The sequence below is a fragment of the Oryzias latipes genome, chromosome 1 (genome assembly GCF_002234675.1).
Source record: "Oryzias latipes chromosome 1, ASM223467v1".
Taxonomy (NCBI): Eukaryota; Metazoa; Chordata; class Actinopteri; order Beloniformes; family Adrianichthyidae; genus Oryzias; species Oryzias latipes.
The window spans coordinates 19885472-20029053 of record NC_019859.2 but is presented as its reverse complement, the minus strand read 5'-3'; the positions used below and the strand labels follow the sequence as shown (position 1 = coordinate 20029053).

The window sequence follows — 143582 nt, the reverse complement described above, 5'->3', positions numbered from 1 at the left end:
ACACACGACTTGGAGCTTCAGCTGGAAGACGAGCTTGGAAGTTTAAATTTGAAAGTGCAATGCGCAGTGCGGGTTTCAGAAGAGAGGATTAAACCGGCTGAATCTCCCTAAAGGATTTTTGTCCCTGCTGCTATTTCGGTTGTCAAAAGTAGAATTCCTAATTTAAGAACCGTCAGAACAGATAAATTACTTCAGTCACACTTCTACCTCTATGTGGACCCGCAATGTATGGTTGTTAGAAGAGAGGACATGGACCCATCTGGACCCATCAGGGACCGCTTGTGTAAAAATGTAAGAGAGCAGAATAAGAATCCACAGCCACATATGACAGGACAGACCCTTTAGTCAGTTGAGCTAAGAACAAATGCAGTGGGGCTAAAAAGTGTTTAGTCAGTCACCAATTGAGCCAGTTCTCCCACTTAAAAAGACGAAATTTTTATCGTAGATATACCTCAACCATAAGAGACAAAGTGAGAAAAAACATCCAGAAAATGACATTGTCTGATTTTTGAAGAATTTATTTGTAAATGATGGTGGAAAATAGGTATTTGGTCACCAACAAACAAGCAAGATTTCTGACTCTCACAGACCTGTAACTTCTGTAAAAGGATCCTCAGTCCTCCATTCGTTACCTTTATTAATGGCACCTTGTTATCTATATAAAAGACACCTGTACACACCTCAAACACTCCAAACTCTCCGAACACAATCCTAGCTACAAGCTTTTTCAAACAGTATTTTTTCATCTGCTACTGATTCACAACAATTTGAAAAAAGAAATAATCATAAACAAAATTTTAATCTAAATTTTCTTTATACATTTCCTCCATCAACAGAAAAATGCCACAAAAATATGTTAAAAACACCAAAAGCAAAATTACAAAATTAATGACAAAAACAAAACTTAATGGCTATTTGTGTTGGGAGTAACGGTGTTTTAGTATAGTAAAAGGACACCAATGTCCCAATGGTAAAAACATGTTTAACTTGGCTTTTCTAGCAGTTGACACCATTATTTGGGTGTATTTTATTTTTAAAGGAACTTGTATGTGCTTCCGTTGAAGTAAATGAAATTGTTATATACAGTTTAGAAAAGATTGAAAACTTTATGCTTTAATAATTGTCATTTCTTTGTCTACATTTTATAAATGAACACAGAAACAAATAAAACGTGTTTTTCTTAACAGCGAAGCTGGACTTAATTTGGCGCTCACTGGGTTTTGGTCAGAAACTAATATAGCTCTTTCAGAAAGCAACAGAAATAGGGTGCAACGGACTGGCGACTTGTTCAGGGTTTACCTTGCCTTTGCCCAACAGTAGCTGAGTTGGAACCAACAACTCTGTAACCTCAAAAGGAATTTAGTGGGTTCTGAAGATGAACAGATGGATGTGAAATGAAAGTCCTTCTTATAGGAGTGGGAGTTCTTCCAGATTCCAGTTGGCCCCTCCGTGCTTCTGTACTTGGCTATGGACCTCACCTCTGGCTCATCCGTGCTCCTGTACCTGACCATGTACCTCGTCCCTGGCTCGTCTCGCGCCACCAGCCGTTCCCCCACCTATCTGGATAACAGAAAACGTGGTTGTAGAGTTAGATGAACTAATTATTCTCTAAGAGTTCTGGTACATGGCCTGTCCATCCTGGGAAGGATATTTCCTTCATTGGAACACCCCTGAGATTTCTTCTTTTTTGTTTTGAAATCTGTTTTTTTTTAGGATTTTTCCTTACCGTGAAGGAGGGTCTAAGGGCAGGGATGCCCAGTTTAGCTAAGTCTGTTTAGTTTAGTTTTGCCAATACCTATTGAATTTTATGACTTCATGTTCTTTATTATTTCATGTTTATTATACAACTATGAAGCGCATTGAGATGACTATGGTTGTTATATTGGGCTATATAAATAAAATTAAATTGAATTAAAATATCCCAAGATTGGAGGAACATCTCTATATGCAGATATCTTTCAGAAGACTATGGGTAGACAAAATAGAGTTGTCTGATATCTCCTATATACATCTACAGCAGATGTATATTAGTTATCTGATAGACATCTTGTGCCAGTGGGAAGAAACTACTACAACCAATTGCTTGTTTACAATGCACAAGGCATGATGGGACTACAATGCAATTAGCTGTGTGACAGTTGTTTGCTAGAGATCTAAATGGTGATAATAATGCATATTTATAGCTGTAAACATTGAAATAGCCAGGATTTTGATATCTAATAGGTGTGTTTGTGCACAGTGGGGAGAACTGGAAGCAAGTGTGATGTCATCCATAAAAAAAGATTTACCTCCCGTTCCAACAAAATTCAATTCAGTCGCCTTTTTTTACTGCAATGCGTTGCAATATATTGGAGCCAGATAACGTCAGTAAGCAGTAATTGGTCCAAATTGGTCTGAGTTATTGTTTCTATGGTCACTACTCTGGCCAATCAGGGGTGAGCTTGTTGGAAGGCCACACCCCCACTACTTGAAAGCAGGCTCAGCAGAGTCTGTTCATCAAATGTTTTGAACGTTCGAGCTGGGGGCCAGCGGGCACCACATACTGTTATTAAGGCATCTGATTGGTCAGTTTAAAACTAGAATAACTTGCACGATAAAAATATCCTGTAAAGAATAGGCTATAATGGTTATTCTGACAAGAAGAATGACTAAGTAAAAGCTGTTTATTTTTCAATAGAAGTCTGTATGGGATTTTGGCTTCTTGTAGCCAGCAGATACTTCCTGTTTGGAATACAAGGATTGAGGGGTCACTCCCACAAAACTCAGAACGCAGTCTTCCTCTGTGGTATTGACTGTCATGGAGACTTCTGTGCCACTTCTGTCCCACCCTGTAGCTACTAAAAAACTATATTGTGCGGGACTATGAAGTGCCCTGGATTTTAAAAGCAATTCGGACACCATGCTCACTACTTTTTTTTTTCACACTCAAAATATGACATCATCGATTTTACGAAGTGAAAATCTCATTTATATTAGCGTTTTGCAATGATCATTTATGAATCCCCTCAGTTCTGATGATAAAAACGTTGATATTTTATTTAAAACATGCAGTTAAATACATTTTCTTTGCAAAAATTGTTAAAACGTTATGGATTGTGGTCTATAATCGCCAATCTAGTGAGCATCGATGCACACTGGTTTTTCAGAGAGTCTCCTAGGAAATGTCTAAGGCACTCGAATTTGGAATTGTAGATCCGGACAGCACTACAAAATGGCAAACACACTATATGGTGCACTAACTAATGAGTAGTGAAGGAATTCGGACATAGCCAATAAAATTTAAGCTTCTTTGCATATCTAGTCTAAATACTCATTTCATGTTTTTACTACCCTGTCTATAATATTTGGGGGTTGTCCAAGTCAGAATCAACAATCATTGTTATTATTATTTAAAAAACTGGTGAGGAGTCTGGTAGAATCTAAAAGCTATCACTTAATTATCAAAAAAGGCAGATAGCAAGAAAAGAGAACCACACCCGGCGCTTAACTGCAATGACCTATGAAGAATACAAAGGACAAACAACCCCCGTGCCACAACATGGTGGGGACAGCCAAATACACAGAAAATCCTCCTGCTTTTTTTTTTGTCTGAGCTGGGTTTTTTTATGTTTTTTTTTTTTACTTCACTGTTAAAACATTATACGGCTAAGGAATTATGTTAAAAAATAAAATAATAATCTAAAGAATTTAGCTGCACGCTTCTGTATCATGATACTTTTAGCTAAAAAAAGAAGAATTAAAGTATGCCAAACAAAAAAGAAATGCTTTAGTTAATTTTATTACCAGTTATTAATTGAAAAAAGCTATTCTGTGTAAATGGAGCAGTGTATTTAGATGCCCTTTTTCTTATTCAGTGTGTGTCCTGGGAACAGAAGGAAGGAACAAATCACAAGAACAAAGGCTGTAGCTTCCTGAGCTCCCCTGGGTAATGAGGGCGCACAGATACTGTGGAACTAGTCCAGGAATCTCTCTGTAAATTAAAAGATGCCACTGATACAGTCTTTGTGCAAATAAGATGAGCTTTCCAGCACACCATATCAATGAACAGCCATGAGCTGGTTTGCTATTTTTTTTTTTGGTCTACTACTGGTCGTGTGCTTTCACAGCTCAATAAGAAACAATCCCCAATCTATAAAAACATTGCTGTTTTACAGACATTTCTTAACCAATCAGCGAAAAACATCTTAACAAACCTTTAAACCCATACAAAAAAGGCAACATTAAGTTGCAACAGAAGACACCCATTATTTCTGATGACAAACAATCTGAATTAATGTTCATCAGTAATAACAATAGACCAAACATCTGGTTTGGAAGCTCGGCACCAGATAAACATGTGAGCTGTCTGTCATTCAAAGCATGACTGATGATGTAATCACATCCTCTTGTTTTCTGTTGTGCATTGTTTTCTTGTTTTGTCATCCGTAATACAGATTTACGTACAATTTGCTATGTTGTTAGAAGCTGAAGTAAAAGATGGACATGTCACGAGAGCAAAGGTCAGATCATTTCATTTCGTCTGTGCAGAGTCCACATCCAGAATACTAAAAAACACAGCCATTTAAGTCACAAACATGAGATGTATGTGTTTTTTTGTACTAAATTCTAATTTATTCACAAGCAGTTTTGCAAACCAAAGCTGTGACATACTTCTGAGAGAAGTTTCTTGTGGTGATGCTAATAGTTATCGCTTGTATATCATAAGGTCTTTACAGACCCAAACGCAACCTAATCCCAATCCATTGCACCCCCCTTTTAAAAGTGGGGTTTCCATCTCTGATCCCTTTTTTTCAAAATAGCCTTTTGCAGAGCACCATCAAATCTTAACTAAATACCAGGTGCAATCTCTTTGCACTCTCAATTTTGTGCTCTTTATCAGGGAACTTAGTAAGTCTGGCCCAAAAGTATTTTCTTTGCTAACAGAAGCTAAAACCTTGAAGATATTACATGTACCTAAACAGATATGGGGTAAGTAAAAGTTGTATCTACAAATTCTCATTTATTTGTTCATTACAACTACATCATCAATAAGTTCTAAGGAGTAAATGATATTCCGTCATGCATCCCAATCAGCGAAGGAGGCTTCTGAACTCCCTGTCCTTAGGATCAGAACATAGATTTTCCATGATTGCCAACAAGAACAGCAAATTAGGACTCATCTGACCACAGAACACTTCATCACTTTTAAACAGTCCATTTTGAGTAGCTTTTGGCTCAAACCAGATATATGGCTTTCTTTTTGTATAAAAGAGCTTTAGCTGCCATGACGGCATCACAGACAGTTTCCACTAAGACTGGTTTTCTGGGGTTTTTCCTGGGCCCCATTTAGTAATGTCCTGACTCAAACATGTCGAGGATTCTTTACGTTTTTCTGAACCTTTAGATGAGAATTTTAATGTTGCTGTTCTATTCAAAGCATTTCTTAATTTTTTCAGACGCTCTTTTATAATCTGCACACTTTAAATTTAAATTGACAATATTCTCCTTTGAAAATACAATCTTTTATGGCTATACTTGTGAAAGAACTGATATCCACTTCTTTAGTTAGTTGGTGGATGTCATGCTTCCTATGCAAATAATTTTGAAATCTTTAATGTCAATCACATTTAAAATGAGCTCACTTTCTCTAATTGTAATGTAATCCATTACAAATAATATATGTGATTTAAAAGCTAACTTCTTTTAATTCAGAAGCATAATGACAACAAACAGTATTTCTATGAAGTGGATGGATGAAACAATCTCAAGAATTTTGTCACAACAGAAGAACTGTTCAAGCTGACAATAGTAAGTTGTGACATATCAATCAAATCAGAACATCATTATAAATTATACAGCAGAACGAGCCTGCTGTCATCGCCTAAAAGGCACAGACATTTTCAAAATGGATTGAGAGGGCTGAAAAGGACTACCATTAATGTCAATAAGTGGCTTTTTGGGATGACAAAGTGACCGAATTTTCTCTTAAAAGGCTTATTTTGTGTCATTACAACAGCTTTTAATACATTTTGGAACTCTTGTCACCATTGGTATCCTTTATAAAGAGAGGATATAAAAAGAAATTTGACATTATGTTGTCAGCTTCCTTTAAATTTCTGATGAGTTTCATTTGCTCTCTTTTAATTAATACATGAAAAAGGTGACATCCATCTAAAGTAACAGAAAACAATCAGTTAGCACAAAAATGAAAAAATTTCAAGAATATGTAGCATGTTTCCTTAAATAAAAAGCCAAAATAAAACTGCCAACTCCTGCAGATGCTTCTGTTCAGTAAAGAAATAGAAAAGAGGAGATTAGACAACATGATTGCAGGATAGGCAGCAACAAGAGGTTCCTACACTGTAGATATAAAGTTGAATGTAAACTATGCAGGTGTATACAAATGCTCAGATTTACTTCCAGCAATCACAATGTTATCATGCCACAGGTAACAAACCCGCACACAGGCGTGGGAGAAGTTTGAACATAACCAGGATTGCACTTTCTGACAAAAACATAATCTCTGAAGCTGCAGGAATGAAGGTTAAACTGTGTTTACACGCTGCAACCTTACAAAAAAAGTGTTATATTTTACAACAAAGAGCTCGACCTGAACCACACTTATCTGTCTCTTTCTAACAGGTGTTCATATTCTGGAAAAATACATCGTGAAGAATGATAGCAGCATTTGTAAAAGAATGGAGATGTTGCATTACCATGGAGACACTGATTAGAGCTGGAGACAGACAGCAGCTTCTGGTCAACAGCTAGAAAAGTTTACAGTAAAGTCAAAGCAAAACACATACATATTAAAGTAAGTTTCAAATGTAATAAGAGAAACACTTACAGTAAAGCAGTAATAAGAAATAAAAACATGTATTTTTTACGTCGATTCACAATTGAATATTTTGATATTTTTGTTGGTCTGACATTGCCATGATCTGTGTAATATCTGCTTCCAGACATCAATCTCACCTCTTCTTAACGCACAGAAAAACCTCATTAGCAGATTTTAACTGACAAATTATCTGTGAAAAATGAATGAAACAAATAGAAACATTTACACAGTGGTGTCTAATTATATCAATGAATAAACGAATGTGACCTGTTTTGCTTTTGGTAAAGGATAGTTCTCTGTCAAAGGAGGCCGATGTTCCTTGAGTTATGCCCTGTTGTGTTAATGTGTCACGTTTGGTTAGATGACCGATAGTGGCAATATATTCAGCCTTACCACGGCAATCCATCAACATTCCCAAGAGAATGCCAACTGCATCAACTCAATTACTAACAACTCAAACAACAAAATCGACCACAAGTCAGCAAGACTGAGATCTGTTCACTTAGCAGGAAGGTTTCAAAATCTGGTGAGATCACTGGGTAGTTTTCATCATTTTGTTTGGGGTTTTTAATTTCATTTTTGATTATTTCTTCCCTTTCATTTATTTTACTTCTTCATCTGCCCTATCGCACCTTCAGATTTTCTACTGTACATCTGTACGTCATTGTTGAACCCATCAACTAATGGTCAAACTTGCGTTTAAATTCAGGATTCGGCTGCAGTTTTAAGTGCAGCAAGTAAGTATTAATGCCGCATGGTTTAAATTGTCAACAAATATGGCTTCACGTTCTGTCTTTTACATGTCTTTTAGCAGAAATCTTACTTCTAACAAACGTTGCTGCCTTTGGCACCAACACACCTCTTATATTTGGGTGAGTTTTTCTGCTTTAGAAGAAGGTTGTGACACATTAGCATCATCAAAGTCAGAGGAAAGACAAAAGACTGAAGCTCTGCACAACATCATTGTCTGGGGTTGTGCATCAGTGAAAGATGGGGATGAATACTAATGTTAATGAGTTTAAAACACAACTCTTTTTTTATTTTAGCTAAAAACAGAGAACATTTTTTTTAATTTTTGCCTTTAAAATGTCATAGTTATCCCCTATAAATGCATTGAACATTCAATGTTTAGACAAGGCAAGATGTGTTTTTTTTTTCAAAAAGGTCTATGTTACAGATGAATTTGTACCTAAAGAACTGGTTATGACTGATTTAATCTCTTAATTCCTTGACTAAAGTCGTGGTGACAGTTCTCTATAATGCACAGTAAACACCTTTTAAAAAGGACTGAACTGCTTTTTGATAAATCCATTTAAAAAATACAGAGAGCAGGATGTGCAGCAAAAGTTGTATGTGAGGGGGTTTCTATCAAATGCTACATAGTTTGTCCAAACCTAAACATGCACCAGTTCAGACATAAATTCTAAACTTCAGAGCACAGACACAGCATAAATAAGAAAAAAACTATAAAAAGAATAGGAAGACAGATTTTGGAGAATTACAGCTAAAGTATTTAAAGCTGAGAAAGATCGATGGTAAAACAGTCTCAGTTCTAAATTTCCTTTACAAAATATTCCAATACATAAATATTTGTATTGAGACTGACTGATTTGGTGATGTACTGCTGTTTTTAAAAGAATAATTTTACTTTAAATAAATTGTTTAGGTTCTGTGCAACTTTAAGTATGTGGGATTAAACCTTGTTTCCCTTTTTTAGTCTGGCATTTTAGCACATGTGCACTTTAGTCACCTGTAAAACTGTTCATATTTTCTCTCAAGCTGTGTTCACATTCAAGTCTGTCCTTTGAGCATCTGCTGTGCAGACTTGACATTTCACTGCACTGCGTTGCTGTCTTGCAGAAGGAAATGGACAGCTGTGATGCGCCACACTTTTTAGTTTATCTTGAGCCTACTACTCCCTCTACCAGGAGCGCTGTGAGGCAGTCCAAAATCTGACTTTGGGATAGCTGTGTTTGTTATGGAACCTATAATTAATGAAATATAAGAACCTACACTGCAACACATACAATTTTAATTTAAAACTATCAACTTGTGGTTATAAGCACTCAATATGTGTTGTCTTTTATCGTTTAATTTGTTTTATTATAAATAGATGAATGGTTTTGGGAAATAAGGCCTTACAGAAAAAAATGGCCCTGGTTCAAATCCCAGTGGGGTCTTTCTGTGTGGAGTTGGCTTGTTTTTCCCGTGCACGTGTAGGTTTTTTTTTTTCATACATTTAGGTTGACTTGTAATTAAATCATCCCTTAAATTGCCACTCTGTCTTTTTCTCTATTGTAAAATTGCTCCCAGTGGTGTTTTGATTATGATTATGCAGTTTTTAGCTCAAGATTTTTAAGACATATTTTCTGCAGAGCAGCAGGAGCTCCTTAGACACACTTTTTCAGGTTGAGAGCGGGACTGTTGGCACTAAAATTAGTCGAGCTAATTCATCAGCATGTCTTTTTTTTACCCTCCCTCATGCCTTTGACAAGCGGTTCACAAGCCCAAGTTAACATTAGCGTTGCAAAAAGATGGCGAGCAATATTGGAGGTATCCAGCCACGCAGTTTAGAGCCAATGCGATATAAAAAAAGGAAATAATCAGAAACACAGTTTTAATCTTAGATTCCTTTATACACGTCCTCCCTTATGATAAAAATGCTACAAGAACATTTTAAAAAACAGCAAAAACACCATTTTCATTGGAGTGGGGCTTTAAATTAAGTTCACACTGCCCTTGGCAACGCTTTCCTGTTGCCACATCTAATGAAAAGTCTATGTATCCACATTCAAAAACTCACAGTCATGCGTAGCTATGCCATTTTTAAGACTGTTTTTAGGCTGTACTTACAAAACATGCAGCCATTATACACACTGTAAAAGTCAAACCAGGTTGAACTTTGACCAATCAGGGACTTGGATTTAGTATGATGGCTTCCCCTTTTAATTCATGAAAACGCCAACCATTTGAAAACTGATCATGCAAGAGAAATTAATGATTGCAGTTTGTGCCCCCCCACCCACACACACACACACACACACACACACCCACACACACACATAGATTTTATGACACCAAGTCTTTTGTATTTTGGAATAAAGCTGTAAAAATAAAAAGCCTGGATCAAGATTTGGAACATTTTCACCAATTTGGCATCTCGTAACAATCCTCTTCCAACAGTAGGTGGCTCTAGTAGACAGTAGAAAAAGAAACAAAAGCCCCTCCCTGCTTGCACAGTTTGAACACCATATGCAAAATGCACGTTCAGGAACGCGCTAAATTTGCGTTCCTGAATGCGCATCGCTTGCCTAATGTGTCCGTAGCTTTACATCAAGATCAGTTTTAATAGTGAAGACTTGAATTTCCTTATCAATATTCCAACTTGGGAAGATGCAGTCTTTCTCAGGAATGCGCACTTTTTTCCATCCTCCACCATAGAAACTTCATGCTGACTAACAAAGAGGCAGTTTAAAATGCAATGTGCCTCCCAAATCCCAACGGAAGGTGTGTTCAGCTTGAATGTCAAACACTGTTTTCCACACGTGTCTTATGTGTCTTGGATGGCAGGTTGTTTGCCCCGCTCTTTGATTCGCTTAAATAAGCCATGTGCCTCAATTAATTTCTTTCCCAGCAAAGAAAGAAAGACAACTCTATTTGTCTACTACATCTTAAGAATGTGACTAATTCTATTTTCAAGTTAATAAGGAAATATTGAACTCTCAACTGCCTATAAGATAAATCTCCCTGAAGAAAAAGCCTATTCTTCTCATCCCATGGTGACTGCTGTTGGACATCAAAGAAAAATCCAATTAAGAACCACCGCCTGAATTAAACACCAATGCTCTCATCTTCCACCAGTCTTCTTTAATTCATACCTCTTCGGGCCTGTTTTTAAAGCGGCTCTTTTATGGAGCACTCCACTTCCAGATTATCTTAAATTAAGCAGAAAGTCTTGCCAGTTTTTATTTAATAAATATGACTTTAAGGCAACCTTGCTATTGCCAACAGCTTAACCAAAATTGTCAACAGAAGAAAATCTACACCACTCAGAATACATTCTGCATTCTGTATTCTGCCATCACCTTCAACGGTGCACTAGAAATCTGATAACCCCATGACTTAAGGTTTAAACGTCTTGACTTTTGCTCTTTTTTTTTTTCTTTTTTTTTCTAGACAAATTAATTAATGATAAGCTTTTTAGGATTATCTAGTTTACATATATCAAGTTCTTCTTAGCATTTATAATAACATGCTAAAAGGACATTTTTAAAACAGTTGAAAAGTTAGTATTATTACACTGCTTGCAGAACCCCAGAAAGATGTTAACAAAACTTTACTTTATGACTTAACAACAGGTGTATTTCTTTTACAAACAAAACATTAAAGAAAAAGCATTTAGGTTGATTGTTATATATAACTTCAGAGGCATTTAGGTGAATAAATGGTTCCTATTCAACAGTTTCAAAAGTTAGTGAGAAAAATCCAGCAAATATTAAAACATTTCTAGTTTTGCACCATTTTTGCTCCATGTCTGTGCAATACTGACTGCTTTGTGAATTTAGAATATCTGACCAGAGTTCTGGCAGAGCCATTGGGGATATGGGGGAGAAAAACTGCCTCTGCTTGCACATGCTGAAGCCCCTGACAGAAACCAGTCGGAAAATATCTGGGGTTACATCAGGTTGTTCCCTAATGTGAAACATCAATATGAACAACTTGTGTCTCATCATTTATCATGATTAGGCTTTGAATTGCCTCTGTGCATGAAAGGGGGGATACAGGCTGACTTCACCTGCCTAATGAACTTCTGTTCAGTCTGTCCATCTATATTTGACTACAAATACTTAACATTTAGTTCATTTTGATAGATTTTTTTAATGAATTGTAAAAAAAAAAAAATATCTGTCAATCAACTCTGAATTAATTCTGCAATCTTTTCACAATTTAGTAAAACTCACCAGCTCTAAAAAAGCTAGTCCAATGGAAGGAACCTTCCCAGGTTTTAAAGACCCACTCTATCAAAAATTGTGTTTTTGGTGTTTTCTTTCTTGTTGCAGTTTTCTGATGATTGAGGACATGTATAGTATTACATGTATTAAAGTATTAGAATAATTTGGTTTATAATAGTATTTCTGAGTATTTCTTTATTCAACTTGTTGAAAATCAGAAGCAGAGAAAAACATTACGTCTAAGGAAGATTGTATTTGTTGCGTAGAAAATACGCTAGGCGTAAACAAATAAATCCATATACATCTTTGTTTTCCTCATCAGAGCTGGCATCTGGTTTAGAACTGTACGGCTGGATAGCTCCAGTATTGCTCAACATTTTTGTTTCATCGGTAATGTTAGATTTGGGGTTATGAGGGGCTGTAAGCCAGTGGGAGAGCATGTAAACAAAGAGCTTTCATCAACGGAAAGGGGAACTAGGGGGAGGCTTGCTCTGTGCCAACAGTGCTACCCACAACTCAGAGCAGTGACGTGCGGTGAGGTTAATGGCTGGTGAGGCACTGAATCCTCTGGAGTCAGATTTACAATTGAAAGAACTAAATATTTCACCATTTATCCAACAGCAGCTAACAGCTTATAAAATACACACAAGAAAATATTTGTCCTACAGAGAATATTTCTTTTACAGACATGGATAGAACACTCCTATTGTGTATAAATTATTCATATGTACTGTAAACAAATTAAAGTATAGTACAGATGTGTTCAGCACACATTTGACCCTCAGTAACTATTTCTGGTATTTTTCCAACTTCAAATTCTGGTGCTTTAATCAGTATTACTAAATATTGTCTGTAAAAATGATCATAAAAAATAAAATAAATGATTTTACTTACATTTTTACCAACTTACTCCAATGTTATTTTTAAAAAACAAACATTGAAAAACATGTTTGGCCTTCCTTTTTTTTTTTTTACTTGTCCTGTCCAACAGGTAGGCAGACAGATGATAGCTGAAGGCCTCTTGTGTTGGACATATTTTACTTTAACAAAAGGGGTTATGAATCTTCTGACAAACCAGAGGTATGTCTGAATAAACCCCTTTTGTAATCGAGGCCAAACTTTATTCATTTTAATTGTTTTTGAAAATCTTTTGTGTTGGACCGGACGGAAAAGGAAAGCAGGGAAGAAGAGAGAGGGATGTTAGGGGGGGATAGGAGGGTGATTATAGGAGGGGGGAGGGGATAAAACCATGAAGCAGCATAAAGCAACAAGCCACTGGATGTTTATCATTACGGTAAGGTTCAGATGTAATACAAATCTCAAAGGGCGGGGCCTGTCCACACACACACAATCAAATGTTATCAACACACCTGCTAGCTGCAAAAATGTCCACATCAACATGTACACAATACAGATAGTGTTCACACATGCACACTTATGCCTTCAAACCAACTAGTGTGAAATATTTTATTCAATCAATCACACAAACTATTAGTGCAAAGGTGATCTAACACCTGTGCTCAAGTGAGTGTTTATTTTCTTCTAAAATGGATGGTGGACTGTGAAAATAAGCAGGGAGAGGGGTAGGGGACAGATTGTCCAAGCTCCCACCTTCCTTGCGAAATGCCTGTGTGTGTTTTTGAGGGTGTGTGTGTGCATGTGTGTGTGTTTATGTTGGAATGTATATTTTGAGGGGTAAAGGGTGTGTGTACTAAGGGGGTGCAGTTAAAATTGGCGGGCAGAGCACTGAAGGGACATCTCCTGATGACTCACAGTGATGTCCCATCACCCTCCCCACCAAGGGGCCCTAAATGTCTGGGGTGCGGTTAAAATTGGCGGGTATGGCGCTAAGAGGACATCTGCTGCTTACTGGCAGTGATGTCCAAGCACCCCCCCCCCCCCCCCCCCCCACCAAGGGCCCTACATGTCTAAGGTGCAAATAAAACCGAGAGAGTGGGGGCCCACTCCATACGGCAACCATGGGAGGGGGACCACTGCAGAGTAGTTCCCCCCCAAGGTGCATCGCAGGCTAAACCCCCCACCCCCTCACCCTATTATGAGATTATATGAGGAAGGGGGTAAATTGGGGACAGCTGGTAGACTGTCCCCCGGTGGTCAAACAGCCTTCCCCCAGCCCCCCCCAAGCATAGGGCCCAGGTCCCCCCCCCAGCCCAGGGGTCCCACCCACCTAAGCGCCGACACCCCAGGCCCAGCACCACCCACCCCACACAGAGAGAGAGGAGCCAGAAAGCGCCGCCCCCTTATTTGGCCTTACTTTTTGAGTCCATGCTCCAATCCTTCTCCACAAAAATCTCTATGATCTGTTGGAAAAGTCTTCCTTATTTTCCTTTAGTTTATATGAGTTTCTCTCTCTCAATGGAGAAAGACGTCCTCAGTCTTTTTCTATGGCACCAGTATAACTATAAAGCAGCTGTCAGCTCGCGTCTGCCCCCTGCTGGTGGGGCTTGCCTCACCTAAAGCCTTTTCTGCGGGCCTACAGCAGTGTTTTCAGCGCACGTCTCTGTTAACATTGAGCCCTGCCGTCACACATGAGGCGCAGCGCTTCAGAGCCTCACCAGGAGTTTCCGCTCCATCTGTGATTGTGCAACACTCAAATTCGGCGATTTTAACCTCAGAAACTGTGGAAAACATGTTGAGTTGACTGAAAATGTATATTTAACACAGATAAGTGGAAAACAATATTTACTTAATTTACCTTTTTCTATTTTATCACGATTATGACAGCTGCCTCACTTGCCTCTCCTGACCGCACATCACTGACTCAGAGGCGAATTTCTGATGAACCACTGATGCTCTGCTGAAACGATGTCCTAGAAAACAACATTGATTTGTTGATTTTGACTGAAAAAAGGAAAAAATGGAACCCCACACACCCACAAAAATAAATAACTACTAAATGTTTAACGTCACTTAACCTAAATTAACCTGGTTTATGAGTAGGCTACGTATGCAAACAGTGTAGACTGACACCATTTTCTCTATGCATCAACTAAGACATGGGTCTGCCTAATTTATAAACATAACAGCAGGTTCTACCATCATTGGTCCTTTCTTTTATCAACAAAGGAGGGGAAAGAGCTGTGGGAGACTTTGCAGTCGCTTTACTTTTTCTCCCCAACCATTTTCCAAACCTTACAGGTTTGCACAATTTCCTGGGAATCTCATGAATATATTTTAGACTATTAAACCGCTTTTTTAAAACTGTTTTGCATGCATACGGCCTAATCATTACAATGCAAATTAGAGCAGTGGGATGGTAAATAAGGTGTGAGGAAGAAAATGGAAAATGGATAAGTAAAACCACTTGGTAGCACATCTTTGGGTTCAGCCATATTCGTTTTGCCTATGCTCCTCATTTATAAAAGATTTTTTTATATAAATGCACAAATATAAAATATGTACCTGTATGCAATCAGAACACCTTATTATAAAGTTCAGTTATTAGCTCCTGGAGTTTTAGTAGAGTTTACCTGCATGTGTTTATCTCATAAATAGAACGTTGTTTTTCTATGGGATACACAGCATTACAGGTTTTAGTAACTACAATACCCAGTTTCAAACTGTAACTTGATTGTGTTCATAATCAAGTTTTAGTTTGTTGCCCTCATACCACAGACACTAGTTGTACATAACTGATGCAATTGAAAAAGGAGAGCAAAGGTAGTGGCATGTAAGAACATTGGAAGTTTTACAAACAGTTTATGATGATGCACCTATTAGATTCCATTTTTTACACATGTAGACTCCAGACATGTAAATAGTTTCAATGGTGCCAAGGAACATGCGTTTGTGGTATGGGCAGAATACTTTAGAATGTGCTGTGTGTACATAAACAGGAGCCCAGGTTGTGACTATGATCCGACAGTGGAACAGACAGACGGCTTTGCTGAAAGCGGCATCAGTGAAGTAACATCCTGTGGTGAAGGCAGTGTGGTGGTGTGGAACTGCGTCTGCCTTCCTGGAAAAACAGTGGAGGCCTTTATGCAAATTCAACTGAAGCCATTTGCATATATTTTATACTCACTGTTAGAAACTTGAACAGCTAACTTAACTCAAGAGTTTTAAGTCTTAAGCAGCGTTCACACATGTGATGCACATTCAAGAACATGCTAAAGCGCATTCGTGAACGTGCATTTATCCCATGATGTTCACACTGGATTATTGATAGCCAATACTACCTCATGCCCACCACCCACAGGTGGAAGAGACTTGCTGTGAAATGTCAAAGTGGTCCAGATATAGTGAATCTTGCACCAGGGCTTTTTTTTTCACGGCTCTATTACAATATATGAAAGACTTGGCGTCATATGAATCTAGCCAGGCAAAAACCGCAATTGTTAATTTCTCCTTCAGGATCAATTTACAAACGGTTGGTACTTCCATCAATGAAAACTGACACCATCCATACATCACTACCAAATCTGAGTCCCTGATTGGACAAAGTTCAACATTTTTTAACTTTCAACACATGCTCCATCTCGTTTTGGACAGTCCATAGAGCCCTATGAAGGTCATAGAAACTTGCGTGGCAATGTGAGAATGCGAGAGTTTTGAATGTGGTAGCCCAAAACGAGGTTGCTAAGTGCTGTGTGAGCATAGCCTTGGGTTCAACGTTGCTTTCTTTTTCTGCCTTTAATAGTCTCTTTGATAAGATTTTTCATTTTAGTCATCTGTACGATTTGATTATAATTCTTAAGACAGATCAGTTCTCATTTGTAAATCTTCAGGATTGAGCATATGTACTTTCATTTTCCATATAATATGTATATTTGAGATTCTAACTCAATTATTTGTCCTTTCTGTTTTTGAAATACAACAATTTAGTTATTCTTGTCTTGAGACTAGAGGATTAACATTTCCTACTGCATACATTGGAGCTGTTGCAAATTTATGGCCAGTGATTATGGGGAGTATTGCCTGTTTCCAGCCGGTATTTAGGCACTAGTTCATACTCTGATGATCACCATTAAGCACATGATCTCACCCCCACACCGTTTTTGATTGAGACAAATCCTGCTTCTGTGGGAGATTAGTCACTTTAGTTTGCTAATCTATTCCATCAATCTCACTGTTTATACCATGAGTCACTCCACAGTGTTTTGGTCTTGGTCATACAAATAAAGCATATGGTCTTCATGCTGAAGCATTATTTTGTTTTAGAGGACAAAAATCCATTGTTAATGCCATGGAAATTGCTCATTCAAAAGTGAATACTTATGCAATATTTAATGTGTGAAACATTTAGTTTCTATTTTGCAAAATGTAAAAAATACGTTAAGCAGGGAAAACGGTTTTTCTTAATTTTTAAAATCTGAAACAACCAAACTTTTTTTAGAAGACCAGAATCTGTGGGTCTCACTTTATTAAATTGCAAAATAAGAGTGTGAGTTAGTGGCCAAAGTACAGGACACATTTTATAGATGCTATATGGTGCGTGCGTGCGTTCGTGCGTGCGTGCGTGCGTGCGTGCGTGTTATTGCACAATTGCAGGATTCCCCACACATTTTTGGCATGTGAGCTACTTTTGAGGTGACAAGCTCCAAAAGATATATTTATATATAAACATATATTTATATATCAAGATCACTTTAAACTCAACTTCAAAGTTGAGAACTTCTACTATATCTCCAGTCCAATATACTATGTTCATGTACTACGGAAACTGCTGCCTGAGTGGGCTCGGAGTGTCATGATGAGGCATGAAAACAGAGTGACCCAAACGCTGAAACCCGGAAGAAGACTCAGACTAAGAGGTAAGTTTAGGAGGTTTAATTTGGCAGAACGTGAGTGGTGGCGTTTTTCCCAGGGTGAGGAGCGACGGCTGGCTGGAGGAGTCTTGCAGAGCGGGTCCAGGAGCGAAGCACGAGAGACCAGAGGATCGCGACCAGGTGAGTTCCAGAGCAGGATTTTCCTGAGGCAGAGCGAGAGGAATAATTAGTGACATGGAGCATGACAACATACAGGAGCGTGACTTGGCCAGACTAAGCACCGTTGGAGGAACAACGATCTGGCGTCGGCTGAAGATCCATGAGCTCCTTAAGAAGGCAGCAGTAATGAAGAGGTAAGTGGAAACAGCTGGTCTTGATCCAAGGCAGAATCAGCGGGGGAGGGGGAGAGAGACTGTCAGGCCACCATGACAGGAGCCCTCGAACAGGAACTGCAGATCTGGCAGCAGGTGCTGTGGCAGGACGGCAAGGCAAGTTTATTTGTATATTACAATTCGTACAGAAAGTAATTCAAAGTGCTTCACTAAACAGGAAAATGCATTAAATGCACTAAAATCACAATACATAACAGCGCAAAGATTAAAAACATATATAATCTTTAGGCTGGGCCAGACAGGGCCTTGCTTTCGATCAAAGATGCACGCAGGCCGGCCCAGGGGTCAATAAAAGCTCCTGTGGGCTGGAGTGGTCTTCCTCCATGGACTGTGCGCCGGGAGAAGAAGGAAAAGAAAGAAAGAAAAAAGGAAAGTGTGCTCACTGGTTAAACACAGTGACAAATGTTTCAGACGATGTTCGATTGGCCATTGTGCACGTCAAGGATGAGGATTTGCTGATGGATTTTTTATTTATATATTCTTTTTATTTATCGACGTAATGGCCTCTCCTGCACTATTGCCTCAGCTGCATGTGTGTGTGTCTGTCAACACAGTTGTTGTCTTATTTTAAGCCCACATGCGTACTCCAAAATCAAAGGAAAATAGTTTTAGACCTCAGCATCATTACAATAAGTGAGATGTTTTTACCACCTACTGCACACATCCATGACTTGAAGCATTAATAACCCACCCAGGTTAAAAGTTTTCACCCTGTTATTTTGCCTCCAGCAGCAGTAAAGCGCCCGTTTTATCATTAATGTAATCAGTACTCGACTTGATACAAACTCAGCTTGATAACCTCATTTTTTTGCTCTTCACTACAGGCCATTATTGCCATAGGTTGTTCTAAGTCGACATGATCTTTCCAATTTTATATTTATGAGATTTCGAAGAAAAAAATCAATGTCATGTCTGGGTTTTTTTTTATTTTATTTTATTTTTTGCTCACTGCAGTGCATACAAACAAGCAACTGCACAGATAACCGACCAATCACATGGGGTTAAAAAAGAATTAAACAAATCAACATTAATGATATAAATAAAAACAATTTTCTATTTAGATTTATCTTGGGTAAAATTAAAATGACAGAGATTCACATGTAATTTCCTTGAAGCCATATGTGTCATTGCTCCCTATACTTGCTATTACCTCTCCCACACTCAGAATTGATGTCTCATTGCTCTCTTTTAGTTCTACTCCTCTTTTTGCGCCTCACACTGGGCCAGAAAGAGGTTTAGCGATGATCTGGCACTAATAAAAACTTGGCGTTATTCACAAAGCCGGTGTAGGATTGTTCTGCATAATAGACTCACAGCGTGATTGAATTTCTCCACCCACGCAGTCGCCTCGTTTCTAATGTCACTCACACCTCACCAAAGCAACACTGTCATAGTCGGCTGGCTCAATATTTCCCCCACTGGCAGTTTCTCTTCTGTCCAAAGCAGAGCGAGTGCAGAGACGAGTAAGTGGAAATATTTTCCTCCTTACATTTAGTCAGCAGGGAAGAACACAACAGTGTAAATTTTTGTTTTCTTGGCACAAATGCAGTGACTGAGCTTGTTGTTGAATGTTGATACTGACATGATCGTATCACAGAGTACAATCACATGGCATTAATTGACATCCAAACTTTCCTGCGTGTTTCTTCCCAGAAGCAATCACAGCTTTTTTTTTTGTCTGTGCTAAAAAAAATACTAAACTGGTTGGTGTTGATGGAAATAATTTGACACAATATCAAGGATTTCTGAGGGAACAAGCACGTTCAAGCATCAAACAAAGATCCAAATCAATGTTGTTTACCAATTTTAATCATCAGGCCTGATCTGATTTCATACATAATTTAGGGGGAAAAACTTTTTTAGTATTTCAGTATGAAAGCACATAGCTATCTATACAACCATCTTGAAGATACAATGATTGGGATTTACAATTGATTTTTTATTAAATCAAATGTGTTTGTTTTAAACAATAATAAAAATCAATTGTATTATTTTGTTATGTTTTACTTCCTTTGTTATTCTGAGCCACACTGCATAAAAGCTTTTTCATGTTTTTTCCTCATTTCTAATTTCATATGAGAGAAGGTTGTTCTTCTAGTTTGCATAACACATTTCAGCTATTAAACCTGCCTTTTAATTCTGGGGTCTAACTAATGAAACAAAAATATTTTTGCTTTCAGATTGAATCTTAATGGAAAAAAAAATCAAGATTTTTTTATTATACCAAGAGCCAGAGCTTTAGTCTTCTCTACTTGAGCGAATGTTTAAAGACCCAATTAAATTGGTGTCTTTGGTGTTTTTAACATGTTGTGGTAGCATTTTTCTAATGATGGAGGATTTTTATGAATAAAAAATTAAGCTCAAAATTGCATTTCTGACTATTTCTTTATTCAAATTGTTGTGAATCAGGAGCAGACAAAAATAAGTCATTGAAAAAAGCTTGTAGTTGTGACGTAGAAGCTCCATTCCTCTAATCCACTTGCAGACAAATAGATCCATGGATGTCTTTGTTTTTTACTTGTCCAAGCTGGTATCTGGCTCAGAACTGTACGGCTGGATAGCTCCAATATTGCTTGCAATTTTCTTTTCACCACTAATGTTATGTTGGGGTTGTGAGGGGCTGTAAGCTAGCCGGAGAGAGTGTAAACAAAGGGATGATGGAAAATCGGGTGGGCTTACTTGACGCCAACAGTCCCGTCCATAACTCAGAGGGGAATTTCTAGTAAACTTCTGATGCTGCATAGGAACTATGTCTTAGAAAGTGACACAGGTTTTTTTATTTTTGGTTAAAAGCAGCAAAATCATAATTAAAAGACCGGAATGGTTTTACAATAAAGGATAGTGGGACTTAAGGACAGAAATAGTGTTAATTGTTTATTTTAAAAATAGAATGAGGTGAAAAATATAGAACAAAACTGATGTAGAGATTGTAAGACACACCCTTGACTCTCATTGCGCATATGGATTTATTTTCCTTTAAAACCTATGATCAATTTCTCCTGATATGTTGACTTTGGCCCTGTTTAACCCTTAACACCGAAGATGTCACCAGCAGCAACATATAAAATAGCACACATTCTTTGACATACTGTACCGTAACTCCTTGTCAGTTTACGCAATCAACGTGAATGAGCTGATTCTGACGTGGAGAAAAGCAGCTTTTCATCAGCTTTGCACCAATATTGTCAGGTATAGAGTTAGCAGGACCCAAAAGCAGACAGGGATGTGGTTTGAGGTAGTGCAATTTATTTATGATAGAGATGAAAGGCTGGGTGGCAATGTTCGTTGATGGTTGATCTGGTGAAGCGGTGAACAGGCAGGAGGGCTGAAGATCCAGAGGGAACTTCCAGGGTTATTCATGGCGTGGCAGAGGTGAATCCAGAAAAAACCTTGATGTGGCTTGGCTTGGCTGGGTAAGATGAAGCTTGAGCTAATTTGACTTGGCTAGAGTGGCTTGTTTTGACTTTAATTGGCTTGGCTTGGCTTGGCTTGGCTTTGGCTTTGGCTTTGACTTTGACTTCGGGTTCAGCAAGGTTTCGGTGATCTGTGAATTCTTCCATTGAAGCAGACAAACCGACAGTGGCTGGAGGGAGTGATGGACTAATAAAGGTTTGTCTGATTGAATGCAGAACAGGTGTGAGTGACGCGATCCTCAGGTAAGTGTGCAAGGACGACCCTGACACCTGAGAGATATCCCAAACTTGCAAAGCCGCTTTTCTCCATGATATAACCAGCTGATATACACTGATTACATAAACACTTAACAGTAACTTTACACTTAAGTGTTTCATGTCAGCGCAGGACTGCTTTTCTCCACTTTTCAATCCACTGGAATGACATTAATTGCGTCAACAATTGAAGAGTTACTGGAGTAGAAAGAATGTCAACACTGGAGCTTAAGCTCCTGTGTAAAAGGGTTAAGAGGCATTGGAGACATTCTTAATTTTTGTCTCCAATTATTAACAGTTTAAATTCACAGGTGTCTGACTCCTCACAAAGCTGTCACCTCACTTTTTTTTCATTAAGTCAAACTAATTCAAGGCACTTGTGAAAACACTGTGACTATTCTGACAAAAATGAACCTTGCTTTTATTTTTCCCAATTGCTTCTTTTTGGTTTTTGGTAAAAAGGAGAATGTGCTGACAACGTAATACTCTTTTACCTTTAGACCAGGGGTCGGGAACCTTTTTGGCCAAGAGAGCCATAAATGCCACATATTTTGAAATGTAATTTCGAAAGAGCCATACAATAATGTAGTGTCCCTTCCCCACACTGAGGCACGGAGACTTAACCTCTTTTAAAGTTCTTTATTCCGATTACTGCAGACCGCAACAAACGCCGTTCAATCAATTCAGCAACTCCTGAATCTCTCCCGCCGACACGAGAGCGCTTCTCCCAACTTTATATTCCCCTGCTCCCGCTGCAGCCCTCCCATTTCCCTTATTCGGCCCACAGCTGAACCCCATTGGTCCAAACTACCTAACAACAGCCTGAGCGACAGAACTGAGGGCCAATCAGATCTCTGCTTGACGCGTTCAATGAACTCCAGAACTTTTAACGCGGCCCAACAGCCATCCAACTCAGTCCGCGACAATTTGTTTAAAACTAAATATACAAATGAATGTGTGCATTTGATTTAATTTCAACATTATTAAAGTACAATAAGTCTGTGGATTCTTTTTAATAACATTGTTATTCTGTTGCTAATAAATGATGAGTATTTCTCGTGGTAGTTCTGCTGATGGTCTAGTTTGGTTGATGATACGTGGTGAGTTTCTGCTTCGTTCAGGCGTTGAGACTTTAAACGTGATCGTAGGTCTGAATGTTCTGTAGATGTGAGACAGACTGCTCACATGCAGACGGGGAGCCAGACACACTCTCACACGCTGCAGTGAGTGACGGGAAGCGGGTTTTACGTTTTTACAATCCCTGCGTGATTCACCTGCTGCCTGTCCCCACAACCCCTCACCCCCACCCTCTGCTTTCTCCCTCACACATCCCGTCCCCGCATCTGCGCGCTCTTTCTCAGAGACGGGAGCGCGTAGTTTTAGGCACGTCAATTCACAGGTTTCCGGCTGGTACAAACTCTGTGAAATAATAGATAATAGTAACTGATAGCGCTGGCGCAGATTTCTCTCTCTAAGCACTGCTACTACTGCGCGCCTCTGGCATCGCATCGCGCCCGAGAAGGACTGGTCTAATGAAAAAAAAAAACTATAATTAAAGATTTGTCTGCGAGCCACATGTGACCATCAAAAGAGCCATATATGGCTCGCGAGCCATAGGTTCCCGACCCCTGCTTTAGACCAAGTAAAGGCCCAGAATTTGTTGGGCGGCTCAGAGGTAGAGCAGTCAACCTCTGATCAAAAGACATACTGCCTTCCCGTGTGTTGAAGTGTCCCTGGGAAAGTCATTGACCCCTCATTGCTCCTGGTGGTCTGACCAGCACTTTGCAAGAGTGTGTGAAAGTGTGTGTGCATGGGTGAATGGGACAGGTAGAAGGAAGAGTGCAATGCAATTAACACTCTGGGATGTAAATAAAGCTCTGACTGGTATTGGTACTCCATTGTATTAGATTATGATCTGATACTGACTGCCTTAACCTCAGGATTTTCTAGTCATGTTTAGTTGGAATCAACCTTTGAGGCTCTCCTAGAACAAAAATGAGGGCTAACATTTCCAAGTCGATCGAAGAAGTTCACAAGATGAGTATACACTCACTAGCCACTTTGTGAGTTTAGTGAGGTCAGTTTCTTGTTTGGCTCAAATGTTTGACCAGCCAATCACATGGGAGGAACTCTGCATAATCAGGCCCTCAAACTGGACAACCCGCAAACTAACGAAGTATCAGAATGGAATTGAAGGAATACAACTTTGGGATTGCTGAGACACGAAACAAAGTATCAAGGGAGCAGCAGTCATGTTTTTGGACAAACATGTTTTGCTAACAAAGAATAATCAGACGGCGTCAAAACGTGGCGCCATTATCTCAAACTGTCCATCCGCACACTGCAGGTACAAAAAAGACTTTGTCCAAACACAACTGGTCAAATATTAAAACATATGGGATTGGATATGGGTTGGAACAGAAGGCGCTTGTCTCCAATCGGTATTGCTTTTGCCTCAGCATCTGTTGCATGCTTTGCAAAATCAGGCAATAATTACATATAAAATATTAATGCATGGAGAGATGGTTTAGGATAATTAAATGTAAAAAGAAAATAGCAGAAAAACAGCTATAATACAAACACTGACTGTATTTATGTTAACAATTTTTTTAAAAGACAAAATTGTTTGTATTTTATTACAGTTTTCACAAAATATTTTGCTATATAACAGTATTTCAAGATGACACACTTGCTTGTTTCATTTCACAACTTTATGACTTCACTTGCTTGAGAGTCGACTAATTTTACCACTATATGATAAAGTATACTGATGAAGGAGTACAGCTCCTGTCGTACTAAGGAGCTATTGAGTCGTGGCAAGGACATGAATTTGCAAAACAGGAAGCTTAAACGGTGTGATGTGGTACTTAGCGCCCTTGCCTCACTGCAAGAAAGCCCTGGTTTAAATCCTGACTGGGACCTTTCTGTTTGCATGATCTCTCCATGCATGCATGGGTTTTTTCCAGAAACTCCGGTTTTCTCCCACAGTACAAAAGCATGTTTCGTACATTAAGTGGTGACTCTAAATTGTCTTTAGGTGTCAACATCCAACAGTAACCGGGCACAGGCTTCAGCAGCCATGTGACCCAAAAGGGATTCAGCGGGTTCTGAAGATGAGTGGATGGAAGGCAAATGAAAAATACATCCTAATCCTGAGATGACTTTAACTCTGAAGCCTCATTTCCACAGAGCAGTATGGTCTTATCCAATCCGGTCTGGTTTAGAATGATCCAGGGAATTCAGGTGAGCGTTTCACTCAAACTTGGACCATCATGGCACATGCAGGGTGAAGGCAGCAAAGAGGAATACAGCCGCTTTCTGGGAGCTTTCTTTTGTCGTAATGACCTTCAGCCAAATCAACAAGTTTCAACAGTAGCTCCGCCCAAACTGGTCCGTTTCATTTTTCTATGGACCTACAATCAACAGGGGTCCAAAAAATGGAACAGTTCAGTCCGGCTCAATGAGTCTATATTATCATGAAAACGCTCAAAATACTGGATTGGACTGCACTGCTGAGTGGAAACGAGGATAATAATGTCAACCTGGTGGAGCTCTTGATGACTCTTTAAGTAGAAATGGAGACATGACCTTAATTCAAGTCAATGGTTTAATGGCTTTAGACTTGAATAGTGTAAAGTTATTGAGTTGGACTTGTTTTCTGGTAACAAGTGCCTCTCTTTAAATATGTGGGTGTGGCACATGTGCGTGCTGTAAGGGAACATCCAATCAAATTAAGGACCGATTGTTTTGAATCTTATCCTGTGTAGAAAAGCTCATTATGAGTTATTATATGAAACATAATTTAAATCAGACACAAAAGTAATGGCCTTGTGGATTCAAGATTTTAGATACTGTCATGATTCGGACGTGAGTTCAGAATGACCCAGATACTGGAACCCGGAAGGAGGCTAGGACTCAACGGTAAGTTTCAAGAGGTTTAATCAGAACTAGGTCTTGACAGGTTTATCTCTAGGCAAAGAGCTGTGGCTGGCTGGAGAAAACTTGAGGAGGGATTTCCTTGAGGGAGTTCTGCGGCGAGGGCGAGGCTAGAACCCAGGCGAGGAGAGACGGCTGGCTGGAGGTTTATTGAGGCGGATAAGCAGCAGCGTAGGAGGACAGCGACCAGGTGAGGATCCAATAGGTTTGAGTCCTGAGGCAGAGCGAGAAAACACTATGAGCATGAGGCAATGAGACGGGAGACATAGACATAAGCTGACCAGACTATGCACCATAGGAGGAACAACGAACTGGCACCGGCTGATGATCCAGGAGGAGCTTATGAAGGCAGGTGTAGATGAGGTAAGTCGATCCAGCTGGTCGCATCCAACACAGGAAGGAGGGGGGAGGAGGGAGTAGCTGACAGGCCATGACAGATACAGTATTTTTATTTACAGCCAGAGGATGGTAAAAGAGGGTAAGATCCAATACTACACTGAGATTAGTTTATCAGTTATGCTATCAAAATTATGATCAGTGTGGTTTTTGCTGTATGTTTGATCAACTTTGCAGGAAAAAACTCCAGACTTTTCCAACCATCTGCCTTCCACCATGTTTACACCAGATAGCACCGCCAACTTCTTGGTTTATTTGAATATGCTGTAAAAGATTCACACAGGGGTAGAGAGCTTAGCCAAACTTTGTGTTGTGTTTTCATGCAAACTTCCATCCGCTGAACGGTAGTTCTTTGAAGTTTCTATCTTTTGCAATCACTTTGTTGTTCCACCGATCATGTTTGTGCCTGATGCCAAAATCTGTTCCTCACATCCAACTCAGACTGATGTCGTCCTCTGTGTTGCTGTTCTTTTGTTGTTTTCTGTGACAATCTGAATGGCAGTCTGGACTCGGGACATTTATGGAAAGTTTTGTTAGGATTTGCATCAAAACTTTTGTAACTGTTGTTCTTATAAGCCGGGTAACAGATTGTTTAGTTTTAACTGCATTCTCCATTCTCACATTGTGTTTTTAATTACATATATTCTCTAATGATAAAATAAATAATCAATTCGAGCTTCTTTAAGCATTGCATAATAACAAAAGCAATAAATAAATTAAAAAAATCTTGAGTATTTAATTAATATTTTTCATCCTTTTATCTGTAATGGTCGTCCACTCTGCTGTTTTTGTTTGCCACCCATCCAAAGTTTTTTTTCCCTACTTCAACCCCTTCATATCAAATGTTCTAGCTCTGCAACTGCTCAATTTAAACACAAATATTAGGCATTTTAAGTTAATTGTTTATTCAATAAACCTGTGAACTAAATAAATATCCAAAAACTTCAATGAGTTCCGCGCAAATTTCCATCACATCCAAGGAGAATTTCATTTTCACAGCATTTTATTTATTTCTATAAACAAACTAACTCAGAAATCAAAGCTCTAACTCAGAAATCAAAGCTCTAACCCAGAAATCAAAGCTCTTTCCTGCTTGTGGAAAAGTTAAATATATCTTGTGAAGCGGACATCATGAAAGCCTTTTTCTTTTTTTCTTTTGTTTGGTTTTTATTCCTCAAAGCTAAGGTGAAATTCTTCTGTTGATAAATCACTGGCTGGTAGTCTAAGTGGTTCTCTGAGTGATAATATCAAGCAACGAAGAAGGCAGGGAAATATTTCATCCAAGCATGAGTGCACACATACTCCCAGGCCTTTTACTTACTTACTTTTGTAAAACTCTTCTCTGACTCGGTGCCTCTCAGTTACATCTGTCCCCAGCCGTCTCTCTCAAGTGTTTTACTAGAAACACATTTATATTTTATTTCAGCTCCTTTTACTCACTGTCACCCTCTTCTGCACCACTCTTCTCTACTGTCTCATCTTTCTTCTGTGTCAGCCTTGCCAATCGGTGCAGCACTACAAGCATCCTCAGAGGGTCAAGACAGACAGGAAAGAGACAAGACCAGACAGATCCAGGGGGACTCAGAAGACACAGTCAGAGGACATCTGTAGTCTAGCTGCTAATTAATTTGCAAGTGTTAGCAATCCTGCTCATAGGAACAGGATGTCACACAACAATCCTATTCATCATGAATATTTAGAACAATGGAAGGAAGTAAAGATGGCAGATATTTTGCTCAGATTCAAATACTGTTTGAGATGATAAGCAGCGTTTTAAATCCTGCGCAACCATGTTAAGACAGGAAATGTATTTGTGCTAGGAGCTACTTCCCTAAGTCATGTCACTTTATAAGCCATTAAAACAATCACTTTAAATTGTGTTAAATCAAGCAAACCACAATGGGTTGATGTGAGGATGGAGTTGAACATCTTCTCAATAGTAGCAGCTTTGATGGTCTCATGGTAGGATGGCGTTACGTTCAAAGTGCCCTCAGAAATTTGCGTTCAAGCAGACACTTCCAAAGAAAGGTCTATGTAAACGTGTGTAAATGCTGGTTTTGGCCTACCGCCTTCAAAAGCTACTCACATTTTTTGGACTCTACGTACGGCCATTGCACTCGTGTTGACAGTTAAACTTTGACCATCATGGACTCGGATTTGGCAGTGATGTATGGATGTTGTCCCCTTTAATTCACGGAAGTGCCAACTTTTCGAAAATTGATCACAAAGGACATATTATGAATTGCAGTTTGTGACACCAAATCTTTCATATATTGGAATTGAGCTGTGAAAAAATGAGCCTGGAGCAAAATTCACGAGGTTTGCACCGCTTTGACCTTTTTCACTAAGCCTCTTCCACATGTCAGTAGCCGACATGAGCTACTTTTGGGTTGCAGCAGTCCAGTGTGAACATGTGAAGACCATTGGCTAAACATGGTGTGAATGTAGTATGATGGTTTTTGTAAGAGGACAGAACACAAGGAGACACACCACACATTCTTGTTGTCAATCTGTATTGTAGCAGTAGTTAGTTGTTATTTTATTTTTTTATCGTTTTGCTATTTGTCATGCATGTTACGTATTTTTCCCATTGGTTACACCCCTTTTTTCAAGTGTTACTTTAAATTTCGCAGAGACAGGAATGATCTGCCCTCATTATTTTTCTGTGAACTGACATCAGAGAGAAGATTGAAGATTCAAAAACTTTAATGTAATTGGAGGGGCAATTAAATTACAGCTGCTCCGCCAGCAGCAATGATGCACTGGCCGTTAAAACATACGAACACTCAAGGTTATGTAATAGTAAATAAACGTAGATACACAATAAATCAAATATAAAGATAAAGTGTCACAGTGAAATAGATTTTACAAATTTCAAAATGGCTAATCACTGAGAAAAATTATCAAAAAAGTACATAAACTCCATTACACTACTGCAACACAAACTAGTCAAATTTGCCTCTTTCTTGTCCTGTTTAAGCATTGTTCATATTTAAAACAGCACTGTCAAATATTTAGGATTTAATGATGGTATAAATAGGCACATCATTACTACTATATTAGAATGCTACCATTGTTGCTATGGGGTTGATGAAGGCTAATGAGTTTACAATGCTCTCATCTACAGGATATGTCCATTGGAAGGAACATCTTATTGCCTATAAAATCATAACAAATTATGGAATGTTTTAGCGATTGGAGCTCAGCTTCACATACCCTCATGAATTGTGGGTAAAAGTATCCAGAGTTTTAGGCTACAGTTCACATGTGAGATTCATGGCTGTGTAAACATCCTGTTACACTATTTTTGTTTAGATTAGCCACGCTCACAGAACCCTATACTCTTGAATCAGAGTCTTGTGCCAAGACTGATTAATTACGCAAGATCCCCAACAATTAACCTCAAATGCCAAAAAGTTATTAGATCGTAAAGATGGGCCACAACTATTTTTAAGTCAATCATAATTCAGAGGGTGACTGAAAAAAGGTGCTGTTTGAAGGGAATCAAGTTTAAGCAATTAGGAGATTGAACAAAGACTTGCTATCAGTTTCGATGAGAAAATCATTGAGGCAAGAAACGAGGAAAAAAGGAGGTAAAAAATGTCATGGCTACCTCTTTTTAAATCCAAAGCACTATTCTTGTTTTCAAATGAGATCAAAGTTCATTAATAGGAACATTAAATGAAGAATTGTGAAAAAATGTAATGAAAGTACTCTTTATGCAGCAGGAATACTGTGTTTTGCATTGAAAAAAAACGTGTTTTCTTCTCGTTTCTATTGTGACCAAAAATATGCAAAATGATCTGATTATGCACAGCAAAAAATAAATAAATAAACAAAATACGCCCTGAATCACAGCGGCCAGTATCCGTTATGCTAAGCTTTGATTGGCTCCTCAGTAGCCTCCAGGGTGTCTTCAAAGGAAAGTCCTGACCGTTCACTCTTTTGGACCTGATAAGAATATTCATGACCTGTGTCATGTGTGTGCACGTGTGTGAGCTGGGAGACTGACAATGATTTGTATAAAACAACCCAAAGTCCTACTGCCTGGAGGAACAGCCAGGATGGAAAAAATTCCATCAAATAGAAGAGAGCCTACTTCATTTACGATTCTGGACAGATGTGGAAGGTTCATGAATCAGTGAGTTAATAGACTGATATGACCCGTCAATACAGTGGCACTGCTCAGAAATGGGCATTCACCAATCATGCATGGAACATGATTTCGTTGTCCTCTGATTTTTTGGTTCAAATAAATCATGTATTTTAGAAGGATTTGGATTTGTTGACAAAGCATGACTCCTGTCCAAAGCTGAACTGTCTTTACTTATATTTGAAATAAAGACTTGCAGGATCTTGACTCACATAACATATAGTGTTCATTTATCGTGGGGGTTGTGTTATAAAAAATAACCCGTGATAGGTGAAACATGTGAAGTAGTGTTTTTAAATGTTTTAAGGCTGTAAAACTCCTCACTACATACATTATGCACTTTTCTCAGACAGACATGAACATTTTTACATTTTTTCTTTTTTCATTTAAACTCTCAAAATTTTGTCCAGTAATGTGGAATGAAAGAATTTATGATTGTGCAAATATAGCAAGCTGAACACATTCAGTACAGGAGACATGGCAGAGGAGAGGTTAACAGCCAATCAGGATGCAGAATACAGAGCACTGTAGAAAAAGCAAGCCAAATTGTAATCTGCGATGGTGGACAGCGATAAAGTGGGAAACTATGTATATAAAATCTCTGGACTACGTTCTTCTGTCCAAAGCAAGGATGTTAGAATCCATGCTTAGATGTCTGATGTCCAACATGTCTTTTAACCAACCGGCCATTGAAGCTCCTTATTGGCTAAAAATATATCTAATTCCCAGCTAAGGCGCTGATACTAAATAGTCCTCTACCTCCTTCCTTTTTTCTCATAAAAATAGTCCATATTTTCGGAGTTGGGATGGAACACACACATCATGAGGAGCTTGTCCAAAGCTGACTTCTTCTTTGTTAAGAAAAAGGAAGGTGGTCTCTGGCCCTGCATCGACTTCTGTAACCTTAATAAGATCACAGGGAAGTTCTGATTTCCACTGCCATTGGTCCCTTCAACTCTGGAACAACTGCAGAAGGTGCATTATTTCACCAAGCTGGACCTGCATAGTGCATATAAAATGATCTGCATCTGTGAGAGTGACAAAACTGCATTTTAGACCACTACAGGCAATTACGAATATCTGGTAATGCCCTTTGGAGTCTGTAACGCCCCTTCCATGATTCAAGCCTTTGTTAACGATGTGTTCCAAATCATGCTGCAATACCACGTTATAGTTTACATCGTCAATATCCTCGTCTACTCCACATCTTTCAAGTAGCATGTCACCCACGTCCGACAGGTCCTCCGATGCCTCATTGACAACCAAGAAGGAAAAGTGTGCAAGCCGACAAGTTGTGCTTGCCCCCATCTCACCACCAGCAGGTCCTAACTATACACAATACCCCAGCCACTGGACACCTAGGTATTGCTGCCACACTGTCACTCACCTTGAGCAGCTTTTGGTGGTCGACGCCACAGGCAAACGTGGTCCAGTTCATTATGTAGTGCACTACCTGTTAAATGGCAAAGGTGCCTTGGCAGCATCTGGCCAGCCTCTTACAGCCCCTAACAACTCCTCATCGCCCATGAACACACATTGCAGTGGACTTTGTGACAGGTCTTCCAAGATCCCAAGGTAACACTGCAATACTGTCATAGATAGGCTATCCAAGGCATGCAGGCTTATTCCATTGTTCAGGCTATCCGTGGCACTGGAGACAGCAGAGCAGCTGTTAAACCATGTCTTCAGGCACTTTGGTTTCCCCGAGGACGTAGTGTCAGACTGGGGTCCCCAATTCACCTCTTGACATGCTATGTGTAAGGGCCTGAGGATCAATGTGAGCCTCACCTCTGGATACCATCCCCAATCCAACGGTCAGGTTAAAGGGTTAAACCAAGAAATCATCCGATTCCTATGGAAGTATTGTCACGACCACCAAGAAGACTGGAGCTGTTTCCTGGTTTGGGCTCAGTTTGCCAAGAACTCGCTCAAAAAGGTGTCCATTGGCCTGTCCCCCTCTCAATGCGTGCTGGGAGTACAACCATCATTCTTTCCCTGGTCTGTGGCCCCATCAGAACTGTCGGCGGTGGATGCATGGTTCCGCCCATATGAGGAGATGTGGGCGGCAGTCAATGTGCAACTCCATCACGCAATCCACAGGACCACAGAGCAGGCCTTGTTTCACCCACTTTCCATTTCTCCTTGCTGAAAACCCGCTGATGGACCCTGTGATGCAGGCACAGGGGTAGCATCCCAGCTTGAACACCCTGACAAAATAAAAGCTTAGAGTGCATTTTGGACTTCTTATTTGAATTCCACTTGTCAAGCTATCATTTCAGAACTCAACAAAATAGTACATTGTGTACTTTTTGATTACAATTAAGAATAGAACCATTCTAATGTTCTAAAACTATTGGAAGAAGGGATCATCTTAAGGTGAGTTGAAGATGTCACTGTGAAACATACCTCTTAGTATATTAAGGCCACAGTTTTATACTTTTGAGTTGTTGGGAGCAAAAAAAGAAAGAAAAACTTATTTTTCCTTAGTCTAAGCATGTTGTCAGTGTTAATGTATGTGGAACAGCTGCTCCACACCATAATAATGACTGCTTGTGATTTGCAGTTTATTTCCTATTGTTGCATCAGATGTCAGCTTTTGACATTTTGACTCACTCAGTCTTGATGTAAGAGGAAGGAAAATGGAAAAAGGTTCAAGCTTGAACATGTCTGCTGGGAAAAAAAGAAAAGCAAAAATATGCAACATCATCTATATTTAATAGTAGTCGGTATGTGTTTGTCTTAATGGGCTGAAATTAACATTATATAGTTCACAGCATTTGTGTATTAACCCTGTTTGTGGCTTTTTATGTCTCTTAACTGATCCGGGAGCGACTCACGTTTGACATCACATCACGTTATGCTCTTGGTCAAATCAATCTGACAACGACTGAAAGGAGAAAAAAAAAGGACAAAATTGAGAAATACTGTCGATTCCTTTGATGCAACAGAAATCTGACTTTTTACAAGCTCATAGCGGTTCCTTCCAGCAAGTGAATCAAAATCTTTTTTTAGTATCCTGGAGGCAGCTGACTTTCTACTGTCAAATGTTTCCAGAAGAGACAGCTGGAACAAGTTTTTTGTCTTTTATTTTACCTTTAGGATGAAATGCAAATTCAGTGATTATTTTCCTATATAGATGTAAATTTTGTTCAATTTCTTTTTTTTTAGTCATTAGTTGTCTCAACAGGGAACAAAAAAACTTTAATAAAGAGCTTCACTCACTGAGTTGTCTTAGTGTCTCAAATGCAAATAAACTAATTTGTTCTCGTGGCTGTTTTCTTGAAAACATTAAGGCAAGAAGAGGGGTTTCTTTTTTTTTCAAAGCTGATAAACAAGGGAGAAACTCCTCCATTCTTTTTCTCTGTTTGAAAGCAACGGAACACAATTCTTTTAGGATTTATCTGAGCAGGCAGCAAAGGAATCATTTGTTGGTTTAAAATATGCATCGGAAGGAAATGGTGGCTTTCTGACATCCTTCATTACAGCGTTAGCTGAACTAATCCAAATATGCAAATCTGGGTGTAAAATGAAGGGGGGGGGGTGCATTACCTTTAAATAAACTGCACAGGATTATGATTTGGAAAAGAGGCAAAGACTGTTCACCAGTGTACTTTCAGTTGGTCTATTTGTTCACTCCATCTCTCATATGCAAACTAAACAGATCAACATAATCAAAGTCTTACAACATTGCTTTCACAAAAATGTCAAAAAAAGTGACCTACATGATGAGCTGCTAGGAAAGGAAAAACAGGATGCAGCACAGACCCTTTAATGAATGCTAAAAACAAAAAAAACATGGAGGCCTGGCGGGACTGACGTATAAATGTCAGAAAAAAGACATCAAGCAGAGGTTTAGAGCGGATACGTCCAGGAAGGAGCCTCTTTTTCCCAGCATGCCTTGTTTTCACTCCATCAAGCATCACTTCAGGTTAGTGTTGTGCGGAACTTAATGAGATTTTTAAAAACTAGGACTGTGTGCACTGGCTTCAAAGCAAAAAAAGCTTTGTTTTTTTTTTTTTTTACAAAATGTTTGAATCCGCATGTGTGATTACCCAAAAAATCTGAATGATGATTAAAATCCAGTGGTCTTTTAATTATAATTATGCCATTTTTTGCCAAAATCGAAATACCTGTGTCATTTTCTCAGACAGTTTTTGTGGAACTTTAGTTGTTCACTAGAAATTCCCCTCTGAGTTGTGGGCGAAAGAGTTACAGCAAATAAATCCCACCCCACTTCCCGTTACCCATCTGCTCACACTCTCTCCTGCTAGCTAACAGCCACTCACATCCCCCATCAGCAATGGCAAATGGCAAGCAGCATTGGCTCTATTCAGCCATACAGTTTTGAGCCAGGATCCAGTTCAGACGAGGAAAACAAAGACGTACACGGATCTATTTGTCTGCAAGTATGCATCAGAATGGAGCAGAGCAGGGAGCTTGTGGCTTGCCGATTTTAGTTTGTACGTCACAAATAGACTTGTTTTCAAAGAGAATGGTTTTATGTCTTTTATTAAGTCAGGATTTGAATCAAAAACATACAGAAATGAATTTTTGAGCTTTATTTGCTTTATATATGTCTTCTGTCATCAGAAAAATGCCAAAAATACATGTTGAAAACAGCAAAAACACAATTTTCATTGGGATTAGTCTTCAAACAATCTTCATGTGGATAGACAAGTTTTTAATTCTCTCTTTTTACCCTTACTTAAATTACAGTACAATCAGGTGAATGTCATTTGAACATTCTAAAGTGGCAAAAGCTGTCCGCCATCTTAATTCAGAGGAAAAGAAAACATTTAAATAAACATCTGTCTTTTGTACAAAGCAGATTAGCTTCTTTTCATGCAACATTTCCCTGCAAATAAGGGGTGCATTCACAACTTTTTTTAAGACTCATCTACATGACTGAGACTCAATGAACTATAAATGTTTCCACTTTTCGGCTTTTCTTTTTACTTGAACACAAACATAATCAAAATTTTCTCATCACTTTGGCAGTTTCTGCTTGGCACATTTAACCACACATACAAACTGCTATGGTAGATAAACAGGAGACCTGGTAATTTAAGCTTAGTATGCAACAATAACTGAAAACCTATTAAATCATTTTTAGTTACTTTGTCCAAGAAAAATACAATCCACAAAACAGTGCACTGTTCTTTTGTCCGCTTTTTTAAATTTATTATTCTTCTGGGCATCTGGGTGTAATTTGATTTGTTGCGTTGAAATGATAATTTACTGCCCAGGGAGTGGGGTATGTAATAGAAAAGAAATTTGCATGTGAGCATATGTGTGCTGCAGAGCACAAACGCTACTTGGGTACGAGCAGACCCTTTACAATATCCTAGAGAGAATAACTTGTAGAAAGCGCCACAAAGAGCAGGTCATTATAGCATCATTACCATATGCTTGGGAGACTTTAAAGTTTAAATCTGGTTTGGATCCAGTCGGTGATCCATCCACTAGCTTCCTCCTCTTCCCATCCCCTCTCATTCCACTGTGAGCTTTAATTTTCTAAATTGTGTCAATTGTTCATGAAGAAGGATGGTGACCTGCGTATTTTCTCTGCACGGGTACTTTTTTTTTTAGAGCAGACTAAAAGCTGGGGATGGATTCATGCCAGTTTGTAGCAGGTAATGTCAAATTGGGAAGAGACACAGCTTCGTTAGACAGAGGGACAGAAGGGAGATAAGGCCATCTGTGCTTCTGGTGGTTACTAAGAAATTAACACAGGCTTTAAAAATATTCCCTCTGCACAGATGTTTGTGTCTCCAATTTGGAAAACAAAATATTTATGTAAATTTAGGGCGGATTTTTCTTCCTGTAAATGTTATGATAATACTAATAATAATAAAAAACAGCACAGTTGTTTAGCTTTGCCTGCTTCTACATGATTTTTTTTTGTTTGTATAAAACAGGCAAAAAAAAGAGGGACTCGTGTTGTCTACTTACTGCCCTTTGACCTCATACATACTGTCATTTAACTCTATTGTCTACTTTTGATAGATGAACAAATTGTTTGACAGAAACTCATTTCTTTTATTTTGAAGGAAGAGATTGCCTGATGGTCATCATGCTTAACCCTTGTTCTATCCTAGATGACCCCACCCTCACATTGACGTGTTCTCCCTACCATGACAAAGGTGGATAGAGGGGGAAAGATTTCATGTAATCCATGGACACCACTGAGGTTCACAAATCATTGAAGAAAAAAGGTTCAGTGCACTGTCTAGTGGGTCTAGATGACCCAACTCCCAATGTTAAAGTGCCTAGGATGGCACAAGGGTTAAATTGTGTTTTGTGGAATGTGAACATAGAACATTACAGCGAATCAACAGTACTAAGATAGAAAGCAAGATGAAATAGTGTATGTGCCAAAATATTGCAATGTAATGACATTTTTGTGTTAGCAGTGCAGTTCAAATTTAGCTTGCATTGTAGAGTGTTGTTAAAGACCCACGCCAATGAAAATTGTGTTTTTTGGTGTTTTTAACATGATCTTGTGGCATTTTTCTCATGATGGAGGACATATAATAAGAAAAATTAGTCTCAAAATTGCATTTTTCTGAGTGCTTTGGATTCACAACAATGTGAATAAAGAAACAGACAAAAAAAATGCAGTTGGAAAAAGATTGGAAGCTTGATGTATTTTGCTACGGCAAGCCACAAGCTCCCTGCTCCACTCAATTGTGATGCATCAACTTGTAGACGGCTAGATCCACATACGTCTTTGTTTTCCTCGTTCCAGCAGGCATCTGGCTCAAAACTGTACGGCTGGCTGAGCTGCAATGCTGCCATTTTTGTTGCACCGGTAATGTAAGGTTAGGGGTTTGAGGCTCAGAGCTAATGTTCCCGTCCATATCTCAAAGGGGAATTTCTAATGATCTACTGCTGCACTGCAGAAACTATGTCCTACAAAACGGCACAGGTTTTTTTATTTTAGCAAAAAACGACATAACTATAATTAAAAGACCACAGAGACCCCTTTTACAATAGATCAGAAGATGATCGAAGGGGCACTTTAAGCATACGGTTGCATTTTAAATTTCCTTTCATTTTAACAGTGCAGAGAAATTGAAAGTAAGTTTTTAAATCTTTTTTTTTTCTTTAAAGACCATCTCTTTAAACCCTATCACAGATGCTGGGAGGCATGGTTACCATTTAAGATCCTGGGGTGCGTGACTAACATATTAGATGCTGGGGACCCTGAGTAGTTTCCATGATAAAACCTCTCACATCCACCAAACCCACCAAGTTTTCTTCTTCAAACATTAATGTTGTCAACCTTTATTTAAGTAGTCCAAAAGGGCAGCAACACACATCAGAAAGGTAAGACACTTAACAGACTAACATTTATAATATACATATAAAATAGGGAATAAGAGTAACCAGACTGAGAAAAAAAATGCAAGAAAAGATAACGTAACAGTAATTTATTTGTTCCTCATGAATATTCAATAAATAGGCAATAATATGCAGGTAATAAGTGACATTGGATTCAATTATGTTTAAATGCTTCCATAATGAAGAGCATTTTTTTGTGCTAAAAGGTAAGGAACGGCATCGGTTTATCTTCTACAGCTGCACACAAAAGACCCAAATATGTCGCATTGTAGAATACTAACAAAAAGCTTTTATTGGCAAATGGCTGTTGTGATTCAAATTGCAGTCATTATCCAAGAAACTCTAAGAAAGTTCTGTCTCCTCTGAAGACAAGGGAAAAGGACTTTGTGTGTGTTTATGTGTGAGGATGCTTGAGGTTTTTGTTAACTGACAGTGATTCACTGCTAAAAGCCTCCAGAGCTGCACTAAGACTAAAAGATTAGAAGCACTTTGGTGTTGTGTGATTCAAATTTCTATACAATATAAATGCAAGGAAGAGTTTAAAATAAACATGACAGTAATTTATGCGCTTGGTGTACCCAGTGCTACAACCTTGGCTGAGAAATACTATAATACACTAAAGCCATACTTTTATTCTTTTTGATAAATTGAGCAATAGTTTTTATGTTAAACGAAAACATGTTTTAACAGTTATTTCACCTTAGAATCAGTAAATTATGTGTTTTATCTGTCAATAACATGCAGCTTCACTGTTACTTGCTAAACTTTTAATTTAAACTGTTTATTTTATTTAAACTGTTTGTTTAAAAGGATGTTCAAAATTAAAAAAATGTACTCTCATTTCCAATTTAAAGAAATTAAAATTCAATTCCAGTTCAGATATTAGCATGTCATTCCTTTCCCACAGAAAAAGCAGCACTCTTTCAGCAAATGTAAATCACACCGAATGCTGTCTTTGTTGATCTAAAGCGTGCACAATTCAGAAATATCTCATGTGGAGTAATCAGAGGATGCTGGATAAATTCACATTGGCAATGGCAAACAATTGGGAGCTTGTCCTGCCAAGCATTAGGAGTCTCTCCACAGAGGCATGTATGTGTGTATGTACACTGCCCCCTAGTGAAAATGTCTTTAACTACAAGCTGGGTTCATCATCCTCGCATCCTGACGAACTGCTTTCTTCAGCACAGCTGCAGCGAGACTCATAAATTAGTCTCTTTTAACATTCACAACCTACAGAGGGTTGTGCCAAGATCTGTGCAGATTGGGTTGAAAGGCCTGCGATGGCAGTGAACACAGAGAGGGAAAACAGATAAGGGTCAGGATGACAGACAAAAGGAAGCAGGGATTTTGGGTTAGTGAACAAAACTGTCTGAGATGGCGGGGCAAGCGATAAGCCGGCGACGTTAAATGTCAGGAAAACTGCAGGAAAAAGAGACGGAGACGTTGGTTGTTGCACACGGCTGCAGAAGTGGCTCCGTTTATTTGTTGAAGAGGGAGAAAATGTCAGTGGTTTGCAAAATAACTGGTTTCAGGAAGTTTATAATTAGACCCAAGTCTGAGCTTAAGGAAAAGAAGAAAAAAATTGGCATCTAGCACAGTCCTTGAGGGTAGGAGGCTGTAAAAGTTTCAACATAATCTATTTCCACCATAACTTTGATGAGTAACATATGTTTGTGCGAGGTCACAGGTGTCACTGGGATTTATGTTGTCAGACTTCTAAAAATGTAATTTCATCCAACCCTGGACCCCTTCAGAATATAGCATTTTAATTTGATCACACACTACATTATTCAGCATTCAGCATTGCATTTAGAGCGGATTTATGTCAAAGTCCACTGGGTTCTTGCCACATTTTTTACCACTTTATCAGAACGAACCCCGATTAACTCATAACTTGTAGTGTCTAATTTTAAATGAAGCCATTTGTTAAAGCAAAGAGCAGAATGTCAGTCCCTAGAGGAGAATGAAAGGAGGGGGTTACGTTCCCCTGATAGGGGGCTTCCCTTTGAAATGCCGAGTTACCTTCAACGTTGTACTAAAAGGAAATGTCACAGGTGTTTATCCACCCATTGAACTCCTCTCTTCCATAACCTACAGCAAAATTGCTATAAGAACTCTGAACGACTGTAGACTACAGTCAATTTCCAGAACCAGACCCCATGAAGTCAAGTAATGGCACCGAATGTTAGGTAGAGATTTGGTTTTAAAAAAGATACCACCTCTCCGCTTTTAAATAACCAGTTGTCTGTTAATGAGACCTCACTGGGCTGTTTAAAGACTATCTGTGTTAATTAATGGATAACTTTAATTCACACTTCTTGCTTTTGTGGGGTTTTTTTTCCTCAAAGAGCTTGAAAGATGTTTTCTTCTCTCACTAATTTCTACCAAGTTAAGGCTCTTCTGATAGATACAATTTAATCCAGAGCTTTTATTTTGGGCTACTTGTCTTTTAATTAACTAGCAATTCTGCTTCTTTCTTCCCTGTGAACAGAGGCACACATTTTTGTAAACAGACTAAAATAATAAATTGTTTTGCAGCTTCAAGTCAAACGTTGTAAACTACTATATCACAATGAGATTATTAGTGTTTATCTGTCAATCCGTTTTCTTAACCCTCTATATCCCTTTTGCGGTCACCGGAGTCTGTTTCTGGCTTCTAATGGGCAAAGGCAATGTACACCTAGGACAGGTGTCCAGTCTGTTACAGAGCACACAATCACTCCAACATAATCTCACACCTTAAAGTAACCAATTAACCTATGAAGCATTTTTTGGACTGTGGGAGAAAGCCAGAGAAACACAAACCTAGAGAGAACCTGGAACCTCTACACAGAAAAGTCCCAGCTGGGATTTGAACCAGTCCCTTCTTGCAGTGAGTCAAGAGCACTAACCACTGCATCATGCAGCCCTATTTGTGCTTGTCCTCAATCTAATTTAAATGTGCAGCCATCTTAAAATGAAGTACACGTATCCCTCACACTCTGAGTACACACAGGGTTTCTCTTATCACATTTGTATTACTACAAAATCCAAAAAATAACACAAAACTGGGGATAAATGTTTGCTTTACTTCTTTCTCTCTGTGTCCATTCCCAACTTCACACACAATAGTCCATCACCCTAATAAGGTGTGACAAAAATTTTAGTCCAGGGAAGCCAGCATGCATGAACGCTGATTTTGGAAGACTGCCGAGGAGATGACTAATCAGACGTAATAGTTGTCATTATGGTCTGATACCGACCTTTATGCTCCTCCCACATTTATGTTGTGATAAGTGTAATTGAAATGCATAATATGGAAAAAAAATCCTACTTGATGAATAGCTCAAGCAGGTTACACATCTACATTCTCCTCTGGTTCAACATCTCACAAAATGACATCACTGGGACGTGTTTTTACTAAGCAGCCAGAGAGCTCTGCACCACCTAATACATGCCCATCTGTCTCCCTTTCTCAGATGTGGCCCATCTCATAAAAAATGACAGTCTATACAAACATGCTGCTTGAAAGCAAAGGAAACGCACCAGGAAGGAGCGGTGACATTGACAGAGTGAGAGTGCGGCCGCAGTGCGATGTAACAGTACACTGCCACTTACGGAAACACCTTCTACCCACTGTCAACAACTTAACCTTTCGTGGTTAAAATCCTGAGCCGAAGATTAAATGTGACAGATGTGGGACAACATGGGATTACGCCAAAGGGATGATCGAGATGAGGTGGAACGTTTGGTGGAAAAAAAAAAAAAGATAAGAATAAAAGGATTGTCTTTAAAGGTATTTTATCATAGAAATAAACAAAGAAAGGTATTCAGTACTTTGAATTATACAGTTTTATTTTAAAACCCTTGTTTGTTGGTGTTTGCAGTCTCAAACTACCAAATATGTAGTGTCTAAAGATAAACTTTACTTATCCATTTACTTTCATAGCAAAAAAAGTTTGTTTTATTTTACTTTATTTTGAAAGGCATTTGGAGGGCATATGTTATTTTATTCATAACCTAATCTTTTATTGTGAAATTATTGATTCACACTCCATGACATAAGCCACCACTTCCAATTTATATGAATCATTATGTTTTGTTTCAGGGAGTTATTTTTGTGTTACAATTAACCTGACAACATTTGAAATGATGGGTTCTGTGTGTTTAGGTTTAATTAGAGGATTCTGTTATTACTGAAAAACATGGAAAGCAAATTATTATAACCTGTAAATTAAAAAAAATTGGATCAGGATTACATGAGTATGAAGTTGCACAAGCTACAGAAAATAGTTATCAGTGAAATCAATTGAAGAAAGCAAAAAAAAAATTAAGGCTTTAACCCTTTAATGCCTGGATTAATTTCTAATTTGATGAAAAAACATAATTCTTTACGTTCAAGTGGATGTTAAATTAACTGAAGTCCTGGATGTAATGGTACATTCCGAATTAGTGACACATGGCATGAAAGGGTTCATTTTTCTTATCGGGCTTAAAGACTGAACACACCAGCATAGTGTGTTCAGTCTTTAAGAATAAACATAGTGTGGCCAAGGAGCTCAAAGTCGACCTGTTCCACCGACATTACGGTAAAATAAGGTTGTGGAACCGTCGTCTCCACCATCTATAAGGAAACTGATAAGAAATGTTTTCTGATTTTTACTCAGCAGATTGAAGAAAAATGTGTGCACACAAGAAGTCGAACAATAAATATTTCCCAAAGATCCCTTTGTCCTCTTGAATGAAACAGGCATCTTTCAAATGGAATGTGTCATACAAAGTCCATATTTGAGGCCATGTCATACAGTCACTAAATACATTTTGCACAGATAAAAATTGATCATATATACATGAAAAAAGCGAGAAAAGTTGTGGTCTTCATGAGAAATTTTCACAGATTTATTACAAATGAAATGTTTACATTTGAAGTGAGTTAGATTTTATTACATGCAGATGTGCCACCAATCCTCAGTTTCTTAAAAATATATTACACTGAATATGTAGACATATTTTATTTTTCCGGATCTCAACTTTAAGACGATTTGTTCTAACTTAACCTCTTTAAATTTGAGTTGAAGACAACAGATATATGCAAAACTTGTGACAGAATGGAAGACCTTTATTTTTGTTTTATTTACTTCACGTGTTACATGTAATCCTGGTGCTATCCTGGGGACTTTAACATTGGGAGTTGGGTCATCTAGACCCACTAGACAGTGCACTGAACCTTTTTTCTTCAATGATTTGTGATCCTTACTGGTGTCCATGGATTACATGAAATCTTTCCACCTTTATCCACCTTTGTCATGGTAGGGAGAACACATCAATGTAAGGGTGGGGTCATCTAAGATAGCACAAGGGTTAACCGATTTATCCATTCACCTCTTTTGATCATCATCAATAACTGCTGAAATTCCATGGCAAAACCTCCAACTTTTGTTAAAATGTGGGGATCTTCATGGCAGCACACACCTCAGTGGGACTAACTTTCTCCATTTTATGGCAGTCCATCCGAAATTCCGCCCCCATATTTTGCTACAGTTTTAATGCAGACTCTGCATCTGCAGAGCCCGACTGACAGACCTTAAATGAAAGGTAAAGTGAGTTAATCCCTGGTTGGCAGTGTTGCGCGGTTTGTACTGTGTGTGTAAAGGATGATAAATGAGCCTTTTTACAGTTGAAAGGCAGCTAATGGAGCAGGGAGACTTGTTAGACAAAAGGCACTTTAACAAGGACATGAAAGACCCAGAGGACAAAGAAGTGTTTCTGAGTTAATTCATGCTTCACTAGATAACAGATCAAATATTTAGACCCTGACATTTGTCTATTGCTTGCATAAGTTGTGTCATCTTCCATGCTGATAAAAGGGTAATGATTCTTAATTCTTGTTTGTGTTATAAAACAAAAGCTGAACTGCATCTCTAAAGCGTTTAATGTTCCAATTAAATCACATGATGTTATAGCTAAACTCTTTTTTTCTTAGTTTATTTTAGAAATACAAGTACTTTGGCATGCTTGTTTCATTCTTTATTACTTTTTTTTACAGGAAATTGTTATTTTTGTGTTCAGGTCATTGTGACATTGAAAAATGCATTCCTGTGTGTATTTATCACTGTAGATTCCAGGAACAATTAGACCTCTCTGTTTTATCCTGCAAAAATAAATAAGATGCATTTGTCCTTTCAAAATAAAACAAAATAATTAAACCAAATCATCATGGCTATCAAATGTAGCTTATTGTTTCGCAGTACTAAATATGGTGTGACTCAGATGAATAAAAATTGGAAAAATGACAAACGTTTAATAGGCTTGTAGTCAAGTAACAATCATAATAACAATATAATTCTGTTTATCTGTGCTCCACCCAGAAATAGTTTGCAGACCGAAGATGAAATGATGCAATCAGAGGGAATAAAAACAAAAAGACAGACAAAAACAACAACAAATAAAGCACCACAGGGTGCATTTTCTGCAAATGAAGAAGCTTTAACCCTTGTGCCATCCTAGGCACTTTAACATTGGGAGTTGGGTCATCTAGACCCACTAGACAGTGCGCTAAACCTTTCTTCTTCAATGATTTGTGATCTTCACTGGTGTCCATGGATTATATGAAATCTTTCCACCTTTATCCACCTTTGTCATGGTAGGGAGAACATGTCAATGTAAGGGGGGGGTCATCTAAGATAGCACAAGGGTTAATCATTCCAAAATGTGAAAATAATATGATAGTTTTTAAGTATGTGAATCCTAATTTAAATATAAAATGTGTTTGTTTATAGCTATTTTTTATTTTAAATCGTTTTATTATTAAAATTATAGAATAAAACAGAAAAATGGAGCCTACCATCAGACAGACTTTTCTTTTGAAATATTGTATTTATTTAGTCCATGTGGTTCAATTCTCTACAGACATTTCTAATTTTATAATATCTGTGTGCAGCAGAGTTTCAGTTCCATATGGGCTACTCCGACATTATTTTTAGTACCTATGTAGATAGGTATATATATATATATATATATATATATATAGTGAAGTAAGTGGAAATAACTCAATTTAAAACAGAATGTGTTCACATTTTTTACTAAATGATGAAGAGATCTAGGGATAAGGTGGCTAATCTTAACAGATCCTCATAAAATCTAAAGCTACCGGTTATTCTTGAAACATAAATCAAAATTTTATTTCCAAAATAGTGACAATGACTGCCAGTCTCCTTAAAGCTGAACCAAAATGTTCAGTACAATTTGAGTTTTTTTCACCTTAAATGAAGTTTTTCTATTGTCAAGAGTTTGGAGCAAAACAAATTTGAATAATAATTTCTTCATTTTATTTGCAATTACTAGAAAAATGTGAATATATTCTATATCTGGTCTCATTTTGTAGTGTCCTGAATGCATCATTAAGAGCAACTTGAAGTCTTAATGATCTCATTATGTAATTTAAAAAAACAATAAAAAAAAGATCAAGCTTAGCTAAAGGCTGTCTGTGTACAACACACCAGTTGATTCAAAACTGGTTTGTTAAAGTTCAGTTAGAACAACCAGTTGTGTTTGATGACAACAAGATAATGTACAGTTGCCTTGGTAATGAAATCTGACAGGCTCAGGTCTTGTACAGGTGAATCAGATAACATTTTTAATAAAGTACAAGAAATTTCTGTTACTATGGTGAAAATGTAAACCAGGGAAAGAGGAATGGAGGAATCCGTTATGGAGGAATCGGGGAAAACATAAAACAAGTGGTTATTTCACCTTGTTTCCTTTTTGCAATCTGCAAGCTACATTTTTGTTTTTTGGCCAAAAACTGTTGTTGTTGTCAAAAACTGTAAGGTTATATGGTGAATTTCCTTTTTAGAAAAGTGAGTCTGTCTGGAGAGAGGTGCCTAATATGCAATCCCAAAACATAATTAAAAGCATAAAAAACATAAACACTATTTTTCATTTCTATTTTTTTTTGCTGCCAGTTAGTTTCTATGAGGAGAAGATACATTAAAAAATAATTTAGGGCAGTAACCGCGGAGGGAGTTAAAGCTCTATGAAAACTTGAGTTTTATTGCCATCTTTGAAACAGATGGGTGACGGGAACGGTGGTTGGGGTTCATCCGCTCCAACAGTCCCACCCATAACTCAGAGGTGAATTTCTGATTCACTCCTGCCGCTATCCAGAAACAGTGTAGATCAACAATAGATCGAAAGATGATCAGAGTGGGACTTTAAAAAGGGTATATTTTGCTTTGAGTATCTTGCAGCTGTTCTGTGCTTTTGTCATCATTACCACTTTGCGAGACTGTTTGTTATCTAATCAGGGCTCTATTTAAGACCTTCTATTGTTTTGTTCATGCCTAGGAGATATTTTTCTTCCCAAGTCAATAAAAATCTATGTTTAAAAAAAAAAAAGAAAAACTCAGTTTTTCCTTATGATTTGGTATAAACCTAAATGTATTGTGATAAAAGATCATATTGCAGAGTGCACTGCTGTAATTGAGGGAATACATTTTTTTTCTGTAAAGACCCAAAGGTATCATATGTTACTGTTTCATTTGACGCTGTCTTCCTTCTGCTTGCTTTTAGTACTTATGGGCTTAGCCAGTCAGCTCTCCCAGAGTAAGTTTGTAAGAGCTTAGTGGCTGTTTAATCCCACCAACGACATGGATTTCTGTCAAAGTAGCACTGAATTTGACAAATGACAGGAAGAAACTGGTGAGATTTTCTTCCGGGCTGAAATGTTGACTCACGACTCCTGAAAAATCCAGTCGCTAACTTCTTTCAAGCTTAAGGGACTTTTCTGAATAAATTAATCCTGAACATTCAGAGCAAACTTTTCCTCAAAGCAGCATGGCATCACCAGGAGTCTCCCTGATGCATTACAGTCTGGCATCATTGGGATGTTAAATTCAGAGCTAGCATGCTGCGCCTGGATTTTTCCAGTAGTTGTGGAAAGCCTTTTAAAGCTTTAATTTCTTCCCCCTCCCCCAAGAAACTGTTGATTTTCACTGATAGAGCTCTACCGGAGTCAGCTGTCTTATTTAAGTTCGTTCTTGACATGGTCAACCAAAGATTTATTACCTCATGTCATAGGCTATCTAAAAGTCTATTCCTGTTTAATGGGGCCACATTACCATAAACAATTATGCAAGGATTCCCCACACTCCCACCTCAGATCCCCCCTCTCTCTTTTTTATGAGAGGAGTGTGTCATGTGTTTGCATAAGGATGCAGCTTGTTCTATCACTTAAAATGAAAAACACAAATGACAAATGTAAAAAGTAGAATGATAAAAGAACTCATGAAGTAGAATTTTACATTTTTCTTGCAACCTTAACCCTTGTGCTATCCTATGACCCCACCATTACATTGACGTGTTCTCCCTATCATGACAAAGGTGGATAAAGGTGGAGAGGATTTTATGTAATCCATGGACACCAGTGAAGATCACAAATCATTGACGAAAAAAGGTTCAGACAACTGTCTAGTGGGTCTAGATGACCCAACTCCCAATGTTAAAGTGCCTAGGATAGCACAAGGGTTACATGAAACAAATGTGACATGAATAGAAATAAGTGGGTTGCTGTAAATAGATATTAGCAAATATTTCTATCTCTTAGTACATTTTTTAAAATTAGTCTAGTATAAAGACTAACTACTGTATCACCCTATATGTAGTATAAAAACTCGTATTTAGAGAAATATTGCAGAATAGTAACCTTCTTTATAACCTTCGTTATTATTATTATTATTATTATTCTTTGGTTTATTGTTGTTTTCTAGTTGATTAGTTTTCATATGATATTGTAAAATTAAAGCCTCTCTGAACACGGTGGCGGTCACAACTAACTGAGGCATTTCCTTGTTTCCCTTCTATGAAGTATTAGTATACATAAAGTGCCTGCATTTTGTTCCCAAATTTGAGGTTAATCAGAAAGTGTCAAATGTTGCAGTACCTCAAATGACCACTGGAGGCTGAGAATGTCTTTAATTCCCAGTGTACTGTATTACTAAATATATTACATTATTAATTCATTAATTATACTAGTAACAGTTATAGCCTATATGTTTTTTAAACGAACTTGTTTTCATTTTTGAGGACATTTTTTAAATCATTCATCTTTTTTAAGTTTTAACTTGTATGAGTTAACAACTCATTTCATTCATTATTTAATGACGTGTTCATTTGTTCAATTTTGTCAATTTTGCCTATTGGTTGTTGTAAGTAGGAGTTGTCTCAAATATTACCAAATTAACCTGTTTATGCCCCTGTTTGATTGTCCCACTGAGGCTTCCGTACTGAGGAAATTGTGTTTGGTAGTTTTATGCTAACTTGTCACTCCCAAAAGCTAACGATATGGCCGAATACGCACGCGTAAAATCTACCAAACTGGTTTTCAAAGGTTCCAACAAAGGGTAGGTTCTTTATTGTGTTGATAGTTTGGTTTTTAAGTTGTTTCCGTTATTAGTTGTTTGTAATTATTGCCGCCAGTTCCTATCTTTAGCTCTAGCAAAGGCTAAACACTCAACGCTATGCTAATCAAGTAGTTTTGTGTTACGCGTAATAAAAAAAACCTTACTATTCCTTTTTGATTTATGATGTTTTTTTATACATATATATATGATTTTTTTCACAAGTTTTTTAAGCTGAAAATAAGTTTACCAAATGCTTTTTGTTTACCCAGGCCGCATCGTAAACCTGGCTAACAGTGTTAGCATTTTGCTTCAGATCACTAACAGAGTTCTGCCTCTAACCCAAACACATTTTATTCATATTTATTTTTAGTAACTGCAAACAATTAATTACACAAGACTATATATTTTCGTTTTGGAACTTAGACAAGACACAACACACAGTTATACTATCAAATAGTTTGACTGCACATTTCTCTAAAAACATGAACTGTGCATTCTGACAAATATGATTGTGTTGTTATTTGGTTGTTTTTTTGTTTTGTTGTTTTTTGTCTGCCTTGTTAATAAAAGTGCTGATTACCATCATCATAATTTATTAAAAATAAACCTTATTTTTCCATGTTTTTCTTATCAGGAAAAAGAAGAAGAACAAAGATAAGAAGAAAAAAGCTGGAGATCAAGATGAAAAGCCTGATATTGTTGGTTCGTTTATGTAATGCATTTTAAATATTGCATCAACTGAACAAAGAAAAAGTACCTCAGAGTATTTGTAGTAGATATAAAAAAAGACTTGTCTAGAAAAAGTTTACTTTGTCTCCCCTAAATCATTTCCAGACTACATTTATTTTGAAAATTGGCTGATCTTATTTGCACGTATTAGTGCGACCAGCGCAAAAAGTGATGGAAATTCATGTAATATGTGCAGCCAGGATGCACATTGCTGCATTGCCCGCATGTATTTTAAGTGCATCCAAGATTGCTTTTTTTTGTTTGCCGGACATATTTAAACTCAAAGTTGAAGTCCTGTTATCTTTGATGCTCCTAGATGTATGAACTGTGTTCTTTGTATTTGATTCCTCCCCTGGAGGAGCGGTGAGCTGCAGAAACAGCGGCGCTCAGGAATCATTTGGTGGTTTAACCCTAACTGTAACCCTAACTTTAACCTTTCCTTTAGGTCCGTGCAGACAAGAAAAAAATTTATGGCTGGCTGCACGTATTTCGAAAATGACATGTGAATAGACACTTTCTTAAAGAAACTATCTGCCCACTTTTTAGATGTTTAGTCCAGATTCAACTGTCTTTTTTTTTAGACTTGAATAATGATCAGATAAAAGGAAAATGTTAAGTTAATACAAGAATAGTGTAATGTTTTTGACTTTGTGGTGCATTCATTCTTGTTAGCTTTCTGATTAACAGTCAGTAATTAATCATAACAATTTTAGGAAATTAGTCAATTCAAATTTGCTTAATGAATGCAAAACCAGTTTAATAAATGTTCATTTAATTATATTTGGTACGTTTATTTCCAATCCAATCAAAAATAAACCACTTGTGGGCTAGTTTTTAAAGTTAAAAGTCATAACTTTATTATTATTGGTGAGTTTCCTTTTTTTCCAGTTTAAACTACTTTACTAGATAAAGAATTCTTTAAGTGTAATCAAAAAAATTTTTTGGATTTCCAGCTTTTTGGAGCGTCGCCATTTGTTGACTGAAAGACTTGGTCGATAGATGATCAAGTCTTCAACCTTTTTTGCTATTCGCTCATCTTTTGTAACTTTTGTAATTTTTATAGGAAAGAGTAAATGTGTAGCATCTAAGCTTCACAAATTGTCTTTATGAACATTAAAATCTAGAAATATTGTGTTTGAAATTTGCAGTAGTAAATTATTGTTTATTATGTATATATATATATATATGTATTCTATGTATGTATGTATGTATGTATGTATATGTATGTATATGTATGTATATGTATGTATGTATGTATGTATGTATGTTTTTATGTATATATATATATATATGTATTCTATCCCTGACTCGAACATTTTTTCACTTTCACCAGCTGGTTGGTGGGTTGTCAGTTGCTTTGGAGAAATTACAGGAACAGTTGCCATAGAGATGCACAACAACTCGTATATACATGCCCTCGATACTGGACTCTTCACAGTTGGAGCACCGCACAACGGTAAGAAGAAAAACAGGCGTTGTGACACATTTGGCCAAATCAAATCTCGGCTTTGCTTTTTAGCCTTCGTTCTTGCCCCTCCCCTCCAATCACCTGACACACTTGTCTGATTCATGAAAAGCAAATATGATCCAGCGCATCTATCTAAATATTCACTATAATGTTTTAAAAATATAATTACATAAATTAAACACACAATAACAATAAAAAAAATTAAATCTATCATTTTTATACATGTTTTTTTGATCAAATAAAGTTCTTGAATCTTGTTTGAACATAGATTTTTGTTATGGTGAAATGAAGGTGTTTTTAGTTTCAGTCCCCCAAAAAGTTTATCCAGAGAGGAAAACGTAGAGTTGAGGTGGAGTAAACCCCGCATATAAACTATTTTTCTATTTTTTTGCCTCAAGCACTTTCAAGGGAGTGTTGCTCCTTTATGTAACCTGCCCTTAAAGATGGAAAGCCAAGAATTAATGTGATGAATCTTTACAGAGAACTCTGGAATTTGCTCGGGCCATATCCACGTACACTCCCTCAGTGGGCCCTTATCCATTGCGTGCTTTCAAGTTTGTCTCCAGGAGATAAACGAGGCTACAGGCTAGCAGTATAGAAAGGAAAGATTAGAGATTTTGTTTTTTTTCGCTCTCTTCACTGTATGTTCAGCCAGACTCCCCCTGACTGTTAGTCCTTTAGAAAACTGGGAAGCTGCTCCCACTCACCTGCAGGTCAGAGGAAGCCCCTGTGGAGATTACCACACAGAGCCGACCGGGTGACAGACTGACACTCTGAATATAATTAGCCTTTTGAAAGAGCACCTTCAGCCAACTTATACCTCTTCTGTATCCGTGCTTCTGCCATTAATACTTGATGTGATGCTGCATCTCTCACCACAGAATCCTAAAAGCTTCATTGAAAATGTCAACAAAAAAAAGTGACTCAAGGCCTGGTAGATGTGTGTTATCTAAGTTTAAGGAGGCGGCAGTATATATAAGGCATCTATTTGGAGAACATCCAACTGTTGCACTCGTTTATTTTGGCATTTATTGTGATGAATGCTTGACTGCTGAGCTTCAACCTGATGAAATCACGCAGTCTGCAGTTTTTGTATCAAAAATGTACAGCAGTGCCTGTGTATTCATTTAGTGTTAATGGGAAATGATGCATCATTTTTTTCCTAGCGGCAGATTTGCTGGATGTTTAATTTGTTGTTAAAAAATTCCAAATTCCAGCTGCAGCCGTAGACATATAATACATGTCTAGACAGGGAAATGGCCACTTTGGTCATTAGATATTTTATTGGGTTCACTGTTGAAAAATAAACAAAGTAAAAGTGCAGTTTTTCTGGATCAAACTAGTACTACAGTTCTATTTATCAACTAAAATGAGTTTTTTTCTATGTGATGTTCAAATCTCAATATCAGGAACATATATTAAGCATAGTTTTGTGTCATTTGTTTAATTTACAATAAATCTAACTTTTCTTACAGAGAATATGACATTTCTGTTTAATTTCCCTATTTGTTCTAAATTGAATTTGTTTCAAACATCTTAATGAATAGACTACTATCTGTGATAAAAAAAAAAAAAACTAATATTAGTCACATGTTACTACTAAGTAACAATAATAACTATAGTCCTTGCCGTCAGTGACTAATTTTACATGGTTAGGGGGGTCTTCAAATCCCAGACTTTTCTCATTTTTTCCTGCATACAAACACATATTTTATCCTTTCTCTTTTTAATCTTTTAGTTGGTAATACTCTTGACATCCAATAAGTGTCCCCAAACATTTTTGGTGACACCCAGAAATAATTTAAAATTCTTTCTTGCCTGTGGATACACAGTGGGGCAAAAAAGTATTTAGTCAGCCACCAATGGAGCCAGTTCTCCCACTTAAAAAGATGAGAGAGACCTGGAATTTCCATCCTAGGTAGACCTCAACTATGAGAGACAAAATGAGGAAAAGAATCCAAAAAATCACATTGTCTGATTTAAAAAAAAAAAAAAGTATTTATAAATTATGGTGGAAACGTTTTTGTGGCTTTGTTGTTTGTTATGATCACTGAGTTTTTTCCTCATTTAGTCTCACCATTGGTGGCTGACTAAATACCTTTTTGCCCCACCGTGTTTTCCTCTGGACCTGTTCTCAACATTATTACAGTCCCAACAGCACAAGACAGAAATAGTTTCTTTTTTTTTTTCCTTGTGAAAATCAACCCAAAAAAAAAGATTGGCCAAGGAAGCTGACATACAGTCCAGAACGAAAGCTTGGAGTAAAATAATTGGTTCTGATTGTCTTTTAATGGCCATTTTCATATTTTGTAGAGGATGAAGGACCAGACCCACCAGAACAGTTCACAGCGGTCAAGCTCTCCGACTCGCGGTGAGTCAAGTATTTATTTCTCAGCACTTTGAATTGGTTCTGCATCTTTAGTTGGCAATTTCTTCTGTAAAGGAGGGGCTTTTCTTTGAGATTGTTCCTTCCTATGCATTGATTTTAAACAAGACACATTTATATTTTTGTTCCAACTTTGTTAACTTGCAGATTCTTTGGTAAGTTAACAGAAATGCATCATCTTGCTGCTGTTGTTGTTGTAGGATAGCTTTAAAATCTGGATATGGAAAGTTCCTGGGCATCAACTCTGAGGGGTTGGTGATTGGGCGCTCTGATGCCATCGGCTCCAGGGAACAGTGGGAACCAGTCTTCGAGAATGTGAGCAACTCTTCAGATGTTCCTGCTCCCAGTCTGTGCTAAACACCTGTTCAGTGGTAATGGACAAGAAGGCTGTTTTATAGCAGCCATTTTGGGTTTTTGTCATCTTTAGTTGAAAGTCAACAGAGAATTTTCTACAAATGTTTTTCCTTTTCAAAGTCTTGTAACCAAACATTCATTCATTTCTTTAAAGAAAGCGTAAAATCTGTAGAAAAAGCAGGTTTGAGTTGTTTTTTAATTTATAACCAAAAGGAAAATGTCATCTAACTGTTAACTTAAATAAAAACAAGGACAGATTTACTAGAGGGGAGGGGCATATTGACAGAAAATGCCCCTTTTCTCCTAATTCTGCCTTCAGGTGACTCATTTTTGTATGAAATCATAACAAAGACAGCCTGATGTTTTGGTGTTCTCGTAGTCTCGTGTGCTTGTGAACCTCCCAGGTGCACAGTAGAGGAACATCTGGGAAAATCACCAAAACACCAAAAGGAGGACTAAAAAGCACGGCTAGTTTAGCGTAGCACTGTAACTTCTACTCGCCAAACAGAAAAAACTGCTCACAATTGGTGAGCAGCGGCTGTTCGTTTCAGCCCCTGCATTAAATCAAAAATCCTTCATTAAATCAAAGTTTTGTCCGGCGACTTCTTCACTCACAGACGGTGAATCTTCGCCAGGTACCAGCTCCTTTTGTGGCCCCTGAATTTAAAATATTAGTTAACAAAAAAAGATTCAAATTATTGCCATTTTGCACTTTAGTCTCTGAACTGCAGTTTTTAATTGTTAGGATAGCAAAAAGAATAGCAAACATTTGCAGCACATTGTTTATTACAAATAAAGTTTTGAGGAAATCAGAAATGAATTTTAGTTAAATTTATTTTTAAAAAAATTATTGAAATCCAACCCGCTCGCTTTGTGGTTCTTATTAACATGGGTCGTTGTATTTTTGCAGAATAAAACATTTAAAGAAACAATGACGGACATAAAAGCAATTATTACAGTATCACCACGTAACTAATTAAAGTACCAATATCAATTTATTATAATCTATATTTATTCTATTTAGGATTGTCACACAAGTTGAAATTCTTAAATGTGTCTATTTCTGCTTTTTAATGAAAACTGGCAAAGTCTTTCACAATAAACTCTGTAATTCTGGTGATTACCAGAATGTTTGTGCTTACAGATCATATTCATGGACTTGAATGAAGTTTCTATGGCAACCTCTATTACTACATATTTATGCTTTAATTAAATGTGGACATATTTTAGAGCTTTACAGATAATGCAGACTTTTTTTTATTGCTACGTTTATATAGCATCATTTATACTTAGCCTGACAGATTTAGTGATCGTAATAAACAACAAATATAGAAGGTATCTGCCTTTTCTTCATATTTTAAAGCTTTGTCACCAAGCTTCACTATTATTTTGGCGTCATGACGAACAGCTCTACTCCCATTTGTGTTGCGTTTCCTCCCTTATTCCGTCTTCTGTCCTTGTGCAGGGCAAAATGGCTCTCATGGCAGCAAATAGCTGTTTCATTTCCTACAGTGAAAGTGGAGACATTGAAGCCAACAGTAAGACGGCAGGGGACGGCGAGATGCTGAAGGTAATGTGTCGTTTGAATTCTACACAATCCCCAAACCTTGAAGCCTGCGGTCCCCAGAGTCCTGAGAGTCTGGGGGATTGTTTGTGACCTCGCTTTAGGAAAGTTCAGTGAATATTGTTATTTAATGAACAAACGTTCTGTCTTTTTTTCTCCCTCTCCAAGATCCGATCCAACACGGAACGACAGGTCAAGCGGAAGGATGACATTGCAGATGAAGATCGGGGGAATGTTAAATCCTGCGAGGTCAATTATGTGTGCGTATTCTCCTCTGTTTAGAGGCGTAACACTCATTATTCACAGGCAGCCCAATCAAAAAGTGAACAAACTGACATTGCAGTTTTTATCGTTTCTTATCTGTTTTATGCTTCGCTGACCAAACTTTTTGTGCTGCATTTAATGTGCAAAAAGGTCAATTTGAAATTCTCTCTCTTTTAAATGAGATGAGTCTATAGAGGATGCTGCCTTGATCCTTTTGTCTTCATGAATGCTGCATGCTGTGACCAGAATGCACAGTTTTCATTTAAAATCTCAGTAAGAAGGCTCTTGTCCTAAAGTCATATTGAACTGCTGCAGAGCACACAAACACGTTTTTTAATTCAGCCAGAATACGCTGATTCACGTTGATCACGACAAGGGTTGTAAAGTTACGGTTGTGAAGTGATGTAAACACAAAATCTGAACACTTTTGTTAATCTCGTATTTGAAAGGAGGGGGAGGGGTTGCTTTACACTAATAATCTCACCCACAACTCAGATGAAAATTTCTGCTGAACTACTGCCGCTCTGCAGAAACTATGTCCTAGAAAACTACTTAGGTTTGATGATTTTAGCTTAAAATGGCATAATCATAATTAAAGGCCCCTGCCAACACTTTTCCAACAGATCAAAAGATGATCGGAGTAAGAAAATTCCAACTGGAGCATGAAAATGCCTTTACCCGTTTAAAGGTTTCCTTTAATGTGCATTACTGTCACATTCATTGTTTTTTATAAAACAGAATAAAAAGCTGGTATTTAAAATTTCATAGAAAAATATGTCAATATCTAAATATTGGATTAATCTAGACAGTGTTACATGAATTACTATTTTTGAATGCTTTAAACTGAAATTTGATCTAATAAAGCTGCATCCATTTAATATTTTGATATATTAGCTAGTCAGCCCTGTTTTTGTCCATGTCTGTTACACGGAGTTTCATTTTTTTCCGTTTTTTTGGGACGATTTTATCTATATAGCCATTGTGCTCACAGAGCATCAGTAATGATACCAAATGCTTCTGCTAACTTTGATGTTTTACAACTTCTTAAGGGAAACGTTGCAGTCTTTTTTTAAATCAGCACTAAGGGATTTGATACAAATGGGAATTCTTCCCTGTTATTCTCATGTTGAGCCGGTCTGTAACGGCCAGATTGTGACAACCAAATTGCATGCATGAATGAGATCACGCCTTGCATCATCTGCCTCATCAATCGCAGACCTCAGAGGGGCAATAGATGGTGCAGTGTTAAGAGAAAGCAGGAGGCACCTCATTTCAGTTTACGATGCTGCGAGGGTTTTATGTGCAGCCTCTCTGTGTTCTATTAGGAAACAGGCAATATGTCTAAAGCTCTTTGTGTGTGGATGTTTTTGTTGATTTTTTTTTTCCTTGGCATGATTTGGTTTGTGTTCCTCCTCTATTATTTGTTTTGGATGAGTGCTGGGGAAATGGACTCATCATGCTGACATGTTGATAATGGCTGCCCTTGAGCTGGGGTCTTGATGTAGTGTTTAGCCTCCAAAACGCCTTTCAGGATGGAGTGCAATCTAGGAATCATAAAGCACAAGCTGGACACGGAGAGACTAAATATCCCAGAAGTTTCAGATAAAGGCCTTTGGGGTTTACTGCACTCTTTGTCATTAAAATGAGACATTTCCTAAAGTTTACTATAGATATCCCACCCAACACAGTGCTCGTCCCTTTATTAAGAAACCTATCAACATTTATTTAAAATATATATATGTATAAATTAGATCATATTCTTCTCATTATGTGCTGTAGCCACATTTGCATTCAGACCTTTTCAAGTTTAAAAAAACTTGAATAAGTAATTGTTGTACAAATTAAATTATTTGCAACTTCAAATATGAAAAGTCTACTGCAGTTGTGAATCATTCATGTGATCTCACTTTAATTCTTATCTGCAAAGACAGCTTGTTCATTTTAATATCTGAAGGAATCATTAAGTCATTTGTGGCGCTGTGGATTCATGTTACAGCCTTGTTTTGCTTTCTATTTAAGGAAAAAGTTTCAGAGTTTTCAAGACCGCCGGCTCAGGGTGAACGAGGAAGATGCCTCCACGTTAAAGAAAGCCAGACTGGATGGAAAGTTTCATGAAGCTTTGCTCGACAGGTATGAACACAAGAATGCTTTTGTTATTTCTGACTTTGAGGACCAATGCTTCCTTTACTGCATCAGAGTTTGGAGGGGGGAATTCAACTACTAGGAAGTCAGGGCTTTAACAAGTATCCGAATACTGGGATATTCACAATCGCTGATTTGTGATCTTTATAAATATAGTGGAGTGGAGTAAAAAAAAAAAAAAAACAGACTGTGTAATTATTGCTCTAAAATGCAGAATAATATTGGACTTTAATTACATTAACTAAATATACCAAATTGTTTCCGGAAGTAAATGAATCTTCAAAGTAAAGTGTCGGCGAAGGTTCTTCTTTTCAAAGTAAAAGTATCAAGTTTTTTTCTGAGATAAAGAAATGACACTTAAGTTCAGTTTTCTAAAAGAAAAGAAATTTTTTTTAAATATAGTCAGCGATTTAGATAAAAAAAAACTTTGAATATGAATGTAGAAAAATCTTGTGATCAATAATGTCTGGATGGTGGAGGAGCCGTACAGGAAAGCGTCTGCTAAATGCTCCTCTAAAGAGAGGAGGTTTTGGTTTTAGATCTAAAGAGGAGAAAAAGTCTGTTTAGAAACACGTCTGTTGATAACATGTTTAGATGAAAGGACTGTGAGGGATTCTAGTTAATGGTTTTTGTGTAGGTGTTGCTGTGTTCACATTTACCATCTTCTTGTCATCGATCTACTGGAACTGTAGTCAGAAAAACTTTGAGGATTGAAAACTTGGAAAACATTTGTTGTTAAAGGATATAAAGCAACAGTGATGTTTGTTTTGTTTTCTGCTGAAGTTAACCAGGAAAACAAATGTTGTGTGCCGTTAAAGGGATGAAAATCATTTCTTTCTTTCTAAATCTTTGTTTCTGTCTCTTATGTCTTGTTGAATCTGATCTCCTGTTTCAAATAAAGGTATAAAAAGTATTAAATGGATATTATTTTAATTTTCGTACTTCCTGGAAAAAAGACGAGCATACAGTAACCATTCAGACATATTTAGATTCAAAGCAAGAATTGTGGTTCATCTGTGTATCGTTGATCTTGATTCATGAATCGAATTGGATCAACACCTAAGTAATGATCCACAGCCCTAAACGAAATGTATCAGAAGCAAATATTTCACAAATCCAGTCTGTTGTTGTCTTTTAAGATGAAATAAGAGAAATAACTTCTTACCAGTGTAAGTAATTCTCTTATTTTACATGTTCTACTATAAAAGCAAAACCAAAAAACTTCTTAAATGAAGAAGAAAAATCTGGTTTCTTAAAGACCCAACTCAATGATAATGGTGTTTTTGGTGTCTTTAACATGTTCTTGTAGCATCGTTTTTATGATGGAGGACATATATGTAAAGAAAATGAACTTTAAAATAGCTTTCCTGAGTATTACTTGATTTAAACCATTGTGAATCAGGAGCAGACGTGAAAAAAAAGCTGTTTTAAAAAGCCTTTAATATACCAGGACAGCTGCAGTGAACCAACAGTCCATTCCTACTCCAACTGAGCAGTCATGGCCTCTACTCTATGTCTGCTCTCTCCTGGCTTCAGTCCTGAACATGGCGACCTTTCACCTTTTTGTTCAAACTCACCTTTCCTTTTGAAACAGGACTAAAAAGCTGCTTAATAAAAGGAGTGCAGATTTTAAAAAAAACAACAACATTTTGAATAGTGAATTAACCTGCCAGTAAACAAGACTAAGAAACACTAATGTGGTATTAATAAATATGTACAACAAATGTTCATCCAGAATTCATAAGATTCTCAAAAATAATTCCTTTAGTCAAAATGAAAGGATGTTCCTCTGTTCTATATCCTCTGCCTGATAATCCTGTTATTTAACCTGCTCTGTGAGAGCGCCTGATGCTCTGAGCTCCAGCATATACTACCAAAAATGAGCACACTCTTCAAATAAAACCCCAAACAAACAGGAACATTTGAAATTCAAAGGTTTTCAGCACTTGGAGGTTGAATTTGAATTGGATCTTGCTGCAGAAGTTGCTTTAATTTTAACAATAAGTTGAGTTACATATATGCAGTTGCGATTAATGTAAACTACCGTATATTATGCCTGAACATTACAGTTCAAATGTGTTTATAAACTAGAAAAGAAAAAAAATGACATAAGATGGTTTCTGCTTTTTCACTAAATCATAAAAATGACATGCTGGTGACAATGAATATTACTTTTCTATTTGTTCCCTAAAACACTGGTCTCCAACCATTTTCAGTTTAATGTCAGACAAGATTTTCACGGACCGGTCTGAGCGGGACCAACGTTTGCGTTTAATATATTGCTATATATTTAAAATATTGCTTTCTGAAAAACCTACTTTTTCAAATTCAAAGAAACTTAGCTTTAAAAAATCTGAAAACATTTTTTTTCCCAAATGACGACGATTCAGTGAAACAAAGTTGTTGATTTGTAGAAGTTGGTTCCGATTTGTAAATAATTCAATAAAATCAACTTTACTTTTTCCCCCCATAAAATACTATAATAACACTGAGAACTCAACCCAGTCTCAGATCATCTTTCTGGGCAAAAAGATTGATCATATTTAGTTTTTACATAAATCCTGCTTAACCGTCTATTTTTTAACACAGAGCAACGTTTCTGAACAGATGCCTGCACAAGTCCCCCTTTCCGTGGGAAAATTCCTAAATGTCCTTTTACAAGTTTCAACAAATCAGCAACTTTATTTGATCAAATCTTCATTCTCTGTAAAATGTTTGCAGCTGGAAGATTTTCCCATTAAGTGGATGCGAACAACCGGATGCTAACTTTAACCACGTCCAATTTGTAAATGATGGATAGATGAAGCAAAAATAAAATGACAGCATTGTCATAACACTGGTATTTTCTAAATAAAAATAATAAACATGAATCTATCGTGTCTGAAACTTTATCTGAAACATTTAAAAGTCAGTCGGCACAACAACTGTCTTAATAAATCCGTATTTGGAGGAAAACTCCTGGTTTTGTCTGTAAATAGCAGCTTTATTTTTCTTTGAAGTGGACGGCTCTTCTTCGGTTTCCTCACTGAATCTTTTCTCCCCAAATTTTACTTTTTTTTTTTTATTGTTAGGGTTTTGTTCGCTTCGGGCTCCTAATTTAACAATCCGAGCAGCTGCTTAAAGCTTAAAGACAGACAGATGTGTTGAACAGAATCCAGTTGTTTTCCAAAATAAAACTATCAAAAAAATAAACAAAACAGAAATAATTGAAGTTAGCGTATGCATTTTTTGTCCATCTGCGGCCCGGTACCAAGTTGGTACCACTGCCTTAAACCATTTGATTAGAAGGACATGGAGAAATCTCTATAAACTCCCACTCCAATCAAATTTTGATTTGTTGTAAAAGCGCTCCCAGCATTCTTTTCATTATAATGATGCAGTTCATCGGCTCTGATTTGAATAAAAAAAATACTCAGAAATGCAATTTTAATCTTTATTTCTATCAAAAATGTTCTCCATCGTGAGAAAATTCTACAGGAACATGTTAAAAGTACCAAAAGCTTTTAAGAAAATCGCATTGTTTGCCAGAAGAGAAGCAACAATGACTTTTGGTTTTGTTCCCTAACCTTTGCACAGTGTCACACTATGCCTTTGCCATTGTCCACTAGTCCAAACCCCAAGTTTGTATTTTCTTTGTGTATAAGGTTTTAAACTGAAAATGAAATATTAGTTTGAAGCATCTTAAAAATCCAAAAAATCCTCATCCATACATCCGTAGATAGCCTTGGTCAAATGCTAACCTTATAGCACTAATAGACATGATTATAAACGGATACAAAGAAAATTTGTGCTCAATTTATTTTCCTGATAAAGAAAAACACAGCTGTGTGACTTTAAATCAACACATTTTTTAAACTTAAATTAACACAATGTTTGGTCATGTGAGAGTTTAGCTTACAGCATACCACCTCATGTCATTCTAACACACACATGTTCTCTTTATTTTTACACCTTTTTTGATTTGCTCTCCTGCTGTGAGACTTTAGGAGCTTATTTCAGGATCCGGCACGACGTATAGATTTTATTTGTTTTATTGTCCTGATCCTTTCAACCTCAAACCTGAAAGAACATGCATTCTCTTTTTCCCCTGCAGGCGAGGATGTCACTCACATGTTCACTGAGTTTAACATGTGGTTTGTTTTTATTACAGGAGGAGCAAAATGAAAGCTGACAGGTACTGCAAATGAAGACTCATGGACTCCATCGGGTCTTTTTACCATCGGGATTTTGTGGAGGCTGATGTCTCAACACCATACTGCAGACAGATGTTTTGTCTTTGTATTTTTAATAAATGTTCCTGAACTTTAAGGAAGTTTGGAAGTGGCTGCTTGTTTTTTCTTCTCCTCGGCTCCGTTTTCATGTTTGGGTTAAGCTTTTCCAAGTTTCCTGTTACTTCGTGGGCTTTTTTGTGTAAATAATTAACCATGATGTGACTTTGCTCTGTGGTATTTGTCAGAGCGCTGGTGTGTATTTGAAATTCCTCTTTAACAGTTCTAAACTCGTCTTCATTAACTTATTCATCAATAATGAATTACACTAAAAGTGAAGCTGTGTGTGGGTGGTATTCAACGCTGCAGACCAACATGAAGCAGATTTATATTATGATGTAATTCTCACTTCAAGCTGTTTTAATGAGGATTAGGTTAAAGCAAAAAAGGAAGGTTATTCAGTGAATATTTCCTAAAGGAAGAGTTGTTTTTTTTTACTTTTTCATCAAGAGTGCATGTTATTAAATGGCAATTTTATATATTTTAGATCATTGCAAACCTTACATCCTGTGTAAAGGAAAGATTATCTTTGTTCATAATTAGCAAAGACACATTTAAAATTGAACTAAATGTGTTCAGAATGGGGATGAATAAATTAGAATTTGGTTTGAGTACTAAATTCACAAACCGTTTGATAAAAGATTACAGTAGAGGCCGAAATGAAATTTGTAAATATAAGACTGGTATTTTAAAACTAAACAAAATTCTTGAAGTTTAATTAAATAGATTTTTAAAATGTCACTGTAAATTAAGAAAACAATGGAAAAAGGGTCTGTTTAAAAATGTATTTTTTTAAATACTTTCTTTAATAAACCATATTCCAACTGTGTCAATTAACTGCTTTATTAGATATTTGTCAGCAAAATTTTATTTTTGTATGATTTATTTATCCACATTTTAAATTCAATTAGAGGTTGACGATAAAGCCAGTACAGCTTTATTATTTTTTATTTTATTTTTTTGTGGAATCATATAAGATGATTGTATCGTCAACTACAAACTTTGTGTTCAGTCTGAGGAAAATTAGTGTTTCCAAGAGACTGCCATGTGGAACCCCAGCAAGATTGCTCAGTAACAGAAATGCAGCACTAGGTAGTGATACTGCATTAAAGTACAGGCTTATGGTAAGTCAAAATATAAGATTGGATCAAGCAAAGTTTTATCCTTTGATATTTTTTTATTTTTGTAAAATGCTTTAAAAAGAGTTTTTTTTCTCCAGAGATGGGACGTAATCTTTACAAGGTTCAGATGACGACAGGAGAATTGGAAATGTCAAACATGGGGTTGAGAAACAAAAAGTGAGAAACATGGTCTAGTGAAAATATAAAAATTAATCTTTATAATTAGTATTGAAGTATTGAATTACAATTTTGGTTCCACTTATTGGTATCTCATTCAACTTATGTATTCAGCAAATCAAAACCTTTTAAATTTATCAGAGTAGTATGGCCCCCCATTGACTGTATAGGAGAACATCTAGATAGCCTATATACATAATGTATACAGTCAATGGCGTGATGCCTGTTTGAGACTAAAAGAGTTCCCTGTACTTAGTGCGAAATTCACTTCTCCAGTTTTTCCAAATTTTTCTTTCTCACCTGTTTAGACACAACTTGCCAACACATTTTCATTGTGATACACCCGTGCTGCATAAAGGTGTGCACAGGTGACAAAAGTCAAGTACAAAGAAAGCACAAGTGTCACCACTTGAACACAACTCAAATCTGATCACACATGTGGCTAATGATGTGAGAGAACATATAAAGTAAGCCAATCCAGGGAGCACTTATTTGTGAGGCCCTACAATGGATAGAAATCTGAGAGGAAGAGTTTGTGTGAGAGGAGGTCGAGGTGGGCAGCACCTGTCCCTGCATATTTTTTTTTGTACACAAGTGACAAATGCTCGTTTTTTTGTTGTTGTTTTTTTATATATACAAGTGCTACATGTAAATGCACAAGATTTTTTTTCTTTTTGTAAAAGTTTTCTGCAACATACATTTAGTCTACAGTCAACAATAAACTTTTATTTCTCCAGCTTCATGTCCTGAGCATTGTCTTTTCTATTTATCTATGGTGTTTAGTGACTGCTCAATGTCGCTTTTAATTTTGACTGACTGGGGGCATGATTTCACAACAAATTTCAGTTTTGAACACAGATTGAACGGTTTTGAGGTGAAAGTTTAGTTTTGCAAAAGAGTTTGAGGTTTTGTGACTGTAGATTTAATTTAAGAAAAGGAGAGCAGCTTTCAAGGGAAGTGTCTTAACAATCTAGAAAAACTGTAAGAGCCTTAATGTGAGACACCAGAGTCAAAAGTTTTAATTCTTGAATTAATACCTATATTTAAATAGAGTTAAAAAATGGTATAAAATAAAAAGGTGTTTTTGTTTTAAACAATCATTCTGCTTGAGGTGTTGGTTACCTCGTTTGTGAACAGTGGTTTGTTTGAAGTGGTGGCCACCCACAAAGTGTAAAGACTGTTACTCCGTTGATATGAAGCCAAATGTAAAGTTACTTAGTGAAGCCAAATTATGTTTCACACGTTTATGTAGACATAGTACAAATAAAGAGATAGGAGGAAGTGAATGCTATCAACCACGTGTTTACTTTCATCCTCGAATGGAACCAACCATTAGTTGTGAAAAGCGGGGGGGAAGGGTTGGTGTCGATTTGTAACAAATTGCATAAAGTTATTGAACATGGAAAAGACACAATATTTTACACTTTAATCTTAAAAATTATATATATTTATTAGCCTATTTTACGTCAATAATTTATATATAAATTGTTATTTATAATTTACAAAAACCAGTTTCACCCCTATATGAAAAATGAATTGTTTCCTTGTCATGAGGTAAACGGAAACTGCTTCCGCGTTTGACAGTAAACAGAATCTGGGCTCAAGAGTTCTGTTTTCAAACATGGATCACCGCACTTTCCTCGTTTTAGCGTTTTTATTCTCCAACACAGTGTCACAGTTTGTACCGCCGGTAAGTGAATCGTCCCCTCCAGTCTTCGGGAGATGTTGTCAAAGCTTGTCTGGTTACATTTTTACAATAAATTTAACTGTTGTTGTTGGATGAAACATCCAATTTGATTCAAATTCACCTGCAGTTTACAGAAGACTGTCGGACGGCCATGTATCCACCCAGCGGCCCCACGTAAGTGTAAAAAACACGGTTATATAAGTCACACACACTGGTTTTGTAAGGTTTTGTAATCAGTGCTTTGCTGCCTTGCTAGACATGTAACTCCTGCTGAACTGCTGTTTTTTCAAGAGGAAATGGACTGTAATTGAATTTAGGTCATGTGATTGTCAGCTCATATTGACTGTAGAGCTATATTTCACAAACGTTATAACATGTCATCACTTCTAAAACAAGCTAATTGTAACATTTCGATCAACTTTGTTTGAGTTTTTCTCTCATACCTTGCTTCTTTTGTTCCTGTTTTTTGTTTTAGTGTTTTTTTCTTGCAATATATATATATATACGGTATATATATATATATATATATTGTTGATTATATATATTTATATAATCAACAAAGTTTTTAAAATCATCTTATTTTTAGTGACTATATTTTTTTCTATAGAATTCTTGGTTAAACCTTTTTTCTTACTGCTTTTGGCTAATTTTTCCTCTTATTAAAAGAAAATCTGCCAGTGAGGTGATAACCTTTGACTTATTTCTAACTTAAGGGGCCTGTTTTTACAAAGTGTATAAATAAAGTTTCAGCTGCATTGAAGGTTTTGTGTGGATCTTTAACTGAACCAACATTTGCATCTTCCAGGCCTGTTGTCCTGCTATCTGGGACTTCTTAACTCTCTGACGCAAAGTTTAAGTTTATCTTCTTTGCTTTGTGTTGCTCCCAGGCAGACCTTCAACTAATCAAAGCAACTAATCTAAAAAGATTCTCAAGCTTTGTTTTTTCACAAAACAGTTGGTGGACTAAAACACAAACGTGTTTATTTAAAAGATAGTTTAGGCTTTTTGAATATAATTAAGCAAAGGATCCTTTTCTTTCTTTCATTTGTCACTCAGTGAAATGTATACAGAATGTATTGACATACATAGCCTACACATAAAATATTTACATCTTACTGTAAAGATTATTGCCGTACAGAACCAGAACCATTTTTATAAATATTTATTATAGTTTTATTGCATCACACCAGGCTTAGTTTGAGGCAAATGAAAACTTTTTCTTCATTGTTACTCGCTTACTAGCAAATAAAAAGCTTTAATTCAGAATCTTTTTGTTTGTTTTGTAATATACAAATCATAAATTGAACTGAAAAAAAACCGTGACCCAAATATTTTCTGTTTGAATCAATTCATTCCTAATAAATGCACTTTGAGATTATGGGATTTATGCTACTCGATTGACTTTTCATTGCTTCAACCAGAAACTGTTAAGAAATGTGATGTTGTGAATAGATTGCAGTTTAAACAAAGGTTTTGTCAGCTTCAAATTAATCTTTACGTGTATATATCAAATGTTTTAAAACGACAACTTTATGGTCTATTTTTTTTTTTTTTGAAGAACAAACAAAACTATTTGATGGTTTCTATAGCTATAAATAGAATAGAACTTTAATTGATCCCACGATGAGGAAATTGATTTGTTCACTCAAAACAGAACAGGTGATTGAAAAACACAGCAGGCAATAAATTGCACTAAAACACAATAATAACAATCAAATGTCTATGAGGTGTTGTAGAGTCTAATAGCTGATAGGAGAAAACATTCCTCACTGCGTTCAGTTGAAATCAACGCTGCTGTTTTTCCCTGACGGCTCGTCTTTTCTCTGTAGGTTCAGAGGAGCTGTGCGTTGGTACACGGTGGACCTGGACTTGCCACCGAGCAAGAGATGGGCCCCTCTGATCGCAGAGAGGAAAAATGACGTAAGAGCCTTTTTTCGAAACCTTCAGAAAACCCGGCGCTCAGAGCCGTGCATAAACGCCATCTCCTCTTTCAGCTGGTCAGCATGATTCAAGCCATCAAGGACATGGCTAATGCTTTTGTGCCCAGTGGACGGCTGATAGAACTGGTTGACATTGCGCTGGTGAGTGTCATTTTCCTCTGAAGTGTGTTTGTGCAGTAAGTCAGTAATTGTGATTTTTCTTTGAATAATTATTGTTTTGTGTTGTGCCCTGCAGCCTTTAATGGCGGACACGTTACCAAGCCCGTTTGGTGAGGAAATCAAAGGAATTGCAGATGCTTCAGGGGTTCCTCTTGGTAAAATAACAAAATAAGTAACAAAAAAAATAAAAAAAAACCTCCCCAGGAAGTTTGCAAAAGTTCCTCAGACTCAAAATGTTTTTTTCATGTGTCATTTTTCATATTTTAGGTGAGGTTGTCTTGTTCAATATTTTCTACGAGGTGTTCACAGTCTGCACCTCAGTTGTTGCAGAGGACAGCAAAGGTGAGGCAACACGCCACACAAAGCCTTTTTTTTTTTTCTTTGAGAAGGGAAAGAAAATATTCTCATTCCAAGTTTTCCTTCCTTTCCACATTCACAGGCAACCTCCTTCATGGTAGAAACTTAGATTTTGGATTATTTCTGGGGTAAGAGCATGAAAGCTTCCATCTGTTTTCATGTCGTGGCCACGTTTTGGCTGAGCTCTGTGTGAGACCGTATCTGTGTGCAGCTGGGATGTGAAGAACAAGTCGTGGACCATCAGTGAGAAGCTGAAGCCTCTGGTGGTGAACCTGGACTTCAAGAAAAACAACCAGACGGTCTTCAAGTCGACCAACTTTGCTGGATATGTGGGCATGCTCACCGGCATCAAGCCCGTGAGTCCTTTCAGGCCTTTGAGTTGCAGATTCAGTCGGCATCAAAGCTTACTTCTCCAGTCATGTTTTTTTATTTTGACACAAACACAGAGACGACTACACTTTCCTTCATTTCTGTTTTTTAGCATATGTTCACCCTGACTATGAATGAGCGTTTCAGCCTTGATGGAGGGTACATTGGTGAGCTCTCCATACTTTTTCAGCTTTCTTCTACTGTGCGATTGAAGTATTTTAAGGATCCAAACTCACTTGCAGGGATCCTGGAGTGGATCTTGGGACAAAGAGACGGGATGTGGATGAGCTTTCTGACTCGAACTGTTCTAGAAAAAGCAAACAGGTATTCCCAAATGAAAAAGCTTCATTTAAAACTTGGTAACTCTCCCCTATTTTTGGAAAAAGGAAAAAAAAAAGGCTAAAAATACATTCACATGCTTAGAAGATTTGGTGAGGTGAAAGTGTTTGAGGGCCAACCATTCACCTGACATTCTTTGAACTATTTTAATATAATTTAATGGAAATGAACTATTTGATGAACCCTTTATTGCAGTGGCATACTTCTCATTTCTTCAGATATAAAATAAAAACATCTTAATACATTTTTACCAAAGGTTACGTCAATTTGTCCATTATTCACACCGTTCAGTCCCAGTCAGCTTGTCTGCCTCTTGATATTGAACTCCTTGAAAACAGCCACAGTCTCTTCAAACTTTAGGCAGACATATTTGTTTCATATTTCACTGAAAAAGATTAGCCAATTTCCACATATTGGAGACACATTTAAAAAAAAAAGGTGGTTTAATGGGCTACTCCATTTACTTCAATCATAACTCTCCTAAGTATAAGTTATGTAAATATAAGACAGGAGGAAATGGAATAGTTTTTAAAGACGGCTTAAATGGCCAACTCTTGTTGGACAACATGATAGCAGAATCCTTTATATGGAAGTTATTGCAGAGGAAAGTTGTCTCCCATTATATATAATGGGACCAATTCCTGCAATTTTGCTGGAAAACTGAAAGTTGCTGAAGGAGAACAATGTCCTCAGAGTTAAACAGTTTTTAATTATGAATGGCTGAATTTTTTTTGCAAAGACAGAAATAGTATGAAAGAACAAGAAAAAGGAGTTATACAAATTAAACAAATATACCATGTCTGAAATTAATAGTTTATTAATTTTTTTAAAGTGTTTTGAGATACAGAAGCAGTTTGACTCTTCATATTTATGCATGAAAACATTTATTTTCTGCTTTCAGCTACGAGGAAGCTAAAAAACTTCTGGCTGAGACCAAGCTGCTCGCTCCAGCGTACTTCATCCTCGGGGGAAACCAAACGGGGCAGGGGTGCATCATCACCCGCTCCAGGACACTAAGTATTGATGTGTTGGAGTGAGTAGTGACATATCCACTCATAGTGTTTTATCATCAGCTTCACATTTAGGAATTTAAAAAAAAAATGCATTTTTCAAATGTAGTTTTAATAATTTAGCAGACAGGAAGTAAATCATGTGTTCCTTATGGTGAAGTCATGTTTCACATCACCTGACGATGTCTAAATGTTTTCATTTTTTTGTTCTATTTCAGGATCGACCCAAAGCTGGACCGCTGGTACGTCCTGGAGACAAACTACGACCACTGGAAGGAGCCATTTTTCCTGGACGACCGCAGGACTCCCGCCATGAGATGCATGAACCAGACCACACAGACGGTGAGTCCGGGCCTGAGCCCTGCCAGATTCATTACTTTCACTGAAACCAATTCTGGGTTCCTATTTTACAGAACATCTCTGTGAGCACGCTGTATGACATGCTTTCAACCAAACCAATGTTAAACAAGGCAAGTCTCTCCTTTAGAATGCAGCCGTTTAACTAGAAAGGTCTTTTTTTTTTTGTAACATTTCCCTCCTCTGTCCTCTCAGCTGACCACTTACACAACTCTGATGCAAGTGTCTGAAGGGAAGCTGGAGTCATACATCCGGGACTGTCCGAACCCCTGCATGCCCTGGTGATCTAAGGAATCCTTTGGATCCGTTTGAGAGGCCTGACTGATTATGGCACAAAAAAAAAAGCTTTAACTGCACAACTAGTGATGTGAAACTGTCAATTATTTGTCTTTTTTTTTTTTTTTATAGTAGGTTTAACCTTTAAGAATCCTTAATCGTTTGTGCCAAAGAAACAAAACTGCCTGTAAAGAGAATTTCGTTGTTTTTACTGTCATTTGTTGTATTGTTTGCTGTGGAGGCCACTGGCTGAGTGACGCTCAGATGTTTCGTGTGAGGTTGATCCTGTTCAGGGTCACAGATAATTCCAAATATACAGAGATATAAAAGTGAGAACAGTTCAAGATCATGTTTTTCTTTTCTACTACATGTCGTTTATTTCACTAATATTGAAAAAAGGTTGTTTCCTTAGTGTCTGATTGAATAAAAGTTGCCAGATTTGACTCCAAATGCAGCTTCTTTAGGAAGTCATCCTGACAGATTTTCTAACTTTCTGTGCTCTTAAGCTCATAATGAAGCTTCAGTTCTGCTAAATAGCATTTTATTGTTATATCAATATAATAGCAATCCACACAGCATCGTCATGACACACTACAAAACTCCATGAGAATCCTTGTTAAAAGTTCAAATATTTTATTGATTGAAATCATGTCACCTACAGTGAAGATGAAGGGGGGCTAACCTAAAGTTAGCGGGACATTTACATCTACCTGGATATGTTTCAAAGCTAAAAGGAAAGACGTAGAAACGAAGGACACCAGCTGAACCTTGGTTGTAGTGTCATCCATGTGAAGAACAATAAGGCAAACGAGGAAACAAAAATAATCATGTCAAACTGATCCCAGAGGCAAGAAGTCTAAGGCAGATCTGAACAGGCAAGAAACACGAACGCAACGCAATCAACCAGATCATATATGTTTAACATTCAGGAGTTAGAGGAACATAAAGCACTAAATATAAGTTCTGCATGTGCAACTGTAACAGCTATGTTGAGACTACAAGTGTGTAACTTCTTTAAACTAACAAATAAAAGGAAACAACAAGCTCAGCTTGTGGTACTTAATACAGCAGTCAGACATTTTTCATTCTGCATTCTGGACATCCATGCTCTCTGGAAAAAAAAAAAAAAAAAAGAATCTGTCATTTCTTCTACAAAAAACATTAATGGAAATCCAAAAGAAGGCTCAGAGACAAACCTGGTTGTTTTAGTGTCTGTGCGTTTCCCACCAGCTCAGTCAGCAGTTCAGTGTGGTCACTGAGGATCTCCATGGAGAGGTTGTTATTCTGCTGCTCCTCCACGATTCGCTTCTGAAGCTCCTCCTGACAAAACACACCGATCCTTTCACACGTTTAACCCAAAACATTACAACTACGTCCTGTGACCACCGTCACACAGAAAAGAAATGCATTACAATAAATTCATACAATAACGAGAAAAAAAGGCAATTTTATCAAAAGAAATGTATACAATTATGGGAAAAAAGTCAAAAGTTTTATAAGAATAAAGTCGTACAAATAATGGAAAATAGGTCATTTTTATAAGAGAAGTTTTTTTTTACAATAATGGGGAAAAAGTCAACATTTTACGAGACTAGTTATAAATTTATACTTCCAAAAAAGTACAATTTTACCAGAAAAGTCATGCATTTTTGAAAATAAAATGCAACACTTCCCTTTTCAAATGTTTTAACAAAGACAATTGATTATTATCAGTTTCATTTGTGTTCAGAGAAAAATCTCTGAACTTCATTGACCTTTTTTTTTCAGGACAATAAAACATTCACCCCGTGACACCGAAAGGCACAAACAGAAGAAAATGAATGAATAAAACATTCACAAAAAAATAAATAAAAATAAACTTTTTCCTTGTTAAAGTACAATTTTTTTATATACTAAATTTATGCCTTTAGTCTTGTAAAATCTTAAATTTTTCCCAATAATTGTACATCTTTATTCTTGTAAAATTGCGACTTAGTTCTCATAATTTTATATTCTTTCGTTTCTGGTGGCCCTAGTACTCCGTCGTCTAACATAGTGGAGAACGTTTCCTGCGCACCTCGGTCATGACCGTCAGCTGCAGCGGCAGATCATCCACCTTGACAAAGTCCTCCTCATCAGACTTGTGGCTCGTGTTGCCAGATCCTGCTTCCTGTATCAGTAAAACGAGAACAAACGAATGCAGGAAAAAAAATGCAGGACCTGAGTCATCGGTCACGGATGTGATGAGCACACAAAACAAGCGTGGTCATGCTTACATCTACATTGATAAGGACGGGGGAGTCTGTGTCGGGGCTACTGGTGCTTGTTGACTCCCGGGGGACATTCTGAGGTGGGGAGGGAGCAGAGTCTCTCTGTGCTGCAGCAGCTTTCTCCTCCTCAGCAGGAATCTGGCTTTCCTCGCCAATATTTTCCTCCAATGGGGAGCTCACAGCTCCCGCCAATCCGTTGGCCTCTAAAAGAAAAGGTATCATTAAAAGCTGAAAAGAAAACATTGAAATGATGGATTTGTTAGAGTAAACCTCACCACCGTCATTCTCCAAACTTTCCTCCTTTGGGTTTTCTAGCTGGATTTCACCGCTGCCGGCCCCCTGCAGCATGACATCATTATTTGGTTGAGACAACACGAAAAAAAATGAATTATTCACCATCCTGACACAACTGTCCGCAGCACCAACCGACCTGCTCCACCTGCCCGTCAGCCGAAACCTGCAAGGACGTTTGGACTTCTACAGGTCCAGCCTCAAACTCTTCCGTCTCCTCTTCTTCGTTCTCATCTTCTCCACTGCCATAGCTGGTCAGAGCCTGAATCTCTGCTTTGGAGAGACCTGGCAGGAAACAAAAGGTGATGCGACTTTTCAGAATAAGACGCATCGGAAATTCAAGTAAAATGGAATTGGGGTGATGGGGGGGCGTGGACGTCACTGCTGAGGCATTTTCAGGAAATAAATCTTGACCCAAGTCTTTTATTAAAAGGTACAGCTGTGTTATATTGACTTTATTTATTTAGACTCCTTTTTGCTCAAACTTTTTCTGACTTACTGAATGACAAAAGTACTTCCAGTCCTTGCTCTTCATCCTCATTCTCTGAAGCATCATTGCTCCGGTTGCTCTTCGTCTGCAGGTAAAGCTCCGGCGCTCCACAGCTTCTTTCCATTAACGTCTCATCTTGATCCTTAAAAAAGTTCAATGAGTTTCGTATATAAATATATGTCACAGTATAGGTTATTAATATTTTATTTAAACTTACCTTGTCTTCATCGGTTTTTGCAGAACAAAGGGATTTCTCAGTGCTGCCGACTGCATTTTCCTACATGGACAAAGAAATTAAAGCAGAAGTCAAATTTCGGTTCTTTGAACACGTTTGCAACAGAGATCAGAAAGAGGAAAACGACGGACCTCAGGAGTCCGTTTGGGTTTACTGGGACCTTCAACCCTTCTCTTCTGTTTTGTGGCCTTCTTGGAGCTATTGCTGTTTTCCAAATCCTGCATGAGCTTGAAAAAGGCTAGTTCATTAAAGAGGATCTCGGAAATCTCCACCAGGAGGTCCTCCCCGCAGTCCTTTAGTGTGCATCCCACAAATTTGCTAAGAGAGTCCTGCAGGCAAACAATAGATTAAAAAAAAAAAAAAAAGAGTCGTTTGTTTCATTTAGGAGGACGACATTCGCCTAACCTGTAGTATTCCTCCCAGCTGTCTGTGGAAAAAGTGGACAAACTCCTTGCTTTCATCATTTTGCTGAGTGAGTTTAAGAACCATGCGCCGCACAGAGGTCAGGAGCTGAAGGGAGCACACCTCGTCCATGTTCTCCTGATTAAAAGACAAAATTTGGACATTTGAAGTCTCCCGTTCCGTACTAAACAGGGTCTTCAGTTTTCGTGGGTTTCCACAGCGCCAGAACATTTCTTCTACCTTCAGAAAGGGAATGACTTCTGTCATGATGGCTTTGATCTGTCGGTCCAGCTGCTGGGTGTCTATCTGCGGGCAGTGCACGCTGCCGGCTGCAGCTCCTGCACACACACAAAACGTCTCGCGTCAAGAATGCAGCCAGGGATGTCCAACACACAAATGGAAGACCTCAGCCGAGCTGCTGCAGGCCTTTGCATATGCTGAACACAAGGGGGCGTCATGCGGATGGATACCTTCCGTGGACTCGGCGGCGGTGGAAGGAGGATGCTTGGCATCAGAGGTGCCTGCAGCGCTGGCATTGCAGGGGTTAAATTCGGCTTTGAGCTTCATGCGCTCATACTCTCTGATCCTTGCCAGAGCTTTGTCTAAATGAATCACTGTGTTTCCTGTTTGAGCCACATCGGGGAGAGCGAAAGGAGACACAAGGAATCAATGAGGTCACAAAAAAATAAGGAGTTAGATTGAAATGCACCCGCATCCAGAACCAGAGCAATGTCAGCTTACATATCAAAGAGTTAATGTGGTCAAACGTTCTTGCAAATACAAAACTTCTGCTTATCAAAGCCCAGAAACACAGACGTGGCGTAACAGACGGCCCTGTCAGCAGTGAAGTCACACACGAAATGATGAAGAGCAACAACAAAAAAATACCCAAGTCATCATTTGCAAAAGCTTCCAAGTTGGAGGAGGTGGACATGTTGCTGTCGTCCACAGAGTCTGCGTCCTCCTTCCTCTTCTTTGTGTCCCGTGCGTGTCTTAAGTTCTTCTCCACCACTTCCTGTGAAGCAAAAAAGATGTTGTTTTTAGACAAACGTACGTCTTAGTTGAGCTCTGATGGGGTACACTTAAAATAAAAAAATAAGTTAAATAAACCCAGATTTACTTGCTAAAGCTTAGTAGTAAAGTGTCTGTCCTTGGAGGTTGTTGGTTCAAATCTTCCGTTAGATCCACCAAGTGCCTTATTCAGGCCTCGGACCGGTTTAATGTCAGAATATTCTCACGGACCGGTCTGTACCAAGCTGAAGTGGAGGTTTGTTTGTCTTCTAGCTTCCCTTAACTTTAGAGGGGAATGTTTCTCTTCATTCTCGGTAAACTTTATCTGGACTCTAGATTATGCGTAGGAGCCATTAAAATGTGATATAGATTTTCCCTTAACCCATAGCTGTCAAAGAGGAAACTAAAAATAAAACAGGCACCAACTTCAGCCTCGTCCGACTTTTATGGGGCAACGATAAATACAAAAAGAAAAAACTGTCACAGAACCTTTTTTTTTTTCCAACTCAAAACACGGGAATCCATCCTTTAAACAACTTTATTAGCAGCATCCTCGTAACATTCGACAGCTGGTTGCTAAATATTATGCATAATTATTATGCTGTCTGGGAACAACTGTCACATAAATCCAGATTTGGAGAAAAGACTCTTGGTTTTTGTCTGTTAAAAGCAGCTGTCTTTTATTTTGAAGTTGAAGGTTCTTCTTTTTCCTTCTGAGTCAACAAACTTTCCGAATATGTTTGTTGACTTTGCTAACTTGGGGGGTTTCATTTAGCACGGCTGCTTTGAGAATATTGTGGAGGCTTTTTCAGCACATAATGGAGCGACTCCACACGTGTCAAGATTGAGTCAGATGTGGTGGACAATCCAGTGGTTTTCCAAAATAAAACTTCCTTCAGAATCCGATTACAAAATAAAAGGTTTTTTCTCTTTGCGGCCCGGTAACAGCTGTCCCACTGACCGGTACAGGGGCGCACTGTTCTACGAGAAGAGTCAAATGTGGAGAACAATTTTCACAGCCAGGACTTTCACTTTTAAACCGCTAAACTCCAGCTGACAATATAAAAGGGCTAAAAAAAAAGAAAAGGAATTGTGGAGCAAATGTGTCATTTTATCAATCAATCTCAGACAAAGGCAACATTTAGACACACAAGGCCAGGACTTCTCATTAGTACAACTCTGGGGACGCTGGAACAAAGAGGACACGTTTAATCGGGTAAAATAGACTTCAGGGGAGACGAGGGCAGCCTTTTTATTTATCTTTTCAAACAGAAAGGCTTCTGAACGCTTTGCTGTCAGGTTAAATATAAATAAGGACAAGCAATAGAGGAAGTGGAGATTGAAATCAGAAAATCAAAGATACATGAAAGAATGAACAGACGAGATGATGAGAAATTAAAGTAGACAAGTCTGGTTTAAAAAGAAAAAAAGAAAAGAAAGGGGGGGGGGGGGGGGGGCATCAGTCTTTGTAAAAATAATGAGAAACACTTAAAGCAGAATTTAAAGGACTGTGGGAAGAACCGAAACAAGATGGGAAGGAAAAAGCCACGACCCTCAGCTATGAAGCTATCTTACGTCATCACTGGTGGACAGACTCTGACTGGGCGTGAGCTCGGACTGAGAGCAGGCGGGCCACGCCACAGGACCCAGGCGGGGAGGCTGGTCTTCAGCGGCGCTCCTTACTTCCAGGTGCTTGGTCACTATGTCCTAAGAAAAACCCAGAATCAAATCCTTTTCCTTTAAGCTTACTTTCCTCTTATCCAATTTTGATATGGAGCTGAGTTAGGACTCTATACAAAACAATTTAAGTCACAATCTGGTCTCTTTTAAAGCGTTCCCAGTGGTCTTTTAATTAAATTATACCGTTTTTACCCCAAAAGAAAAAAAAAGTAGTTTTCTAGGACATAGTTTCTGCAGAGCGGCAGGAGTTCATTAGAAATTCACACCCAAGTTGTGGGCGGGACCACTGGCGCCGAGTAAGCCTGCTCATTAACCATCAGACATTTGATTACTGTCTCTCTCACTATCTTACAGCCCCTTATAACCCCAAACTAACATTTCCAGTGCGACACAAATAGCGAGCAATATTCAAGCTATCCAGATAAGAAGTTTTGAGCCAGATGCCAGCTTGGGCGGGGAAACCAAAGACGTGGATCTAGTCGTCTACAAATGGATGCAAAAAAACCTTGTAATTTGAGTCCCAATAAAGTGTCTTTGAACTGCAGTTGAGTTGAATGAGTACATACGGAGCAAACAGACGCCATTTACCTGGAGAGAGTAGAGCGCCCTCTGACGGAGATAGTCTGTGTTGAGGAGCTGCAGCTCATGGAAGAGCTCAATCAGAAAATGAGGCCGAGACTCATTCTGGGAAATCAGCGTGGCCACTTCGGAGTAGATGGTCTCCCGAAGAGCTTCAAACAGCGAGAAGTCACTGCTTGCATCTGAAACATTGAGAACCAGGTTTGTCTTTTTGAGTTGAAATTAAAAAAAAAAAAAAAATTCAAATGAGAACAAAGCCAAACATTCCCTCTCGGGTTTGAAAGCCTGGGTTTAGGCTGAGCTGAATGACAGCCATGCATGATGTGTTAGATGAAAGAAAAGTCAAATGATGCTGCACGGTGACTTTACCTGGTGCTTCTGTGCATGCAATTCTGTTAGAGAGGAAGGGGGTTCTCCAAGTGTAAGCTGTGAGTAAGATAAATTAAAAGCAAATTAACTCAAAAATCGGACAAAACGTAATGTGGAAAGAAATATTAACTGATAGAAAGAACGAGACAGAAAATAATGAAAGCATGAAAATATGCAACATGGATGAAGTGAAATTATGGCATGTATGTGCCCATTTCCCCTGCAGGAAGTTGAAATGATACCGGAGGAGATGTCATTTCGTTTTCTGCCGAGCTTCGTCTTGCTGTCCAGCTTTTCTTGCGTCAGTTTGTCCAGAAGCATCTGATTCTGGTCCCGGTGATGAGACGATGCTGCCCTCTGCTGGCCAAAGTCAGTAGTGCTACTTGCACTGTCACTGTCATGACCTGCAGAGGAATTTGGGGGGAATTTACTTTTTTTTACATTTGAATCTCACTAATCCTTGACACACTTGATAAGACAAAGCTACAAGGATTCACCGACTTCAGTTTTTTCCCCCTCACCGTTTTTGTTGTGAACTTTGCTCCTCCGACGTCTGTTCTTGGGAGTCCTACTTCGAGAAGCCAAATTGGCTTGTGCAGAAGCTTTGCGGCCGGCCTTGAAAGCCTTTGTTATTGTGTTGGGATCATCAACGTCTGGTACGCTGCTGAAGCTCTCCTTGTCAAACTCTTGTGCTCTGGAGTGGCATTTGGCAAAAGAAGGAGAGGAAGGAGGAGTCTCCTGCAGCTCAGTTTTAGCAGCGACAGCCGTTTTAGATGACTTGAGCTGCCGGATGTTGTTCGTGTAGGAGGTGTTGACTCGATCTGCTGGTCTAATAGTTCAGAGCAGAACAGTAAGAGACAGTAAATGCCAGCGGTCATCAGATAGCATACAGGTGCTCTGGGGAAAACTGACCTGGTTTTTTTGGCGGTGTTGAGGGGGGAGCGCTGCAGTGGAGGAGGGAAGCTCATGTACTCGGTTTTAAAGGAGGTGTTGGGGTCCGGGCGCTGCTTCTGATGTTCGGGAGTGGTCGGACCAAAAGGTTCTTGGAGGAAGCCACCCAAGGTAGAGGGGAATGGAGGGAATAAGGTAAAAGCTTAAGAGACAAAGAAAAGGAACATCCAATGACTTCTCTTTTCATCAAAGCCCACGAAAACAAAGGATTGTCAGAAATTCTTAGGAAGATGCTCATACTGGAAGGGAATGGGGACATTGGAGGGGCTGGCATGTTGTTGGCTGAAGGATGCAGTGTGGAGGAGAAGGGCAGGGAAACGCCAGGAGAGGCTGAGGGACCACAGCTGGACTCTTGAGCTGATCCCCGTTTCTGCGTCTGCCACGCTGCTGCTGAGGAGGAAGGCGGCAGCTGCTGCCCCAGAAGATCATTCAGCACCTGCTTTAGTCTGAAAGAAAAGAGTTCAGACATTTAACCCTCCCCATGCGAGTGTGAAGATACTCCTGTGTGCTTTGGATTTCACCTTTGGATGTTGTTTTGCTGCCAGGCCAGCTGGGTGTAGCACTGGTTCAGCTGATGCATGACCAGCTGGACTTGTGGAGAAGAGCGGTTGTTGGGCAGCACGCTGTACTGACCGGTCAGCAGACTCTGCAGCATAAACGACAGCGTCTGCACAGACAAACAAATCAGTTTATTTTACCGAACGGATCAAAGTAACAATGTCTATGAGCAACACAGCAACACTGATGCATCCATTCTATCCCGTCTGCTTCTGAAATAAGAAAAAAAGATGTCACAATCTTTAAAGCAAGAACAGAAGCAGTTTTCATTTTTGTTGGTTTCACACAAATGTCTCCTGTAAGAACTCAAAAACACATGTGGTCAACAAACTTTACAGCTCTTGATATGACCACCAACAACACACCGCCCCCCTCGGCAGCAACACAGCACAGCTGAGCATTCAAGACGAGGCTCACTAAAAAGTGACGCAGCTGCATTTTTTCACTTCTACTACAAAAGGAAAGCTGGGAAAGATTTAAAGATTTGATACTGAAGCTAATCCCAGATTCATTTCTGCTTACCGCCACAGTTCATGTGGTTTATTAACATTATGCATTAAACCGTAGTATAACAACAGTTAACTCTTCTGGCTCTGTAAAATAATATTTTAGAAAACGATTGGCTTTTTCGAAGATCTAAAAAAAACATGAAAGTGTGCGATTGTTATTTTGCGGTCCTTCCTTTTTGTTTGTTTGACGAGTTATATTTTTAGGCCAAAACAAGGTCCGTCCGTCACGTAATTCACATCATCCACTTGAAACAGAGAGCTCTCAGTAACAGAGAGGGGAAGGGAGGATGGAGCTGCTACATGCCAACAGTCCCACCCACAACTGGTACATTTCTAATGAACTCCTGCTGCTCTGCAGAAACGACAATCATAATGAAAAGACCGAAGGGAACGCTTTTACAACAGATCGAAAGATGATCGGAGTGGGACTTTCTAACATAAGGAGACTTCAGAAACATTTTCTTGAGTTTCATCATCAACAGCTGAGGAAACATCTTCCAGAAAGTGTCGGAGCGTTCACCTGCTGGTCCTGCAGGAGCGTCTGACACATGCCGGAGCTGAAGTCCAGCTGTCTCTGTAAGTGGTTGACTTGTTCCTTCCACTGACTCGTTCCCTCTGCAACCGAGAGCTCAGAGGCCCAGCGCAGGTTCTCCTGTCGGCGGACGCCTCCATGCTGACTTGAGGACTGGTTGAAGCTTCGGGTCTGAGGCTTTGTCTTTGTTTTGTTATGAAGCTGCACGTCGCTCTCGCCAGAAAAGGCAGCTGGAGGCTTTAGATTGCTGAACACACACAAAAACAAGCAGAAAGATTTGAGTAATTGCTGAGATTGGAAAATGGTGGAGCCGTGCCTAGGATCGCCCGCTTGCTCTGACCTTCCCTGGTTTTCCTTGTTGGTGTAGGAGCCCTGGTTCCTGTTCGGCGAGAACAAGGGAAGGTCGTCATCAGAGCTGCTCTCTGTGCATTCTTCTACTTCTTCCTCCTCGTCCTCCTCCTCCGCTCCCAACTCTGAGTGATACTCGTCTGTTTCCCCAGCGTCGTGGCCATCATCATCATCCTCTTCATTATTATCAAGGTGGCAGGGACTGGAACCCCAAGTGGCCATAGTTCTGAAGACAAATTTAGACGTAGCTTCTTGTCATTTACCCCTCCAGTAAAGTTCTCTCTCATCCATAAGTAAAAACCTAGACACTCAAGTTTACCACTTCTGTCACAGCCAGGAGAATTTGAAACAGACCTTGATCAGACGGCCTTCTTAATCACCTTTCATCCCTGCTGACAGACAGTGAGGGTGTAGCGTTTTCTTCATGGTCTTCAATGGGGCAGGACGAGTCCGCGAAACCGTTTCGCCTCTGATGTTCTGCCATTAGTGACTCCAGGTGCTTTCTGCGCTGCCGCAGGTCCTCGCGCATGATCTGCCGCCGCCGCATTTCCGACCAAAGCTGCTGAGGGCGCAAGAACAGGCGGCGCTGGTTAACAGATGAGCGTGCTGCGCTCAAACTGATTTCAGAGACGGAAACCCTCACCCCATCGTCCGTGGCTGACGCAGCAGGCGCCTCTGGAGCAGCCGGTTTGAGAACCGCCAAGTTGGTTTTCTGTCCAGAAGAAGTCACTTTGACGGCGGCGGGAGTGGAGACCATCACTGGAGCTTTCCTCAGCAAACCCTGCTGACTGGCTGTGCTGGACACAGAGGACTGCAGCAACAACAGAGTTTAAAGTTAGAAACTTTACATCAAAACTACTCCCCACCTATCAGTATTTTCTCAGTGAGAAATTCTTTTGTGCATCAAATTTGCATCAGCCGCCTTTCTGTTTCAAAGAGTTGTCCAAAGTGTGTTCATAAAACAGATGTTCCTGCAGTGTGTGGAAGGAGCATCTGTTAACAGTTTTCAATGGAAGCATTGATTTGTCATTCATCAATGCATCACAGATAGGGACCACATTAAGAGATCAGGTTTGGTTTATTTTGAAGAGCTCTACTAAAGCCTCAGTAATCCCGGCTCCAGGTCTGGGTTCATGAGGTCATTCAGTCTCTCCCAGCTTCACCCCTGCTGCAGGACCTGCATCTGAATGACAGCCTCTTTCAAAAAGAGAAAAAATAAACTAAGAATAAAAGTCAGAGAACCTTTTTATTATTGTCTCCGAGGAAAAAAAAAGAAATATCAGAAAGTTCAGGAGGAGATGGATCAGATTTTTCTCCATGTTGGTTTCGAGCTCCATCCACTGATCATGTCATCAACACGTCACAGGCTGAAGCTGAGTTTCTGATTGGTTGATTCGACACAAATTCTTTGCCAAAAATCAGATATTGAAAGTGGATGCCTTAAATTGCGTTCGGTGTGTACATAGCTTTACTTCCAGTAGATGACTAGAAGGTCATCTACTAGAAATATGTAGCATTAATTGAAGTGTCACACGCTGGACTTCAAATTTTGAAACCCAGTATTTAGAGGTTTTAAGGCAGGGGTGGGCAAACTTTTTACCTCCCGGGCAACATAGGGTTTTAAAATTGGATAGAAGGGCCGGACCAGGAGCAGATGAGAGGAGTGAGAGGGAAAAAACATGGAATCTGGATGAAAACATTTGGATGGAAAATTGTATTTTAAAAACAGAACATTTTAGAGTTTTTAGGTTAAAACTTTTGTTCTCAATTTAGAGCCAATTGTACCAACGGCTTGATGTACCTCCTGTAAAACCTGGAGAAATGGTGCGTTCATGTGGTGTTTGAATTATTCGGAATAATGAAAAACAACAAATCTTCCAACAGCACATGGATGCTAGAGCAAGGGGCCCCAAACATTTTCTTGTGAGGGCCACAATAAGTCGTTTTCTTTAAAACTTTAAACTTCTTTTGTCTTTTTCTTTTATTGTGAAGCCCTTTGGTACCTTCAAGGAGTTGTAAAGTGCTATATGAATAAAGTTTCATTCATGCATGATCCTTTTAATAAAATAAAAAACACTGTTTATGAAACAAAAAAAAAAGACCAAATAAGTCTCTATGCGGCTTTTAAAGACAAGAGCCCAGGGAAAAAAATACTAATACATTAAAAAAACAATAAATAGTGGATCGTCTCCAGTCTTCGTCCCGCTGAGGCTTTGAGCGCTGCAGCTCCTCACACGTCTCACAGTTTGCACTAAAACTGAGCAGCTGCTGTGTCCTGCACATCTGTTTCTCATCCAGTAATAATAAAAAAAGCAAATGTCTATGTCTTCTGCTGCAACTACGCAGATGTCTGCATTACCTTTTCACCAGTACAGAGTTCCCTCGTTTAACGCAGGAGTTACGTTCTATAAATAGCCAGTGATCGATGAAATCCACAGAGTCTGATTACAGACGTTTAAGGCAGTAAAACTCCTCACTTTTCTCAGACAGAGAAACATTTTCACCCTTTTCTCGAAGTTTAAATCTTCCTGGAAATTAGATCCAGGATCTTAGAATGAAAACAGAGATCTGATCACGATCAAATATTTCTGTAGATCTGAAGAGCTCAGCGTTTCTGTAGAGGAGACACGGCATGGAGGAGATTGATTGGTAAGCTCTCCAGCCAATCAGGACACAGAACAGGGCGCGCTGTTAAAGAAAAAAAAGCTGTCTAATCACTCTAAAAGAATGAGCTTAACGGGGAAAGATGAACTGCGGCATAGAAAAGAAAGACTGTCTTCTGTTCTGTTGACAGGGATTCAGGTCGGGGCACAGACTGCAGAACGGTGGAATAAAATGTCACGTTCTATGCGGGTCTCGATTGTGTGGCCAGATTAAAAAAAATAAATAAAAAGCATGGGTATCTGTTATTATTCAGTGGGCTGGACCAAACATGGAGGCGGGCCGGACCTGCCCCGGGGGCCGTAGTTTGCCCACCCCTGGTTTAAGGATTTGTGTGAAAATGTATAGCTTTATATCCTCTGTCCTCCTTTACTAACTTAAAAAAGAATTATAAAGTTGCACCAAAAAGTCATCCTATAGTTCTTTCCACAAGGAGAAAAGACAAATGTGCAGCCCTATAAATGTGCAGTCCCTATGTGTGGTGTTATGCAGTTTTCCATCAACTTTAATAGGAAATCATGTAATCAGAGTACTGTACTGTAAGTAAAGTAAAGAAGGAGAAAAAAACAGTAAAAATAATGCAGGGAATGACACCAAAACCACATCAATAGCTGCATTCTCTCTCTTGTTTTTTTTTTAGAAAACTAGATTTTTGGCAGAAAACAGTTGGGCGTGTGGGGCAAGTTTATTCTGTGAGGCATGCAGCAAGATCTGTTATACAGATTGCTAGTTCTGTGTTCTTTATGCTGTTTTCAATTGACAGTGTGGAAAAAGAACTCCTCACACAATCTTTTCTCTCCAACTGTAAACATATTGATTTTTTTTTTTGTAAAGCCCTAAAACAGCAAAGACAAGCAGGTCTGAATGAATGCAGGAAATACCTGAAGGTCAGGACAAGCCCACTGCAGATCCTGGATCTTGTTCTGGATTTCTATGAGTCTCTGGCGTTCTTCGTGGAGCTGCTTCAGTTCCTCCTTCTGCTGACGCAGCTTCTCTTCGTACAGTTTCTCCCTGTGAGGAAAGCAAAAACAGCCGTGATGAAAAGAAAAATACACAACGATGCCACAAAACCAACACTTTCTTAGCTGCACTGACTGCGCTGCTGCTTTTTTTTTTTTTTTTTTAGAAAAATACCACACCTGGCCTTGCTGCTGAAAGCGAGGTCTCTTGGACTCTGCTTGGATCCAGATCCGAATGTTGCTCGGGTATTATTTGGCTGTTGGTGCATAGCTTCATCCTCATTGGCAGTGGTTCCATCGGTGTCGTCACTCTACATTTACAAAGCGGTCTCGTCAGTAGATAAATAAGAGCCAGTTTCTCCACAGGACTCAAAAGAAAACAGAATATTCTCTTTACTATAGTCACGTTTGTTTGCTAATGCAGCGTTCTCTGTATTTACTACAATTTTGACCAGGATACACCTGAAAATATCTGCAGTGAACATTCAACTGAATGCATAATGAACCTACATATAAAAATACATCCCGGTATTTATGAGGCTATCAGTTTCAGACATTTTACTAAAATTCGTGGGTGTTGCATTTTAAATTTTCTTTTGATGGTTGAGAGGTGGTGCATGGTCCAGTAACAGGTTATGGAATGAACTGTGTAGATCAAAGTCTTTCCAGATCCATGGGGGACTGAGAAATTCTTTCTGGGTAAAATACTTCACTAATTTCCCATCATGCACCACCTGACTACCACAAGGAAAAACCCTAAAAAAAAAAAAAGAACATCTTCAACATGACTACAGAACCAGAACATTTCATCTTTGACCTGAACCATGGCGACCAGCTCCTGCAGCTGCCGGAGTTTCTGTTTGGCTGACTGCCGGTGAACTTTCTGGGGAAATCCGGCATCGTTCCCGAGGCTGCTCCTCCGACTGGACTCCGACACGCTGTCTGGAACCACCGCCCGCGCTGCTCCATCGTTACAAGCGCACTCCTCTTCTCCATCGTCATCTCTCACTTCACTATAAGGGATGTCCCTGTTGTATTGGCATTCTGAACAAGAAAAGGGGACAATCAAGTCCGAGGTTCTGAAAATTGGCTTTAGACATGAAATAAGTGGTTAAAAAAAGCATGTTTGAAAAACTGAGAGGTGAACAGATTTACTGGATCTACCTGTTCCTTCAAACCATGTCATCAAAATCAACATTCACGAGAATATAAAAATGAACTATAATAAGTGTCTGATAGACACCTAATGATATTCACAACACTGAGTCCTGTTAGCGTATTCATGAGCAAACCTATGGCAGCTGGGATGTTCAGGGCGTGGCGATTGGCTGCTGTTCGGTTGTTGATCTCACAGTTAGTGTTGAGTCTGCTGTCCTGGTTGTTGGTTGCAGCCCTGATGCTACATCGATTAGCCAGACTGTTCAAGTCTGTCCAGTTCCTGCTGCGCTGAGAGTTTCTACAAAGAAAGGGCAATAAATGTCGTCAGTGACAAATCAGCACTATTGAGAAAAAAGAACCTAACCTCATTGAATTAAGGAGGAAGAAGAAAAAAAGACAATTTATTTAGCTCAAATATCTTTAAGATATCTAATGAAAATCATCTTTTGGGGGTTTTAAAAAAAAATTTTAATGAAAGAGGACATATATAAAAAAATGAAGCTTAAAATTGCCTCTCTGAGTATTCAGATCATTGTAAATAAGGAGCAGACGAAAAAAAAATGCGTTTGAAAAAACTTTTGTTGTAATGTAGAAATTACTACGGCAAGCCACAAGCTCACTGCTCCGTTGTAATTCTGATGCATCCACCTGCAGAAACAATTAGTTTCTGCATAAACAAAGTGAGTCTTTGTTTTCCTTGTCTGAGCTGGAATCTGGTTCAAAACTGTTCGGCTGGATAGCTCTGATATTGCTCGCCATTTTGTTGCACCGCTAATGTGAGGTTGGGGGTGTGAAGGGCTGTAAGCTAGCAGAAGAGAGCCTAAACAAAGGGATGATGGGAAGGGGGCCGGGATCGCTGTGTGCCAACGGTCCCACCCACAACTCAGAGGTGAATTTCTGATTATGTCCTGTCGCTCTGTAGAAACTTTGTCCTAGAAAACGACAGGTTTTCTGATTTTTGCTAAAAACGGCATCATCCTAATTAAAAAGGACCACTGCAAACGCTTCAACAATACATCAAAAGATGATGGGAGGGGGACTTTAGTATAACTGATACATTGGTTTTTCAAAGTAATGCAGTCGTGTTTTTTTTTTTAATCCACAATTACCTTATGTTAGTTACAGGTTCCTGATTTTCCTGTTCTGAGTCAAATGTAGCCTCAAAAATCGACCCTTCCTCTGTCTCATCTTCCTCCTCATCAGCATCTTTCACATTTTCATTGACTGCATCCACCATCATGTCGGAGGTCTGCTCGTAGTACTGAACTAATTCCCGCAGCTCATTCAGACGCTTATGGACCTCCTTTAACTTCCTGCATGAACATGTGGAAGAAGAGGAAATCCGTATTTGGATGAAATGATTCAAAAAGTAACATCATAAAAAAGCCAGAATTCCTCTTTTCTTTTGAAAAAGCCCCACACAAAATATAACTAAACAAATACAAGAGAAGAATCTTGGTAAAAAGAAGATAGACTTAACAACAGAAAGCCCACTGTAGGCTGCAATGAAACACTGCCTAGGTGCTCCACCCTCCCGCGGATATTTGAGCTGTAGTTTGTACCTGAGCTTGTCAGCGGAGTTGGAGCCGTCCTGCTGCTGTGAGAATGACGGCTGGAATGAGGTGGAAGCCAAAGCCCCGTTAGAAAATAAAGCTGATGGACACTCTGAGGACCCTTGAGCTCCTGGACTATGCTGTGCTGATGAGCCACGACCTGATGGAAACCACATGGGGTTCATCCCCTTTTGTCAGGACAAAAGTAAATTCATTTAGAATGGCTCAAAAGAGCATAGAAATCCCTCTCACATGAGTTGTTATTTAACGTTTGGTCTCGGAGGGAGTGTAGCTCTCTCAGAATCTTGTCCATGGTTTGCTTCTTGTCTTGAAGCTCCTGGAGCTTGGTCAGTTTGGCGCTAGCAGCTGATGCTCCAGAGTCCAACCCGGCATGAGGGCCAGAGGCGGAGTGGAGGAGGGGCCTGTGCTGAGGGGCCCCCACGGCTAGGGGAGACCTGGACCAACAAACCTCTCTGGAGAGCGAAAGACTCTGTGCCTGACGACGGTTATCCGGCACGGCTTTTGTCTGTAGAGATGAGAGCAACTGTAAAATGAAACGCCCCGCCTGCTATTCATACCAACAGCACCGATCTGGGTTCTGTTAGATAGTTGTGCAAACCATACTGTAGAAAACCGATGTTCTACATGCTAACTTGAAGCAGCAAAACTGCATTGCATGCAAGCAAACTCTTCAAAAGTTCAAGACTGTGTGATTCTAACATTTGTTTGTCCAAAAATAGATACTGAACCTGAGAGTCGTGAAGCTGGTTGTGAAAGCGCTGAATCAGCTCGTTTAACTCCTCATTCAGTTCTGATGTGATGCTTAAGCCTGATATACTGCCGGTGGTTTCCGTGACGACTGAGGGCAACAACACATAAATCATTTACTAACATGTACAGACATTATTATGTACAAATTTGACAGGATTTTCAGAACTGAAAGTGTTTTGTCAACTGGATCTGTGCAAACGTTGCAATGCCAACATTTGTTGGCTTCCAGCTCTTTATGGTCTGTCTGCAGCTTCATATTAAAGTGGGGAACATTGTTGCAGTTGCTTGTGTGTGTGTCTCACCGTTGTCTTCAGTCAAGGCAAGCGCCTGCTCTGTGCTGTGCTGCATAGCCATCAATGCTTCCTGTCGGCCCTGCAGCGCTCGGAGCTGCTCCTGCTGCTCCAGCATCTTCTTCAGCAGCTCGTGCTGCTTACGCAGGTTCTCCAGTTCCTCCCTTTGGTCAGCACTCGCAGCCTCTGGCCTGATGTCCTAAAATATACAGCCATGCATCAGTGCAAGGACTGAATCAATCAAGCTCACACAGGCAAGAATGCACTGTCAGGATTCTAGACTAATAAAGGTGGGGCTGAAAAAAGTAAAAACAGTCTTGGTTTTTTTATGTACTTTTACATAATTTCTTATGTAGAGAAGAGCTGTTCAGTATCTACTAAAATCCAATATTAAAAATCCAATAGGGTTTTAAAAATGCAGACAAATAGGAAAATGCCCAACTACAAATACACTCACTGCTGCATTGGAAACCTCTGAAGACAGAACCTCAATGTTCACAGAAGCACTTTCTGCCAGAGAACCAGAACCAACAGCAGATTCCAAGGTCCCCATATCACAGTCATCCACCTCCTGTGCCTACAAACAGAATCAAAGTGAGCCACAGAGCGTCACAGAATGACATCATAGACCTTTCTTTACAACAGCATAGGGAGAATTGCAAAGGATTGCTGCTGAGGCGGAGAAAGGGTTGTTTGCTAGGACTGCTTTGTGTTCAAGACTGAAGGAGGATGGAAGAACACAACCAACCAGAAAGTGTGATCCATCAATGTCAGGATCATCGGGATGAAAATGACAAGAACTTGTAAAGGCCACAAAATGTACATTTTAATCTTCTAACAAAAAGCACTTCAGCAAAAATGTAGTGTGCAATGTGAAATGGTTCAGACCAATTTTAGTGCAAAAAATATCAACTTTTCAGAGGAACAATCCCAGATTGTTCATTATTTAAGCAAGTAAACTAAAGTTAAAGAAATACTCTAAAGACAGCACAGAAAGTAGTTATACTATGTCCCAATTTATAAGATTTAATACTAAATAAAATAGATATGACAGATATCACACATTGTTTTGACAGCAAAAGCTTCTTCTAAAAATCAAGATAAACAAAAAAAAAAAACGTTTCAACGTTTCACTTTAGATCAGAGCTAACTAAACAAGCAAATAAAATTACATGTTTAAAAAAGAGAAACTAACCAGCATTTTCTGTAACAAACGCAGGCAGGACTTCTCCTTCTCCCGGAGGTGTTCAATGAAACTAGAAAGACGCTCCACTTTTGCCGGCACGTCGTTCTTTTCCACCATCTCGTCCCTCACGGAGCTGAGCTTACCGATGTAGTCCCGAATTTGGACCAGTTTGCTCACCACCTGAGAGGGTAGAAGGAGGGGATAATTCAGCATGGGTTTGAGAGGGAAAACAAAAAACATGGGGTTTAAGGGAAGCTATGAGAACGTCTGTGGTGAACGCTCAGGAAAGGCGACACGAGGGCAGAAGAAGAGCTGGGCAAAAAACTCTCTGGGCATTCGGAGTGGAATATTTATAAATTGTCCTAAATACAGCCTAGCTTCAGCTGCACTCAGCCTCTCTCACTTTTATCCTAGTTTTGATTTCTTTCCAGTAGATTCTGGTGGGGGGGAATGAGTACAGTACTATTAGAAACCTGCATGAATGCAATTTCATCCAATTGTTTTTGGAAGATGTAAGAGTAAAAAATAAACAAAAGAATTCCCACAGGAGTTTACTTTGAGGGCCTAAAGTGGCTCCTGACATCCATCTCTGCTTTTCTATTAACTTAGTAAATTATTCAATAACTATACATTTGATGAAGATAAAAATAAAAAGCTAGTTTAATCCAGAACCCACTAAATCTCTTCCAGAATCATGGGTTGCTGGAGCCTATCCCAGCAACTGTTGGGCGAAGGCGGGGTAAACCCTGAACAGCTCGCCAGTCTGTTGTAGGGCCTCGCACACATTCACACACACCTAGGGGACATTTAGAGACCAATTAACCTATGAAGCATGTTTTTTGGACTGTTGGATTAAGCCAGAGAAAACCCACACATGCACAGGGAGAACATGCAAACTCCACACAGAAAAGTCCCAACCGGGATTTGAACCAGAGCCTTCTCACTATGAGGTCCAGAGTGTTAACCACTACACCACCGTGCAGCTCAAACCAATTTAAGTGTTCAAAAAAAAAAAAAAAAAACAACAACTATAAGATTACCTGATCCAAGTGGTCAAAGTTTTCCCACAGTCGCCTTTATTGCTACATTTCCTACCTCTTTCTATGGGCATTTCATGACCATAACAACCACAAAACAATACCTGGCTGCTGTCTAATTTCACATCCTCTCCTCCATATTCCCTCTGCGACGGGAGTCTTCTCTCTTTGTCACCGCTTCCCAGCCTGGTAGCTTCTTTGGACAGAACCAGAGGAGTTAACTTCTCCCTGAGTCCTGGACTCTGCTTCTTGACTTCCTTGGAAATCACTGGGGTGGTGGGGGCAGAGGCGGAGGGGTGGAGCAGCTCCTTGCTTTTGTTAGTGTTTACATGCAGGGGTAAGAAGTTGTGGGGTTTCTTGGCCTCTCCTGCAAACTGCCGCTGGTTGTTGGCAGCTGTGACGCGCCCCTGAGAGTCACTGCCAATACTCCTCTGGATCAGAAAACAATAGATGAACCGTTAGTGCTGCAGAAGATTTCAGATATTTATCTGAGCAGATAAAAGAACTTTCTTCAACAGGTACTTTGAACTATTTGAAGTGTTTATCAAGGTATTTCACAGTTCTAGTATTTTAAGAAAACAAGTAAAAATACTGATTCAATTTTTGTTGTCAAAGTTTGTGATGTCACAAAAAGTTGGCTTTTCCAAAGATGAAAAAAACTAAGAAATTGTTTTAAAATCTGAAAACAGATTAACACTAAAGGTTAGTGTGTATTTAAACTGGGGATTTTACCCCAGTCTGAGGCCCAGCTGTAATTAAAAAGACCCACTCCATTCAAAATCGGACATTTTTAACATGTTCTTGTGGCGTTTTTCTGATGATGGAGGACATAGAAAAAGAAAAATGACTCTTAAAATGGCATTTCTGAGTGTTTCTTTATTCAAATCGTGGTGAATCAGGAGCAGACAAAAAATAAATAAATGTGTGAAATAGGTGTGTGTGAAATAAACTGGGAGGGCCACAAGCTCCCTGTGGTGAGCTCTCAGCAACAGGAAAGTTGACGGTGGCAAGGTTGCCGCACGCCAAAGGTCCTACCCACAACTCACAGGCAAATTTCTAATGATCTACTGCTATTCTGCAGAAAATATATCCCAGAAAATGGAAAAGATTTTTTGCTCAATCCTGATTAAAAGACCACTGGGAAATCTTTAGAATAGATCAAAGGATGACTGGAGTGGGACTTTAACATAACATCTTCCTCTAACACAAGGACGATTTTTTTACTACATAAGAGAGCATCACTATTAATGTGCGTTTAGACACATACATCAGGCTTCCTTTGTCCATTTATCTGTGATCTCCATGCCCTTGAGTTCAGCTGTGTTTTTACCTCGTCCATGTCTGTGAAATTGATCCTTTGACGCAGTTTTTCCAGCTCAGCCTGATCAGGTACAGACATTTGGGTGGTGTATTTGATGTGGGGAAAGGAATGTGGAGTGTGAGCTCGCCGACGGCCCGCCCCCGGGGTGGACTCTGGGGATATATCGTTTGTCAGGCGACTTTCCACCACCGCTGCAGACAACTTTTTCTTATTTTTATCCGAAGATCGGTTGGCTTTCTTTTGCTGGACACCCCAATCCTGACAAAATGGAAGATAATCATTATGCACACATTGTGGAGAGCTCTCCATTTTAGTGGTTAGATAGACAGAGTGGTGACACTCCAAATTCTAAGGGGATTATGCTTCTCGCGGAAAGGCAACACTTTTCAGCATGAACAAAGTTATGTTTATGTCAAGCATGTACCATGTTGTTGAGTCGATCATCCAGGCTGGAACTGGTTACCGTCCAGTTGTGCAGATCTTCTTCACCGTCATCAAAAGGAGGACCTCCAGTTGCCATGTCAACTACTTAGTTTGCTGGAATTCACAAAACATTATGGTCACTACTCAGAAACCAGAAAATCAAAGTCTTCAAATACTTCTTTTAATCTTACGTGAAGTACATTTACAAGTATAAGTTATTAATTTAAACATTTTGGGAAATATTTTTTAAGTAAATGTCGATTTTAAAACTGAGCCCCAATTATTTACAATTTATTTTGAAAATCCCTTCCGAATTTGTAAAGCTATAAAACTGTCCAATTATTTACCTGTTTTTGTAAATTAATGCCTTTTTTGTATTTATTGTATTACTTTTAGTTTGTTTGTTTTTTTGGGTTTGTTGTTGCATTTTGATCCTTATGTTCTTTTGGGAAATTATAGTTTGTGACTTTGAATGTCAATAATGGAAAAAAAATGGGGGGGGAAATGTGTACAAAATAAAAAGTGAGAAAATACAGCAGCTTCAAAATGATTTTAATACAAAAATAAAATCAAGAGCGCGCGCTGTTTCCCGGGGAAACAGAAACGATTCATCCGCCGCGAGGACACAACGCAGAGGGGGAGGGGGGATGATGATGTTTCAAAAAAACCTATGCAACATCCACCCACAAAAAAAACCTAACATCTTTAATATTTTAACAAATTCATATTCCTGTGCAAAACTTCGTTTCAATTGTATACCTTGTTCAAGAAACCCGCTCGTGACATATATGTTGTCTAACACATTTAGGAGCCAATCACTCCCGCATCCACTTTTCAAAAGAACATTTGCGGGTCACCTAGAAGAACACATAAAAGTGAAATGCTAGAGTCAACAACAATGTTCTCGTGCTTGGCAGTATGGTATGGCTGGCTAATATGTGGCTAAGCTTGACACAAACTTGCTCGTCCAAGAAGAGAGCACATCTGGGATACTTGAACCAAACAAACATTTCGTGTCACCTTGGTAAAGCTAAACTGTAAAATAAAATTGTGTTTGTTACCTTATTAAGTTGAGGACTGCACGCAGAGAACGCTAGCCGATGGTGGTAATAGAAAAAACTGCAAGTTTCATGCTCACTTGTTTCGTCGTTTTCTTGAAACTGCACTTGCTAAGATAGCTAGCTTGCGATTTCAAAAAGATGTACGTCGGGAACCATCCAGAGCCCCGAGCAGGACACAGATTTAGCCTCAGAGAACCAAGTATACGTTTGTATAAGTTTAAAAATGTATCTGTGAATCTGGTTAAAAGCCTTTTCATTAACAAAGACGTCACGGAGTTCCACAAACACACGAAACACCACTAAATGTAAGCGGTCAAACTACTATTAGACTCCTAAACGCTAGGTGGCGGCAGGGCTAGAAAATAACAAATAAACGGAAGTTTATTTTCAGGAAGCCACGACGTTCACTGCGCGTTAGTGCAAAATTACTCGTTCACGGACCTATTGCGGACCGAGTGGCATAAGTTGAAAGGAAAAACGAGCTTTTGGTAAGACATTGTTTCTCCTTTTTTCTCATCTGTTTTAATGTTAAATTTTGGGGTTGTTTAGTTTCCGCGTGACGTCCGTGAGCCTCTTAGCATTTAAAGCTAAGCTAGCGGACTAGGCTAGCAAGGAAAAGCTAACATCAAAGTATCTAAGTATACCATCGGTCCGCGCTAGCAAGTAAACTTTTTACTTACTTACCTGTATTTTTTTGTTGGCTCTATTGTTAACTCCAGGGAGAACCATGGGCTCCTCGAAGAAACACAAGGAGAAGAGCCGCGAGGAGACTGAAGACCGTCGCCGTGAGCACAAGAAACATCGACACAAGGAACGGGACAGAGACACTTCGGATCGTGATAAAGACAAACGGAAACGATCCAGATCAAGGGAAAGGAGCAGACGGGACAGTCGCAGTAAGGGCGAAAAAAGCAGCGGCGAGCCGCGGGTTAAGAGAGAGAAAGTTGACCTTGGATACCAGGAAAGTAAGACTGAAACGCAGCCTCAGAGTGCAAGTGGTGATGCGTCTCTAAGCATTGAGGAAACAAACAAGCTGAGAGCCAAGCTCGGGCTGAAGCCTCTAGATTTGAATGAGAACAAGAAAGAACTTGGGACAAAAGAAGATCCAATGGTCGCTGAAACCATCAACCCAATTGTGATCCAACAGCAGAAAGAGATGAGAGAGAAGCTTGCAGCCTTGAAAGAAAAACGCCTTCTCAACAAGAAACTGGGTAAAGTAAAAACCCTAGCTGAGGAAGATTGGCTGGATGACACAGCTGCTTGGGTAGAGAGAAGCCGAAAGCTGGCTAAAGAAAAGGAATTGGCAGAGAAAAGAGCCAAACTTCTGGAAGAAATGGATCAAGAGTTTGGTGTCAGCAATCTTGTAGAGGAGGAGTTTGGTCAAAGTAAACAAGAAGCATATACATCTCGTGATCTAAAAGGTCTTAAAGTGCAGCACAAGCTGGAATCTTTCAGTGAAGGTCAGAGCGTTATCCTGACCCTAGAAGACAAAGGTGTACTTGAAGAGAAAGAAGATGTGCTCGTAAACGTGGGGCTGATCGACAAGGAAAAGGCAGAAAAAAACGTAGAGTTGAAGAAGAAGAAGCCTGATTACAAGCCCTACCAAGAAGAGGAAAGTGTGGAAGACATGGCCACGTTCAAGAGCCATACTGTACTCTCAAAATACGATGAAGAGATTGAAGGTGAAAAGAAACAGAGTTTCCGATTGAGCACAGGTGGCTTTGCAGATGGGGAGCGAGAAAGGGAGCTGCAGTCGGTCAGAGAAGCTCTGCGAAACCAAGCACAGTCCTTGCAAATGCCAGTCCTCACCATTGCATCAGAATATTACACACCTCAGGAAATCGTGGGCTTCAACAAGACTAAGCGCCGCGTGAGAAAGATCCGGAAGAAGGAGAAATCTGCTGTTGACCTGCTGCCTGACGACACTCGCAGCACTGATTTTGGCTCTAGAACACGAGGAAGGGGCCGCAAAAACGACGGCGATGTGGAGGAAGTACAGGAGGAAACCAGGTGTACACTTGAAACCCCCCAAGAGTCAGATGACATCCGTATGGCAGAAATGGAAATGAGCGATGATGAAAACTTCCTAGCTCCGGAGCCGGTCACAATTGAGGAGGATGAGGCAGAACAAGAACTACAGAAACAACTGGAGAAGCAGAGGAAATTGAAGCAGAAGCAGCTTCTCAAGGACTCAGGGGAGAAGGTGGTTGAGAAGATTAGGGACATCATCAAGAGTGATGACGACAATGATCCAGAGAAGAAAAACATCGTTTTCAATGCCACCTCAGAGTTTTGCAGAACCCTGGGTGATATTCCCACTTATGGGCTGTCAGGTAACCGGGAGGACCAAGAGGATATTATGGACTTTGACCAGGAGGAAGAAAAAGATGATGTTGCGGGATCAGACTCTGAAATTGATGAAAACATTGGATGGAGCTCAGTTAACTTGGATGAAGAGCAAAAACCATCAGAATTCACCACAGCCTCTGCAACTATTTTGGATGAAGAACCCATAGTCAACTCTGGCCTTGCTGCAGCCTTAAAGCTGTGTACAAATAAAGGCTTATTGGACACTCAAATGCAGAAAGTGGCTCGTGTTAGAGCGACGAAGGGCTCCCTGCCCAATGACAACTATTGCATCGAAGACAAAATGGGCTTTGATGATAAGTACAGTCGCAGAGAAGAATACCGGGGTTTCACTCAGGATTTCAAGGATAAAGATGGATACAAGCCTGAAATCAAGATCGAGTACGTGGATGAGTCCGGCCGGAAACTCACGCCAAAAGAGGCTTTCAGACAACTTTCCCATCGATTTCACGGAAAGGGATCTGGGAAGATGAAGACCGAAAGAAGGATGAAAAAGCTAGAGGAGGAAGCACTTCTGAAGAAGATGAGCAGCAGCGACACACCTCTTGGGACTGTGGCTTTGCTTCAAGAGAAACAGAAATCCCAGAAAACCCCATACATCGTGCTTAGTGGAAGCGGGAAAAGTATGAATGTTAACAACATCACAAAATGAGAAAACTGGATGTGTCGAATAGATATAGAATAGAGGCACATGCCAGCGGATTATAAGATGCGTAGTACAACTTTGCATTGTAATTAATACAGGTTCCAATGTCAGGAGTGTTGTGTAAAACCTGTGTAAATGTGCAACTGTTGACTTGTTTAGTAAACATTTGTTTCTATTGTCTTGAAAGAGTAACTTTCAGAAACCTCAAGTATAAATACGATCTGTAGAGGTTTAATGTTTGCTTTTGAAATGGTTAAAGTAGCAAATCAGAGAAAGAAATTTAACTTGACCTATTTCCCTAATAAATCATTTACATTAGACACAAACGTGTGGAAATCTTTAGCTTTAACTGTTGGGAAAATTGTTGCTTAAATGTAATGTTTGGGAAATGTTTTTGGTGGAACATTTCAAAGTTATTAGAGATGTCATGTCCGCTGCAGATCCTAATGATCCTAGCACACAAGTATAGTATAAACACCTAAAATTTTTGATTCTGCGTTTCAATTTTTGGATTTTCTTTTTCTTATACAGTTACAAAAGAACTGTATTTGAAAGAAGTATGTTTTGGTGATGTTTCATTGAATAAATTCGATATTTTACATCTGTGTTTTATTTACAAAGTAAAAACAATGGGGCGAATTCCATAAAAATATTATAAATATATATAAAATGCCACATGATATATTTTGACTATTTGTGAGATTATGACAGTTGCACTACTTGCCTATTGGGGAAAATATTTTTATTTTCTTTACTTAAAAAAACCCTTTTTGTAAAAAAGGCTTAATTTTTTTAAACTGTTTAAACACTTATTTTCCGTTAGGAGCATATAGTGCTTGTTCATCACACGGAACGGAAGTCCAGTTTTATGAGGTTGGTCGAACTCTTTGATGGGGCGCACCCTGTTGCTAGCTACGTAGCAATAGCATTAAGTGCATTAGCGACGCTGCACAGTTACACTGAGGAGATGCTGAAGGATTTATGAGCAGGGCACAGCCGGTTCTGCTGTTACCCCCCAACGTCAGTTAATACCGAGAACACGTACAAGTAACGAACGGGACGGTTTTCATCGCGTTACTTTAGCACACACACAGTGTAAGCTAGTTTAATAGCTTCCTGTTGAGCTAGCTGTAAGATTAGTGGTCGAGTTTGAAGTGGCGTTGATGTGACAAACGATCATGTTTCGTGGCGTGACTCACCACTCAGAATCCAGACGGTGTTCAACTTGACGCGGCCGTGTCATCCTAGACTAAAACGGTGAGTTTCGCTAGTTCTTTTACGTAGTTAACGGGACTTTCTCGGCGAATTAGTGAAGGAACCAAGCCAGCCGGGATTATTACAGACATGTCGGCGCTAATCAGCGTTATTGAAAGAGTTGGAAAACTTTCTGGGGATGTGTTTTTTGATGTAGTCGTACTAGACAGTCAGTGGGAGTTATTTACATCAATCCAACGCGGGCTAACTACCTTACTTCATGTTAAATTAGTAATAAAAAGTGTGAGTTTGTGTTTTTATTGAAACTCTAATTCAATTTCAGACAAATTCATAGAAAAGAGAATGACTTAGAGGTTCTAATTTACTTAAATGTTCTAAATGTCACTTGACTTGTGTCAGCAACAACTGCGTGATCGAGAATGGAATGAATCACGTGTGATCATGATTGTGTTAGTTGTGTATTTATATAGTGCTTCTCTAGTCTTTTTCTTTTTTTTTTTTTTGCAATTCAAAGTGCATTTATCCCTTTGTTTTTTATCACAAATTACTGAGCTAAAGATAGATTCATATTAAAAAATAACTTATATGCATCAATTTATTGTTTTGCCCAGGAATCCATTAACACGCAGACTGTCAAAGTCAGGAAATGAATCACTGTAAATGTAGGCGAGGATTCCCTCTTTCACTACAGTTTATTTAGACATGACGATTTATTATCGTCAAACTTTATAAAACATAGTTTCTCATGTGTGAGTTGACATAATTTGGATCATTGCTATACGTATCTTTATGAATAACTATTGTAAAGACACGGCGATGAAAATGGTGTTTTGAACATGTTCTTGTAGCATTTTCTCATGATGTGGGACATAAATAAAAAAAATTAAGCTCAATATTCCATTTCTGGGCATTTCTTTATTCAAATCATTGTGAATGAGTGACAGTGGCAAAAATGCAGTTGGAAAAGATTTGTAGTTGGGACGTTGAAGCTACTACAGCAGACCACAAGCTCCCTGCTCTGCTCCATTCTGATGCCTCCACTTGCAGACGACTAGATCCAAGACTTTATTTTCCTCTTCTGAGCCGCCATCTGACGTAAAACCGTACGGCGGGATAGTCCAATGTTTCTCACCATTTTTGTTCGGTTGGTAGTGTTAGGTTGGGGTTGTGGGGGGCTGTAAGCTGTTGTGAGAGTGTAAACAGGAGGATAGGAAGTGGGCAAATTTCTAATTAACTACTGCAGCTTTGCAGAAACTACATCCTAAAAAATGACAGATGTTTGATATTCTGGCTAGATAAAGCATAATATAATTAAAAGACCACTGAGAACATAAATCAAAAGATGATTGGAGTGGGTCTTTAGTCTTTAAGTAGATAAATCTGTGTCCCAGAACAACTAATAATTATATTTCCCTCCTTAAGCTCTAATCTCACCCACGGAAACCGCAGACTATTGTGATGTCGGAGCCCAAGCCTCCTACTCCAACCCCTGGAGACACATACAAGGGTTGGCTTTTCAAATGGACTAATTACATAAAAGGTTACCAGAGACGCTGGTTTGTTCTCAGCAATGGGTTGCTGTCGTACTACAGGTAAGCACATGTATCATTCATGAACTTCCTTCCAAGAAAACGTGGCCTTAAGAAGAAAAGTGTGTTCAGGGTCTGAAGAATGTGTGCATAATTTTACCATACTAGCTTCCACAGTGAAGCAAAGAGGTATTTGGAAGTCACAGATTCTGCAAGTTGTCCTTCAAAAGATAAGAGATCTGTAGTGTTTATCATAAACATACTTCAACTATTGGAGACAGAATGTAGAATCTAGAAAGTCATATTTTATAAAGGATTTATGATGGCTTCTAAAAGTTTCAGTTTTCAGTTTGGTCTGTTTTATGCTATATTTATGAAGTAAAACCGTTTTATCTGAGTGGAAAGTTCTTTGTTTTCAGTAGAAACACAACTCTTGATAAGAACTTGTTCTCAATATCTTAACCTATATAAATTTGTTGCGTTGAGATTCCACAGTCTTGACTCTGTCTGTTCCCAGGACACAGGCGGAGATGGGTCACACATGCCGGGGCACCATTAACCTGGCCACGGCCAACATTGCAGTGGAAGACTCTTGCAATTTTGTTATTTCCAATGGAGGGGCTCAGATCTATCACCTAAAGGCCAGCTCAGAAGTGGAGCGGCAGAGGTGGATCACTGCCTTGGAGCTTGCTAAAGCAAACGCCGCCAATATGCAAGATGAATCAGGTGACAAGAAGATGGTTGCAGATTACGGGGATTTTCACATTTAAAGGGCCTATATCATTTAGCTTTAAAGTATATTATAATCATTCCTCAAGAAAAGAAACCCCAAAGCGGTATTTTGATCCGCATTTCTAAGTGTTCATCTAAAAAGCTGCGTGCTGAGCACCAGCCCCTCCCAATCCATGAAAACAAGCGGGTTCTCTGGAACTGACAGACCAGAGTGAACCTGCCAGCACCGCCCCCAGGCTAACAAGCACTCACTTTCTCAGCTGAGCTGGCAGTGATCGACTAAAACACTTTCCTTTTAAATGCACATCCATCTTAGCAAGAGTTTGGATGTTTTTGTTTTGTGGGTGAGACGCAGACACGCTGCCGATTCGGGCTCCAGGTAACGTCATGAAATGGGCGGCACCCACAGTGAAATCTGGTGCCTCAAAGATCTGGTTGTCTTGCTTTCGAGTAGGAAAATATCTTATGAAAATAGCTGATATTTCATTAAAAAAGTTGTTTTTTGTGTGAAAGGTAATATATTATCATATACATTAATATATTTGACTATAAAAGACTTAAGAAAAGCATGGTATAGACCCTCTAAGTTCCCTAATCATGCAGTTTCTTGCAGTATTTCTTTGTCTTTACGTTTACCGATGGTCTCTTCTGTGCCTCTTCAGATGATTCTGGGGATGATTGTTCTACACTTGCTCCTGTCCCAGGACAAGGCGGCGGCTGCCGGAACTCAGAATTGCAATCCACATTACGCACCTTAAACAGCAAGGTGGAGGATCTCTCCACCTGCAATGATCTAATTGTCAAGCATGGTTCTGCCCTCCAAAGGTACTGGATGTATGAGTAAAGTTACCCCAGACCCCCAAAAGTAAAAAATTAGTTTGCCCACATGGTCATCACAGAATGTGGTTAAAGAGCCACTCTTATCATATTTGGATCTATTTTTAAGTGTTCTCAGGAGTCCTTTAATTATGATTATGCCGTTTTTAGGTAAAATGAAAAGAACCTGTGTCGTTTTCTAGGACGTATTTTCTGCAGAGTGGCAGTAGTTCATTAGAAATTCACCTCTGAGTTGTGGGTGGGACCATTGGGACAGAGCAATCCTGCCCCCTTTCCCCTCCCTGCTGCTGAGAGCCCTCTGTTTACATGCTCTGCTAGCTTACAGGGAGAGCGAGCAGCAAGCTTGTGGCATACCAAATTCATCACAAATAAGATCTTTTTCTAACAGCTTTTTGTGCTGCTCCTGATTCCATCTTCTAGATAAATTTCTTCCATCAGGAAAAATGCTCCAAGAACATTTTAAAAACACAGGAGCCATAGTTTTCATCAGAGTGGGTCTTTAGGCTAAAACTCATTTTTGTCTGTCATCTTAGTTGATTGTTAGTCCACTCGGCTATAGTTTTCTGGTTTGTGTTTAGGTCTTTGTCAGAGCTGCAGGGATTGCGTGTTGGGGCCGACATGGGGGAAAAGATCAGGCAAGTCACAGAGAGGGCCACGCTGTTCCGGATCACCTCCAACGCCATGATCAACGTGAGTGCTGCTCCGCGACGGAGTGCCGCCGCTTCTGCTGATGTGAAAAATGACTGACGTTTCCCTCATGTTCCTGAAGGCATGCAGGGACTTCCTCTCACTGGCTCAGAGCCATAGCAAGCGCTGGCAGAAGTCCTTACTGTCTGAAAGAGACCAGAGGATCCGTCTGGAGGAGACTCTGGAGCAGTTAGCTAAGCAACACAACCACCTTGAGCGAGCTTTTAGAGGAGCTACAGTCCTCCAGCCATCGTTCAGTAATCCCAGTTTAAGCAGCAAAGGTACAGCTCTCGTTATAAACTGTCTGAAAATACTCCTTCATGTGACATATTTCTGCAAATTAGCTGAGCCTTTCAGTGTTAATTCTTCCATTGTTCCTGTTAAAGACGGTCCTTCAGGAAAAGGAGATGCAAGTGATGAGGATGATGATAATGAGTTCTTTGATGCCATGGAAGACCCGGCCGAATTTATTACTGTTCCTGCTGACCCAAAATATCACAGGTTATTTCGGCTATTCATTGCAACTTTGTTCTGTTAGCTTCTGAAACTCATTTAGATTCTTTTGGTTGTTTTTTTTTTTTTAATAGGCGATCTGGCAGCAACATCAGTGGCTTCAGCACCGAAACTGGAATGGATGATCAGTCGGTAAAAGTGACAGTTTTCTTTGTAAACGATGCCTCAGCGTGATGAAGACTCACACATTTTGGGGATCTTTTCCTCAACAGTATGATGAAGTGTCTTTGGCCTCCAGTGCCGAGTCCTCTCAGCCACTTGAGCTCGAACCAATCAGACGAAGACGAACACGCATCCCTGACAAACCCAACTATTACCTCAATTTGTGGAGCATCATGAAGAACTGTATCGGAAAAGAGCTTTCAAAGATACCCATGCCTGTGAGCAGCCTGTTCCCACACGAGCGCACATTTTTCTTTTGAATGAAATATCAAATGAATTCACCAAACTTCCATTTATTTTTATCTGGCAGGTGAATTTTAACGAGCCCCTGTCGATGCTGCAGCGTCTGTCTGAAGATCTGGAGTATTACGAGCTCCTGGACAAAGCTGCTAAATGTCATAACTCTTTAGAGCAGATGTGTTACGTAGCAGCGTTCACCGTCTCTTCCTACTCCACCACCGTCCACCGCACCGGAAAGCCTTTCAATCCTCTGCTCGGAGAAACCTTTGAGCTTGACCGATTAAGGGAATGTGGTTACCGCTCGCTTTGCGAACAGGTACGCTGAAATCAGCCGGTCTGCTCAGCAGATTCATTAAAGTGTAGGACGCTAGTTGTGTCTGATCTATATCAAACAGTTGAATATACAAAACCCTAGTTGGGTTTTATCAACTACCTCTTTTTTTTTTTCTTGCAGTTCCATGTTTGTTTGGGTTTCTTTTTGGACTGTGCATAATTTGGAATTGTTTTGTTGTGAACTCTGTCTCAGGTCAGCCACCACCCGCCTGCTGCAGCGCACCATGCCTTCTCTGAAAAGGGCTGGACGCTCAGACAGGAGATTACATTGGCCAGCAAGTTTAGGGGAAAATATCTCTCCATCATGCCTCTGGGTGCGTGTGTGTGTGTGTGTGTGTGCACATGTCTGTGTTTGTGCAACTGTAGCCTGAAAATAGTGTTTTAGTGTACAAGAAAAGCAAGTGGCTTTTTTTCTGTCTTCAGGCTCCATCCAGTGTTTGTTTGATAAAAGCAACAACCACTATTCTTGGAAAAAAGTTACTACAACGGTACACAACATAATTGTTGGGAAATTATGGATTGATCAGGTAACCTTAAGTCTTATTGGTCAAAACGATGCAATTTAGCATATCATGGCATATTTGTTTTTATTTTGTTTGTTGTTGTGGTAGCAATAATGCATTGTAAGCATTAAGATTTATCAAGCTTTTTTTCACTCCTTCTGTCAGTCAGGGGAGATAGATGTGGTCAACCACAAGACAGGCGATCGCTGTCACCTGAAGTTTTCGCCGTACAGTTACTTTTCCAGAGATGTTCCAAGAAAGGTGAGCGGTTCTATTTCCATTTCAATAGAAACGCATATTCACTTTTTTTAGGGGAAGGGTTGAATTCTCATTTATTTTCTAAATTAAAACATTTTCTTGAATTGATTCTTGTATTTTGTCAGATTGAGCTGAAAGTGTTCATACTTCACTTTAAAGCTTTTATTGTGAAATATGTTTATGTATAGAGTTCCAAATGCCACAAAAAGACTTCATGAGCATAAACATCAACAGTATTTGAAGCAGTTTACATTAGAACTACTATTGGGTGAAGGCGAGGTCCACCCTGGACTAGTTGCCAGTCTTTTGTTTGGCCTTAAATATATACATTTCTACGCATTATTCTTGTACAGTGGTACCTCATTTATGGCGCTAGTTATGTTCTAAAAAAATAACCTATGATAAGTGAAATCTGGGAAGTAGTTATCTTTATTTTTTACAAAATTATAAAGATTGTTAAATTCCTCACTACACACTTTATTTTCATAGACATACATTTAGATTTTCACACTTATCTCTTTTGTTGAAACTCTCAAAGTTCCACCTTTGCAGAAAAATAAGTCCAGAATTATAGAAGGAAACTAAATATCTGCTCGCAATCGAAAATGTATCTAACAAATTCAACACATTCTGTACAGAAGACACAGCTCAGAGGAGATTGGTTGAGAATATCCACAGCCAATCAGTACACAGAACACAATGTGCTGTTCAAAAAATGAAAGCATGTAAAATTACAATGAAAAAATCCAAACTTCGACAAAGCGAGGGACCACTGTACATCAAAACATAGCAGTGTGGTCTAATTTAATCTGAATTTACTTAAATTTTAGAAGGGCATAATCTAAAAATTTACTCCAAAGATAGTTATTTATGAGAGGATTTGAACAACAATTAAATTCTCCAATTCAACCGCCATTTATAAATGCAGACATTTTTATTATTCAGTTCTGAAGCAGATTTCTGTAAAAATGATTTACCGGTAAGCATGTTTTTCTCCAGACAAAAACGCTTTTTTTTTTTTTAAAGCTTTTTATCTCAATTAAATGTAGTTTTTCATTGTTGTTTTTCAGGTGACAGGAGTAGTGACAGATAAGGATGGAAAGGCTCATTATGTGCTGTCTGGAACATGGGATGAAAAGATGGAGTTTTCCAGGATAATGCAGAGCAGTAAGGGCGAGAACGGCACTGAGGGCAAACAGAGAACAGTCTATCAGACACTGAAAGCTAAAGAAATCTGGAAGAAGAACCCTTTACCGTAAGTGTTTTTGTAAGGAATGCCTGAACGGAGGTGGGTTCTTATCTGTGCTTACATTTGCTTTCATGACAGTGAAGGAGCAGAGAATATGTACTACTTCTCCTCCCTCGCCCTTACACTGAACGAACCCGAAGAGGGAGTGGCGCCCACAGACAGCCGTCGACGCCCCGATCAGAGGCTGATGGAGGAAGGCCACTGGGATGAAGCCAACGCAGAAAAACAGAGGCTCGAAGAAAAGCAGCGCTTTGCCCGTCGGGAGAGGGAAAGGGAATCGGTTAAAGCCGTCACCTTAGCCGAGGAAGGTAGTAGAACCATTAAGTAGTCTCTGCTTTCAACTCTCTTATTTTGTATCAGCTCAATAGTTTTTCTGTCTATTCTTTTTATCAATTAATACATGTTTTGTCCCCGTCTTACCCTAAGTTGTCTCTGTGGATTCATTCAATGACTCGGCTCTGAAAAGCAAGTACTTTTTATGGTCCCCCATTGATGAAGCCTTTGCATTTAGTCTAGAATTTAAAAATATACGTAGTTTTCTGTGTTGCAAAGTTTTATTCTGACAATGGTATTGATGCAGTGAGTAGAAAAAAATCACTCTTCCATTGGAGGAAGTTGAACAATATCTTGTGAATCCAGCAACTAAAAACATTAACTCCTGTATCTTTTTTTATCTGTCTTACATCGTTTTTTTTAGGGAATTTCTGTCCTTTCTTCTAGTTTATTTGAACCCTCCGAAAACCTCACCACAGTGTTTAAGTTAAATCCATAAACTTTGCCGTGCACAACACCTAACCTGTCTTTGTTTCGTTTAGCCGATGCACAAGAGTCCGCAGCAGCAGAAAGTGACATTTCAAGTGAAAGCAAGTATCCATTTTATGTTTTAATTGTTTTTAAAAAGTGTTTTATGTGGCATTTATTTGTATGTATGAATGTAAAATTAATATTTCTCTATTTCAAAGATGCTAATCAAGCATTTGCTCTGTCATTTAAGCCAGATCAGAAGCAGTGCTTTGGAATCAGTTTGTTTTTTTGGCCATGAGAAGAGTGCTTTTGTTTTTCTACTTGGTTGTGGCGTTTTTCTGGGGTGTATAAATGTAAAGACAGGGATGTACTAATGTGTCACGGATGTAAAGCATTTAGTGTGGGGTGGATTTTCCATTCACCTTCATGTTCTTTTACTTGTGCTGGGGTTTGCTCAGCAGACACTGAAGACTCTCCCCCTCAAACACCAGTTGCATGCAAGTAGCCTTTTACATTTTCTAACGTAGATTCCACATTTAGATAGTTTCCCTCTAATAGATTTCTAAAATTTTTATTTTTTTATTTTTATTATCATATATAGTTATTTAATTATTTTAATCCTTCAGCCTATTTTGGACCATCACAGTTCCCATACTCAAGCAAGTATTTGAAACACACAAATGCAGTAAAACAATACTGCATTAAAGTGAAGTCTATAATGAAGAAATTAGCCGTTTAATGCTGAATAGCTTTTTTTTTTCTTTACATTTTTGCAACTAATTTTGTTTTAGTGGAAGGAAAGGAAGGCCTCAATGGACCTGCAGCCAAAAGCAAGTAGCACCTGTCATTTTTCCTATGTGTTCCTTGCTGAATAGTTTTAGTTGACTGTAAAAAAATGCAAAGATGACCTCCTCAGCTTACTTAGAAGGTTAGGCAGCTGAACTGTCCGCAGTAGTGTTGCTTAGATCACACGTCTTTTGTATTGATTTAGATAGTAAATAAGCATTAGATGATGAACTGGAATAACCGCTTGGTGTCAGTTTTAATGATGCGTACACATCCTGTCGGTAAGTGAAACTGCACATTTCTGTGGTTCCATTAACAGGCAAACTTGGAAAATGATCAGCTGTGTTTTTAGAGAAGTCTAATTCTGCTTTTGAATGATTTCCTCGATAGCATTGTCTTTGGTTTTTCCCTGTAGATCTGAGTTAGATCTGGTGAAAAATGGATCAAAATAGGATTTGATATGATACTGCAGTTTGCAGTTCTGCTCCCATTGTTTAGAGGCAGAGACTGAAGGCCAAAATATGTCAAAAATCTCTTATTTTTCTTTTTTTTTGTATAACACTTCCTGTCCCTCCCTCCAGGCACCCATCAGGACAACTACCAACCGCTGTGGTTCAAGAAAATTGAAGAGGTTGCATCTGGAGAGACGTTGCACGTCTACAAGGGGGGATACTGGGAGGCAAAGGAGCAAGGAGTGTGGGACATGTGTCCAGAAATCTTCTGAACACAACCGTAGCGATGTCCAATAAAGCAAGGCTCGGAGACTTTTGATGTCAAACTAGCCTGAATGTCTGTGGTTTCATCCTATTAGCCCCTCCCCCAGGATTATGCTTGTCTTTACTCAAGGTAGATGCTCATGTGGCTTTGTTGTCACAAGTACAGCTGGTTGGCTTTCACTGCCCCAAAAGTACACCTATGCGCTCCCTACCAGAACGGAGTTTTGTGAGAAGTCCTCCTACATTTTTCATACAAATGCATTCTGTTGTCTGACAGTATGCATGTTTTTTTTCAGTTTGTTCTCTTCTTTTAGCACAAAAACAGAAGTTTATTGTTGAACTGCCGTGTAAAAATACTGTTTCCTACATCATTAATTCTGTAGAAAGAAGATACACAAGCCTTAGGTTTCTTTTTGTTCTTTGTGTGTATACATTTGCAATCATGTTGTTTATTCTTTCTGTGGATAATTTTTTTTCTTCTTGCCTGAACTCTTTCTTTTATAGAAATTCCTACTTTTGTCAGCATAATTTAAGTATTTCATTCTTCAAAGAATCCTGATTGGTCCTTTTTTTAATTCTGTTCATAATTTAATAAAATTCTTATTATTTTTAAATATAAAGCTTTTCAAAACCCGTGTTTAAAGAATAATGAAAATGTCCCAGCCACAAAGGTCTGCAAAGCACTTCTAAACGTGTTGTTTCTATGTGTTCCTCTTTAAATCTCCTTAGACTGAAACTGTTTCTGTTTTTGTCACTGCGCATGAAGGCCTTCCTACAGTCAACTGTTATATAGTGTTTGTATCAGAATTTATTGTACACCTTGAGGGGGGGTATGCTTGCTGATAAACTCTGATGCAAATTGATGGAAAAACAACTGTTAAAAAAAAGTGATTAAATAACTGAGTTCCACTTATACCTGTAAACCAGCTTGGTGATTTCCTTTGAGGTTATTGATATTAAACCTGTTGAGTGATTCTTCTTCTGTAATGTGCTGCATTTGTAGATTTTAACTAAGATGTGCCTCAATTTATAGCTGTGATACAAAGTGGATTAAATGAGATAAGGTAGCACTAAAGCAGTAAAAACTACATTTTGTTTGGCAATATGTCAGGAATTTAAAGCAGACAAAAACGTTTTTGTCCTAAATGCAAGTGCACTTGTACAAATAAGTCACTAAAAATTATAAGAAATAAGCAAATTCTTAATAAAATGGTGAAAAGATGGTCTAGAAATCAATCTAGAACACCAAAACAGTTGCATTTGAGTTCCCTCGTTTAATGTAACCTTTGCTTTTGTGTGCAGCAAAAAGTTTTTCATTTTAAACGGTATTTAATTTATTCCCAAGAGTTAGAATTGACATTTTTAATCTAACATTTACAGATTTTCACCGTGCTATACGGATGTTGTGTACTTTAAGATGTTGTAAATGTTGTTTTTGTCATAGCTCCTGGTTTTACGTTTGCGATCCCAAAAATGAATGTTTTCCTTTTTTTGTGGGTAGTTAATTCATTTTCACATATTATGGACTTGCAGAGATGTCACCTTGAATTATGCAGTAACTTTCTGTTCAAAGTTAGAGCAATAAAAGTGATCAACCTTTTAATTTTAGGAACTGAAATAGTGGTATCTTTAGGAGAGTTGACTATCGTTTCAAGCATTCACTTTTTTTTCTTGTTTCTTTCAGGTTGGGTTGTCTCAAGCCTGTTTGTGGTGTTCATTTTCCCAACAAACTATCCAATTACAATTTAAAATGGTTTATTAATTTTTAAAGGGAGGCCTTGCCTTTGTAATTTAATCAGTACAGACTGTTGGAGGAGAAAGATCACCTTGTGTGTTGTGTTTGTGTGTGGTAGCAGTAGTTGAGGGTTAAAGTATTATTTGGTTTTGTTGATAATGCCCTTGTATTTACTGTGTAAATAAAACTACAGTTATTTACAAAACTAGAAGGGTGTGTGCCATCATTTATTTATGTGTAAGATGAGTGTGTTTAAAAATGTTTTCTTAAGCTTAGGTTTAAGTACACTTTATGGTGTATTGTCTCTGCATATTATCCTGGAAAATAGTATCCTGGAATCAGTTTGTTTTTGGCAAGTAAATATCGAACCTTTTCCATTTGGGCAAATTCTAAACTGTAGACATATCAAATTCTTACTCGTTTTAAAATCTAATCTTTATTTAATTGTCTTTGGGGCATAGTTCCAATAGGGGGCGCCCGTGAGCTGATGGCGCGTCTGCGCATGTCAGAACCCTTTTGTTTATTAACCAGGTCGGTTCCTTAGCTAGCTGATGCTACAAGCTGTGAGAGCAGCGTAGTGTTGTCTTGTAAAGGACACCGCTGTGTTAGTTTACTACTGCACGACACACAGGGCGGTTCATTTAATTTATTACAGTCGTTCAACTTAACTTAGAGGAAAATATGGCGTCAAATCGACCAGGAGAGGATTCTACAGACGCAAGGAAAGACAATGGAGAACTGTGAGTCAATAATGTTTCTGTCACCTCTTATTTATGGACCTCGGTGAACTTGGAAACCCATTCACGTATTCGGACTTCCGGGAACAAATTATTTCGTAAACTTTTTTTTTTTTTAATTATCTCGTAAACTATACGTTTGTTTGCCGAACAAATGAGAAAAGTGTCAGTGTGTACACAGAGGCCTTTGGTGCATTTTGTTTTTGTTTTTCCATTTTATTCAGCAGATGTTTTAGAAAATACAGGAAATGATTGAGGTGAAGTACATGATTTGTATGCATGTGTGCTTGTTTTTAGCCTCTCTATAGCACTTTTCACCGCGTGAAACAAGAACAATACAAACCAACAAATGGATAAAATAAAATAAAAGAGCTTTTTTTTTTAAAGGAGAGTGTCTTCAACAGAAAATGGAGATATCTTTGGGGGTAAAAAACGAGGCCATGATTGTTTTAGGGCTGGGGAACTCCAGGCCTTAAGTGTCCGGGGTGTCTGCATGGTTTCCAGATAGCATTGCCATGATACTCACGGCTGATCACCTGGATCAGGTGTGTCCAGCCAATTGAAGCATGACAGAGCAAAATATGTAGGGAAACATGCAGGAATCCTGCTCTGCTGTACTCTGCAACATGACAGAAGAAAAGAGACAGTTACCTCCTAAAACAAACACTTTGTTCTTGCGGTATTCTTCCCAGAACTACAGATCAGTGAATTTTTATCTGACTTTTCTTGTTGATTTTCTTTTTATTATTATTATTAATATGTCTGTAATTTATGGTGCAGTAAGTCAGTAGAAGAGGACACTTCAAACAAAAATAATTTTTTTGAAGCCTATTAGTGCCTGTTTTTAAATGTAACATTTGAAAATAACTACCGTGTCTCTTGTGGCTTTGAACCCTCCACTTGTCCTTTTGATTGTTTCCTGTTTCGATTTATATCGTTTAGGTAAAGTTGATTTTGTGTTATGTTGTGTTGCAGGGCAGCAGGGGCTTCACCTGCTCCTGATCGCATGGACGTCGATGGGAAGCCCTCCTCTCACAGCTTTAGATACAGCCTCAACTTTCCCACCATCGGCCTCTGCATCATCATTAACAACAAGAATTTTGATCGAGGAACCGGTGATCCCTGTTTTTATTTCTATTTTCCTGTACTCTGGCATGGAAAATGATTCTATATTGAAGTGGTTATCCCAGCTCCTATTATTACAGGCTAAACTGAAGACTTGTCAGAAATAGTTTAGTTATCCAAGAAAATATATTTTCACAGATGTTGAGGAAAAACATACACTGTCAGTGATAAACATTAGTCTCTCACTTCTAAAATTTTGATGGTTTTGATTGGTTTGGCCCCTTTACTTTGTAACATTTGCTAATGAAATTAAGGCAAAGCAGAAATATAATGGAACCTTGTCTACCTTAAGTGTTTCATTTTTCTCTGTGGCCTGCCAGGATGAGCATGAAGCTTTAGATTTAATGTTTAGGTTCAGCTGTTTTATAAGACTGTACAAAACTATGGTGTAGTAATTCATAAACAGTCAAAAACGGATAATGTTCTGCTTTGTTAAATAGAATGTACAAATATTAAACAAAAAATAATCTATCAGGACTACAGTTCTTAAAATAACTTATCTGAAATGCAGCAGGAACCTAGTCAGACCTGCAGTAGCACATATACAACATATATTAAGCCTAAATGTGATTTAAAAAGCATGATTTATCCAGAACATACATTAAGAGATTCAGCTTTGCTCTGTGTATTCAACTTTTCAGTGTCCAGGAAGATGTTAGACAGTTTTGTAAAACATAATCATATATTTTTTTTTGTTTTGTTACAGCCTAGTTGTGACAAAAGAGCGTCTGATTAAGGCAAAAAAGTGACTTTTAATGCACAACAAGAGCTGTGGAAATAAATTTGCACATATTAAATCACTCTAATATGAGACCACTCATATTCGACCACTGTTTGAAGGTTTTTTAAGGAAATTTGTGCGGTTCAAATTCTTTTTTGTTTTGTTACTAAACCAATTGTTGCTGACTTTTTTTTTTACACCATTTTGTTCTGTTAGGTATGAATCAGCGAAACGGTACAGACATCGATGCAGCCTCTGCAATGAAAGTGTTTTCAAAGTTGGGCTATAGAGTGAAGATTTACAATGACCAGACAGTTAAACAGATTAAACAGCTTTTGACTGATGGTTAGTATGATTCACACTCTCTTCAAAATGCTACTTTTAAACATTCCAGTGCTTATTCATATAGATATTTATAATCCTTTTGGTATATTTTATTGCTTTGGATTTATTTTTGTTAGTATCAAGGATGGACCACAGTGACTCCGCCTCTTTCGTCTGCATCCTTTTGAGTCATGGCGACGAGGGCGTTTTCTTCGGCACGGATGGTTCGATAGAACTCAAAACTCTGACGTCCCTGTTCCGAGGGGATCACTGCAAATCACTGGTGGGAAAGCCCAAACTGTTTTTCATCCAGGTACGACCAAAGCCTCTCATTTGTTGCCCACCATCATTTTCCTATCAGTCTGTGAAAATGTTTGGTTTGGGTTTGTGGACACTGAAAGGCTTGCAGAGGCACCGAACTGGATGATGGCATTGAAGCAGATTCCAAAGAAGACACCACCAAGATCCCAGTGGAAGCTGACTTCCTGTACGCATTCTCCACAGCTCCAGGTAGCATCTTAAAACAGCCTTAGTTATTAGTAGCAGTTATTGTCTTAAATATTGTAGTATTCTTATTTTACAGCATTTTCTCCGTAAAATCCTCAGATGTTGTCATGTTTGTCTCCAGGCTACTACTCATGGAGAAACACCATGACTGGATCTTGGTTCATCAACTCTCTGTGTGAAATGCTCAGTAAATATGGCAAAGAACTTGAGCTCCTGCACATCATGACCAGAGTTAACCACATGGTGGCGGTAGAGTTTGAGTCCATCTCCACTTTACCAGGTTTTCATGCAAAGAAACAAATCCCCTGCATCGTGTCAATGCTGACCAAAGAGATGTACTTTTATCCTTGATGTGGGGCAGCGGGGCTGCAAAAGGTTTTTGGGGGTTTGTCATTTCTCTTTTCAGTGTCTTTCTGGATATCTTTCATAATCCACAAATGTTTAGTGTGGAAGAGGTACAACTAGACTGGCATGAAGTTTTTAGTTCTCCAAGTGCATTTCTTCTTGATGTGGTCTGTATCTTTGTATCCCAGCAGCCTGTGCTTTTAAACACGCTATTTTTATTTCAACATTTGGCTAAAGCAGAACAACTGACACGTTATTGCTGTGTTTGGGTTTTTTGGACAGCAGCTTAAAGTATATCAAAAGCATGCTGGTTTTCTTGTGTAAATGTTACACATTTCAGGGATATTCTTGGAGCCATTTTTGAATTAAGTTTGTGTGTGTAATCACAAAACTCTTCAAGGCTTTTTGTGTCTCAGAATCACTTTTGCATTATAGAGTGCATTCCAGAGCCAGTCTGTTATAACGGAATATACACGTTTGTTTTCATGATACTTGTGTCATTATTGCTGTTTTGGTGCCTTTATACTTCAAAGTTGTGCAACTAAAACACAACCTTAGAATTTCATGAGTAGTGCTTAGAGTAAATGGAACACCAGAACTGGGTGGGTAAATTAATATGTTGGAACATCCTGTGTGCTGTTTTATGATTTTTTTTTTCTTATGATTTTTTTTTTCTTTCCTGAATGTGGTTTTCCTGTAATTAGTCATTTCCTTTGAATATTTTCAAATTAATAGCATGGCAGACTTCACAGTTCTCATGAGCAATGTCTAACTGTTGCCTGGAGTCATTCATGTTTCAACTCAACTCTACTTTTCATGTTTACTGTTAATATGATGGACATGTTTGTCAGTGAGGGAGTGAGTGAAAAGAATGAGAAGTAAAACCTACAACAATCAGGCAAATTGAATAATTTCTCAGTTTTCCTATTGTTTAAGCAGCAAGGCACAATCTTTTTCAGGTATTTTCTAAAGAATAAAGACCACTTCTTGTTTTTTGGAAACACTGTTGTTTTTTCTTTCTGCAAAACTATCCCATAAAACACAATTAATCCTCAAACTTTTTCGGGGGGTATAATTTCTAGTTCAAATAACTTGAGAACTGCAAACATCCTGCACATTGGTCATGTATACAAATGTATTTACCACTCCGGTTATATTTTGATCTATTGTAAAGGCTTTCTCAGTGGTCTTTTAATTATGATTATGCTGTTTTGGAAAAAATCATAAGGCCTGTGTCGTTTTCTAGGACATAGTTTCTGAAGAGCGGCTTTAAGCAACCCCGCCCCCCTTCCCCTCCCTGTTGCAAAGAGCTCTCTGTTTACACCCTTTCCCGCTAGCTTACAACGCCAACCTATTAGCAGTTTAACAAAAATGGCAGCATTATTGGAGCTATCCAGCCGTACAATTTTAAGGCAAGTGGATGAATCAGAATGAGTGGAGTCGTTTTTTTGGTGTGTCCCCTGATTCACAACGATATGAATGTAAGATTCAGAAGTACAATTTTAAGCTTTATTTACTTTATATATGTCCTCCATTAGAAAAATACCATAAAAATTCATTCTCTAAAGCAGGGGTGTCAAACTCATTTTGGTTCGGGGGCCACATTCAACCCGTCTGATCTCAACTGGGCCGGACCAGTAACATAAAAGTAAAATAACAGCTTTATTCTTGTTTTTTTACCCAATTGGAAAACATGCCTCAACCAACATGGTAGCCTAATCATTTTAATTACACATTCATTCACAGAGGCCAATGGATCTTAAATAAAATTAATTTCACTTTAAAAAATATTGGTTTGTTCAAATTTATACAGACTGAATATTTTAAATCTGACACTGAAGCAATCCTGATAATAAATTCAAGAGGGGCTAAAAAAATGAAACATCTTCCTAAAATGTAAACATCCAAACGATGACAAAATTACACAGAGTAGCAGTAAATCCAGATGGTTATTTATCAGTCTAGCTAATAGTTGCTAAATCTTTTTTTTTTCTTAACTGCAAATGGGGAAACTTTTCAATTTGGTGAGTCTCATAATGGTGCTGAATGTTATATTCTTTCAGCACTGCAACCTGTTGATGACATACCAACCATTAGGTTTTGCATTCATCTCCCTGAACAAATAAAACGCTTTCTATTTTCCTGGAAAGCTCAGCACTTCACTTCAACCTTTTAGACAACATTTTGGTCATTCAGGTGTCACTATACTGATCATTCTAATAGCATGAAAATAATGGTGAGGCTCACAGGGAACTAAACTACTGGCTACCCAGACACAGAGCTGTTAGGTTTCGTTTTTGGCACATGCAGAGTTAAGCTGTTTCACCTGTTAAGCTTTTCCTTTGCTCCCCCTAGTGGCGGAATTGTGCATTTTGGTTATTTCTTTAAAACATCATCATAACTCGCCACAGGCATGGACTAAACACTTGCCTTCTTTTTTAAACATCTTTATGATTTTTACTCTTCATGGGTGGGCCGGAGTAAACCACCTGGCGGGCCGGATATGTTTGACACCCCTGCTCTAAAGCATCAGTAGTTTTATTTTATTTTTATTAAAACACTTAAACTGTTTGGAATCCTTAGCAATAACAATGAATGAATAAGCAGTTTTCTAATTAAGTATACCTATATTATCATTTTATTATTGTCCATATGGTAGAAGTCTACATTGTTGCTGTCAGTGATTCCTGGAGAAGTTTGGTACAATAAGAAGAATAATGCTTATTTTTTTATAAAAACTAAAAATGTAAGTAATTCCTAAAAATACATGTTTTCTCTGTACTATACTGGGAACCATAGTTTTGGAGTTTTATACAGAGACGCACAAAAACAATCTTATGGATGTGCTGCAGTGAACGTAAACACGTTTTCTGGACTTTTTATTTATTTATTTATTTATTTATATTATCAGTTTGCTGAAACCTTTTTAGATTTATACATAATTTCAGAGAGCCGTAACTTTGGGCTGTGAATAATATGTAAACCCCACGTTAAAACCCCGCAAACACTCGTGGCCGTCCTAACGGAGAGAATGATAGTTTACGTGGAGCACTTGAACGCAGCACAGGTCCTCCTCAGTTCATGCCGTGGCTCTTAATCCTCTTTGGCAGTTGGAGAGAGCTGGCCCAAGTGGAAGCTGGGCACGGTTAATTACCACTGTTTAACGTGAAGAACATCAATGTTTCTCATGGCGCGTGCACATATAGGACCAAACGGCGCGGCTCTAAAACAACTCCTCCGGTTAAGTTGAAGTTTGTGGAAAAGAACCGCAGGGCAGCTGTGAGAAATGGCTGCAGTTTCCTCTGAGTTCCAGTCCGACTGAGGATGGAAAGGTGCGTTCGCTTAGCTCCGCACTCGCTCGCTCTGGTGCTGTCGCGGGTCGGCCGAGAGGCCAAGAAGGACTCCGCATCCCCGCCTGCGGCGCAGCGCGCACAGCCGCAGCATCACAGCGGGTACGAGGTGTTTGCGAGCTTCAAAGCCGCCAACATGCGGCACTTCTGGAACGAGGCGCTGGTGCACGCGCTCGCGGAGGTCTTCTTCCTCGGCTGGATGGAGGAACAGGTGCTGCTGGTCCGAGGGAGGGAGGCGCACCTGGAGATTCTCAGGAACGTCTGGACGAGGAGGACACTGGAACCTCCACGGGGCTTTGACATCAAGTGCGTGGGTGAGTAACATGTGCCACGGCCACACACACACAACAGTTTCATGAATGGATGATGAGGTCACACAACTTTGATTTTTAGAGTCAAAACATTTCATTCTGTCATTCATCGATCTAATTAAAAATAACATTATTTAGGTCCGAAAATGTTAACTTTTAACAACAAATAAATAACAGTAGATTCTGCTATTAAAGACCCACACTGATGAGCATTGTGTTTTTTGGAGTTTATAAAATGTTATTGTAGCATGTTTCTCGAGGACATAGATAAAAGAACTTAACATTAAAACGGTGTTTCAGACAATTTTTTTATCGAAATTGTTTTGAATCAGGAGCAGACGAAAAATGGAAAAAGCTTGTAGCTCTGATGTACAAGTTACCATGGCAACCTGCAAGCTCCCTGCTCCGCTCCATTCTGATGCATCCACTTGCAGACAAATAGATCCATGTTTGTCTTTGTTTTCCCCCTGTGCGAGCTGGCATCTGGCTCCAAACTGTACAGCTGGATAGCTCCAACATTGCTCGCCATTTTTGTTGCACCGGTAATGTGAGGTAATGGGTTGTGAGGGGGGTGCATATGGAGAGAAATTAGACTCAGTCGGATTTGTGCGTGCGTAATTCTTGATTTGTGCGTAAATTAGGATTTGTGTATGCATATTCTTGAGATAGTGTAAACAGATGGATGATGGGAAATTAGGATGGGGTTGGCAACATTCCCACCCACAACCCAGAGACCATTTTCTGATGAACTACTGCCGCTCTGCAGAAACTATGTCCTGGAAAATCTAAGAGCAGCACAATCATAATTAAATGACCACTGGGAACGCTTCTACAAAAAAAATTAAAGGACGTAGGTCTTAAGTCCTGGAACTGACATTTAGGGATTTGATGCTTCTTCCCAGGTTTAAATTATTATTTATTTTTAATTTCCAGTTTAAAAAAAAAAGGTTCTCTGGTTTTTAAATAGTCTGCAGCTGTAAGTTTTAGCCAGGATTGTGTTTCTTTTTATATGATAGTTGTGACTTCATGAGTCAAGTAGGTTTGCCGGCGGGTTGTTAGAAAACCAGTCACAGCTAGTCTGTGAGAGAGGAAACCTTCAGCATCATCTCACCTCAGAGCCCCCAGATGCTTCATGTCCTTTAGGCTTCAAGAGTTCAGGGCAGAGGCCGGCTTCTGCAGATGAATGTTCCCACACTCTGCTTCCTTTTTCTTTTTTTTGGAGGTCATAACTTATGGATGGGTTGAGACAGGTTGGGGCTTCTCTGGGATGTGTGGACCTGTCTAATCATGCTGCCTTCACAAACCTCTTTGAGTGTGCAACATGTATGTGTTTTTAATGCTCTGTTTAGATCACCAGGTCTATCAGCATCAAACAGCAGCAGCAGCAGCAGGGAAAGTTCAGGATGTATTATGTGAAAAGTTGGGAGTCAGTAAGAACATTTTTATTCTGCAGTTTCAACTTTAAAAAAAAAAAGTATTTTTTGTTCTTTTGGTATTTTCTAAATCCTTAAAAACTACCGACTGAAAACTAACAAAAGAGTTATGACAATGATCCGGATTGCTTTATCTGGTCATGTTTTTTGTTTGGCACCACTACACCAACAAAACCACTTTTACTGAAGAAGCAAAACTGTTATGAAACCATTGTGAGCTCTATCTATGGCAGGAAATGCTGCAGACACAGTCAGCTGAAAACAGTCGTACATTTAACAGTTAAAGAGCTCAATTTTTGTTTGAAGTGTTTTGTGTTAAAGTGAATGGGGGTGGGGGCATGTGTGGGCCTAAATCTTTACAAATCCTCTTTACACACGTTCAGTTACATGCATGAGAAGTGGCACGTGGCTGCAGCCATTCAGAGGTTAAAATATGCCAAAGTTTATTGGAACATTTATTTTAAGGAAGTATTTCTTTTGTGTTTTTGTCACCTTTCTTTTCTTTAACTGATGAAGCTATTTTCTAAAATCAAGCAGTCCTACAACCTTATATTCTCAAATTTGCAGCCTTAAAAAAAAAAAAAAACCTCACACTTTAAATTCATAACTATATTCTCGGAGTGTTTGTTGGTCTGACTGACCCCAACCGGTCACAAAAGGTGCCCATACTAATAATAGAATACTTCTTATTCAACTATCGTCAAATAAAGCTCTGTTAAATTGGATAACATAAACCTTAAGTTTTTTTTTTTATAATAAATGTCACCGTTTTGAGTTTGGTGAACTTTTCAATGACAGAGTGATGGTGTGTGTGCTTTATAGTGTAAATTAAGCTGCGATTATTTTTGTGAAAGTTTGCAGAAATGAAGGCTGTGTTGCAGGAAAATGTTTCATGGGAATGACACAGAAGTAAGCACTGATAATGGAGTGTGGAATGTTTATTTTTGCTAATAACTCATTAACCTTTAAGTGGTCAGAACCAACAGAGTACTCATTTAAATAAAAATGAAATGTAGGATTTGAAAGAAAAAACATTGTCCCTAAATTAACATAAAAATCAAGTCAAGACTGGAAATTAACAAGATTTAATTGGATCATTGAATAATATTACATTCCTTTTTGCACTTATCTATTTTGCCTGATTAATGAATTGAGTTCCAGTATGAAGACACAAATATATATATATATATGTATATATACTTTTTGACTCTGACACATCAATTTCTGCAATACTTTAACAACAATGACCTACAAATAAGCATTATAAAATTGTCATCAAATAGCTGCAGCTTTCTTTCTTTGTCTGTTATTGTACGGTTAAGTGTGGCCACCATTCCAACAGAGTTTAGTCAACATTTTACCAGAGGTAACCATTAACTAGTTGTAAGTGCTTCATCACCCAGAGGCACAATTTTGCTCCATGCCATGTATGTTGCAAAACCGTGTTATTTAAAACTTTTCAGAGAAAAAAACAGGCATTTAAACCTTTGGAAAACTTTATGCAAACATTTTTCCATTCAGAAAAATGTTCAACTATTATGGTTTGGTTGAACGAATGAAGGTAATCTGTGTGCTGGTAGAAATGCCTTTGTTTCAAACAATTCATGAAACACTCTTAAGAACTACAAGCTGGATTAAAACATTTAGACAAAAGTTGTAAGTTCTGAACTGCGTTGACATTTTTTTTAAATACATACCTCGATCAGATTAGCCAGGGTCTAACAATAGCCTGGGAGGAGTGTGTTCTCCCTATAGGAAGGAAAAGTGCTGCATTTGCTCAGGAAAAGCTCGACCCTGCTGTATTTCTGTGTTGTGCCACAGGTCTCCAGTGGAAGGAAAGGGAGGGTCTCCATGGAGAATTGAGGGAAATGTCTGATACAGTTAAATTTGTTGCCATATAGTGAAACGAAAGGTCAGGGTCCGGAATGTCACCTGTCTGTTGGAGCAGGAGAAGGGGCTTTAAAAAGAGTAAATTCATCATTAGAGGGCAGAAAGGACTAAACAAAGTCTGTAAGTTAGATGGTCAGAGAGAAACAAACCACATTCTAGGGCTTCTTTGACCAGTGTTTTTTAGGATTTATTTCATGCAAACTTATTTCAGTAGCTTAAAGTTTATTGACATTTAAAATGTTGCAAAATTCACTTTAGTTCCTAAAAAATCCAAACTGGATTGATCTAAAATATACACAAAAAGGAAAACTCTGTCAAACTATAACATGCTGTTAAAAAAACTGTAAACATGCTGTGGGTATTTAAGCTACACTTAGCAAAAAGTTTCAGACTTTAATTTTTTAATTATTAAGTATACTTGATTTTAAGTATATGTATTAGTATAAAAGCATACTACTATAGACCATGTATTTGTAGTGTAGGAAGTACTGACTGAACACATCCTAAAACTAAATGAGAATATTTTTAATTTTCAGTATATAGATATTTTTAAAAAGTCACCTTCAATGATATTGCCTCACATTTATATATTTCAGTATAGACTAAGCATACTTGTAGTACACTTAAACTACTTTTTGCTAAGTACAATAAAATTTTATGCTGATTTGCTGTGACATAATGGAGTTGCAATGGAGGGGAATAAAATTATGAAGAAAAAATTGATGTTAGCAAAACGTGTTTGCAGATGGATCCAACTTTAACCATTGAACCTAAAAACAATAATAACCAACAAGTGAACGCACACTGACACACCCAAACAATGCACAAGTTTAAGATGATTATAAAAAACAAGTTTGGATCTTGGCAGATGTTTCCCACATATAATCTCTAGCCAATTTTAGCTTCTAAATTATTTAGAGACTTTCAGCAAACAAACTCAGTAAAGTATTTCAGTGTGTAGCACCCATTCACAAGCTGGAGCCTTTTTGAATGATTTTTCACTACACAGTGTAGCTTGTAAAACAACCGTTTTCACTGCAACATCTCAACTTCCCCTTTAAAAGACATTTTAAAAAGCCTTTGTGACCCACAGGATCTGCATCCTTCAGGCCTTTTTCTGATCGACCAAAACCCAAGAGGAGCCACAAAGCGGCACATTAGAGAAAAACACAGCTTTGTATGTTACTGCTATGATGTTAATAAAGGAACTATTGTCTGTTGTGTGAATAAAATATTAAAATATGAAGAAAAACTGTTTTTTTCCCCTAAATATAATATTGTGTTTTATTTTTGACAAAGGCACAAATGACTTCATTTTACAATCAGCGACACCTTGTGCCACACAGGAACATCCCGCTGCAGCAAACGTACTCAGAGGAAAGATTTTGAAAAAAAGGAAGCCAAAAATTGCATTTTCACCCTTTTTCCCTGATTATAACCTAAACATAAATATGACTGTATGGATTATGATTTAATATAAAACATATTTTAAAATAAACACAACAACTGCAAGTATGTAGCATAAGAGAAAGTGTGTTAAACTTATTCTAATAAGACCTTACAGAATATTTTTGACATTGTTTCTGCTTAATATTTGACATTTGTGCATTCTGTAGGATTGTAAAAAAAAAAAAACTTGCACAGTTGATCTTACTGTTATAAATAAGCAATCCTTATTTTTTCAATTACACTGAACAAAAATTTAAATGCAACACTTTTGTTTTTGCTACCATGAGATGACCTCAAAGATCTGAAATTGTGGCCGGTTTAAGGCACACCTGTGCTATAATCACGCTGTCTAATCGGCATCTTGATATGGCGCACCTGTGAGGTGGGATGGATTATCTCAGCAAAAGGAGAAGTGCTCACCATCACAGATTTGTGAACAATATTTGAGAGTGCAGAAAATGTTTCAAATATTTGAGTTCACCTCATAAAACATGGGAGCGAAAACAAAAGTGATGCTTTTTCATTTTTGTTCAGGTTATGTTAAATTTATCTTCTTTCACCCAGAGGGCTGCTAGAAGCTATGACCTAAACACTAGCAATAGAAGAAGTTGGGAGGCAGATGCTCAAACTCTTTTGTGTCGTTCTTCCCAACGTCTTTATACAATAGTTGATCGGGGGGTAAATGTAACTCAAAGTTTGGTTGGTCATACCAACCAACCAAACAACATTGTGATAAGTACAGAGAAGGACCTGTTAGTTTGCTCAGAAGAGTCAAAAAATAATCCATATTTACAGAGAAAATGCCTTTTTGCTGTTCAGCACTGTGCTCAAATAAACTCATCCATGAAGAGAGATGGCAGTCGGCCTCAATTCTCCCCGTTTCACTGCACTTTCCAGTATTTGCTGTCTAAGTTGGACACCTATGCAGACCAAGATAAGTGATCAGTTGACAAAAACCATGTTAAACAGTTTCAGTATTAAATGTGAGTAATTCGCCTTGTCGTAAATTAAAAAATAAATGTAAAAACAGCAACTCCCATGAGTCCTTGCTGCTTTATGACATTATCAAGCTGCTTGTGCTATCTTTACTTTTCAAGAATGTGTTTATTTGGTTTGATCCTATCTTATCTCTTTTTGGAATGCAGTACATGTAACTACCTTAACACCTTCACCTGGGAACATGGATGGACACCCCCTCATCTCTTCATCCCACCTTTATGATGACTCTGCAAACAAGCAGGATTTCAGCTATTTTTGTCTAAATGGCGCACATGGTTCACGGCCTCTTAGGGGGAGGCGAAGGGGTTCGTGACTCTTTTGTGCTTGTTCTGGAAGTAGAGTTGTTTTGCAAGGACACATCTACATGCTTTTGCGTTTTGTTACCACTTGGTGGCAGTCTTGGAAATACTGTTGTGCAGGATTAAGATGCTGCTTGGAGTTGGTCCTTCAGAAAATACCTAAGTCATTCTGGTTAAAAAAATTATAATTTTATTTTATTTATTAACTGAAAACTTGTAATGCAAGACAAGAATGTTCAGTCTAGACTCTTTCTCTGATCTACAGCTTGTTGGTTTTTTCGGGGGGTTTTCATCCTGTACATATTTTTCCCAGTAATTCACTGTGGTTGTACACTTTCCATTTAAGTTTTCAGAAGTCACTCTGTACTGCTTGAATGGTCAGAGTTCTTCACTCTTAAGTATAAGTTGATAAACTCCCAAAAGTTGCTTCGTTACAGGATATTAGTTTTTAAACATTGGTGATTCAATGAAAATCACCAGATAACTTAACTTTGTTATTCAACGATTGTCAGTTTTGGGTTAAAATTAACCAACACTAAAAAAAAAACATTTTTGTTTTAAATTGTGATCTATCTCACACTCTATCAGACTTCAGAAATAAAATGGAAAACAAAAGTTTATTTAAAAAAATGTCAAGGGAATTTTTTTTGAATAACTTTAAATGTATTTATCTTATTTTAACTATTAATTAATACTAATACTTAAAGAGGTTTGATGTGATTTTATTAAAACATCTCTTTTTTTAACCATAAATGGAATTAAAGAACACAAATAAATGAATAGGCCTCCTCTGGAATAACTTTTTGCCTAGTCTTAAGTGTGATCATCAGTATGTTAATGTCACACAGTGAGCGGAGGAGGACTTCAGGATGGTGGTTTCATCATTTTTCTGTTTATGGAACAGGCTAATGGTCACAGTGGATGTGCTGCCCGTCGTCTTTCTATTTTGAGTAACTGGCTCTTTAAGGGAACAGCACTTAAAAGGTAACAGCTATGAGATCATCCGCTTGCGTTGTCATAGCAACAAAGGCTGTTGCAGCAATACTGAGAAATAAAATGGCTGGCGTGGTGTCTCTCTGCCCCCCCTCCTTCCCTCCCTCCACTCTTTCTTTTTGGTATCAGTGAACTGGAGCAGATTGGTTGTGACATCGTCCTCCCTCCGCTCATGCTCCATCCTGCCCTCTCACTTTGCTCCTTATTTTGTCCCTTCCAACCGTCCATTCACACTCCACACATGTGGGCCAGCAGGAGTTTGTTGGGAGTTCTCTCTCTCTTTTTTTCTGTGTGAGAACTCTGAGCATTTTTTTAATGGAATAAAGATATAGGAATCACGGAATCAAGAGCCTTGAAATTAATTGTTGGGTTTGATGATGATCATAATAAAACAAAAAATACAAGAAATAGTCAAAAAGGAATGAAAATAAGTAACAGCCTAATAAATTCTATGCCCCAGACCAAATTTATTTAACACACCCGTTATTTATCATAGTCCTGTTCCCTCTCTAATGAGTACTGTTAAGTTTCAGATACCCATATAGATACGTATAATAAAATATATGTAAACATTCCATTTAAATCTTATTCTCCAACACAATAAGTGCACCCCCGCACGATTTAAATTTATGAACATTTAAAGATGTGTTACAGTTAATTTATTTTATGTATATGCACATATCTATCAATAATAGGGATGTAATGATTCATTTAACAACAGTTTGATTCATATAATAATTTGTGGTTGCCGATCTGATTCATAATCCATATTTCTTCAATTTGAATGATCCGATTCACTGACCTAAAATCAATCCAGTTCATGTTTAGCCAAAACTTCAACCAGTGTGACTCAGAGATGAATAACTGTAGTGAACAGTACAGGTCAAGTTTTCCAGATTCCTTGTATTTCTTGCAACAGAATCAAGTGTAAATAAAAAAAAAATGTACAAGGAAACAAGTAAACAAGAATTAATGGCAAATCCATTCACATTTTAGTTTCATAAAGTTCAACCTACAGAAAAATAATCCAAAGGGAACATTATTAGAACATTCTACTTCACTGCATGGTCACATGTCTTTGCTAAATTCAAAGTGTTTCCACACATTGGACTGGAATGATGGACTGATCAGTTTTTGCTGTCATCACATGTGTGTTGTCTGCTGTGATGCACTTGATTATTTTTACGTTTTAGTAAAATAAACCTACCATGTCTCAAATCCAAATATTTTCCAATATTAATATAATCGATTTTTTTTTCCTTTTGAAACGATTTTATGACAGTATAGGTCGATTTGATTATCAACTTGCCTCCGATGGATCGATCTGATTAGATTGTAAGAATGTCAATTAAGTCGAATAGTTGTAACACCCCTAATCAATAATCACATTTCTATATAAACCTCCTTATGTTTGGACTTTGGTTTAAGTGTAAACGTCAGCTTTGCTCCACATGGATGTACAAACTCATTACAGTCAGGTAAAGCATAAAAAGAGAAGTATAGCATTTGAAAGGGGCCCTTGTCCCTTTAAGAGTACAGGGATTAAACCATAGGATGAGAGATGGAAATGTAATGACATATCCAGAGTTTTTGCACTTTTCCCTGGACATCCTTTTTATTTTATTTTATTTGGAACTTTCTTGTGTATGTGTGTGTTTGGATCTGTTGCTATTTGCTCTCCTGCCTGCCTTATGCATGTCCTCAATCTCTCTTGCATCCTCTCCTCCCCTCCCCTCAGCCTCAATCACCCAGACACAGACGCATGCATGCTCACGCAGAATCACGCACAGCAGGCGGATGCACACACACATACTCACACACCCTTCCTGGAGGTGCTGGGAGCAGCTGCAGCATTAGCGTTGAAAGAGATTTGCCATTGAGTTTGCGTCCCCCCCTCCTCCTCCTTCTCCTCTTCCTCCTCCTCCTCCACCACCCACCTCCTCCCCCCCACGCTAACGAATGGATGCTACAGCGATCAGCTTGGGATCTTCTTCTGCTGGATTGCGGGAAACAGTGGATATCTGCTCTTGACTTGATTTTTGTATTTATTTGTTTGTTTTGTATGCTCTCCGTTTTTTTGCACTGCTGCTGTCGAAAGGACGATGGGGTCTCGCGCTTGATCGGATAGAGAGATGGAAGTGAACGTGGCGTCCCCGGTGCTCGGCATACTATTGAGGTTTCACTGCCCCTTCGGGGGGATGGAGCTCTTCTTTTTTTCTTCTTTTTTCTTTTTTCCATGAACCGGATCTTTTGTTTTATGGCCCGAGCTGTCCTGTGGTGAATTGAGCTATTGTAGAAGACCGGGCCTCTTTAGCATCAAATCTGAGACCATCCATCCATCCATCCTCCTTTCCTCCCCTCTTCTAGTTAAAAAAAGGACCAGGCAGATAACCCCCCTCCCTTCCTCCAAAAAAAAAAGGCTCCTCCGAACCCTTTTCTCACCGTCCTCCTTGCCTCCAATGCCCCATTTCCCTCATCTCTACCCCTGCCCCCCCACCTTTCTCCCGCTCCCTCCTCCCACATCAGAGTGGCTACGTAATGTGCCTCCCTACGCATGCAAATGGGGATGCTACAAATGGTGGCTGGGACTGATGTCGATGAAAGGGTGATGCCTCGCGCACTCCCCTGCGCCTCCGCCGCCACTGCCACCACCCCGGACCCGCGTGGGAGCGCCCAGCAGCCGATGACAACCGCCAACAGGGCCGACACGGTCGTTTGTAGCTCGCTCGTGGACGTCAATGAGATGCGTGAATGCGCGTGAAGGAGGTGCACACTGGTTCCTGCCATGTCTGGTGTGTGATCGCTCTAGCGGGACGTTCTCACTGATGCGGGGGAGGCACTGAGCCTGAGGTTGGTCGACCTCCCCCTTCCCCCCTCCCCCTCCCTCCCCCCCCCATCCCTTCCCCATCCCCATCCCCGCCACCTCATCCCCAGAGGCCCCCAGGGAGCGAAGGCCATCTGGTAAAGGGGTCATCATGAAGAAGACCCGCAGCAGCAATCTGCGGCGGGCATGGCCCAACTCGGAGCTGCCCGAACGCCCGCTGGAGCACAACCTCTCGCGTAGCGAGAAAGACATCCGTGCAGTGCAGAAGCAGCATCTTCCTCCACCTCCACATTTCTCTCCGTCCCCGCCAAGTTATCGTGCGCCAGGTGAGTCCGACACACCCCCTTCTTGAAGCTCCACCCTCCTCGTGCAAAACTACTCAAAAAGTCCTGTTATGATCTGCAGCCCTAAGTGACTTAGATTGTGTTGCTGTTCTGGGAGTGAGGGATTAGGTCCGGAAAAAAATATTGCAGTTGAGTTTTTGTTGTAAAACTCCCCTGTCAGTGTCACTCATGATGTGGGCACTGGGTGGGAACAAACCCCTCCAAGAATTCCTGACCTTCTTTAAATATCTTTACTCATTTATTCTTTCCCATTTCAATTTGTTTACGCTTTTTTGGTTGATAAAAAACAAAAAAAAAAGAAAGTTTAAAGACAAGGTTTTAGAATAGAGAAGCCCTTATAGGGAAATGTTGTGGCCAACACCTGTGATTGCTGAGATTACATAAGGATCTCATCTCAAAGATAAAGGAAAGTCCAACCTAACTACATTCTTTCATTATAAATCATTGTTTTTTTTTTCAGTTCTGTACTAAAATACTAAAATAAATGGTACAACATTTGATTGAAAAGCAGAAAAAGCTTGTTTTAATTATTGGGAGTCTCCACTTTTCATATACTTAGTAGAAAACAAGAAGAGCTACAAACTGCTATTGCCCAATGCAGTGATTTTTTTTGTACCTTATTTGACAGTCTAGCTCAAATAAAAAAACAGGCAACGCTGTTGTAACTGTGACCATAAAGTAATATCATGCAATAATAAATTACACAGCAAGATTTGCTGCTGCAGCCTCTGCACATTGTCTTGTAAATCTCAGATGTAGGTCAGAGGACAGGGTCATTACAGCACAGATGCTGCAGTGGTGCATTCAGGTTTTTTTTTTTTTACAACCTTCCAGCAGGACAGATGTTTGCTCTCCAAGGGGCTTGTAGCCAAGAGTTCTGGTCGTAGGATGATCTCATCACTCAGTACAGCGGACAGTAAAGCCAGCTTATGGCAGCTGAGAATTTTTTGTGCTGCAGCTCTCAATGTGGGACTTAGCGTGGGTTATATTTAGCCAAGTGTCAAATACGCTGCTCTTGAGCGATTGCTTTACATTTATTTTCCTTTCATAATGTGTTCTCATGCGCTGGGTAGCGCTCCTGCTACAAGCTGCTAATCCACGAGAAACAGCAGCAGTGAGAGGCCAAGGAAGCTCAGCGAGAAGGGGAGGAGCTGTTCCAGGCAGCATCCACACTGCTGCTGTTTGACCATTACATCATAGCTTCACACGGCATGCCCACCTTTCATTCATGATCTCACAATTGCACTATCTCATCCTCCTCCTGCAGGTGACGTGTCTCCGATCAGTATGTCACCCATCAGCCAGTCGCAGTTCATTCCGCTGGGGGAAATCTTGTGCTTGGCCATTTCTGCTATGAATGCTGCCCACAAGCCTGTCAACCAGGAGGCTCTGGTAGAGCACCTCACTGCCAGCTTTCCAGGTACGCACTGTCCCCCGGTTTCCTATGAAAGCACTTTTTAAAAACAACATCGTAATTTTTAAATGGAAGGGTACCATCGATTTTGTGTTGTAAAACATAATGAAAATAAGCCTTCCTCATCTGATTTTAGGCAACTTTCATTTCAAACAATCAAGTGTCGACACTTCTAAACAATCATACCTTGAAACAGTATTATAATGTTTCCTGTTTGTGGTAATTATAAGACTACAAATATAAGAAAACTACTTCTATTTGTTGTTATTGCAGATTTATTTTTTTAATAATTGGCAATCTGTTGTGTAAAATTTATATTTAGTAGAAAATTAAATAATCAACAAGTTTTTGGAGGAAGTATTTCACATGTATATGCCCCAAAACTATGTGACCTTTAAAGTGAATGTCTTTGGTGGTTAAACTAACATTGAATTTCATCCTATTTAAAGTGGGGGAAAAAAGTATTTAGTCAGCCACAAATTTTGCAAGTGTTCTCCCTTTAAAAGACGAGAAAGGCCTGTAATTTTCATCCTAGGTATGCCTCAATTATGAGTACAAAAAAATCCAGAAAATCACATTGTCTGATTTTTAAAGAAATTATTTTTAAAATTATGGTGGAAAAAAACTAATTTGTCAATGACAAACAAGCAAGAATTCTGACTCTAACAGACCTGTAACTTCTTCTCTAAGAGGATCCTCTGTCTTTCACTGGTTACCTGTATTAATGGCACCTGTTTGAACTCATTATAAGACACCTGTCCACAACCTCAAACAGTCACACTCCAAAAGCCACTATGGCCAAGACCAAAGAGCTGTCCAAGGACATCAGAAACTAAATTGTTGACCTGCACCAGGCTGGGGAAACTGAATCTGCAATAGGTAAGCAGCTTGGTGTGAAGAAATCAAATGTGGGAGCAATTAATAGGAAATGGAAGACTACTGATAATCTCCCTCCATCTGGGGCTCCCAGCATAATCTCATGGGGTCAAAATGATCACAAGAACGGTGAGCAAAAATCCCAGAGCCACACATGGGGACCTAGTGAATGACCTGCAGAGAGCTGGGACCAAAGTAACAAAGGCTGCCATCAGTAACACACTATGCCACCAGGGACTCAAATCCTACAGTGCCAGACGTGTCCCCCTGCTTAACACAGTGTCCTATGTCCTAATGTCCTATGGTCAGATGAAACCAAAGTAGAACTTTTTGTTAAGAACTCTACTCGTCTTTTTTGGAGGAAAAAAGAATGCTTGTTGTATCCAAAGAACACCATACCTACTGTAAAGCATGTGGGTGAAAGCATCATGCTTTGGGGCTGTTTTTCAGCAAAGGGACCAGGGCGACAGATCCGTGTAAAGGAAAGAATGGATGGGGTCATGTGTCGTCAGATTTTGAGTGAAAACATCCTTCCATTAGCAAGAGGATTGAAGATGAACATGGCTAGGTCTTTCAGCATGACAACGATCCTAAACACACTGCCCGGGTAAAGAAGAAGTGGTTTCGTAAGAAACATTTCAAGGTCCTGGAGTGGCGTAGCCAGTCTCCAGATCTCAACCTCATAGAAAATGTTTGGAGGGAGTTGAAAGTCTGTGTTGCCCAGCAACAGCACCAAAACACCACTGCTCTAGAGGAGATCTGCATGGAGGAATAGGCTAAAATACCAACAACAGTTTGTAAAAACCTTGTGAAGACTTAGAGAAAAAGTTTGTCTGCTGTCATTGCCAACATAGAGTAAATGACAAAATATTGAGTTGAACTTTTGTTATTGACCAAATTCTTATTTTCCACCATAATTTACACATAATTTCTTTAAAAAATCAGACAATGTGATTTTCTGGATCCCCCCCCCCCAAAAAAAAAACTTTTTTTGTCTCATAGTTGAGGTATACCTGCGAGAAGAATTACAGGTCTCTCTCATCTTTTTAAGTGGGAGAACTTGCACAGTTCGTGGCTGATTAAAAACTGTTTTGCCCCACTGTAGTCTGATCTAGCCTTCGTGGGACAGGTGAACAATTTTTAGCATCTCAGCCAATATTTAAAGTAAAAAAAAAAAAAGTTAATGTTATTTGTTTTATAAAATTATCTTTAAAGACCCACTCCAATGAAAATTTTGTTTTTGGTGTTTTTAACATGTTCTTGTGGCATTTTTCTCATGATGGAGAACATGTATTAAGCAAATTATGTCTAAAATTGCATTTCTGAGTGTTCCTTTATTGTATCATTCAAATCATTGTGAATCAGGAGCGGACGAAAAAATGCTGTTACAAAGAGCTTGTGGCTGTGACGTAGAAGCCACAATCAGTGGGCCACCAGCTCCCTGGTCCGCTCCATTGCAATGCATCCACTTGTAGACAAATAGATCCCTGTACATCTTTGTTTTCCTTGTCTGAGCTGGGATCTGGTTGAGAATTATACGGCCTGATTGCTCCAATATTGCTTACCATTTTTGTTGCAGCGGCAATGTTGGGATTGTGAGGGCCTGTAAGCTAGCGGTAGATTACAAATGGATGGTGGGAAATGTGACAACTGTTCCACCAAAAACTCAGAGGTCTAAGGAACTACTGCGTCTTTGCAGAAACAGTTTTCTAGAAACGGCATAATATTAATTAAAAGACTACTGGGAACGCTTTAACAATAAATCAAAAGATGATTGGAGGGGATCTTTTAAAAACTTTAAAGATAATAAATATAACTTTTAAGAGAGAAAAATTATTAATACTATTTGTATTTATATATTAAAGGTTTTGCCAAAAAATGTGTTAGTAAAATGTTACCCAATGTGTGTTTTCTACAGGCGTGCCTACACCTAGCTCAGAGGTTCTGCGACACACTCTGAACATGCTGGTGCGAGAGAGGAAGATATACCCAACTCCAGAGGGCTACTTCATTGTCACACCTCAGACATACTTTATCACTCCCTCCCTAATCAGAACAAACAACAAATGGTATCACCTGGAGGACCGGCTACCAGACCGTCCGCAGCAGCAGACACAACCTCAGCATTGCACCTCACCTCAATCTGGCAGCGTCACACCATCCACACCTGGCTGTTTAAGAGAGAGGCCTCCTCGCAAGAACCACAGTGACTCGTACAATTCTTATCGGGAAGACTCATCCAGACTGCATGCCCCTGTGCTCCAGAATAAGCCACCCAAAGAGCACAAAGGGGAATCTGGTCAAAATAAGCCACCCAAGGATCACAATGGCGGTGAGACTGTACCAAGCACGTCAGCCAAGGAGCACAGAGGAGAGCCACCATCTTATCCCCACCCCCCAGCTCCTACTTCCCCTCCCGTCCAGCCATCACCACCTCAAGATCCAGTTGATAAAAACAAAAGCATCACTTCTTTCCCATATAAAACTGACACTTTAACCAAAAAGAAAGAAGGAAGTAGTGGTGGCGGAACTGGCGAGAAGCAATCTAAAAGGTTTGGACTCAGGCTTTTCAGACTGAGTTTTAAGAAGGACAAAATGAAACAGTTGGCTACCTTCTCAGCCCAATTCCCCCCAGAGGAATGGCCGCTCCGTGACGAAGATGTGCCAACTACACCTATTCCTCGAGAGGTTGAAATGGAAATAATTCGTAGAATTAATCCTGACCTTACAGTGGAGAATGTTGCTAGGCACACAGCTGTGATGAAGAGGTTGGAGGAGGAGCGTACTCAGAAGAACAAAGCAGGGTCCTCTGCCCAGCACAGTGCACGCAGCAGAAGGGGCCGGGGCCATCGGAGAGCCCCACATGGTAAGTCGCGTTCGCACAGTAAACCTCGGACGTCCAGAGGAGACCCATCCGAGGGATCAAACTGGGATCTTGTGTTCATGGAAAGGGATTACCGCTTCTTCAGCCACTCATTAGTACGCTCGCCTCGGGAAGCTATGTACACCTTAGAGCGCAGACGAAGCGGAGGAGCGACGTACCTGGTCCACAGCAACCCCAATATTACAGAATCGTACTGTCCTGTGACCCCTGAGTGGGATGTGTCTGGGGAATTAGCCAAGAGACGGACAGAGATGCCCTTTCCTGAGCCTTCACGTGGAACATGCCAGTCCAGAGTGCAAAGAAGTCACAGTCACAACCAGGATAGGAAGTCACGTCATGATAGATCAGATCAGGCTAAAGAAAGATCTCGGTCCATGGACAATTCTCTCAAGGGCCCAGCGCTGGGTGCACCAGAAGACTTTGAACCTACTTTGGAGGAGCGTAGTCATTACTACACTGATGATGGTACCTTGCGGGCCACACAGAAGTCCTCACATTACTCAAGAATCATGTTTTCTGCTGCTAAGTTCCACTCCGATTTTAATGTGCCTGATTTGGGAAAAGGGAGTTTGGATGATTCAAGGATTCGGAGTACAATAGAGAGGAACAAAAGCAGAGACAGCTTGCCGACATACAATGAGTTAATGGGACTTTCTCCTAAGCCCTCAACAGATGAGTACTTCCAGTGCAATACATCAAATGAAACAATCCTTACTGCCCCTTCGCCTCAGGCAAAATCTGAATATGACACATTAACCTCATCAGGGGGACTCCGAAAGGGCTCTCCAGCTGACCGGCAAACTCCTCACCTTACCTCTCCTCATACAATGGAGTACAAAGAGGAGTTGTCAGCAGTGAAGGGACAGAGTGGTTCTGCACGGCTGACGCCAAGCCAGACACCGGAGCCAGCTCAAACTGCCCGTTTGACGCCGCACCAACACAACGTGGATCCCGGAGGGGGGGGAGGCAGTTTGGTGATCAAGAGGAAAGAGATCTTCAGCAAGGACACTTTGTTCAAACCTCCACATAATGCCTTGTCCACTGGCTACGTGGACAGCAGCTACACCAAGTCTGGCACATTGCGGAAAGCCTCACATGCCAAATCAACAGAGGCCCTAGACAATCCTGAGCCCCAGCAGCCTTCCAATTCAAATACTTCCTCAACGTCACCTGCAGTTTTACAGAGCTGCTTAGAGCCAACAGTCCCCTCCGCCTCCTTTGACTATTATAATGTATCAGATGACGATGATGAGGAAGAGGCAGAGGACGACTCGCACAAAGAGCTGGTGACGGCCGAGGACAACAAAGACCATGGGGAAGTGGGCGGTAATGTTGGAGGCAGCTGTGGTGGTGGGGAGGGAACCATGCAGTGGCTGTTGGAACGGGATAAGGACCGTGATTTGCAGCGGAAACTGGAGACCAACCTTACCCTTCTCAGTCCCAAAGAGACTGAGAACAGCAACAGCCAGAAGTCAGCCCACTCTGCCCGATTGGACAGCATGGACAGCAGCAGTGTGACAGTGGACAGCGGATTTAACTCCCCCAGGTATGAGCTTAAATCAATTGCATGTTGTGGAATACAAATGGTCTGAAGTCTTGGCTTTGATGCTCAGGTGATGAATTTAAAATCTGTATCAGTACATGTAACCCAACAGATGAACTGGGTTTTGATTGACTGCCCTATGAGCTCCTTGAACACAACTTCTGATTTAAGGTGTATTCAGACTGGAAAAATGCTTTGCTCCAGATTGAGTCTGCTTAATTTGTTCTAGATCGAGTCCCAAACCTTGCATTTTGTCTGTATTCAGACTGGCATCAAGCGGACCATTCTGTTACGGTCCAAAGCTTGTAAGTAAAACCACGTGACTAAAGATCTCTTCAGTCATTGGCCAGGAACTACGAGGGCGGATCAAAACAACAAGAAAAAGACAGACGTGCTGCGCTTTATAATTCTTATCGGGCCGTTAACTCATTAAAACTTTGTATTTAGATTATCAGTTTTGAACGTCGGGAACAACACTTTTTACTTGTTACTTTGGTGCGGCGGATGCATGCTGCAAGGCGGTTGGCAAGGAGACGTGTTGTGTGTGCTTTAACTCAGATGATTCTAGCAACTGCAGTGATGAGATGTCTGGTATAAAGGTAGGCATAGGGGTTAATTACATAGATTGTCTGGAAAACAGTGAAAAAAAACGTGTGACACGTTAAAATTGTTTTGATGAACCTCCATCCGATCACATTTTAATGAGTTGCTGTATCTCATCGTTTTGTTGTTATGGGATTGTTTTTAAGAGAATTCTGTTAAGGAACTACAAGGTAGCTTTTAAGGTGAAGTCACAGCAGCGCCGCACGCATGCTGTGAAACGAGACACAGTAAAGCATGTAAGAAGCGTTTTCAGTGGTTAAAATAAAATAAATGTTCTAACAAATAAGAAGTTTCTCTGTTTGATAACACAACAATTGTTGCTTTATATTTTTCTGTGGATCATCTTATGCCTCATTCCTACTCTGTTTATGTTGGCTACGGTGGCCGATTTGGCTCAGTTGTTCCGCTCTGAGGACAGATTGTATTCAGACTGAAGAATCTCAGAGCGAACCGAAGCTCCGTCCGATTGGAAATGAACTGAGATGGGTCGGAGAGTGGTTCCTGGTCCTGGACGAGGGTCTGCTTAGATCTATTTGGACTGAGTATTTGTTCCGAATTCATTCCAGAGTTCGTTTCGGGGGAAACGACCTCTGGTTCACTTTAAGCGGATCAATGTGTCCAGCCTGAATACACCCTTGGTCTTAAACAAATGTACTTACCTTGCACCCGTTAGTGTTTTTTTGTTTTGGGGGGTGGGGTGGGGGGGGGTGGGGGGGGGGGTGGGGGGTTAGAAAAAAGTGAAAAATCCACAAGATGTGCCTGCGTCTCACCTACTTAACTCTTACTTTATTTACTCTTGTGTATTAAATAAGTTCACTGCAAAATTTAAAAGATCCCTATATAATACTATAAATAAAAGACCAAGTCACTGAAAGGCTGGAAATAATTGCGTCATCAGGCTTGAAAAATGTAAACAATAATAATAATAATTTTATTTAGAATGCCCTTTACATTTTAGATAAAATCTCAAACACCACTCTGAAGTTTGTCTCAGTTAGCGCCAACAGTGCCAAGCAAAACCAGCCAACCTTAGAATGAACTAGATCGCACGATTGCGGTAGAGATGCTATACGATTGATGCGATGGCCAATCGGCATGAAGCATAAACCAGGCATAAGAGTGTCTCAAATTTTACTGAATATCTTTGTATATCATAAGCTTGCCCTCTAATACGAATGTCCCAGCCTCTGGAGTTTTTTTCGTATTTGAAATTGGTACAAGCAGGAAAAAGAGATTTTTGCCATCTCTTTGTTGTTGCAGAAGTCCTTAGCCATTCGTCATCCTTAACCCAAAATTTGCTAAATGTTTCATTACCACATCCTTTATGCTTATTCAGATCACAAATGCCTGTTCCTGGCACAATATACCAAACACAAATTATTGTATTGGAACCAAAAATGAGTAATTCGTACAAGCACAAATGTTCTTTTTTTTGTGCATAGTTTAAGCTTTAAAGGAAAATTTTTACAAAGTTCTGACACTTAGTTTATGTTTTATGTTGTTCTCTTTAATTTGAGGGTTAAGAGATATAAACGTTTATAATATTAGGTCAATATCACAGTACAGTATTAAGTCATTAAAAAGGGTTAGAGAAGGGCACATGGCCCAACAGAGCATCTGCTGGAAGATTTTGGCCTGAAGTTAAAATCTGTGGGAAACCTTTCTCACTCTGCCTGCTCACAATGCTTCATAGTAATTCTAGAACAACATGTGATCCACGTTAGCGTATTCACAATATCTGTAACTCCCACCCCTGTTTTCAACATGTAAAAAAACAGACAGATACTGCTTAAACAAATGTTATTGTGACTACAATATACATTCTCTGTTTGTTTTTTCTGTTTTTTATTAGTTTTTTTAATTTAAATTTCTTTTCAAAGGTATATGTTTTTTCTTTCAAGCTTAGCAAGAACAAAAACGCACATGTTGCATCAAATCCAATGGCTTAAAAAAGAGTTAAAGGAGGAGCTTTATCTTTATCTGTGGTCCATCCTTTAGCACAAGCTTAGAAATAATTACAAGCTTCCCATAATGCACTGCAGTAGCATCCAAACAATCCATTATGCCACCATTTTTAAGCACTTTTCTTTGAAACTCTCTTGCCTTTCTAGTCACAGTTTACACAATCTTACTCAAAACAGATTATAAGGCTGCTGGCAAGCCAGAGTAACAATTTCCGACTACTACATCTGTTTTCACAGCCTGTCTTCATGTGTGAGAAAGATTAAACATGTTTTATTGGAAGAGCTGAAGGTTTTCCACATGTAGATAGGTTCAACAGAATTACACATCTTTATATTTACTTTGTTAAATGACTTCAGAAACAATTTGTCCATTTTTGTTGCAATGTTTTTCTTAATATTAGAAGTCAATTTTTCAGAAATGCTTTATTATTCCCCAATGGCAGGATAGAAATTTACAGTAACTCAGTCTTTAGAATCCTTGAACAAAATATAAAAATAAACCTGACTTCTTTGTTGGATCCTGTAAAAATCAACTGAAATAAGCCAATAACTTTGTTTGGTAATTTAATCTAATTATATAATTTAAAATATTTTTAAAACTTTATAAAATAGAGAATTATCTTATTTAACTCTAACTTAGTTGCTTGCTTTAATTGTTTTCTTTTATGTGAGCTCTAGTTTAGCTGTTCTTTTTCTTTCAGTTATTGTCCTGGCCTTCACTTTATGTATGTATGTATGTATGTATGTATGTATGTATGTATGTATGTATGTATGTATGTATGTATGTATGTATGTATGTATGTATGTATGTATGTATGTATGTATGTATGTATGTATGTATGTATGTATGTATGTATGTATGTATGTATGTATGTTATGTATGTATGTATGTATGTATGTATGTATGTATGTATGTATGTATGTATGTATGTATGTATGTATGTATGTATGTATGTATGTATGTATGTATGTATGTATGTATGTATGTATGTATGTATGTATGTATGTATGTATGTATGTATGTATGTATGTATGTATGTATGTATGTATGTATGTATGTATGTATGTATGTATGTATGTATGTATGTATGTATGTATGTATGTATGTATGTATGTTATGTATGTATGTATGTATGTATGTATGTATGTATGTATGTATGTATGTATGTATGTATGTATGTATGTATGTATGTATGTATGTATGTATGTATGTATGTATGTATGTATGTATGTATGTATGTATGTATGTATGTATGTATGTATGTATGTATGTATGTATGTATGTATGTATGTATGTATGTATGTATGTATGTATGTATGTATGTATGTATGTATGTATGTATGTATGTATGTATGTATGTATGTATGTATTAAACCTGTCCAGAAGCTGGGCAAACAGAATTTAAAGACTTGTTAAATTCTTGCTGTACAAAGTTTTAAGTTTGATTTGACAACTGAAGTGAGCTACTACATCTCATAGATGGTTTACTTCTTCTGCAATTCAGCTGTAGACTGTGAGAAACCTAATTGGAATAAATGTTGATATTGAGCTGTCTGTATCATCAAGGTTTGAAAACCCAAATGCTAGGGACAGGAAATAATTTAATCAATTTAGGGCTGCACGGTGGCTCAGTGGTTAGCGCTCTTGCCTCACAGCAAGAAGGCCCCCGGGGGACATGAAAAACAACATCAATAATCTGTGTGGAATTTGCATGTTCTCCCCGTGCATGCGTGGGTTTTCTCCGGGATGTCCGGCTTCCTCCCACCGTCCAAAACCATGCTTCATAGTTTAATTGGCAACTCTAAATTGTCCCTTGGTGTGAGTGTGATAGTGAACAGGTGTGTGATTGTGGACATTCTACTCTGCGACAGACTGGCAACTGGCGACCTGCCCAGGCCGTGCGTTCCCTGCCTTCACCCACAAGTGGCCAAGATAGGCTGCAGCAGCCCCATGACCCCGAATGGGGAAAACAGAATAAAAAATGGATGGATACCTTAACATAACATAAAAGTCGGCAATCTTCCATCAACATTCTGTATAGTGCAGGTGGAAATCTTGTTGAATGTAAATGTTAATGAGTGATGGAAAGAATGCTTCAAAGACCTTATCAATGCTACCGGCATTTTTTTTTTTATTAAGGAACCAGCTATTTCAGACTTAGAGACCAGGGGCCTCATTTATAAACATTGCGTACGCACAAAAGAAGTACGCCACTCTCTACTACGCAATAATTGATATTTATAAAAAGCAAACTTGACGGGAAAATGTGCGGTCCTTCACGCAAGCACTGACCCAGGCGAACGCACAAAAACGGATGAAATGAGAAATGGCGACACCGTCGGCAGATGGAAGAAACACGTGAAATGACAATACTGCCTCTCATAAATAACATGAACATAAACATGAAGACTTCACAAAGCAAGTCTTACAATTAACAGCCTACACGAACACCCGTTTGATCTATCAGCAGTGAAGCAAACAAAAATTACAACAGAAATTCAAATGAACACATATTTGCAAAAAGAAAAGTGAAATATGTTTTGCAATATTGGCATGTTGTGCAATTCATTCTCATAAATAATATAGTTAGCAAAACGAAATAATGTACAAAACTGATATTCTCGTCAATGTGTCCGTCTGACGGAGCAGTTATAAGTGCAATTAGATAGATAGATAGATAGATAGAGAGATAGATAGACAGACAGACAGACAGACAGACAGACAGACAGACAGACAGACAGACAGACAGACAGACAGACAGACAGACAGACAGACAGATAGATAGAGAGATAGATAGAGAGATGGAAAGATAGATGCATTAATTGTCCACTGGGGAAAGTTGTTTTCATAGTAAAACATTTCTTCATAAGCTACAGAATTGTGGTATTCTTGCGCTGAACAATTTCCCATTTCCACGTCGATTATTACCGACATCTGTAGCTTGTCAGATGCAATTAAATGGATGAAAATAAAATGCCCCATCACAATGCGTAATGACGCACAATGGCTGATCTTGCGCTCTTAGAAGATGTGGCAAATGGAAGAATTTGGAGTGAACGCATCTTTGGACAGCAAGAAGACTTGCTGGCAAACGAGGACGAGTGGCTTATGAGCCGGTTCCGACTTCCTCGAGCCGCCCTGTTGGACCTCTGCGGGGCTTTTGGGCCCAGCGTTACAGAGGAGCACTCGGAGGAACCACGCCCTGCCAGTGCCACTTCAAGTCCTAACAACACTAGCATTCCTGGCGACTGGCACTTTTCAGAGGGAATTGGCTGACAGGTCAGGAATATCTCAGCCGACCCTTAGTCGGGTAATGCCAGACGTGTTAAAAGACATAAAAGCTTCGTCCCATGATTCCATAAAGTTTCCATACACGGTGGGTGAACAGGCAAACAAGAAAGCTCAATTTGCAGCTATGTATGGTTCCCCAAATGTCATCGGTGCTATTGACTGCACTCATGTTGCCATAAGGGGACCGAACGTTAATGAAAATACTTTCATTAATAAAAAGCATTTTCATTCAATCAATGTCCAAATTATTTGTGATGCAGACATGTTGCTCAACAACGTAGTAGCTTTGATTTCCTCTCTGTGTTTGCCATGATTTCGCAATCAATGAATATTAACTTGTGGGCGTCTCACAGACTATTTATGGTCAACTATGGGCGTGTCATGAAGCCGCAAAAGCTGCGCTACATTTAGAATTGATTGTGATTTATTAAGGGAAAAATCCGTTGGATGTGCGTGCGACACGGTTTTATAAATTTAGAATATTTCTGTGTGTACGCACGTCCTATGTTTCATCCGTACACCACTTCTGACGAAAATCCTACGCAAAGTTTTATAAATGAGGCCCCTGATCAGAGGATCAAAGGTTCAGCTCTTGCCCGTTTTAGGTTGGCACCAGTGTTCAGCAGCAGAGCTGCCATTAGTGTGAATGAGTGTGTTCATGGGTGAAAGGGACTGTGACTGTAAAGGACTGTAAGGGAAGGCATTATATGCCATTTTACCATGTTTCCAGCTCTCTCTACCCTCTTTGCTGTTGTTTACATGACTCAGGTGTTTCCATGCTATTATTGAGTGAGCACAATCCAACAACATCTAAAGCAAGGGTGCTTAATTAACATGTTTATGTAATACCATGTGACACAGGTATTTCTACTTCTGGATTGGCAAATTGGGGTGGACCTTTTAAAAAAAGGAAAAACCAGAGGGTGTGTTCTAATAACAGGGTAACTATAAGAAGGGGACCTCTTCTGGCCATGTGAACCTGGATTTGTTTTATATATCTTTACCAGGATCCTCATTGTCTTTTGTCTGCTTGGAGAAGATAATTGACTATGTTTCAAAAAAAATTTTGGTCTCTGGAAGCCTTCTATTCTTTGCTGTTGCTGATGATATGGTCCTTTTCTCTCAAAAGCTCTGACGTTCAGTTTTCTCTGGAACAGTCTACAGCAGAGTGTAGAACAATGATGCAAATCACCTCTCCTATCAGCCGAGGCCTTAGTTTTCAGCTGGAAAAAGGGGAATCCTCAGGGTTAGGAGTGAGTCACTTACCCAGCAAGCAGAGTTTCAAGTCCCATTTCAATCATCTTCGATCTATTGTAAAAGCGTTCCAAGTGTTTTTTTTATGATTATAATGCTGTTTTTAGCCAAAATTAAAAAACCTGTGTCGATTCCTATAGTTTCTGCAGAGCGGCAGTAGTTCATTAGAAGTTCACCTCTGAGTTATGGGTAGAACCACTGGTGTGGAGTTAGCTCGTCCCTATTTCTCGAGATCCATCTGTTTACTTGCTCTCTCACTAGCTTATAGCCCCTCACAACCCCAACATAACATTATTGGTGCAAGAAAAATGGTGAGCAATATTGGAGCTATCCAGCCATACAATTTTGAGCCAGATGCCAGCTCAGTGCGTACGTGGATCTAGTCGTCTACAAGTGGATGGATCAGAATGAAGCGGAGCAGGGAGTTTGTACATCACACCTACAAGCTTTTTCAAATAGCATTTTTTGTGTCAGCTCTTGAGTCAAAACTGTTTTAATTCAGAAGTATTCAGAAATGCAGTCTTAAGGCCCGTACACACCGGGACGAATTTCGCCCGCGATTTTCGCCGACGTTTAACGCCTCGTGACTAAACAAAGGGCACCAATGTGAGTGTGCACACCGACGCGAAAAAACGCCACGCGTCAAAGCGTCACTTTTTAAAAAAACGCCTCGGGTTTATTTTTTTGGCTTGACGCGTCGAAAACTATACAACCAATGAGAACGGCGCTTTTGCACACATGTCTGGAGCTTCTGAAGTTACAGTAAAACACAACTTGGGGGCGCTCAAACACAAAACTGCCTTTCTGAGCACATATACCAGCGAAGAAGATATATGCCAAGTAGCCTCTACACTGCCGCGAAGAAATAATGACGGACATTCTAAAATATCCCCGAACCAAGCACCAGTTGCTCCAACTGGTGCTTGAAATTATCATGTTTTCTTTGTATTATTCTAACAAGCGCGTACATACTTGCTCTCTTCTTCTAATTAAAAAGCGACTTTAAGAAGCGTAAAGTTGCGCAGCGCCACCTTGTGTACAGGAGTATTTCTGTTTTACATTAAGCGCCATCTAATGTCAGGGAATGAAATTGCATGTTCGTTCGGCTCATCGTCGGCGAAAATCGCCTGGGTGTGAACACAAAAAACGTGTTGAAAAACGCTGGCGAATAACGCCTGGCGAATATTCGTCCCGGTGTGTACGGGCCTTTAATTATCTTAATGTATGTCCTTCATCATCAGAAAAATGCCAAAGGAGCCTGTTAAAAACACCAAAAACATGATTTTCATTGGGGTGGGTCTTTAAATACTTGGGCAACAATCGAGAGATGGGTTAAGCATTACATCTATCGATTTATTAATGCAGCATCTGCAGTAAAGCAGGCTTTGTACTAGTCTTTTGTGGTGAAGAGTTGAGTTGAAAGACAAAATTCTATCGTCTCCTCTTGCTATGAGCAGTGGAATGTGAGCAAGTGGTTAATATCACACGTGGAGCAGAGCTGCTACTCATTGGGAGGAGCCAGTTGAGCTGGTTTGGATATCTGGCTGTAATGTCGTCCAGATGTCTTCCTCATGAGGACATACAGGCATCTCCAACTGGGAGAAGGCCCCCCTCAGACCAATAACAAGCCTGCAGACATGATATCACTCAGCGAGGCTGGGAATGACCTCATGACCTCATGACCTTTCAAAGTCTTAAGATAGATAAGCAGAAACAATTCTTTGTTCAAGGGCAATCATGATGTGTGTCTTTTGTGGCATTGTGTGTGACCCACATCAGTAGTGACGCAGTGACTAGTTTTACTTTACACTCTTGCTTTTTTCCCATTTTATCCTAACTGATGAATGATTTAGTGTGATAAGCATTGTCACGTGTTGTGTTGTATTTATATTTTAATTCTTTAATCGATTTTAAGACCCTGCTTTTTATGTTTCTGATGCATTTTGTTCAGTTTTTTGCACAACACTGTGAATGACGTTTCGCATTTGTGTGATTATGTGTATCAAGATTTGATTTTTAAAAATGAAATGATGTTAATCAGAAATGGTAAGGCCTTAATGTCAATCTGTAAACTGTGTTAGAAGCAGATTTTTTTATGACCTCAAGTGTTTTTATGTATTTTGAAATGATTTGTATCAGTTTGAAACTTGCTTATCACTTTGGATTTGTTTGATTAACAAAGTAAAAGCCTCCTCCCTTTTGTGTTGTGCAGAACACGGGAAAGCCTTGCATCCAACACATCCAGCATTGTGGAAAGCAATAGACGGCAGAATCCAGCGCTGAGCCCAGGCCACATTGGCACGAGCAGTATAGGACTGCCATTCAGCTTTCGTGCCATCCCGGAGCCGCCCACCACGCAGCCTGAGAAACTCCAGAAGTCATCGAACTGCCTGGCCTCCATCACCAGCGTCTGACAAGCAGGGCAGACTGTGACAGTGGAGGTGATGGAGTAGAGATGAGAGGTGTTCCACCGTCTCTTGCTTTCTTCAGACAAAACATACATGAAAACTCTGTGTCTCTAACACACACAGATCTTCAGACTCCTGAAGAACCATTTAATGGGACTGTTATTTAAACAGGCATGGCTTCAAGAGACTGTTCCTGCAGCATCAAGAACTTAACTGCAAAAAAGAGAAGAACAGATTACCAAGGCCGCAGTAGGAGCAAAAACCTACCTGAAGTACTTTGATTTTGGTGACATGGACTATAGTTTGGCTTATATCAAGATTCTTGATGACTGGTATTGGAAAGTAGTAGACTATAGGTTTCAAGTTACATTTGGAAATATCAAAAAAACTTTTTATATGGCTTAACAATACATGTCCAATTAAATGTTCTCCTTCCTGAAATAGCGTTAAGTTCTTCAGGACGATTTAATGTATCAGCACAATGTCAAGATAATACAAAACTGATCCTAAGAACAACGAATGAAAGATATAAAACATAAATCAGCTCAGATTTGTGTACCACAATGCAAATTATGTATGTATACTCGATACTTTTGATATCCTAATTATTATAATGGTGGTATTAAAGATGCTATGTGACCAAGGTGATGGTTTTATGAACAGACTACATCTCACATATCCGGAATGTCGGCATGATTTGAGATCGAATGAGGGGTTTTATAGTAGCATCACATTTTAAAGTAAAAGAAAAATCTTTAGTTTATATTTTAAGATTTTGTTTTCTTTTTGGAGGAATTCAAATGTTCTAAAAAGATAAAGAAAAAAACATCAGTCTTGAACACTTGGATGGTTTGTGGACTAAACCAGGCATGGAGGATTGTGAGAGCTGTAGGCTGAAGCTGGATGAGTTCTGCTCACTGAAGAGCACAGGAAGCAACAAAGACCCAACACAGAACAGCTAAAATGTTCAAACAAAGCTCCGGAAAGCCCAGTCAGCTAACATTTTAATTAGATCCATTAGAAAGGCATAAAAAACTGAAAGTTTTTTCCCGTTTTACAAGCCTAAAAAGACAACTGAGTGGTACATTTACGTTTGAATAAAAATAAATAATTTGTCACTTTTAATTATTAAATGATAGCAAAATATAGTTTAATACTGAAGCAAAACAGTGTTTATATTAAACTTAACTGACATTTAAAGGATTTAAAACAAGTAGATTTGACTCTGCTGTGTCCCTGTTCTTTCATCCTTGCTGTCTGCTTGTCTCTCTTGGAAAGACTATCATGAGAAGAAAAGGCAAGAATATGGATTTAGGATTTACAAGTTCGGAAAGTAGATAAGTGAAGGACTACAGGAACGTTAAGAGTGTTTTTCCTAAGGAAAGTTAAAAACCCAGTTATTGAGAGTCATAATAAAGCTGTTCCAGTCCCCCTAAAATAAAGGTTTGTACATTTTTCTTAAGCCATCCTTAGAAAAACAAAAAACAAGTGAGATAATGTTATTTTGTACGTTTTTGTGTCTGTAACGGAAACATTGGAAATGTTCACCTGATTACAGATCCATAAAGAAACGAGTGCAGAAAAGTAACACCTGACATTAAGAAGAAGCAGCTTGTGAAAATCTTCATATTGTATAAATTTATTTTTCTTTATTTACCTAACTTGATAATAAAATATTATTTGACATTATATTTTAAACTAAAGACTGTCAGTATACAGTAATATATCTATAATTCTGCATTGTGGGATTTTTTTCAGTGTATTAAATTTGGCATTTCTTACTGAAATTAAACTTTTTTTTTTCAATTCTGCACCATAGCCACTACACTGGAGCCTTATGTAAATGTCATATTTACAAGGTGTGACTTGTTTTTTTTATTATTTACATATGTTCTATGTTATCTTTTCTTAACTCTTTTACCCGATCAAGAGATGTTCAGAAAGAGACAATAGAAGGTTTTATTATTATTTTTTACTTATCATAAAATTTAAAACAAATAAAAAATACGATCAATACTCTTTATTTTAATTTGTGCTGGCCAGAATCAAATTATTATCTAAATACCAGAATAAGTTAGAAAATGTCTTTGGAGCTTGTCCCTGTAACAAGGTAAACAAGCTCAGAGATGATGACGTCACTGTCATTCCCCAGATTGGACTGTAGAGGGAGACAAAGTGAGACAGGCTTGAACATGCTGCTGCAACATCGCTGCAATCTGTGGAAACACCTCTGCCATGCGGCCACTACAGGCTGACCCAGCATCTGCCTCAGTTCCCATGTTCACATCCCAAGATGCAGCGCACAATGGAACGCGCCATTAAATTTATTCCGGGTTTATAAACCTCTTTAACGATCAACATCTGTGGGAATTTGAAATAGATATTTTTTACGCGTGTATTTATGTATGTTAGTGCTTTAAAATAAAATGGTCCGCCTTTTAGTTCAGAGAAATCGCCATTTCTGAGACCCGGACTTTGAAAAATATGACTCTACTGCTCTCTAGTGGCCTCTCCTAGACATGACAAGACCAGCACAGAAATCCAGATCTGCAATAATATAATATAATATAATATAATATAATATAATATAATATAATATAATATAATATAATATAATATAATATAATATAATATAATATAATATAATATAATATAAATGTGTAATATACAGGATTTTTTAAGATTATAACGTTCTGAGGTATTGTATTAAAATAATGTCTTTTCAGTTAGATATCCTTCAAGCTGCTTTTATTTATTTAATCAATTTTATTTTTAAAAAGTGACTAGTTGGAGAACTCTGATGTGTTGAAGAGACTTCTTGCAGCATTTTCTGGAGTGGGAAAAAACTAAATTATGTTCTAGCTGTCATGAAACTGGGTAAACTCTGGTTACAAATCACAACGTCTATATTGGTTGCATACTGAACCTGAACTCCATAAACAAAGATGTATGTTCAGGTACATTGCCAGGGCATGGATGTGATCAGCCTGTGGCAAAGCTTAGGTAAATGGGACTTCTGGTTGATACCTTCAAGACGACTAAATTGTTAGATCACAGCACACAGCAAAGTCTTCTGGTAAA

The 143582-nt window shown here is 38.9% G+C and overlaps 7 protein-coding genes and 1 long non-coding RNA gene across 16 annotated transcripts; 6 read left to right on the top strand and 2 right to left on the bottom strand.

Moving 5' to 3' along the window:
• Window positions 1–17544: 17544 nt before the first annotated feature.
• LOC111947137 lies at window positions 17545–17886 on the bottom strand. Its single transcript, XR_002872956.1, has 2 exons — window positions 17780–17886; window positions 17545–17701 (listed from the first exon to the last, which is right to left on the bottom strand). It is a non-coding gene; the product is annotated as an uncharacterized LOC111947137 (long non-coding RNA).
• Window positions 17887–47627: 29741 nt separating this feature from the next.
• frg1 (FSHD region gene 1) lies at window positions 47628–60988 on the top strand. The gene is made up of 9 exons (XM_023957990.1): window positions 47628–47769; window positions 48404–48471; window positions 49832–49954; window positions 52280–52337; window positions 52553–52667; window positions 54172–54276; window positions 54439–54530; window positions 56554–56664; window positions 60827–60988. Exons 1-9 carry the CDS (start codon window positions 47711–47713, stop codon window positions 60861–60863), a joined length of 768 nt encoding a protein of 255 aa, XP_023813758.1. The 5' UTR covers window positions 47628–47710; the 3' UTR covers window positions 60864–60988.
• Window positions 60989–63801: 2813 nt separating this feature from the next.
• asah1 (N-acylsphingosine amidohydrolase 1) lies at window positions 63802–69179 on the top strand. The gene is made up of 14 exons (XM_004065952.4): window positions 63802–63932; window positions 64057–64103; window positions 65759–65849; window positions 65924–66010; window positions 66105–66183; window positions 66296–66370; window positions 66468–66513; window positions 66597–66741; window positions 66867–66921; window positions 66997–67078; window positions 67995–68126; window positions 68322–68445; window positions 68517–68573; window positions 68656–69179. The coding sequence occupies exons 1-14, from the start codon at window positions 63864–63866 to the stop codon at window positions 68743–68745; spliced, it is 1179 nt and encodes a 392-aa protein (XP_004066000.2). The 5' UTR covers window positions 63802–63863; the 3' UTR covers window positions 68746–69179.
• On the bottom strand, window positions 68850–92136 carry pcm1 (pericentriolar material 1). Of its 7 annotated transcripts, none has more exons than XM_023957957.1 (41): window positions 91361–91669; window positions 91059–91156; window positions 90301–90413; window positions 89886–90134; window positions 88660–88986; window positions 87528–87698; window positions 86790–86909; window positions 86345–86531; window positions 86021–86130; window positions 85524–85797; window positions 85281–85431; window positions 84828–85031; window positions 83853–84016; window positions 83378–83604; window positions 82741–82871; window positions 82483–82612; window positions 79584–79751; window positions 79321–79502; window positions 78933–79166; window positions 78581–78839; window positions 77515–77660; window positions 77234–77439; window positions 76955–77135; window positions 76564–76871; window positions 76285–76446; window positions 76043–76099; window positions 75683–75855; window positions 74990–75121; window positions 73292–73418; window positions 72874–73026; window positions 72644–72741; window positions 72407–72541; window positions 72133–72330; window positions 71984–72043; window positions 71776–71908; window positions 71416–71561; window positions 71261–71324; window positions 70992–71188; window positions 70793–70885; window positions 69933–70056; window positions 68850–69847 (listed from the first exon to the last, which is right to left on the bottom strand). In XM_023957957.1, the coding sequence occupies exons 3-41, from the start codon at window positions 90394–90396 to the stop codon at window positions 69819–69821; spliced, it is 6306 nt and encodes a 2101-aa protein (XP_023813725.1). In that variant the 5' UTR covers window positions 90397–90413; window positions 91059–91156; window positions 91361–91669; the 3' UTR covers window positions 68850–69818. The 7 variants fall into 7 exon arrangements, with proteins under 7 accessions (XP_023813725.1, XP_023813736.1, XP_023813735.1 ...); XM_023957968.1 differs by having other exon boundaries at window positions 79321–79499; XM_023957967.1 differs by lacking the exons at window positions 91059–91156; window positions 91361–91669 and adding an exon at window positions 92045–92136.
• sart1 (SART1, U4/U6.U5 tri-snRNP-associated protein 1) lies at window positions 91724–94972 on the top strand. The gene is made up of 2 exons (XM_004065951.4): window positions 91724–91848; window positions 92080–94972. Exon 2 carries the CDS (start codon window positions 92088–92090, stop codon window positions 94377–94379), a length of 2292 nt encoding a protein of 763 aa, XP_004065999.2. The 5' UTR covers window positions 91724–91848; window positions 92080–92087; the 3' UTR covers window positions 94380–94972.
• A 170-nt stretch (window positions 94973–95142) lies between these two features.
• On the top strand, window positions 95143–106820 carry LOC101161217 (oxysterol-binding protein 1). 2 transcript variants are annotated; one of them, XM_011476946.3, is made up of 18 exons: window positions 95143–95630; window positions 97011–97180; window positions 97635–97843; window positions 98512–98674; window positions 99265–99376; window positions 99456–99654; window positions 99760–99874; window positions 99961–100018; window positions 100099–100266; window positions 100359–100604; window positions 100815–100935; window positions 101045–101148; window positions 101290–101385; window positions 102453–102637; window positions 102710–102939; window positions 103058–103096; window positions 103447–103494; window positions 104743–106820. In XM_011476946.3, the coding sequence occupies exons 2-18, from the start codon at window positions 97047–97049 to the stop codon at window positions 104883–104885; spliced, it is 2370 nt and encodes a 789-aa protein (XP_011475248.2). In that variant the 5' UTR covers window positions 95143–95630; window positions 97011–97046; the 3' UTR covers window positions 104886–106820. The 2 variants fall into 2 exon arrangements, with proteins under 2 accessions (XP_011475248.2, XP_011475258.2); XM_011476956.3 differs by lacking the exon at window positions 103058–103096 and having other exon boundaries at window positions 95149–95630.
• Window positions 106821–107192: 372 nt separating this feature from the next.
• Window positions 107193–110570, top strand: LOC100049265 (caspase 3B). The gene is given in 6 exon segments (NM_001104698.1): window positions 107193–107352; window positions 108325–108464; window positions 109412–109540; window positions 109657–109832; window positions 109921–110029; window positions 110148–110570. Coding segments are annotated over 6 exon segments (843 nt in total). The 5' UTR covers window positions 107193–107293; the 3' UTR covers window positions 110378–110570.
• A 2883-nt stretch (window positions 110571–113453) lies between these two features.
• LOC101156798 (storkhead-box protein 2) lies at window positions 113454–142190 on the top strand. Of its 2 annotated transcripts, none has more exons than XM_011476927.3 (4): window positions 113454–114035; window positions 125531–125683; window positions 128472–130983; window positions 140306–142190. In XM_011476927.3, exons 1-4 carry the CDS (start codon window positions 113696–113698, stop codon window positions 140505–140507), a joined length of 3207 nt encoding a protein of 1068 aa, XP_011475229.1. In that variant the 5' UTR covers window positions 113454–113695; the 3' UTR covers window positions 140508–142190. The 2 variants fall into 2 exon arrangements, with proteins under 2 accessions (XP_011475229.1, XP_011475232.1); XM_011476930.3 differs by lacking the exon at window positions 113454–114035 and adding an exon at window positions 122895–124245.
• Window positions 142191–143582: the final 1392 nt, after the last annotated feature.

What these genes read in the sequence shown, in the direction of transcription:
- pcm1 (XM_023957967.1), bottom strand. Translation starts at nt 90,396, where the DNA reads ATGGCAACTGGAGGTCCTCCTTTTGATGACGGTGAAGAAGATCTGCAC. An exon ending in ACGAAATGACATCTCCTCCG is followed by an intron (nt 76,100 to 76,284) that starts GTATCATTTCAA and finishes TCTTACTCACAG; the next exon opens with CTTACACTTGGAGAACCCCC. An exon ending in GGGCGCTCTACTCTCTCCAG is followed by an intron (nt 75,122 to 75,682) that starts GTAAATGGCGTC and finishes GGTTTTTCTTAG; the next exon opens with GACATAGTGACCAAGCACCT.
- asah1 (XM_004065952.4), top strand. Translation starts at nt 63,864, where the DNA reads ATGGATCACCGCACTTTCCTCGTTTTAGCGTTTTTATTCTCCAACACA. An exon ending in TGTCACAGTTTGTACCGCCG is followed by an intron (nt 63,933 to 64,056) that starts GTAAGTGAATCG and finishes ATTCACCTGCAG; the next exon opens with TTTACAGAAGACTGTCGGAC. An exon ending in AACTGGTTGACATTGCGCTG is followed by an intron (nt 66,011 to 66,104) that starts GTGAGTGTCATT and finishes TGTGCCCTGCAG; the next exon opens with CCTTTAATGGCGGACACGTT.
- LOC101156798 (XM_011476927.3), top strand. Translation starts at nt 113,696, where the DNA reads ATGGAAAGGTGCGTTCGCTTAGCTCCGCACTCGCTCGCTCTGGTGCTG. An exon ending in CCTCACTGCCAGCTTTCCAG is followed by an intron (nt 125,684 to 128,471) that starts GTACGCACTGTC and finishes TGTTTTCTACAG; the next exon opens with GCGTGCCTACACCTAGCTCA. An exon ending in AGCGGATTTAACTCCCCCAG is followed by an intron (nt 130,984 to 140,305) that starts GTATGAGCTTAA and finishes TGTGTTGTGCAG; the next exon opens with AACACGGGAAAGCCTTGCAT.
- LOC101161217 (XM_011476946.3), top strand. Translation starts at nt 97,047, where the DNA reads ATGTCGGAGCCCAAGCCTCCTACTCCAACCCCTGGAGACACATACAAG. An exon ending in CATGGTTCTGCCCTCCAAAG is followed by an intron (nt 98,675 to 99,264) that starts GTACTGGATGTA and finishes GTTTGTGTTTAG; the next exon opens with GTCTTTGTCAGAGCTGCAGG. An exon ending in TTTCAAAGATACCCATGCCT is followed by an intron (nt 100,267 to 100,358) that starts GTGAGCAGCCTG and finishes TTTATCTGGCAG; the next exon opens with GTGAATTTTAACGAGCCCCT.
- frg1 (XM_023957990.1), top strand. Translation starts at nt 47,711, where the DNA reads ATGGCCGAATACGCACGCGTAAAATCTACCAAACTGGTTTTCAAAGGT. An exon ending in GTCAAGCTCTCCGACTCGCG is followed by an intron (nt 52,338 to 52,552) that starts GTGAGTCAAGTA and finishes TTGTTGTTGTAG; the next exon opens with GATAGCTTTAAAATCTGGAT. An exon ending in GGGACGGCGAGATGCTGAAG is followed by an intron (nt 54,277 to 54,438) that starts GTAATGTGTCGT and finishes TCCCTCTCCAAG; the next exon opens with ATCCGATCCAACACGGAACG.
- sart1 (XM_004065951.4), top strand. Translation starts at nt 92,088, where the DNA reads ATGGGCTCCTCGAAGAAACACAAGGAGAAGAGCCGCGAGGAGACTGAA.